General features: G+C 38.9%; 1 protein-coding gene and 1 long non-coding RNA gene across 2 annotated transcripts; one reads left to right on the top strand and one right to left on the bottom strand.

Moving 5' to 3' along the window:
* Positions 1–27,406: 27,406 nt before the first annotated feature.
* LOC139731041 (leucine-rich repeat serine/threonine-protein kinase 1-like) lies at positions 27,407–127,769 on the bottom strand. The gene is made up of 26 exons (XM_071641925.1): positions 127,350–127,769; positions 124,568–124,733; positions 70,624–70,762; positions 64,283–64,427; positions 57,262–57,393; positions 53,949–56,357; positions 52,207–52,365; positions 51,523–51,689; positions 50,888–51,008; positions 50,085–50,243; positions 49,379–49,501; positions 48,721–48,979; positions 47,990–48,125; positions 46,539–46,633; positions 44,182–44,304; positions 43,001–43,197; positions 40,563–42,323; positions 39,596–40,051; positions 37,663–37,914; positions 36,693–36,842; positions 35,902–36,103; positions 34,580–34,799; positions 33,219–33,476; positions 32,001–32,197; positions 30,457–30,585; positions 27,407–27,876 (listed from the first exon to the last, which is right to left on the bottom strand). Exons 1-26 carry the CDS (start codon positions 127,767–127,769, stop codon positions 27,407–27,409), a joined length of 9,045 nt encoding a protein of 3,014 aa, XP_071498026.1.
* LOC139730417 (uncharacterized) lies at positions 87,716–89,564 on the top strand. The gene is made up of 3 exons (XR_011710928.1): positions 87,716–88,104; positions 88,549–88,702; positions 89,293–89,564. It is a non-coding gene; the product is annotated as an uncharacterized lncRNA (long non-coding RNA).
* Positions 127,770–144,179: the final 16,410 nt, after the last annotated feature.

Here is a 144,179-nt window from a genome sequence, read left to right as displayed (position 1 = left end):
CCGGTTCTTTCACGACAAAGTTGCGAAACAAAACAAAGCTAAATCAGTAAATATAACTTCATAATGACTGTGATGTCTGTAAAGGGACTCACAAGCGTGCGGAAATTGCTTCGCGTGTTGCCGGTTTTGCTGGCATTGGATCTTATTTGTTGGTATTACCGAATGAACATTATTTTGTCCCAACAACCGTTACCGAATAATATACGTTACACTAGTTTAGTAAAGTAGTAACTTAAATATAAAAGTATCAAATTGTATCAAACTCCATTTGATATTCTGAACAGAATAAATATCATAACAAAAAGAGATATATAGGGCCGTACGTTGGAACACACATTTATGTTGATTTGTGCCTTTAATCATGAACATGAATTTGAGGGAGAATCATTATCATAGGTTCGTCATAAAGTGAGTTAGCCTTTATCTCATAATAAAAGTTATCTGAAGAACGTTAGATAATGCTGATTCATTAAATTCACGTTGTCATCGTGTGTTTGTGGATGTGTAGGTGTGCGTATAGCGTAGGGATATATGTTTTGTTCATGATTCAAGTGGAATGTATTTCAATGAATAAAATCGGTTACAAAAATAGTACCGGAGGAAATATCAGTCTGCTCATACATGGGTGAAAACTCAATTATTGACTTGAAAGAGCAAGATAAACTTGAATTCATTCATTCAGTTGTTTCGTGTTTGCTGTTGTATATGCGATAGGCTTGATCAACAGCCCGACTGCAAATATCGATATCCATCTGTACTTCCTACAGTTCTTTGACTGGTCAGGCATCATCAGTCAAGTATAACAAACGTTAAGGCGTGTTGTACAGTAAGAAAAGATAAAAGCCCTAACCCTCAGGAAAGAATTATGTTTGAAGAAAGAAAGAAAGAAAAAAATATGGGTTTTCAACAGACCAGCATATTAATCACAGACTGAATTTGGGATTTTATATTGCTCTTTTTCCACCGAAAGTGTTGGAGCAATGCCAACTTGAAAAACTGAAGGAGAAAACAGGATAGAAGAACAAAACGCCTTTATTCCTGACAAGCAACAGACTTCATATAGCTGACATCATGGCTTATCATTATCCCCCTTGCAGTGTCGTCTGCAAGTTTTCCCGCCACTTTTCTGTTTCGTTTTCACCCTTCCTCTCTCTCTGACCATCAGTCCATTAATGTCCTTTCTGTCACTGTAATAGTCTTCTTTTTGTCTCTAAACCGTCTGCTTGCTATTTCTCTGATAGGCTAGACCTCGTAGACACGCAACCATTCATCATTACGTCAGTGCTCACGTGACATCCAATTATTGTGATGGAAGACCTTACGCGTGAACAGTTTGCCCCCAATTTGCCGTAATGGCACCCGACCGCCCCCTCTGTTTGATGATCGATCACTGGGGAGGTCGTTTCGCCTTGGGATCGGTTGATTTTTACCCACTCTTTTTCTTTATTTCTTATTTTATACACAATCCATAATCATATTTCGTTGAATCCGAGTCACTGCTTTGACAGACATAACGGGTTATGATGTTAAAAAAATTAACGTATATAGGTTTCTTGTCTACCGGCACAGTTCTAAGGATTTTAAGGTGCCAAACGACATTACACAGTGACTGTTCTTTGCGATAGTTGATAATATCCTGGCGATATCTGTAATGTGATGTATTACTGAAAGACCTATCTAATATGACCACAAAAAAGAAAGAAAAGAAAATCCGAGAATTCTTATCAAGCAGCTACCACTGTGCCTGAAAATACAAAAATTTCCATGATTATTTCATAGAGGAACAATTTTAAGAGTTAGTCGTTAGCATAAAATCATAATTAACTATAATAAACTATAATTCAACGCGACTCCTAATATATTTATGGGAAAAGAGTTTCGTTTCGAAAATCGCAACCGTCGGTTGGTTTAGAAAGAAAAGAGCCCGTCACGCTTCGCCAACATATATACGTGATGAAGTCATAATCGTAATCAACACGGCCCACATATTCAGCCCATAACAGCACGAAAATGTAAAGCAAATGTAAAGATTATTTCACACATTTTCGTTCATCTAGCACGTTGAAAGAGCATTAATCGTGACATGTATTATCCTTTACCCATGTCAGCAATAAGCGGAAAGAATACTTTTCAAACAAGAAATTTTATCTAATCTTTTTTTATCTTCTTTACTTTTTAAAGTTATTTACATTGAGAACAGTAACATATGGATGAAACTAAGATTTTAAAAATGCACTTTTGAATAACTTATCCGACTATCCTCAAACCTCAAAAATTATTTTACATTCACCACGTCTATTATTGTAATGTTCTAGGTAAATTCCTCTTGTTTGAATCATCCATTACTTTTTAGTTTTTATTTGTTATGATGTATTTGACAGTAACATACCCGTAAACGGTGTTGATGAACACGCTGCGTTTTTGGAAGCAGTTACCGTCTCTGACTTTATGATTCTGGGAGGTTGTGTTACGGTCTTGTAACAATGTTCCCTACACACTGCGGCTACTATACTAGTATAGGAAGATGAACAATAATATTCAAGATGTGAGTGTACCAACGAGAGTGTCCAGTAATCCAAATTTGTGAAATTTCACGTAGAAAAAAAAAGCAGCAGTAACAACAACAGTACAAAACAACAACAACAACAAAAAACACGCATATACGCATATCAAAAAAAAAGGGGAAAAAGGGAGACAAAAACAGACTTGTGATAACTTCACTGCGCATGGTACCGTGCAGACGCCCATGATGTATGAACGGATGCATTGTAAACTGAGCAGACGACCGAAAGAGGATGAGAGATAGCGAATAATGTATCGACGAGGAAGTTCCTGAATTTGCTCACTTCATCACTTGGATGCACCGATCAAAACAAGGAAAAAACGCCAAGTAAAGAAAATAAACCCAGGACTGAAATAGCAACTGCCAACAAATTATCGAGGTACTTTACATGCGTAGAGTCATTTGAGGTCGAAACAGTAGGCCTACTTGTATTTGTTATAATAACGTCAAGATGACATACTCGGGACAAGGAGGCCATGGGTTACGACCAAACAGATCAATCAATCTCTTTGGTCACGACTGCTTGTAATTTGCGAAAAATAAATGAATCAAAGTTGTTGTTTTAATTTATAGAAAGAAAGAAGAGAGAGAATTAAAGACAAATCAAATTAAAGACCAAAAAAAAAAATCATCCAGCGATCTGCTGCATGTATTATAATGCTGACTTCAGACAAGGGGAAAGCTATGGATCCGGCTAACCACAAACTAAAAAGCCAAGTTATAACATTGCATCCATTAAAAAAAGCAAACAAACATAGCTTCTTAACCAATTAAAATTTGCTTTTCAGGCTATAATAGATTAACTTCCCCCAAATATATGTATATATATATATATATGTATATGTATATATATATATATACATTATATACTTATATGAAGAGAGAGGGGGAGGAAGAGATATTCGGAAATGAGAATCCGTTTATTGCATAATAAGCCCAACTATTTATGTATATATCTGTCTGTCTGATCATTTCTACCCATTAAGCCTTCTCTCATTCATTATTATCTATCTACAATCTATCTCCTACAACACTTGGCCAGCTTTCTACGTATCTACTGTTATTCGGACTATATGATATCGTCCTATAAAGTTTGTTGTTTTCCATGACTGCTTGATGGCATGGTACAATTATATACACGGATAAACGAAAATATTTGCCTTGTTGATCAACATAATCATTGGGTAGGTTAACGAAGAATGTAAACGACGGTTTTAAACGACAGTTTGTTTGTTTTTTAATTACGCTCCCCCCCCCCCACACACACACAGAGGACAGAGGTGGAGTGGACAATATTCGTTAGATAAAGCCCGCTTTTGAAGAAGATAAAATTTTGAACAGGAGTGAAATGCTGAGTAATATCAAGTAAATCAGTTAACCCTCTCTGCCACTATTTCTTCTTCTTTTTTTCTTTCTTTTTTTTAAATCGATTAAAATAAAGAAAAAAATTCAGTCCGGCTTCCCATAAACATTGATAAACTTTCGAGTTTTATCTAAGGTGAATGTGGAACCACCGTGGGAGTGGGTAATGCACAATATTATAAACAGAATGCATTAGGGCTCAAATCTTATCAACAAGGTATTTTAGTAATAATGTCCCCATTGAGCCGGGAGTATCATGTGTACTCTATATATACCAAAGGCTGGTTAGTGAAATAGTAATGGTAGGGTCTTTTTTGAGAACAATTTTTAGCGAGTCTTAGGTCTGCAACGCCAAGATGGCACAACTTCCCGGGTTGGACAATGGAAACAACGCATGTGCACTGAGCACACCAATTTTTGCCAAGTTAGCGTCGTTTTATTAACATTAGCTTCGTTTATCTAATGCTTGCTAGTATATTGTATTTAACACTGGAGACGTTATGATATACATATAGTTTTACCTTGGGTAAATGAGACCATATAATAGGTTTTCTTGTGTACTCCATATTAAAATCCATCTAACAATATGCAGTTGAAATCTGTAGTTCTAGGAGTTAAGAAAGAAAGAAAGAAATCACGCGAAAACATCGTCTAGGCCCATAATTCCCTAGACTTTTAGGACAATCGCGTACAATGAAGTGTGGTACTGGCTAGTAGTCAATTTCTAGAAGTCGATCTGATAATCTGCAGTTGGTGGATGGCAGGAAGTCGAGGGGAGTTCCGGGGGAAGGCAGATGAGAGGGAAGGAGAATGGCGTGATGTATCGGGGTGTTGATCATGCGCCATCTCAGCTATGATTGGAGCCATGATTGCCCCTTATCAGATCGTAAATATCGCGGATGCGCAATCCCCGTCACGCTCATCCGTCAACACGCAAAATCCGAGGTGCCGGTAATTCTTTATCTGCAAAAGAAACCATCCGCGCGTGCTTTCTTTGCGCCGTAGCGGTGCATGCGCAGTGCGTCTCCAATGAAAGCTCACTCCGCCAACAAATACCATGTGACATGCGCTAAGCTCCACAAGACTACAATCCATCAAGTTTGCGATGACAAACGTCACAAGGAGAAGCCCTCGAAAGATATCTTTAATTGTATAATCACATAAAGAGTACTTTTTAGAGACCCTTTTCTCCTTCTTGATAAACGTGACGTCCGCAAAACTGAGGGAATCTGCCGCCAAAAGAAACGAACTGGGGAAAACAACGCGAGTGACTGTGCAAACCTTTTAAGCTTAATTGCACGTGATTACGTGGAGATTCGCAGTGGAGTCCCCTACTCCACAGAAACCTTAGGAAGTGTGTTAATCTGCAAGCTAAACAAAACAAAAGAAAAAGCGCGGAGACCAAATGGATTGCAAAAGTCACTTTCCTGCCTCTCATAAAACTCGAAGGTCAGTGGAACAAAACAATCTTGCAACTGACTTTTTACTTTTGTCCGTCTTTCTTTCATTCTTCACCATCCCTCTCTCCTTCTTCCCCTTTTATGCCTTTATATTTTAAATTCAAGTAATTATGTCACTGACGTCATAGAAAAACGTTTTATTCCGAACCTAGGTGAAGCCTACGTCGTATTGTTAAGGTGACACGAAATCTGGACAATGATCTCACACCTCACGCCTCATCCTTGCTAAAGACTTCAATCAACGATGCGGTTTGTGAAACAAGAGACGTCATTTCTTAATTGCTGTAGGCCCTACACTATTCAATGAGACAAAAATATACATATTTTGTACTTTACTCTCAGTACTGCCGCGATACTAAAAAATGAGAAAATGAGATTTAAAAAAAATGAGAAATACAAAGTTTCTGTATTTTAGCAACAACCACAGCTTCTGACCTGCTAAAACATGAATAATAAACAGATGTGTCATCATCTTTAATACGCAACAAATAACATTTGACAAGCTTATGATGAATAGCCTTGGTAAAAGCCTACAATACGGTAGATGGGTGATTTAAAAAGAATAATCCATGTACTCCGAATAAAATCAACGAAGGCATTAAGTCAAACAAAGTGACGACGGCACTTTGATTTCAACAGATAAATACAACATGACATTTTAAAGTTTCTCACGCTTTCATTACGAGAACCATGCCGTCAAGGTGTCAGTCATGTTCAAATTCTGTTTCGCCGTATTGATTTCACCTTATTTGCTAAAGACAATTAATGCAAATTCGTGCGGAAAGAGGAGTAGGCCTACCTCTTTAATGGTATACATGTTTGCAAATATGCATCAAGCCTATCACTGTGGAAGAAAAGCAGCCCAAGGACATTGCTTGCATGATTACCCTTTGGCAAACAGCGGCACAATCAGGTGTTAACACCATGTCAGCACAACACAGATTTTGCTACTGATCTATACTTCCAAAAGAAAAACCAAAAACGAAACAAAAGCAAAAACAACGACAAACCTGAACATAAGAGCACATGCTAAATCTGTCCAAGCGTCTGTCTCTCCATTGCTTCTTGCAGAACGGTATTTGTCACCTCTTGTCAATTTTTCCTTCTACATTTAAATTCATTCTGCTTCGCCACTCACATACATTCTACGCTTGGTTGATTGTCATCAAACACATAAGTAAAGAGAAAAAGAACTTGAAAGAAAAAGTACTGCTACATACAGCGACACACATACACACATATACATATAGACAAACTCGGAGGGGAAAAGATCACACACACACACACACACACACACACACACAGAGGAGCGAAGGAAAGGAAAGGAAATGGAGGAAGAAAGAGGGGATGGGAAGGGGAAGGGTTTGGATAGAGAGGGATGAGGGTAAGAAGGGGCAGGTGCGTTCTTATACTCGATCCTTAATGATCCATTCACATTCATGAAATGGGATATAAATGTAAAATGTCAGTGAATTCATTATTTCCAGTTAAAGTACTAAAGAATATGATATTGTATCGTGCTCTTTCTTTGACATGAAACATGATAAAGATAATAGTATGATGACAGCTTAAAGTTAATAGTTTACATTAGTTATCTACGTCATTATGTCAACTATAAGAAACACAGTAATTATGCTCTGGTTTTCAGCGCTTCCCTGAAGATATTTGCTTTTCACTATTATTATGAAGTCTTATTCAATGTAAAATGCCTTCGAAGATCAGTTTCCCTAAACTTTGTAACGGGTCCGTGATGGGTATTTAGGTACGTTTCTTTTAACATTCCTCTCGCTTAAACATGTAATGTATAAAGGTAATCGATAAGATTTAATTCAATCTAAGCCAGTTTTATTGAATTTTTACTCAATTCGACTGAATCCAGTTCCCTTTCATTTCCTTTCCATTCCATGGCTGCTCAACAGTTTATCATGAATTCCCCTAAGACATGTCAATACAGTCTGGCAACAACCATTAAATACACAGAACAATCTCAAATCGTTGCAATACAGCTAGAAAGGAGAAGATGATTTGATAAGCTCCCCCACAAGGGTAATGGGATAAGAGATCAAGCATTATACATCTGATGGAAAAACATTGGCGAAATAGCTAATCCTTAACAGCGATCAGCACTTCACACGAGGACGGTGATGAGACGATTTTGATCATAGCGTTGGTGTATGCTACAAACAAGGTCAAATGCGCCCTCAACCGTGGACTATATTCCCAATACTCTACGTCACTCGGAATGCACTGATATCAATGGACCCAAGCATGTTATTGAGACTTACTAAATCCTATCGCTTTGAGATTCTTAAACCTGCCAATAGACGATGTGCGTAACTCCGCGAATAAAGTAGGTAATAAGTTAATTCTGTCATTACTCCTGAGAAGCAAAATAAATGGCGATCGTAATATGGGAAACGGGCCCATGATTCAAGCAGTCAAGAGGACATTGGTGCGTGGACCCGGGGGGGGGGGGGGGGATGGGGCCCTCGCTTACACATCTGCCACGTTCCGAACGTCCGAATAAAACCTTTCCGTACAATGAGTGAGCCAATGTCAAAAATGGTTGAAATAGGCCTACTATCAATTTCAGTTAGTCTATTGATTTGGCCATTGTTCCTGGCTGGTTCCGCCTATGGACTACACATATAATACGGATTCTAAATTCAAAGACAAAGTTTGCTTGCTATCCAGTCGGGGAAACGAGAGCGTGAATAGGTATGTATAGTCGCCGAATCGCTGTGCAAAATCAGTGTAAGACTAGTTTGCGATCTACGTAAGATCGATATGATTGGTCCAGTCCAACTTGCTCGTATCGTTGTTACGCTAGGTACAGCGAATCATGAACGACTATTGAACATGTATGTACAAAAGAGAGCGCAGGCCATGCGCTCCCGCAATCTCGCTTTATCGTCAATCCTCGTAATGAAGATGGCGGCTAGCATCATGTCTTTCAACAGCGCCCTCTTGCATGCCTCGTCAATGTGCCTTTAAAGGGATGTATAGTTTTGGTTGAGACCTGGCTTTAAAAGATTTCTAACGGTTTTTTGTGTGCGTGTGTGTGTGTGTGTGTGTGTGTGTGTGATAATGAGAAACCTCATGAAATGTATAAGAACATAATAAATTTCAAGAGGAATTCAATGTCTATTTGATGAAAATTGGATTGGACCCACCTTTTATTAGGAGCACTTTGTTTTTACTTTGTTTTTGGATATCTCAGCCATTTCAAAACCGATTGTCATGTCATCGAATAAACTTTGAATTCCTCTTAGAGTTGCATGCTCTATAATATTTCAGAAAGTGGCTTCCAAGCATTTCGCAAAAGTTTAATGGCTGAATCCTCACCTCAACCAGTACTAAACCATCCCTTTAAGAGTGTTAGTTGGTCACTTTTGTAAGGAAGGTTCCATCTGATAGCCACCAAAATTTCTCTGATGTCAAGTGTTTGGAAATCCATTCAGATGGAATTGTCGACTTAAAGGACAAGTTCACCTTCATAAACATAAGGATTGAGAAAATGCAACAATATTAGTAGAACACATCAGTGAAAGTTTGAGGAAAATTGGACAATCGATGCAAAAGTTATGAATTTTTTAAATTTTTGCGTTGGAACCGCTGGATGAGGAGACTACTACAGCTTGTGAGTCATATGCGTACAACAGTGTAAAGAAAATATAAAAGAAAATTCAACATATTTTCACTTTTTTCGCATAATAAAAGAGCAATTGACTTGCATCTTTCTAAAGGCAGGGGGAATAATATTACCCATAACATTTGTCGGTAACGAGTCAGGGGAATGTGTACTTTTTTCAAAAGATGGAATTTTGTGAAATTCTCTTTATATTTTCCTTATATTGTTGTACGCATGTGACATCTAAGTTATTTATACACTGCAGTAGTCTTCTCATCCAGCGGGTACTGCACAAAAACTTCAAAAATTCATAACTTTTGAACGGATTGTCTGATTTTCCTCAAACTTTCAATGATGTGTTCTACTAATATTGCTACATTCTCTCAATCCTTATGTTTATGAAGGTGAACTTGTCCTTTAATAATGCCTAGATAGCAGGTCCTCGTAGGATAATGATGGTTTTACACTGTAAAAACATCGGTGTTAGATTTAACACCCATGGTGTTAAATCTAATACCGATCAATCTTCAATAGAGGACCACACCCACAGGTGTAGAAAATGTATTGTGACGGTGTTAAAAAGTGTTCACCTGGCACTTCGTGGTGTAAATTTGACAGTGTAGCTGGTGATATTTTTGACACTGTGCTACAGTTAATTCATTAATGACACCGCATGGTGTTCATTTGATATTGGTGGTGTTAATTTCAATGGTATAACATCCGTCCAGCTTCAATAGGAGACCACACCAACTGGTGTTACTGTGGTGTAAATGTGTTTACACATTTTTTTCAAAAATCAAGTACTTTATCGGAAAATTTTTCATCGTCTTGTTGAAGTTCAGAATTAACAAGAAATTCAGTAACTAAGAAACTATCAAAAAAACCCAACAATTTTATATTCTGAAATGACACCCGGAAGTGTTAATCTAACACCATGAATGAGCATCGGAAATTTAACACCAGCTCGGTGTTTCACATTTAACACCGGACTTTTTGCAGTGTTATACTTTAACAAAAGAGTAAACATATGCTACTGTACTGTAGAAATGAGCCAAACAGATACAATAGCTGCTGCATCCACCCATTTGTTCATCATTCTTTTGAAGAGGGAGGTTCGTTTTATACAAGTATGCAAATGCTTACTACTTTTATTCTACCTCCTGTTTACTTCAGGGAATGCAGATGACGATTAAAACACAACATGACTACATATAGCAATAGTGTGTCATATTTTTGAATGGTTTGTTCAACCTTGAAGGATGAGAAAAAAAAATCAGGTGGAACTGCATAACTCCACATCTTAATTCCGATAATTTCCGTTTAGAGAATCACGTGGCCACTTTATAAACAACAGGTCCCATAAGCGCTTTTCAACACTAGCATGATCAAACGCAATTTACTCTACAACGCATATATTCAAGTTTAAACCGAGGATGTAGAAATTAAGTAGGGTCCTACTTAGTTACCCGTTTCCAGTAGGCCTATAAATCATATATTTCAATTTCGTAATCTGTAATGCATGCACTAATTGGAGCTATGCCAGGCAAGCTTCGGGAAAACTTATTGGCTGTCAGGACCAACCTTTATACATAGCGAAGGAATGAACGTAGGCCCTATTAACATAACTGAACCTGTCTGTTTTTAGCCCAAGGCCAGACTTTACGACCATGACTAATGTCTAATCAAATGATTCTTAACCCGTTTCCGTCGGGAGCCTGGCGTGTCATGTATTCAACTCGATAATTGACGCGTTCTTTCCATCCATGATGTTTCACGACCAATCAAGAAAACTGGTACAGCTGACGACGGGCAAGCAACCTTTTTCCCCATTCCTTCCCCGGCCAGTTAACATTATTTTAAAGGTTCAGAGTAGTGATCCAAACACGTCCAACTCAGCAAATACAGAAGGGATACGGGTGAAGTTGGATTTCTGTTATACGCTCTGTAGCACTTCTTGCCATTAACACCAGTGGTCAACATCCTATCGTCAATCATAATTGTAGTAATCAATCAACTTATATAAAGCATGACCATCCATGGCTTACACACTTTCATTCGGTTGTCTGTTTGTTAAAAGACACTTTTTGTATTATTGAGAGATATTGTGTTTGTTTGTTGTTTGTTGTTTGCTGTTTTGGCTTTTTTTTTTTGCTACTGCCATGATGTGAAAGAGCGGTTCAGATATCTTGTATGTTTTCTTGTGTGTACATTGTAGGTCTGTTGACATTCTGGATGTACTTGTGTGTGTATGACGTGCTGGGTATAAGGTAGTGTAGAGAGGGAGTTATAAACATGTATGTTTATATACAGAGCGTACAAAAAAAGTTACACTTTTGAAAATTTTTCATGATTACATCTCAAAAAGTTTCGGAGATTTTTTTCATATTTATGGATGCCCGATAGTCTCATCTATCAAGTGCAATCAACAAAACAAATTTTTGTTCACGCTTGGCTGAACACTGACGCTCTTTGTCCAGAGTGTGAAAAATGACTTGCGCCAAATTGAAAGAAGATGGAAAATTCAGCCAGCAGTCCAAATAAGTGTTCTCATTCAAACAAATTGCTCTCTTGCTCACAGTTTTGATTATGTTATGATTTTCTGTCACGTTTTAAATGATTCCATTGTGTTATGGAAGGTTGATTAACAACATCAAGATCTTTTAAGCACAGTTATCACAAATCATGTACAGACATATCGAATCCACATGCCAGTCACTCAGTCAAGAAGAAAAGTACAAAATTAATGCATCCTCAGATCATTCAATCAATACAATCAATCCAATCAATCAATCAATCAATCAATCAATCCAATCAATCAATCAATCAATCAATCAATCAATCAATCAATCAATCAATCAATCATTCATTCATTCATTCATCCAATTAATCAATCAATCAATCAATCATTCATTTAATCAATCAATCAATCAGTCAGTCACAATTGTAAGCGTGTTTAAAGTGGCAGATCGAGATAGGGAATATCACCTCCCCCCCCCCCCCCGTGGCTTAAAGGCTGATCAATGTTTGAAAAACTGATTTATTTGTTAATTTATTCATTCAATCAGCCGATTGATTAGTTCAATGACTGAACAGTGATTATTGGGTTGATTCACTGATTGATTGAACGAATCAGTGACTGACTAACTGATATATCAGTTGATGTATTGATGTATTGATGGATTGATTGATTGATTGATTGATTGATTGATTAATCAATTAATTGGTCAATCAATTGATTGATTAATGGGATGAATGATTTGAATGTTGATTAATTTGGTACCACTACCACATTAATGAATAACTAACATATGGTATTGATGTGTCCGTGCATTGTGAAAACTGTGCTTTAAAGATCTTGAAGTAATTACACACTCTAATTCTCACCAATTAATTTAGAAATGAAATCATTAAAATTACGACAAAGCTGACAAAAAAATCTCAGACTATCATAACATAATCAAAGCTTTAAGCAAAAGAGCAATCTATTTGAATGGAAGCACTTATTTGGACTGCTGGCTGAATTTTCCATCTTCTTTCAGTTTGGCGCAAGTCATTTTTCACACTCTGGACAAAGAGCGTCATGTATTATGGATAGATAGATAGATAGATAGATAGATAGATAGATAGATAGAAACGAGGATGAAAAGATGAAACGGAATTTTCGCATGTTGATAAAGAGCGACCTCCGATAGCAAGTAGAAAATATTGCACCTCAGAGTGCAAAACGTTTGCTTGCTTGCTTGTTTGTTTGTTTGTTTTTAAGGATAAGAAAGACAGAGACAGAGAGATTTTGAATGGATGCAACATCTCTCGACATCAACTTGATATCTCTCGGTAGGCTGAGGGAAATCGGGAATACATTACCAGCAGACAACCGTTTAAAGTAATTTCCCGTTCCTGGAAGAAGGGGATTCAAATTCTATTTAGTCTCGTGTTGTTATTTTAGCGGAGGGTTCGGTCGATTCGGGCACTCAACACAGCTAAATGTAGCACATGTTCCATGGAAACTCATTCGGTATGTAAATTCTTTGGTGACATAGTTGGAAGTTGCAGGGCGACATGCCAGCTACGAATAGCTTTAAAAGAATGACTTAAATATCAATTTATGAATACTAGTGCTTCGTTACTCCATTGCGTCCTCTTTCAAGTCAGAATCGCCTCTTCAAAAAAGTAAAATTTCGTAACTTCATGGATTTTTTCATCATTGTCATTGGAGCATCTCTACGTGTACTCTAACAGTACACGTGCTTTCTTACGTGCATTCTATAACGCTATCACTCAAGTAATTCATGGTATGGAAATCGTATATTATGGCTCTAATGACCAATTTGGTTTCCGGCTGGCAAAGTTTGATATTTTATCTTTCTGTTCACAATTTGAAAAAAAAAACCACCCAAAACAAACAAATAAACAAACAAACAATGCACAAACATTGGTTAACACATTACAGTAGTCGTATTACTAATTTACTACTATTACTATAATACTCCACTCTTTTCGACTCTAAGTAACTACCACTTCTTCCATTACCACTACTGTTACTACTTCCACTACTACTACTACTACTACTACTACTACTACTACTACTACTACTACTACTACTACTACATACTACTACTACTACTACTACTACAACTACTACTACTACTACTACTACTACTACTACTACTACTACTACTACAACTACTACTACTACTACTACTACTACTATACTACTACTACTATACTACTACTACTACTACTACTACTTCTACTACTACTACTACTACTACTACTACTACTACTACTATACTACTACTACTACTACTACTACTACTACTTCTACTACTGCAGTTGTTGCTATACGACTCCTACTACTACTACTACTACTGATAATGATAATCATTATCATCATCATAGTTATAACAACAACAATAATTTCACTGGCACGATAATCATACTCATAACACGCTCTTTCAATATATACACCACTTCCGCCTCGTAAATGTTTTAAATTTCGATGATGCCAAAATGCATTATGGTCGTCACGCGTTTTTCCATTTGTCCTCTCTCACGACTTTTTGTTCGTCCAACTCTTTTTATGACTTTGTTTTTCTTCAGCACGTCTGTATGTCTCTCCCTCCCCCTTCCCGCCATCTCTCCCTCTCTCTCTCTCTCCCTCTACCTTCCCATCTCTCTTTCAATATCTCTCTCTCTCTCCCTCTAGATCTGTTGATATATCTCACTCTTATCAAATTTGGACAAGATAGAAGTCACATCCTGCAAAGTGAATTACAGGAAGATGAGCAGAAGATAAAATGATTACAACTTAAGCAGCTCCTCTCATTTTCTGTGTCATATAATCATCTAGTCAAAATTTATTCATTAAATCCAGAAACCCCTCTCTTGTATAGATCTCTGACATATAAGTACATTTATTCGTCAACATTTTCCAAAACGTAATTGAATGAAGAAACGACTTTGCATTTAGATTGACCGTTGACGTTTCACTTTGTAGGTTTATCTATTCGTTGTTTAATTCATTTATCTTTGAGAGGCGCGGCTGAGAATGATAAAAGGAAAAAACAACAACATATCGACAGAAATTATATCATTAGGATTGGAGGGCAGAACAGACCAAGTCTTCTTTCTTCGTTCCCACAAAGATCAGTGTAATTGGAGCGACCTCGGGGGAAAAGGGACTCCTTTAGTGAGATGCTACCCTGCTCCTTGATCGCTATACGGCTTTGGAATCCCGACGCTAACAAATAAAGTGTCTTCCCCGCTTAGCGTGAGGAGAATCAATAATTAAGGGAGTTAGATGATGATGAAGAAATGATAGTTAGATGCTCGCTTTCCCGGCACGTGTACTTTGCATGGGGGCGGGAGCGACGGGTGCACTGAGAAAGCGCCCCATTGGTGGACGGGAGTGCAGGGTATACGAAGCAGGCTACTCCGAGGTGCGTTCCAATAAAAAAATGCAAGTATAATTTGGTAGAAGTGAACCAGGAGGACTTATCCGACAGTCCTCTACGCGTCGTACCTTAGTGTCAATCATTCGCTCGTCGCAAACTACGACATCGCCACTTCGCTCTGCTTTGGGAGATTAACGGGCTTCAATTCTTCTATTAAGATATACTCTCTATACTGTTTTGTTCGTTGATTACGAAAGTTCTTTTTTATTTGCTTTCCTTTTAACTGGTCCAGAGAGACTTTTCGCTCGTAAGACACGCTAATGAGAGACTTCATGAAATTGATTTTACTTCTCTTTCAAAATCTCCTAAAGCTACATAAGAAGTTATGAGCGACTTTGCCCCCCTAAGGCTTTAAATTTGGCCATGCTGAGATTTATGTAAATACTTTTATGTGATGACTTCATGAAACGGACCCCTGATGGACAATAATCGCTGCTATTGTATAAGAAATGATCAAATAAGTTTGAATTTGTCATCTCCGCTCGCCATTTTATTTGAATACTTTTGTATTTGGAAGAGTGAATAGCAAAGGGATAAACTTGGGAAATTTCCACACACACGGTATTTAATTAGAGTCTCGTGAAATTATCAGTTCTGTTCGTTGCTCGCTCGCGGCGATGGCGCTTGGCTGCGTTGGAGTGTGGCGGTGAAGTTCTGTACAAAGACTCCATGCTGCGCCGACTCGATGGGATTATAAAGGGGATGGGTGAATCCATGGGAGAGGTGGGAGAGGGAGAGGAAGGGGGGCCATGAGAGGGGAGAGCAAGAGAGAGACTCCACATCCCTGGATGAAAGCAGGGAGAAACATCCCCTGGGCAGATGCTTTTTTGTTGAAGTAATAGCCTTATCAATTATGTTCTTGAGTAAAGTTTGATTGTTGTTTTTTTTTTTTTTGGGGGGGGGGGGAGAGCAGGTCAAAGACAGTGGACGCTATATAGAAGAATAGATGGGACCTTTAATGAGTATTACGCTCTCATTTTCTTTTCCTTCCTCGTTTCGCAAGACATGCCAGGGTTCAGAAATTACACGCAGGCAATGCCTAACACTAGGATCGAAACTCAACCGTAATTGAAACTTGTTGAGACTTTCTTGGCAAGTCTACTGAAGTGAAATCACGGTATATAGTGACATGATTATAGTCAAGAAAAGAAAAAAAAAGAGTAGCGCTTTGACGCAGCTTTGTATAATGTCTCTGCACATTTAAACCACCATTTTCACTCAATTTTATCTTGGTTCTGCACTCAGTAAGAGCTGAGACGTATTGCAAACTGTGTGTGAGGATGGAAATTTAAATGAAGAATGTAGGTTGTATATAATTTCCTTTTTACATTTTTACTCTATTGGCACCAATGTTTCCCCAAGCAAATCAAATCTTGCACACGGCATTCTGGATTTCGACTGTGATAGGGTTAAGGCATTTATAAGCCTTAAACTCTATACGCTTGGCCATGATGGTTTCTCAGTCACTATTATTATACATGTCACACCGAGCTCCTCTGTACGCAATAATCCCTGCACTGATGTCGTTTTCAACTACCTCCCATGGAACCATGAAGTCAAATGCAGTCATGTATGTCGATTGAATAATCGAACCGAAAACATCCTCCCCAAATCAGCATTTGTGGCATCACAATTGAGAATGGAAAAAACGGCAAAACACGGGGATGATAGCCGTACCGAGTTCCTCTACGCAATACACCCTGTAAAGATGCCATTTTCAACTACCTCTCGTGAAACTGTAACGTCAAATATGTCGAATAACAAAATAATGATCGAACCACAAACAACCCTCAAAATCACCATTTTATAAGAAAACGGAAAAGACGGAGATGATCGCGTCCTCTGCGCAATTATCCCTGAAAACATGTTGTTTAACTATCTCCTTGGAACTGTGACGTCAAATATGTCGAATGAGTATAGTCGAAACGAAAACAACCCCAAAATTGCCACTTGTGGCATTACGATAGATAATGAGAAAAAAAAAACGCAAAAAGACGGAGATGATATCGATACCGAGTTCTTGTACGAAATGATATCTGAAAAGACGTCGTGTTCAACTATACCCTCCCGTGGATCTATGACGTCAGATAATTTGTCGGATGAAAAAAAATCGAACTGAAAAAAAATCCTCCAAAATCACTATTCGTAGTGGCATTACGAAATTTGATAATGAGAAAAACGCGACAAAAAGGAGTTGATAACGATGCCGTTAGTTTTTCCTCTGAGCAACGATCCCTGAAAAGCTGTCGTGCTCAACTACTAGTACCTCCCGTGGGACCATGACGTCAAACATACCGAATTCATAATCGAACCGGAAAACATGATTGCCGATGACATTAAAAGAGGTTATGCCCTCTTTCTGCTCTCATTTACCACTCGATGTCTGACTGTTTGTCTGTTTGTCTGTCTCTCTATTCTCCCGTGTAACCCTTATCCCCCGCATCAGAATCGATCCCTATTCACGCCTGACCGTTCATTGATCGGTCAAGAGAAAGCAGGTTGATGGGGTCGTGGGAGATGGCTCGCCAAAAAGAAGAAATAAAAAAGTGGAGAAAAAACATATATAGCAGAATCAAAACAAAGCCCGGAAACGAGATTAGATCTGGAGAGGAATATAGCTGGGATCAGTGTCTGACGATGCTTGACAAATTATTGATCAAATTTGACAGGTTGCTCAATATGCACCACGTAGAGTCTTTACTGAAGGGGGGGGGGGAGGCATTGTCGTACGACGTGCATGGTTTTCCAATCGCAAACAATACGTCCGACCAGAGTTCGAATCTTGCTAGGTCCGTTACATCCTTGAACGAGACTTTTTATACATATGTACGTCCCTCACTTTCCATGCTCACAAAATGGGTGCATGTTACGAGTCCGACAACCACGAGTCATACAGCCCACGAGTCATACAGTCCATAAGTCATGCAGCCAATTAACGAGTCATACAGCCCATGAGTCATAAAGTCCACGAGCTCTACACTAAGTGAATACTTCCCACGAGCTCGACAAGTAAAGTCCAGTAAAATAGGTCCACGAGCTTTACGTTCCATCAGCTCGAATGGACAAATAAGGCCCATGAGTCCGACTCAAGGCGAAAAAAAGGCCCACGAGACCAACATTATGTCACGGGGCTTAATGTACGCAGTGTACGTCTCGTGGGCCTTGTTTGCCCAACGTTGGACTCAGGGGCCTTATTTGTGTCGAGCTAGTGGGCCTTTTTGCGTAGTGTCGAGCTCATGGGCTGTATGACTCGTGGGCTCGTGGGCCGTATGACTCGTGTGTGTCGGACTCGTGGATGACCCCCCGGGTATCTGACAATGTTTGGCTATGAAGTAACGTTGACATGTCCGTATGAGAGAGTGCGATCAAGCCAGATCACCTTTGTCTGACTCAGGTTATACATGTAGGCCTACACGTGTACTAAATCCAACTAATGTAATGAGGAATATGAGGCATCCATCTATAAATCTTTTGTCTTTTACGTGGGTCCTACTTCCATTAACGCAATTATTTTGAAGAATTAGTTCCATAAGTATACAGTATATGCATATTCTTGTTGTAATACATTGTACGATTTGTTTTCTTTGAATATGTATCGATAACAAACGTGTGTTATTGGAAATAACATTTCATTTGAACTGAATTGAATTGAATTGAATTGAAATCTGTCTGCGGTTCGTACCCAGGCCCCGAACATTCTGAAAGTGAGTGCAATGTGTAGTATAAAACAAAATGAGTAGCGCTTGCACCAGTAATCGGCACAAACATTAGTAACATTAAGGCGCAAATTCACAAGCTTTTGTTAGTCTTCGTAAACAAATTAGACAAAATAAAAACAAGACAAAGAGAGCGATAGAAGAGGCAGAGAGGTTTGCGGTAATACCATGGGTATGTAGTTCTTGAGAGAAATGTTGTCTCGCGAAAAACAACTCTCGACAGAGGGGAGTGAAGAAGAGAAACGACATAGGGAGATTGTAAGGAAGACAAATAGTGACATTCGAAGGGCAGCGGTGAGCTAGAAGTTGATGTTGCACCAATGGAGACGGAAGGATAGGAGACAGGGACAGTTGTAAGGAAGAGTAGAGGGAGAATCAGTTGAAGGTAGAAGTTCAATCAAAATCGGACTGGGGAAAGTTATGGAATTTCAAGGTTTTGATGTTTATTTACTGTCAATTGTGATAGGCCTAGAGCGATGTTGGTCGGAAACAGATACACAAATTAGCTGACGTGGTTATGTCATCAACTCACAACTCTAGCATCATTATTTTTATGCATAATGATCTCCTAAAGGAATTGTCCTGGTCGACGATTTGACTTCTACAGCCATTCGCGTATCGATTAACTACTGCCACAACATTAGCTTACCGCAACATGACAAGACAATTCAACGTGATGGGCGCAAATTTTCTTTTCTAATTTCATGTCGGAAAGACTTGTGAAGCAGGTTACAGTTCATGATTCCGAAAGTTCGTTATTCCGAAGGTTCGTTAATGCGAAAAAAATGAAAAAAAAAGGAATATTCGAAGGTTCGCTAGTCCGAAAATAAAATACGGTTCGTAATTCCGACGGTTCGTTAAAACGCTTTCTATTTTACATTTTCGGATAAACGAACCTTCGGAATTACAAACCGTATTTCATTTCGGACTAATGAACATTCGGAATAAGGCCACAAATATTCGGATTAACGAACCCAATTTCAGTTGTGGATAAATGAACATCTATATCAAGCCCAAGGGAATCTATGTGTTTCGGAATAACGAACCTTATTTAATTTTTGGATAAACGAACTTTCGGAAAGACAAATATCATCTGTTGTCCATTCTCCCTTGTGGTTCGCACTCTAATCAAACATAATATATCCCCATTCTCAACATGCTGAACTCTAAATCCAATACCTTTCTCATTTTAGGTGCCATTTTTCTGAAACTTCCGACTATCCCGTTCTTGAGATTACATGCTTTCATTGTAAGGTGTGAGTTCATTTTTCTTCTTTCTCTCTCTCTCTCTCTCTCTCTCTCTCTCTCTCTCTCTCTCTCTCTCTCTTCCCTCCCTCTATGTTTACTAATATGTACTCCTTGTCCGATTTTGGTGACACTTTACGGCGATCTCTTTGTTTCACTTCGCGACCGCGATGAAAATCAATTTGGATATGGATTGAATTGGGTTTCTCTTTTATGTTCATCATTACCTCCATCTCAGCACACGCAGGCGCAGTCAAATATATGCCACATGACACCTTTGCCATAGAGATTTCATCACGAATTTATTGAGATATCTACATTCGACTAATAAACGGACATGCAATCCTTTAATAGCTACACGTGAAATGAAATATACAACAAATACCATACCATTTACATATCATCAGCAATGTATGATTAAACTTACACAAGTTATTTTTTAATTATTTTTTAATTTTTAATTTTTTCATATTGGGGCATTATACATACTGAACGATTTGAGCACTCAGTCATAAGAATGCTAGCATGGCCAGTGTCAAACATACAAAGGTATCAAGTTTCATAAATTCACTTTTTTTTTCTCCAAAACTGAAGACTGTAACACTGAGCCTCATCTGGTGAAAACTCGCAAAGCACAATCAAAATAATGACAATTTTTGGAAACATACTTCTCCTGTTTGTCTGTACACTTTTATAAACCTAGATATCAGTCGATTTGTAGGAAAATAAAAACACACTACTGTCCAGCAGCAGCCATTTGTAAAAGAGACAAAAAATTCTTCGTACAAAAATATGCAAACCATACAGACTACAGCTGTATGCACTACAACATTTCTAATTTCTTAGAAGAGAAAGGCACCATTATGTAATAGCATTGATCCAAAATGGAAGACGAAAATCAAACAGCTGGAAATAGTTGTCATTAAAAACATATATAAGTAGGACCAGCCTACATGTCTTCTCAATGAGAGAAGAATTTGATTATCAACAGAAAAGTATGCAAAGTCAATGCCACAGATGTTTCAACTCAAAACACATCTTTGAAAAGGTTTTGAAAAGATGCAACTCTGAAAACTTTTGCTCGTTGATGGAATTAAAAGCAGAAACAATGCTTTTAAAGACAGATATTCTTAAAATTTCCAGGCACATTTGGCAAAAATAAAAAAAATCAAGACACTGAAAAGAATTCATTATATTCCAAGATGCTTTTTTTAATAGACTGATCAGTTTTCACTTGTTTTTTTTTCTCTTTAGATGCCATTGTATGACTCTTGGACCCCACTGCATTCATGAGATCATTGGTATTGGTAAGATAGTATTGGACAAACTTCATAGTTGCAGAAGACGTGCTTGTTACCAAGACACCAAGTTCGATGAGAGCACAGAATGACTAATTATTGAGTCAGTTATCTGTATCTAAACCTGAAATACACGACAATATTGATAGCAAACAAAACCCCACATACAATTGTAATGGAACGCATGCCAACTTTGTGCATATCTTGATTCTTATTGTACGTATGTGTATCAAAGGTTGTTCCTGAAAATCACAGAGCCTTGCCCGAGTCTTGCCTGACGTAGTAGGAAACAAAGTACATGCAAACTGGATTCCCAAGTGACTGAAATACATCAGGAAAGTCTATAGGTGGATGGTATAGCCTATTGCCAGGACCCAAGAGAACATGGATTTGAATACAGTCCATATAATTTATAGTAAATGTAGTCTATTTCCTGGTGTTGCACAATTTTAGAGGTGGCTCTGATAGCACCAGATTGCTCAGATGTAATATGGTAGAACTTTGTTATTAAGAGCTCAGACATAACAGAATCCTCCTACACAAGGTAGTTTTGCAGGTCCCAACTATTCACATTATTGTGGTTTTTCTTTTCTACCCTGATACAGTGAGAAACTTGACATAACAAGGCGATTGTCATGATTTCTAGGTTGTCGTTATAACAAGTTTCCCCATACTGATATGTCATCAAATCAGAACTTCCATCCTAGCGCCAGTGAATGGAGAAAGACTGGGTGATTTCAAGTTCGGTGCTAGTGCTAGTGCTAGTGCTGAGATAGCACTAGCACCGGCGATAAAACTGAACTTGAAATCACGTCGGTGTTGGGAGTTGACCTCAAAATTATGACGTATTTCCGGTTGCTGGTGCTGGGCTCGGTGTTGAATGTCGTCTGCTGAACCGAGCTCCGCCGTTTGTGTTAGCGATTTACGTGCTTTTTCTCCATTGACTAACACTAGCCCCTAGGGATTATCATTTTCGTCATTTCAAGTTCGGTGCTGGTGTTAGCGTTGCCGTGCGAGACTCATATTTACGTCCATAAGTAGTTGCACGTTTTACGTGCAAAGTCTATGCTAATGCAGTGGTCGCCCACGTAACGTAAACGAACACCATCGACATGGCTTTATAAATTTGAGCCTATGAGCAAAATAAGGATAATTGTGTTTTGAAGAAGTGATGAAATTTGTGGCATTTTAATCCATCTTCCTTATTATATGTCTCAAACTAAGCAATTTTAGCTACATGTTTAAGTATTTGACTGTAATGACACGCCATCACTTTTTTCGTCGCGCAATTCCCGCGGAGCTCGCGGTGCTGCGATTCCAACACCTAGTGCTGGTGATCGATAATTTTGATAGGTATCGCCTCGTTAATCTGACCGTCGGTGTTGGAGCTCGATTTAACGCTGTTATTCGGGGGCTAGCACTAGCACTAGCACTAGCACCGAACTTGAAATCACCCAATGAATATAGAATGGAAGACACTATCAAGTAGCAGACATAATTCATGAGAGTTTGTTTAAAGCACAGTTAAATAGTCTTGATATATTTCATTCTTTTATCATGGCATGTTTACTTACTTTCTCTTTTGACACAAAAACCTCTGGAAAGTGCAGTTCATAAACTTACTTTTGAGCTTATTAACATTTACAGACTATCTTTTCAGCATTTCAATACCCTCACCCTCAGAGGACAGACTGATTTTGCTACAACACACATTCCCCATAGACACCTGCACGAGTGTACTCAGGACTCGTCCTCAACGGGTTAACATATACCACACAAATATTTCTTAACCCTTGCCCTATTGCACATTATTCACTATTTCACACAGATTTGTCCATAGCCTCCAGTACAGTCGAATGGCAAGTAGATTTAATCACAAAAGCCATTCTTGAACATAATCTCTGTAAATAATTTAAACATTATTGTACAATTTGTAAGCTGATTATTGCACAATCCCACTCATACTAGTAACTACAGGAATGATGTGGTCACTTGAAAATGACCTGACCATACAAAGTCTTGACAACAAGAATATAGTGTATCAAAAATGCATTAAAACATGTTGCTAATTAGTTTATAAAGAGTACTTGATAAAATATGGATATCATTCTTGTAAAAAGAGTGTACAGTCCCACCAACACCACCACCACCAAAAAGAAAAAATTGTTTCTGCTTCAGCTCTCTGCACATAAGGCCACACTATTTAATCTAATATGTGAAGCTGTTCTCTTCTCCTATTTTTGGCTGGTATACTTTCATAGAGAAGACTCAATGTAAGTTACCCCGAGGAAAGGTGCAGAAAAAATTTATATACTTTATGTATACTCAAAAGAGTGTCTAATAACATGTCAATTCTTTTGTCCACTTAATACCATGCCAATAGCAATTGCAAAACAAAGAAATGTTTGACTTTGACTTGTCAACTTCATAGTTACGCGAAAGGAAAGAGTCCTACCTGGGCCCCATTTCATAAAAACTTGTTATCAATAACAAGTTACAATAGTTGTTACAAGCTACTGAAATCCTTGCATCTGATTGGCTGACAGCAAATTTGACATAGAAATGTGGCAGAGACATCTCTCTCTCTCTCCCTCTAGCTGCTGTCACACTGTCAAAACTTGTGAAACTTCATGTTCTCAAAGTATGGCCAGTCTGAATGCAATCTACCTGAAGAATGTTCTCTAAAACTAGGGAAGTCTCCCCCGAACCTTTGCAAATCTTCTCAAAGTTTGTGCAGTCTGAAAACACACAGTTACATAGCTGAAAGTTGGCAAAGTTTGACACGTGACCCTCCCATTTCCTGTTTGCGGTGCCTTCAAAACTGTCAAGGGGTGCGTGCTTTCTTCTTTCTTGCACATGAAGAGTTTGTTCGCAAAAACCAATAAGTCCATTTTTGATGATTTTGAAGTACGGTCTCTGTCATAAAGTACAAAATAATACCTTTTAAATGATATATTGGTCACTACATATAAAGGTACATTTTTGAAGTTATGGTCAAAAGAAGCAAAAAATTTCTTATTATTCTCTTTATTTTTCTTGACCTTTAATCGCAAATATCTCCATTTGGCAAATATGGACTTATCCGTTTTTGCGAACAAACTCTTCATGTGCAAGAAAGAAGAAAGAACAAACTCTTCACATGCACACCAGTGACCCAATCTTTGAGAACTAATTGAGATCTAAAAGTCTTGAGAACTTTGGCTGCCATTGTGCACAGACAAGCTTCTAAGTCTCTGTCTTTTTCTCTACATAACATATCTCTGCAAAATGCAAACACGCAGGATATCAACTGGCTTAACTTACAAAAGCATAATTTCTAACAATTATGTTGACTATGCACACTTTCATTCGGGTAGAGTAACAAATGTGAACATGGTGGTATGCCAACATTCATTTTAAGGTTGTGAAAAACAACCCAAATTGCTAAACATGTTTTTTTTTATTTAATTGTATCTACCCGGCTGTGAAATGATTTATTAGGTAAAAGGTTTGGACATCTCTAAGTAATGATGGATGATGAAAGTTCAGCGCTGCTTGCTAGATTTAGAGGACTTGAATTTCAGTTACAGTATACACGCTTGCTCTTTTTGAGAGACATTGAGGAAAATGTCAACAATATCGGAGACAGGTTTTCATTCTTCTCACCCTTTTCAGAAATTGCACTACAGTCAACATGTCACATATTTCCTTTGAGAGGCAATGAAAAAAAAAAATTCTCTCCCAAAGTCAAGGTTTTTTATCACTGCTTTTTATCTCAGCGGCTGGATGAGGGCTGAGCGCTGCTATCAGCGCCCACAATCACAGGCATCTTGACAGAGGTCGAGGGCATGACTGGAAGGTGATACTCCCCTGAGGGTCTGACAATTTGTCAGAAATAGCCGAGTATACCGATCACAAATCGAGCAACCCGAGACAAAAGATGCTCTCTGCTCTATCCTCACAGGACAAAGTGATTGAAAACCTGGACACCCAGAGGGTTTTCTGCGTTGATTAATGGCAGTCATTCTATACCTGCATGTGCACCTTGCCCATCACTGCATTTCAACCAGTAAAGTATCGCGTGAACGGCATTCTAAGATAACAGAAATTGACAATTTTTGGCCAAAACACTTCCCACGCGGGCAACAGTAAGGTAATGACAGTGTTTGTCACTTGAGTCTTTGCTGTTGTTGTTTTTTTGTACTTTGGACACCTTTAACTATATGTAACCTTCAGATTACAGCATATCCCTTATCAGATGAATACTATATTGTCACCTTGAATTGAATGTTACTATACATTTACCCTGCTGTGTTGAAGCTATTAAGGCCAGAAAAAAAAAAAACAACAATTGGTAAAGACACTACGAACAACAAACAGAACACAAACACACACAACAAAGGTTGTGAATTAAGGTGACTGCCTTAAATGCTTCATCCAAAAACAGCTCACACATATCATGATGCTTTCATTACAATCACAAATTTGAATAACTCCTGTTGTCCTGGGGGTACGAGTTGAAAGAAAAGATGGAAGCAAGAAAACAAAAATCACCAAATATATACAGTCTTAATCAAACTGACAGAGGAAAGAGACCGAACTGCCTCATTCATTGCCGAATGGTATTTTCAAAATTGCCTATTTCTCCGTGTGGCTTTATGCATTCGATTTTGTGGGAAGAGCTGAGATGTACGACAAAATGATAGACAAAATGGAGGAAGAGTTAAAGATGGAGTGAGCAAAGGGAGAGAGAGAATATGAGAAAGAAGATGAGAAAGGAAAGGAAGAGAGAGAGAGGAGGAGGCGGAGGAGGAGGAGGAGGAGGTGGGTCTTGTCCTGTCCTTAGAAACTTGCATAAACTTTGCTGTGGCTCAACCGGTGACAGAATGGGTAGGATCTAGGACATAGGAGTGACAGGATGTAGGATGTGCCATTCTACATAGTATCACAAGTTTACAGAAAGACTGATGAATATCGTAAAGACAAAGGTGGGAGATCTTTATGATGAGATATTTCTTAAAAGAGACGGAAATTGATATCACAGAGGTCATTCTTGCCTTTCTTTGTACATACAGGCAAAATGTTGAACACCGAATACCAGTAAATACCATGAGATGATACCATGAGGTGACGTCCAATCTTCCATTCTACGTGTACTTTAATAGCAAAGTTCAACTCAAATAAAACTTAAAATTTCACTGTTATACATGAAACAGAATGGAATAATTTTGCTGGTATTGCATAGCAATTTGCTATGCATACTGGACATGACTGTTATACAAAATGTCATTTGTGTAGCCTTCCATTTATAGAATAGTATTTGTTCAAAATATACCCACTGCATGTCCATTGACAAAAATTGCTATTCAATTCCAATAAGGGAAATAATTCCCTGCACTGATAAAAATGAAATGCCGATGAGAAAGTTTTAATTTTCTACCTGATTTTATGGACTTTCTCGAAGTTGTCCCGCACACAATTCGTGTTGCTAACAATACACTACTGCATGGGTATATCTCAGGAATGTCGTGGATCGCTGTCATGAATGATGTACTACAACAAAAACACTATGAGCAAATATGCTACAATACAAATTGGTCTTTTGCTTATTGAACAAGTGTCAGCGGAATGATAATGCCTGTTTCATATTGATCACAGCTGTGTTCTGTCATCAAGTTGCCCTGATAAAGTGGCAGACATTCGGAAATGCACAATAATGTGATTTGGGCGAAAATGACTTGAATACTTGAATACGAGTGTCAAAGTCTGTGAAAGCTTACAAATTTGATTTTTCTTTTCAATTCTTATGAAGCCTGTCATTATGATGCTTTGAATTAACCTATTGTGTTTAAATGTTTGCTCTCCTGCCATATTTGGTTGCAATCTAAATTGCAAAGCTGGTATTCTTAAAACTGTGTATGCATTCTGTCTACAGACAGGCTTTCTACAGTTTTTCAGCATTAAGTTTGTGAGAATAAAGTGAGGCACATCGTATATTACTGGATAGGTGGACACCTTAAATCAGAAAGAAAAAAACAAAGTTTGGCAACCTGTAACAGGTTTTCATGTTGATGTGCCACACGCTGGTTGCTCAAAGCAAGAAGGGAGTTTACACTGCACAGAAACAAATGACTTAACGTCCTTCTGTATCTCAATATGAAAGACAGGAAGCAACAGTGTTGTTGGCATTTTAATAGATTAAACTTCCAATGTCCTGGATTTCTTTCGGACAATCCCATCTAGGAAGTCCTGTCCTCCCTCCGTTAATTCCTCGTCAAAGTATTCCATGTTCCAGAGCAGGATGTACCAGCCCAGGCGTTCTTGTCCTGTGAACCGCGCCGGCGAGTTGGCGTAGCCGCCGATGAGGTCGTTGAACCCCTTGCCCAGGGTGATGAGGGTGGGGCGACCAAGGCGATGGGATGACAAGGCAGCGGCGGGCTCGGGACCGTCCATGACGGAGTCCGAGGGGTCGTCCGGCGCCATGATGTGGTGGGGGCTGATGGGGTGCGGGACGATGGGCACGGTGAACTTGACCGGACCCTCATGGCAGGACAGGAGGATGACCGGGGCCAGGGAGGAGGCGTCCAGGACCAGCAGGTGACCGCAGGACACGCCCACGTACAGGTGCTCACCACTCAGACACATGGAGTTTACCTGCGACTTGAAGGCTGTCATCAGCAACAACACAGAAGTTCATACAGTCATTGTGCAAGTTTATTATTCAAGGTTAAAGGGATGGTACAGTTTTGGTTGAGATGGGGGGATTCAGATTTTAACTTTTTTGTGAGATAATTAAAAACCACTTACGAAATATTAAAGAGCATACCATTCTCTTAAAGAGGAATTCACAGATTATTGGATGAAAATCGGTTGAGAAATGGCTGAAATATCAAAATATAGTATAACTAGAAATGTTGCTATGGCGACTGATGCCTCCGCCATAATGCATGATTCTCCCAATAGGCGTATAGTACAATGTCTTCACAATGTGTGATCCATGACAGTTTCACATGACTGGCAAAATACTGAAATGACAGGTTTGTCAGAAATGTCTTGAACTGGGTTTGCTATAATTTTCTAGGAGTGCAGGTACACATATTTGGGGAATTGAGAATTTTTACTTGAATTCTGATGGACCTTTTTATAAGTTTATGCATTGAGTAATTTCCAAGGTATGAAGAAAGAGTGTAATGATGGTACAAAATAGATTTTTTTTTTTTTTTTTTTTTTTTTTGGGGGGGGGGGGGGGAGCACTGAAACCTGGCCTTTGACCTTCTGGCTGGAAATTTCCAGGAGAATCTCCATTAGGTAATGCATGTATTAAGTTTAGAAACTAATAATGCAAGCATTATATACTAGTATATGAGGGAAATAGTAAAATTTTGAGGAGTTGACCTTGACCTTTGACCGCTGACTATTGACTCATGACCCCTAAATTCCCTAGATAATCTCTGCCAGTCAGTACATGCATATGTACCAAGTTCCACGAAGATACATTGAACCATTTGCGAGAAAAGTGATATTGCAACATTTTCACCTAACCTTTGACCTTCTGACCTTTGACCTTATGACATGAAACTCTCTTTGGAGAATCTTTACGCAGTAGTACATGTCCACACCAAGTTTCAAGAAAATACCTTTGGGTATTGCATAGATATGGGGGAAATTGCAACATTTGTAGCATTTGACCTTGACCTTTTGACCTTTGACCGCTTGCCAATGTCACTAAAATCTACTCAACTAATTGTCCCATCATACATCATCCTTGGACCAAGTTTGGTGAAAGCTGCTTCATCCAGTTTTGAGTTATCACGTAAACAGATAAATTTTAGGATTTGACCTTGATCTTTGACCTTTGACCCCTCTCCGATTTCACTGAAAAACTAATCAAGTAATTGTCCCATCATACATCATCTTCCAACAAAGTTTGGTGAAATTTGCTCCATCCAGTCTTGAGTTATCACGTAAACGGATACAATTTCATGATTTGACCTTGACCTTTGACCTTTAGCCAATTTCACCCAAAATCAAATCAAATAATTGCCCCATCATACTTCATACTTGGACCAAGTTTGGTAATATTCCAGTAAATATTACTCAGGTTATCGCGTAAACGAAAGCGGACGGACGTACGGACGGACGGACAACCCGAAAACATAATGCCTCCGGCACCACTTTGTGGCGGAGGCATAAAAACAAAGTGGTCCTGATAAAAAGTGGATCACAGCTTTTAGTAGACACTCTTTTGTTTTTGGATTAGTCAGCCATTCCAAAACCAAATTTCATCAAATAGACTTCAAAATCCTCTTAGAATTGTATGTTGTTTTTTTTTTCATATTCATAAGAGGTTTTCATTATCTCTCTCTCTCAAAAAAAGAATAGTTGGTAACCTGAAACCCAACCTCAACCAAAACTATACCATCCCTTTTAATACATTAATTGTACAAGTTATGAGTCAAGGTTACTGTAAAAGTGGATATTTTCGCGTGACTAATTTTTTGCGCTTGGCCGCGTCAGAAGACTTTGGTGTGTTTTTAATTCTGCGGAATCAAGACATAATGTACTGGAACATATGGCATGCCAAAATATTCGCGTACTTTTATTTTCGCGCTAGCTTCTTGTTGCGCGAAATGCGCGAAAATTTCAACACCGCGAAAATTTCCACTTGTACAGTACTTGTATCTCCCCAAGACAGCTTTTCAAACCCTGAGATCAGAACATTCAAAATATTTCACAAAAGAAATATCAACACTATGTTGGATTACTCAGTGAAAGTGCCTTGAGACGTTACACATACCTTCAACTTCAATTTTCTATGGCAGCCATTTCTTATCACCAACCCAACGTCATACACTGGGCAGCTTCTGGGTCTCATACATGTATGTGCACTTCTCGCCAAATCTTATCATGTCCTGCTTTCATGCTACTTCCATAAACTTCACAAATCATCTGTCGCTAATTTTAGCATTGTACAAATTATGCACACTTGTTTTGCTGATTACTCTTGAAACATTGTTCGCATTTGTTTACCTCAAAAACAAAACAAAACAAAAAATCCAAGGAAAATGATCCACAATATAAGATTTCCGATCAACAGCCCTTACTTCACTACAAGTGATATTTACATATGGGGGTCACCATCAACTCTATCATTTTTACTACTACCAGCAGCCTACATCATTTTACACTGTACCATCGAGTATTGACTGGAATAAGAAAAGACAACAACACTACCGACGACAACTCACCACTCATGGGTCGGTGACTCTGTCGCCCTCTTGGTTTGGGGTTTGATCGACACGTTGCGATTGTAGACACAATGTCCATTCTGTTTTCAATCACCTTCGTATCTGTGTTCCACTTGTACACTATAGGGCCTAGATGGAAAAGCAAGCAATACACAGAAAGACATACAAGTATGTGTATTTATTAGTATTTTCATAATTTCATCACATAAAGATGATTATGAAAACAATCACATGAATAATACAAAGTGAAACATGAAATATGAATGAATTCAAAGAAGAATTTCTAAGTCTCATAGAAGCATAGTCTTTGGCTTTGAAGTGCAGGAACTCTTCAACATACACAGATTTGCACATCAAAATACAGCATTTGACACTTAAAAGGGATTAAATATAACAAAAAAAATGTTTTCATAAATGATAAACTCCAATACCATGTTGGTTGTCTGTACATGCTCTAATAATAATAATAAGGGAGTCTTGTAATGCGCCATGTCTGTCACACAGTGGCACTCCTGGCTCAGAAAGGTAAGACCTCCTCTCACATTACTTCATTCAGGAAAAGATCCCAATTGAAAGAAAGCACACAGTTACTGAAATAAAAAGGTCTTCATTTCCCTCTTGAACAGAGGGAAAGAGGTCTCCATTCTCAGTTTCAAAAGCAGTGAGTTCCAGAGAGAAGAGCCAGACTGGGTGAAAGTTCTGTTGCCCCATGAATGATGAGTACGGGGAACTTGAAGGGTGTGAGCAGTGGATGAACGAAGAAATCTCGTTGATTTGTACTTATGGAATAGTTCTCTGTATTGGTAGAAGAGGAAGCTATGCCCACGCACCAGTACCCAAATTGAATGAATATTTTCTGATCATGGAAATCTGACCTAGAATTTCACGGCTGTTTATCACTGTGCTAAACCCCATCTTACAACAAAATAACAAACAAACTCAAATCTTGGGAGATGAAGGAAAAGAAAACAAATTCTGATGTCTGTCGAACAGGAAACAATGTGAACCTCATTCCTCACCGTAATCCATGCTTTGGAATATTTAAAACCACAATTTATCATTTACAGATCCCCCCCAAAAAAAAAAAGAAGAAGAAGAAGAAGAAGAAGAAGAAGAAGAAGAAGAAGAAGAAGAAGAAGAAGAAGAAGAAGAAGAAGAAGAAGAAGAAGAAAACAGCTTTAGCGCTTCAAAATAGTTCTAAAATGTGAGTTAGGGATAGAAACAACCAATGTAACAATGTTAATCAGTATAATCAATTTCAACAAAATGTGAACAATAGTACAATAGTTTTATCAAAATTGTTTCTAGAATAAATCATCTCCAGTTATGGTTTACTGCTAAAAAAATAGAGATATCTCCTTATATTTGTGGCTTTATTGCACAATCTTATAAGGTAGGGCGTTTTGTGATACAACTGAACTATACATATACACGAAATGTGATAACTCGAAAAATTTTTAATGACTGCTCCCAGTGGTGAACATTGGCCTTAAGAGTGCATATCGAATATTACAAAAATATCATTGACAGGTGAGAAAACAGACCTGGTTGTACATAGGACCACACATACTGCAGACCCATGTGTTCCTGGATGTGGAGGTCATAGGTCACCATCTGGGTCACAGGGGCCATGGGGAGGGGGTCCTGTAGGTGACAGACGGTGACCTGGGCCGTCGACAGGTTCCCCGCATCCAAGATGGTGATGTAACCATCGGTCTGGCCACACCATAACTCATAGGACCTACACAATAAGGGAAGAATGAGGAAGGGACACTCAAATTTTCATGTACAGTCATAGCCATCTTTATAGGGACGTGACTAAAAGGAAACACTGCTGCAAGGTGACAAAATCACTGCAACATTTTTACGGTTTGCCACTTCTACCACTGACAACAGGCTGCGATGTATATATATCTAAATGAAATACCTTTTCAAGTCAATTAATTCAATTTCTTAAAATGGGTTGCATCCTTCAAACGTAAGTATCCGACAGAAACTTTCTGTCGTACCTTACAGGCATATCAATAATATACTGTTTATGCATGCATACATATAGTTTGGATATGAAAATAAAATCCAAATAAGTGAATAAATGAATGAATAAATGGATAGATGAATGAACGAATGAATAAATACATAAATGAAGGAATGGATGAAATGATTTCTAAATGAAAGAACGAAGCATTGTTTTACTTTTTTTTTTTCATCAAAAATATATTGCATTATACTTTCTTGCAAAACACTTTGATGATGTTTGGCTACAAAACTTTGCCAAGGGTCATGTGACACAATTTACCCCTGTCATATTTTTGTTTTCTATTAACCTGTAGAAGACGAGTTCCAAGTATACTTGAGCAAGTGCCTATGGGAAATGCATGTTGTAGCAAGATCAGTCCATCCTCAGCACGTGAAGATACTCCTAATGCACAATACTGCCCTACTTTGGCAAAAGGCAGCAAGTGAAAAAAGTGACATTTCTCGTAAAAGACCAAAATGTGCCTGTCATTTACACTGACGTCAATGGACTACCATGATGTCTTATCTAACATATCTCTCAGTAGGATGAGTGTTTCGGCATGAAATTTGCCCTGGAAGAAGAATGTGAATTATGAAAACGTCACTAACTCAAATTCAGATGATATTTCATTTGCTTCCTTTTGCCAAAGTAGGGCAGAATAGATTGTAAATCTTGCTTAAAGAGAGACAAAAGGTCTTTCCTCTCTAATTATCATTATTATTGCTACTATTATTTTTTTTGCTACCTGTGACTGCCGGTCTTTTTCAGGACGAGACTCATGGCAACGATCTCCCGGCCCACGTCCACGTAGTGAAACCCATCGGACTCCAACGAGGGCGCCCCATTCCCGTCCTCCTGCCTGAAGGCCACCTCGTGGTCTGCTGCTATGGCAACCAGCTGGAGGGGCGGGATGTGCACCATGACCCTGGCTGAACGGGGCTTGCTCTTATACTGGGGGAGGGAGAGCTGCGTGACTTCGCTTGGGTAGGCAAACCTACCATTGCTGCAATGAATAATAGTATCAGATAAGGTACCTCATTAATATCGTATATGCTCCTCTTGCACATCAACCTCCCTTTTAAAAGCGTCACTTTGATGGCTATCGATGTCAATATACTTTCTTACTTTTATATTTATCAATTTCTAATCATGCAAAGTTCCTCCAAAATGCATGGAGCTTTATTTCCTAAATATCTATCATGCAATGCATAAAAATATCACATTAAATTCAACTATCCACAGAAACTCATAAGACTAAAATACACTTGTTGAATTAAGTTATTTCAAGTAAGAGTATTGTGTTTACATATTCAAAGTACTGCCTGAAAAACAAGAAAAAGAATACATGAACAGAAGAAACACAATGTTTACATCCACGCAGTACCTCACTTCTATAGTATTGAAATGTCATGATACTTAAAGAAATAGCTATGGAACTTACTCTGTATCATTCAGTATACAAGTACACAAAGTGGACAAGTCTGTTTGGGCAACTAATACCCCTTTCAGTAACTCATGATTTTCTGGCCAGCTCCTGGCACGAGCTAATTTGGCCCGTGCCAAGCAGTAAAAATTGCGTTCAGTAACTAGCAGAGCCGCGCTACTTTTACGATGACTATTTACGAAACTCGGCCATGTACGGGATAACTGCCATGGTAACTGAACACGCCATTATACAGAGCGGCAGTGCTCCGTATACAGACGCACGGCCAGGGAATCGTGACCTTTGACCATGCAAGGAATTTTGGCCAGGGCCAGGCACTGCTATCGTTCATATACGCTTTGGTCGGCACCTGGCGCGGGCCTGGCGCTAGCCTGGTGCTGATAAAAGCAGCGCCAAAATAGTCCGCTCCTGGCACGGGCCACTTTGGCCCGACCCATTCATAAACTCAAAATTTTACAACTTAGCTCGGGCCTGGCGCTAGCCGGGGGAGTTACTGAAAGGGGTATTAAGCTAGTCAAGTAATAAACATGAATGATGCAGAGAATAAATGCTTATTTGGTCACTCTATTTTATAATTTTTACACACACACACACACAAAAAAAAAGGTTTTTTGTCTTTCTGCATTGCAGCTTCATCCCCTGTGGTCAAGGTTAAAACTCACTCATAGACCAGTATTGACCCCGTGCTGAGGCCAAGCCACATGGTATCGGCAACAGGACACATGCACTGGATGAAGCCCCCGGACACGGTCAGTGTGAAGCAGGCGGTGTCGTCGCTAGGGGTGCGGTCAATGTTCAGGATGACCACGGAGGACTGGTGCTCTTCCTCCACATTCTGGGTCATCCAGATGACCGGCAGGTTGGACACGCCTTCTACGGTGTCTGCAGAGGAAAGGGTCAGAACACGTGGTGGAGATTGTACTTGAGTATGGAAGAAATGTTTATGTCCTGCATTCTGACACATTCATATCTATTAAAGACATTGATCCTGAAGCTATTTCAGTTAGGGCTGTGATATTCTGCTTTTGTGAAAAGAAGCTCTACAGAGCATCTAAATTTTGATTCTTGATACACTACGTACCGTAATTGTAACTGACATATTTTTTTTCAACCTTGTCATCTGCAGAAGCTACGGTTTACCAACCAGTCAAGTACACAGTCTTCTGGTTGAATATCTCACAAAATGATATTCAAAAAGGGGTAAGCATAATCCCTCATCACCTGGGATTTCTTGCCACAAATATTCACTGACTGAGGGAAGTGGCTAATGACTAGTTCTCCCACAGATTAGTTTGCAGAGGCAGATGGAGCAGATATGGTGTAAACTTGGCAGAGAAGCACAAATATTTTTCACAAAACCATCAGCTGACATATGGGCAAACACCTCAACACAAACATACACAAAGACAACCACACATAATGCACAGCTGCAAGCAGTTCAGTGATTTTTTTGAGAGGTGTGGACGCAAGCAGTTAGGGCTGCTGAAGAGGTCAACACACAAACATTAATTCTTTAGTCATGTTTTGGGAAAACAGTCTGTTTTTCAAACTGAGGTACAATTGTAAGTTCTCTAGATTTTTGTTTCTTTGGACATGCTATGAGCAAAGTTGTAGAGAAAATGCCAAGCTTTGCTTTGATGTAAATTCTATGACAAATTCATGATTGCTTTCATTCAAATGACCAGGAGGTACATCATTGTAGGGGGCATGACTTTTTGCCCACCAAAACAGTGACATAAACTTAGAATTTACTCACAAATCCAGTAGGGAACATCGCTTGATAGTCTATCAATACATAAAATCCAAGCTACATGTGACAGGAATGGAATTTCGAGAAACGATTTAATTGTACTGTGGCATGTGGCAAATCATCCATCAGTTTGGGCGAGTTTTGTGCGTTTGAGCAGAATATGTGAACTTGGCACACCGTTGACTGAGTCAGGCGTGCGAACATGGCACATAAAGAGTCAAGTTTCTGCCTTACCTCCATCTGGACTGTAGTCGGCGGTGGTGGCACTGACGCAAGACACCATCTGTTTCTCTTCCAGGGACAAGACTTCCAAGAGGTTAGTGAACTCCGCCGTCCTGGAGATGTCCTTGATCTGCTCCATGGATGGCCGGTCCCGGGAATCCTGGGCCCAGCACCACATCAGCATGTCCAGCATGTAGGTTGGGTAGGACTTCTCCTGTAGGGGTGGAGCAGGTGGAATGGTGGGGAGGGGAAGAGGGTTGGGATGGGGTTGGGGAAGAAGGACATGCAGCATTAATACTGTCAGTGTGAAGGTAGGAAAGAAAATTCTGGTGGCGCATTATAACCCAGTGTTGACTTTACTATCTAGAGTACCGTAAACTACATGGGAATGTACTGTACAACGAGGAATGTTCGCGTGCATTTTAATTTCTCTAATTTCGCGAGCGCCAAAATTCGCAAAATTAAAATGCATGCGAAAATTCTTGCCTACACAATATGCATTGGATGCCAGTGGCAATTCGCAAAAATTTCATGCCGCGAATATATCGTGTTTTACAGTAGATTAACAGAATGGTAGAAAAAGTTTCAGAAAAATCTGGCCTACAGTACAATGCAAATAAGACTGTTTTCGAACTTTACAGTTTGACATGCTTTCACCGAATGGTGATTTTGGTTGTGGTCACATCTACACAGGTGCTAATCTTTCATGGTACCTCTGATTCAGGTAGCTTTGAGTATGCTGAGGATGCAGGTTGCCCATAGCAACACATCTTCTACCCACAACCCAGACCAAGTGATGATACCTTTCTTGAGAGGACAGGCCGTTGCCCATCCTTGATGAGCTGTTTGATGACCTCCGACAGCCGACCGACGTCCTTCCCCACCAGACTCTCGAAGGGCCGCTGGAGCGACATCAGCTCGTAGAGGAACATACCGAAGGAGAAGCAGTCCACCTGTGAATGGAAGGACGTACACAAGTGATGCAAACAATGTAAGCGTCAAGGAAGATGCTGTTGTCTTGCAACTCACTGCCCTGGTTTATTCGAGACTTTTCCCATAGGACACATTTCCGGTTTTATCAATGTTTCCCAATACACATGATCTACTTTGATTGGTAAAACTTTCCATGGTATGGGGGCACTGTGGCATAGTGGATAAGACTCCCAACTCCCAATTGGAGGACCTGAGTTCGATTCCCGCCCAGTGCTTATGTCCTTGGACAAGATGTTTTTACCCACTATGTCCCTCTCCACCCAGGTGTATAAATGGGTACCTGGCAACGCTAGGGTAATAATAATGGCAGGGCCCTCTGGTAGAGCAGTGGCAATGCTGAAGAGGCTACCCTGGATAAGACCTTCTTCTTATTATTATTATTATCATATGTATGTGTAGAGCCTGTGTACCAGTGATCTATTTTCTATCTGGAGTGGAAGATCAGTTGTACCTGTGTATCTCACATTGAGATCATGAACTGGTGGAATATTGCAACCATAAAATGATATGATTTTCCTAATATTATATCCTTTCCTTCACCCATACATAGCCATAAACAACAACAAACACATAGACGCCAGTACTTCACATTCTTCCGTGTTCAATTTTCCATCACTCTGACATACTGTGCTGTTTGTCCACTGCACTAAAAGTAGAGGCAAAAAATGGATGATAAATGGCACAACCTTTCCAAATTTCACAGAGTAAGAGTTTTTGCAGTATTGTTACTCCTTTTCTCCAGTACCAACACATAATGAAAATCCTGGTTCAACTTGTCACCTTTTCTGTGTACGTCTCCTTGCCATCGTACTGCACGATCTCTGGCGCCATGTAACCTGGTGTTCCGCCATACCCCTTGGTGCCGGACGGCAGTGCCGTCACGCTGATGCCATAGTCGGCCAGCTTGATCTTGATGGGATGGGCCAGGTTGGGGCTGTAAGGGTCTGGGAAGCGCCACACCAGGACATTCTCGGCCTTCAGGTCGCGGTAGATGATATCCTTACTGTGGAGGTAGGCCACTGCTGAAGACACCTGAAGAAGGAATGTTCCAAAGAGGGTGCCTTTGATGTCAATCAAGGTAGAATTTCATTTAGAAACTAGAGAAGCACTCTGAGAGCGCAGACCTCCGCCAAGCATGCAGCTCATTTCCACCACTGATCTTGTTCTTCCATAGATATATCAGTGATTTCTACCCATACGTACTTATGGCATTGTGCGCTGAAAGTCGCCCAATTTCCCAATATAGAAACCTTTGTTACGTCACAAACCCTCAGCTGCACGGCGCGCCTCGCCCTAGCAGAAACTAGAGCACGCACTTTAGTGCGCGCATGCAAACCTCAAATACGCGCAGCCTGAACTCTCAACTCCATTGACCCTACCTGCCAATATATCAAAAATCCTTCATAAATTCCCCCAAAATTCTCGGATCACTACCAAAAGTTAATCGTTTATTACTTGTGTCATTCTCAACCTTTCCTGCAAGTTTCATCCCAATCCGTTAACTACTTTTTGAGTTATTTTGCACAGGGACGAACAAACAAACAAACAAACCAACGGTAACGAAAACATAACCTCCTCCCTTGGCGGAGGTAATTATCGAATACTCCCATCCCTATTGTGTCACCATGGCCTTCCTGTTGGACTGAGGCACATTGCTACACCTGAGTGGGTTTGCCAACTGAACAGCTACATGTAGGTCAGGTTTGGATGGACTACTGAATGCTGAAGAAACTAGAAATGTCGCTACAGCGACTGGTTATACCCCCGCCAAACAACATTTCATAAGCTTTGGTCAAAAAACTGAGGAAGTAGTTAAATCCGCAAGATCTTTCCTTGATCTTCTGCCATTAATATGCCGTTACCATGGCAACGTACTTACGGGTACTGTCGAAAAATGCGTCTTGCACATCTACAACCAAAGGCACACAGCTGTACCAAGTTTCATGGAAATTGGGCAAAAACTGAGGAAGTAGTTTGCAACACAAAATTTTCCATCATTTTGGCTCATGATATGTGAGCTGTTACCATGGCAACATACTTTTTGTCACTGTCAAGAAATGTGTCATGCTGACCTATATCCTAAGACAAACATTCAATATGAATTCCATGAGAATTGGAAGAACACTGATGAAGCAGTTTTGCCATGAAGCATTTTGCCCTATGTTTTACCAATAACGTGCCGTTACCATGGCAACGCACTTTTTGCCACTGCGGAAATATGTGTCTTGCACATTAACATATTCAGATGAACATCTGTACCTAATTTCATAAAAATTGATCAAAAACTGTGGGAGGCGTTCGCGACGCAAGATTTGTACCCATTTTTGCCCATAATATGCCGTTACCATGGCAACGTACTTTTGGGTACTGTCAAAAAATACGTCTTGCACATCTACAACCCAAGGCACACATCTGTGCCAAGTTTTATGGGAATCGGTTGAAAACTGAGGAAGTAGTTCGCGACGCAAGATTTGCAACGGACCGACCGCCCGACCGACCGCCCGACCGCCCGACCGTCCGCTGATTCCTATGTACCCCCTTCAAACTTCGTTTGGCGGGGGTATAAAAACATGGCAAGTTAGGCCGAGTGCTTGGCCACAAAAAGGGGTTAACAGACTCCCAAATAAGAAAATGTGACATGTAAAGGCCCAGCTGGCGGAGGACTAAGACATCAACAATGACTCTCTGCCAAGAACAGACTGATCTGACAAACCTGGACGACAAGCTGCTGCAACGTCTGGGGTGACAGCCTGGCCCCGACCCTCTTGAAGTTCTCCAGCTTGGTGTCGAGGGCGCCCTGCGGTGCCAACTCCAGGATGAGGCACATGGGGTGCCGGCAGAATCCCAGGAAGGGGACTATGTGGGGATGGTCCAGGTTGTTGATGATGGACAGTTCCTTACGCGCGGTGCGGTACGCCTCGCAGGAGAACCGCAGCGGGTCGCGGTGCCACTTGGTGTTGTCGATCTCGTAGCGGCGCCGGTCGGTGTTGCCGGCGCCCTGGCCCGGCGGGTAAGGCTGCAGCATCTTGACCGCGACGGGTCGCTTCGGCTCAGAATTCCTGGTCATGACTCCCTGGAAGACCAGACCAAAGGTTCCACTTCCAAGGAGGCGCTGAATGTCCAGGGCTGACCTCTCCGTCAACATTGAGTGGCCAAGATCGGCATACATCTGCACATGTCGGGAATTTACATGACTGTGAGTTTCTTTCAGGATATATCAGCATATTGCATCTAAAGTCTAAACCACAATCAGCAAGCCGCTTATTGATATAAACTGTGCAAAGAATCAAAGGAAATTGATCAATTGAAGTTCTTTCAAGCAAACTAGGCTTTTCAAAGACAAAAATAGAAATTCCTTTTGATGTTGTACATAATTCAGTAAATAAATGAGCATGAATTCCATAAACTTCAAAACAAAACTGCATTGTCAAAGTAGAGTATTGTGAAATCACCTTCTCTGAATTACACCTAGAAAAATATTCCATTGATATAGATTTCTCTAGAGAGAGCAGAAAGAGAGATTTCTCTATACAGAGCAGAAATCTGCTATTTTACCCCAGAGAAGATACGTTAATGCTGTCATAGTTCACATTCTCAACAGATAAACTATAAGGACTTGCCATTAAAAGAGTTAACATCAATGCAGCTGTCCCTTGATTGTTAACACAATGGAGACTTACCACATCTGGAGAGATAGCAGAGATAGCGACATTCCCATGGTTTGGGCACTCCACAAACTCATTCCTCATGGATTGTAGGACCAGCTCCTCGAACAGGAAGCCGTAGACACAGATGCCGTAGGGCATGTCTGTGCTCTTGTGCATGGAGCTCACCATGGTGTTGTCAAGGCCCGTCTCGAACGGTGCTATTGCACTACCAGCGTCAGGCTCCACTCCCAGCTCACTGCAGGTGTCTGCCTGGGGCAGTTCTCGCTCGCAGTCAATGTCCGTCTGGAGTGTGAGGTCACCGTCGGCAGAGAGCCGCGCGATTGTGGCCGCGATCCGATCTTTGCGCTGGAGCGCCAGTGCACGCCGCCTTGGAATGAAATGCTTGAAAGTCACTGACCCAGGGATTTCATCTGAGAGACGTGGATAGGAACACGAGAGTCCGCAGCAGAGCTTGCTGCGCTCGCCGGTGTTGGTGTTGAACATCTGTGCCTCAGCTGAACTGATAGAGGACCAGAGGAGAGGTGAGTCTGTGCCTGCGCGCACTGCTGCCTCTGCATCGGCTGTATGGACAAACTCCCACTCGGAGACATCCACTTCGTCTAGACTGGGCTTGTTGTAGTCCCGCCAGCAGCGATGACAGGGTACCACCCTCGTGATGAACAGCTCCCCTTCAAAGGTTGTCCCCAGTGGCTCACAGAGATTGGGGTAGAAGTTCTCGATGAGGGTGTCAATCAGATCTATGATTGTTGACAGCAAGCGTGACACAATTTCTAACGACGTTGTGATCTTCACAGAATCAGAGCAAGAGCTCCCAGCCATGTCTGGCTTGTGAGTCACTTCCAACGACTGGTTTGGAATGAGGATTTCCAGCTGGCCACTCCTCGACAGAGACACTTCCCTTGTACAACTGTCAGGGTCATCCGTCAAACTCAGCACTTTAACACACTCTGGTCTCCTCTCTCTTTCAAACACAGAACTCAAAAGCTTCTCGCGGACAATTGCCTTTACGTGAAACACAGTCACCGTCATGAATTTCAGTTCGATGCCAGTCTGCCAGCACACCCACTGAAACTCGTTGGCAAACTCGGTCAGGATGCTGTCTCCGAAGAACTCACGCACGTCTGAAGAAAGTACATAGACGGAGTTGATGATGTCCGGGATCATCTGGTCGGACAGGAACCTGCTGATGAGGTGGGACCAGAATCCACTGGGAATGTACTGTAGGATGTACAGCCTCCGGATGGCTGTCTTGAGGTTCTCCACAGGGGTGAACTTGAAGCTGTCGAAGGGTCCGGGCACCTTATCATCTACAGCCTGCATGGATACAAGGGCAATGTCTGCTCTGTCCAGCTTTCGATCCCTTGCCGCCATGGCAACATCTCCCATACTGGGACACTTTGGTATGGATGCCTTCTTCATGAAGTCAAAAGTGGTCTGAAAGGAAGTGTCCACGACGTCCAACCCCATTGTCGGGGAGAGGCCGTCCTTGAAGAACTCGCAGGGAGGTGATGATGCACAGTTGGCCATGCGGGCCTTCACCTGCAGGTTCTTCCTGGTTGGGACCGGGATGGACATGGACCCTGGCCCTCTTTCTGGAGCCTCGCCAACTGCACAAGGAGATGGCTCCCTTCCTTGGGATTCTTCTCGATGCATCCGTGACGGGGAAGGGCTGTGGCCTCGGACAGCCTTCCTGTTCCATCTCTCGGTGGGGGAACTCTGGCTGGGGGATATCTGATTGGGAGACGGGCTCCTTGGACCAGTCTTCTTGTACACCTGTTTTTAGAGAAGCAAGCATCCAAGAATACCTGCATTGGGGTCTTCTCAGCTATTCAGTCTACACAGGCTCATACAAAGAATATTTGATCTAGTTCTGTAATCATATCTCACACTGATTACATGTCTGGGATTTGATGAAAGTGAAATTTTCATCGAAATACTGACATAAGTGTGCTTCTTTCATGGATCTTAAGGCAGCCGTTTTGATCCATAACCTCATGTATCGCATAGAATGCTTCTTATTCTGACATATTTTGAACAAGTACTATTGTTAGAAATGAAAAATGCAAAATCTTTAACATACACCCGTGGTGGAGGCTTCCAAAATTTGCAAATCCCTTATATGCAAAAGCTTAATATCACCTTAAAGAATCTTATGACCAGTCATAAATAACCTAACCACGGTAACATCAACCTTGCATCAGTGTCATACTGTATGGTCAACAAATGCAACAAAGCTCATGAAACTCCAAAACTTTTTTTCAGATAAAGAAATGCAACATTATACCATAGATGTAAAACGTTGAATTTAATGAAAATATTGATGTATTCATGGGCAGCCTGATATTTTGTCGTTATGTACTTTAATGTGGGCTGAAAAGACACCAGACAAGAGTATCAAAGTGTAATCAAGAGCAGAACCAAAGTTTACAAACTTGTGGAGGTCTGCTCACCCTGGTGGAGTCACTGCGGCTCCTGAAGACCGGTATAACAGTGGTATCCAACCCCTCCTGGGGGAGGCGAGATGGGATCAGGAGGTGTTTGGAGTCATAGGTCACCGCCACCTCAAATTTGTTCAGCAGGCTGATGATGAACTCCTTCACGCTGGAGTCCTCAAACTTCCGGTGGAGGTCGCGGACCAACATCACTCCTTCATCAACAAGGAAGGAACAAATGTAAAACTAGAAAAGCACACAGACAGTGCAGACCTCCGCCAAGCAGCTAATTTCCATCCATACACGCATGCTGAAAATCGCCAAATTTACCAGATATAGAAGCCTTGTTGTTTACGTCATCAGCTTCCAACTCCGCAGCCGCGGCACCTTGCCAGAGTAGAGCATGCACTTTAGTGCACATCGCATATGCAAACCTCAAATATGTGCAGCTTGAACTCTCAAGTTCACTGACCCTACATTTTGTATTTGCCAAACTATCAAAAATATCCTTCAAAAATTCATAAAAATTCCCAGATGGGATGATGACTACTGAAATTTAATCATCTGTTCCTTGTGTAAGATATTGGTGAATAAAGCTGCTAATAAAACAGAGAAAATCAGAGGAAAATATGGGATATTTTTAATTATAGCTTCAAGAATATTCCCTTTTATTCTACAAGAGTGGCATTGCAGGAGAAGTTTTAGTTTGCTCTAACTGATGATGGACTTACTTCAATCTTTTTTTTCTTAAAATGGCACTTAGACCATTTTGTGTTCAAACTCTTCAAATGACAATTTGTAGATCCAGAGACTCCAACCCCAAGCACCTTTTGATCTGGAAATTCTCCCATGTGAAACCCCTAGCAAACTGGAGACTCCAACTTGATGTGCACAAAGCGCACATCACGAGCGTGAAGTGCAAAGTTCCTTGCGGCTGGGATCCAAGGCCCACTTAAGGGCCCTGGAAACTCTAGGGTTCTTGATGCTCTCTCGAGTTATCTTATTCTTATTTTTCAACATACGATGACACTATTAGTAAGTAAGAGATCATTTCAAGCGGGAGACACAGAGGCACGGCGGGAGACATTAAATCTCAAGCGGGAGATTTTGCAAGAATGGGCTTTCGGCGGGAGATCTCCCATCAAAAGCAGAAGAGTTGGAGTCTCTGCAAATCTAGCAAGGTGGCTTCTTAATCATACCTTTCTTGACATCTGGATTAATTTCAGGGATCGTGACCACCTTGGCCAGTGTGTCACACAGCCACTGGGGGTCTAGAAAGAAGTAATCGTTCAGCATGGAGTCTTCGTAGTGTAGCAAGATGCCTGGCATGACAAGAGATAACACAACAGAAAAATGTGACCGGCGATAACGGTTTCAGGCAAAAGTCGGGAATTTTGAAAATTCATTTTTTCACTGAATCACATTGCCCATTTCCTAAGCTTTACATTGATATCAAACACTTGTATTCTTCGGCACCATAAGTGGGCATAGAAAGAGAAATAAAATGCACTTTTTAAGTTGTTAGCCTGACAAAATTGCGAGAAAAGAGGCTTTGAAGATTCACCTCTTTCTCAAAGACAATGTCCGAGCGGCGATGCGAGGGGAGAATCACCCATCCATACGATGGTGCCCATCGATGTTAAGCTCCGCCTCTAGCAACCACATCGCCTTCTGATTGGCTCACTGAGAGAGTCAAATTTCCCGGGCACCTTCCTCGGAGCTCAGCGTATGGAGCCGAAAAACAATGCGTTTCGCTCGGGTTTGTTTACCAGTTCGTCTTTCAAGATGGCGAATACGATAATTGCACATATGGTGTACATGTACTGTACATGTGTATGGTGCACGCATTACGCAATGGCATCCACACGTCATGTAACGTGCATGTAACAGGAGTAGTGGCGAATCCACACATTTACAAATCGCGTTTTCATTGTGGTTGATGTGTCATCATTGGCGACCCTTTTGAAGGCAGAAAATTGCTAGTGCTAGCAAAGGTCACGCTTCTTGTTTCTTTTGCTTTTACAAGACATGCATAGTTATGTTGCTTTGTTCGGTGGTGCTAATTGAATTAAAACAAAAAAACAAACAAACAAACAAACAAACAAACACGACTCGTTAGTTTGGTGCGATCTTGACGTGTAGTATTTGAATATAATTGGTCACATGTGACCGCTCCTTTCCTCTCATCTACCTTCTATTGAGTCAGTCTGCTGTCATCATTTTTACTACATGTACAAGTAGACAAATTTGAGAATATTTAGCTTTTGTTTCACACGATTATGTCATGCTACATGATTTTTGCTTCACTTCCGTTGTCCAACATTGCGGTAGAATAGTTTGGATAGAAAGCCAAACGAAGAGCACGCACTACAGAGCGAGTGTATATCAACCACTATAGCAAGAACAATGGAGCATGTAATCATGCACGCGTGGACAAAGCATTTCCCAAACGCTGCAACTGTTGTCTCCGAAAGCCGCATTATGTAAATGTATGCGACGCACCAGCCAATCGCATGCGAGACCCTGCACCGTAGCAATACTGGGGATATTGGCGCGGCGTTCGAAAGAAGCTCGAAACTGACGAGTGCGATCCAACATAGGGTGCTTAAAACTCCATTTTCGATAGGAAAAACTTAGTGTTATGCTATGAAATTTAGTGTAGATGTAGAAAATATATCAAAGATTCGATTTCTGCAAAAAACCTAAATCGACAAAGATAACGGTCAAAATCTTTGTACCCTGCCTAGGAGGGAATTTGCTCTTGCGACTTTTGCCTGAAACCGTTGTAGCGGGTCACAAATACAGTTATCAACCAAAACTGTCTTACAATCGTTAGTTCATTCCCAAGTTCATTGCAAATACAGTGCACTCACGTTATAACAAACACGGTTATAATAAAATTCTGGTTACAACGAAGTAAAAATCCAGGTCACAAAATTATTGCCTATATCTTTTTCTTGTTTATTTGTTTAGTTATAACAAAAGAAAACTGCTGGTCCTGAGGACTTTGTTACAATGGGAGTCCACTGTATGACTACAAATTCAGTGATCACTGTAGCATTAGGATTCCGCATACTATCAAAGAAGAAAAGTATGTAATGAAATCATCGAGGGTTAGGGTTCATATCTGACAATAAGAGCAGGTAAATGCTGATACCGGTAGTCCTAGTGAAAATACACACACTGCTGCTCCATAGCGCGAGAAATCTGACAATGCAAATACGAGAGGCAGATACATAATCTCTTGAGAAATTCTCACTTCAACTTACATGAATGGACATACCTAGGAGGAACTTCTTAGAAATCGATATTTACTGAAAGCTACAAGCAAGTAGAAATTTCTGTAGAAATTATCATTATTACTATTAAATAATTTACACATTTCAGCTTGAATATTCCAGGTAACTATCGGCACTGATAGATAACAAGTGGAGCTAGTATGATGCATAACAAATTGCTGATTGGACAAAAACAGAAACTAAGTATCTTCTACATAGTCATGTTACAAAGCATGTAGATTCTCCCCAGCATTTCTTTGCTCCGATGCCTTGCTCACCATTATTGTGCAGGAACCTGGTTGCCTGTAACAACTCCTCCTTGTCGTGGAAAGATATCTGGGACTGCTCCACCATCATCCGCATCACCTCGGCTCTACCAGAAAAAAAAAATGATGGGGTGAGATTAATTGAGATATGTCATCTCCTCCTTTAGAAAGATGCTTCCATGCAATTGCATCACTAAATCCTTTTGCACTTGAACGTACCCAGGCACTAATTTGTTTTAATAACTTGCCATAAACGATGCTTTTTGATCAACATTTAGTTATAGGCCCTACATCAAAACTTACTAGCAACTATACCTCCAGCAATTAAAATGATGTCGCTTCTCTTACGATCACAGAAATGTCAGTTTAATGTCTGCACTGTTTGACAGACAGATATGTACATATATCCTTTTGTATAAAAAGCACTAGCCTGCATCATATTCCAGAATAGATATTTATACAATCTTCGCATGCAACTGTCACATGTGTGCTAATTCTCGCTATCGCCAATGACGTAAAAAGTACCCGGATGTGGCTTTTTCGTCAAGATTTTGTGCACTTCCTGGGCTGGGGCACTTCTGGCGCAGGGCATATTTTGCACAGCGCTAGCGTGCGCGTACGTGTACCTTACCTATAGCACCGCGTCGACCACGGATACTAGTACAGTAGGCGGCTGTACCCGAGCCAGCCAGTGGCCAGGCCTGTCATACTCGTACACTCGATTGCCCTATGCCGGCCGGCCTTGTATTAGCATGCACCACCCCACGCATACAAGTTAAACTAACACATACCGGTACATCGTACTGCTTGATCATGCGATCGATGTGCACATCACTGATCAGTCATTTCTATATACACTGAAAATATGCTGGAAAATATTCACCCACCTGGATATCGTCATGGAATGCCCATCTTTTTCTATTTGTTCTCTGTCGAAGCGTCGCGAACACAATCGGGAACGAACTGTGATCTCGAACTTACCCCGTCTCCGAAGCAATTTCTTCCAAGCAAGTACTACTACTAGTAAGTCGCGCACGCACGTACTGCGCTGTGGAGTCACCCGCAAACTTCACCCACGCAGCCACGTCACGTCTCGCATGCCAGTAAGGGACCTATTTCTGTAGAATTTGTTCATTTATTGTTGTGCGAACAACACACGCCACCTTTGCAGTAACAACCCATAGTCGTATTAACAGCAATTTCTTAAGAATGGAGAAATTTCAAGTCATATTAAAGCTGAAATTCAAGTCGAGAAAACAGTAAGTACACGTAGAATACAGTCGGTTGTGTGTGTAAATAGCATTAGTCACGTATCACACGCGTACGAACGAAAGTGACTTTGCTACGTAACTGGACTATCCCATAATGCACCGTAAATGACGCTTACATCAACATCCGGGTACTTTTTACGTCATTGGCGATAGCAAGAATTTTGTGATGCCGTGTTGGATTGTCTGACTTACTTGTACTCCGTGGCATGCAGCACGGGTTCCCGCTTCGCCACTCTCATGTCCCTCGCAATCTGCATCACCGCCTTCTCCAGGGCCAGGTAGGACGTCGGCACGCGCTGCATCAGCAAGGGCTCCCTCTCTCGACCCTCTGGATTGTTTGGGACGACACAGAGATAGTCATGGTTGCCCATTAGATCCTGAATGAAATCGGGTGCGTATGGCTGCATGTTTGACAGATTCTGCAATTTTTTTTTTGTCCATTCATTTTTGGTCACAGGTGTATACAGAGGCTTCTACTTTTCATGGCTGGTTCAATGTGCATTGATATCATAAGTTAACCCATTGAGGATGGGCTGACATTGCTACAACAAGCATTTCCCATAGATGCCTGCTCGAGTATACTACATGTAGTACTCGGGACTTGTCTTCAACAGGTTAAAGCAAATATGCACTGGATACTGGTTTGGATATAATCAAAACAATGACATATTCTTATCCTACAGAGAAACTTACATCGTGGGCACTGATTTGAGATACAAAGATGGAGTAGGCAAAATCTACTCTTACAAAAAATGAGATCCTTTTCTCTTCTAAGCTACTGAGGATTTTAAGCTGAAAGATGCAGCTGTTGTTGCTAAAATAAGAAGCAATGTATGCAGCCAACAGGGATTTTCTTTCATAGGCTACACATCTTGGACTTTGCAGGCAATTCAGTGATTTCATTGAAAATACTGCAGATTCACCTGTGAGTGTGTAAGCGGTGTCATAGACAAGATCTCGCAGCGTGTTGACGTTGTATGACTTGGAGCCCGCCGCGCAGCTGACCTCCACGCACGCGATCACGTGGGGGAGCCCTGCGTCCTGCGGGTGGGCGATGTTGATGAAGCGGTCGAAGATGGTGCGCTTCAGGTCTGGCCAATACTCCTTGGAGAAGCGCTTGTCCCGCATGATGATGTCATAATGGGTGCCGACAATGATGACTGGAGAGTTTGGCGCCCTCGCCTGTTGGACAGAAGGGAAAATATTCATCCAATTCAAGACCTTGTACTATTCTTTCTACAGTGACACATGTGATAACTTTCATACATTGACTGATATTGTAGACACTCATCTTAGGGATCCATTGTTCTATTTTGTCACAACTAACCCCTTGGAGACTAGTCCCTAATATACTCGGGCAGGTGTCTATGGGAAATGCATGTTGGTGTAAAATCAAACTGTCCTCAATGGGTTAAAAGAGTTGAGTCATAGGATGATGTTACAGGATGATGTTATTCACCTCCTCCTTTTTCCAAAGAATATCTACACAGTGAAATCTACCATTGAGAGTTATAAATTCTCTTAGAACATGACTAAGACCCTTGAGGACAGGATGGCCAACCTTGCGGACAAAACACCCACCTGGATGTTCACAAGCCACTGCTGCAGCTCATTGATGACCTTTGACCCGTCGGTGATCTTGAAGACGACCAGGTAGAGGGATCGCTTGGTTAGAAAGTACTGGTGTGTGGCGTAGAACTCTTGCTGGAAACAAAAAGGAAATAAAAGTAGAAAGCATTTTCTTTTGGCAAAAATGATCAAATTTTCACTGTGGTACCACTGCAATATAAAGTATATGTGCACACACACACACACACACACACACACACACCATTCAGTAATCTATTTCCTTTCTCATTTATGTGATAAGAGGCAATAACATGTTCTGGTATGTGCTATAAGTCAACATCATTGGAAAAGGCTATCAATCTAGTAAGATTGTCTGCTGCACTGTACTTAACATGTACTTGATGGTGCATTCACATACAATTGTATGCAGGTTTGTCTTTGTTGTTTTTTTTATTCACCTGTTTGTTGAAGAACATGAACCTACTGTAAGATGTCCAAATGAAAGCTTGAAGCTTGCTTTAAAACTTTTTCACTAATTTTCTGCATTGTGTTTATAAATCTATTTTCCATTTCTGTAATTTTGTAAGCACCCTGAGCCATATGGAAAGAGCATACTAACCAGAGATTGCATCATATCATTTTGAATTGCATAACAAGGGGGCCAAAGGCAAGATAATGGCTACTACATGACGGCCAGCCTTGTCCTATCAAAGCCTACCTGTCCACCAAAGTCCCACGTGCTGAAAGTGACCTTGCCGTGCTTGCCCTTCCTCTTGCCGTATGTCCACTCACAGACGTCCACCCCGACCGTGGACAGATGCGTACCCTTCAGGGTCTTGCCCCCGATGTGGATGTTGCCTTGCCGCTCTGCAAATGTCTGCAGACACAAGATTCGAAAAATCACTATCAAAATGAGACAAATCATTCCATCACGGTTAGAAAAGAATGTACTGTACGAGCTGAAATTTTCGCGGTGGTTTTATTTTCGCGAATTTCGCGAATCGCCTGTGAACCGCGAAAATAACAACACGCGAAAATAACAATGCGTGAATAACTAAGTACAGTTAGACCCTCGCAACCGCGAAAGTAGCGATTCGCGAAAATATCTGTACGCGAAAATTTCAGCTCGTACAGTAATTGAAACTGTATGTCTTTGTATAATCTTTCCACTTTTTTTATGCATAGGGACACATGCACTATGTGTTATGTGCTATGTGAGCACTATTAATTATCATTATAATTATGAGTAAGCCATTAATTTCTCCAGACAATATTTAGAGAATAGGGACATACAGTGTATGACAATTTGGAAACTGTTTGAATTCGCGATCGAGAACCCCATTGATGGTACAAGAAAGAACCATTACCACAAATCTATGAAATAGTCTGGACTTTTGATCACATTTTACTCTTTTATTTTGTAAAAACGATCAAAGAAGATGACAGAGAGGAAGAAAACAGTTGAAAATCACAATGTGATGAATATCAAGCATGATATTCAATTTTATAGAACTACCTTACCCCAAGAGATTGGGCGAGATATGCCCCCATCCCATCTCGCCTCAACTCATTCAACAATGTGGTCTTGCCAATGCCAGCCTTCCCCACAAACATGAGCTTCATCCTGGTGTAAGGCTTGGCACTGTGATGAAGAAAGAAGAAAATGAAAAAAAAAAATAAAAAAGAAAGAAAGATTAAAAGAAAGATAGAGTGAAAAAAAATACACAAGAAAGACAAAATAAGTATAAAGTTAACCTGTTGAGGGCGAGTCATGAGTATACTCGGGCAGGTGTCTATGAGAAATGCGCATAGTAGCAAAATCAGTCTGTCATCAACGGGTTAACATAACACACAGATGAGTCCAAATGATTATAATCAGCAACTCACGACAAAATACGTATCAACAGCAACTGCAGCATCAAATTAAAATTAGATCAAATGAAACAAAGGAATGTGGCTGGAACTATTCCATTAGCATCACTTCTTTCTCTCTTTCTCTATCTACTAATCTATCATAATTTATTCATTGATATGATATATCATGACACACAGCATGTCTAACACAAAATCATTTCATTTTATGCGGGATTACAACATGTACAATGTATAGACATGAGAGTAAATATAGTATAGAAGTAGATATAAATGTCACTAACTCATCAAGGATTGACCGCAGGTAGCCAAGAACATCCTTGACCAGTGACGTCTTGACCATCGAGCCCAGTGGCTCCACGAGTAAGCAGCCATCTGCATTGAAGTCATAGAGGCACTTGAGTCGTCCCATCTCTGGGGGCAAGTTGGTGATGTGCGTATTACCGTCGACCTGCGATAATCGCAAGATACGTAATGAATACAGCTTTGAAAGTCTATGAACTTACAACTTTTACTTCTCATGTTTTTACACTGAATTTTGCTATAGAAATAGGCCCTTCTTTTCTTGACTCATGTGAAACTCCTCTGAAATTATTCCTTTGAGAACAGCAATTACATTTTGATGTCAATGCATGGATGTGAGAATGGAGGTAAAAGCCAAATCACAATCACAAGCAATGGTTGTTAGTCACCATAACCACTGCTCAATTTTTAACTGTGGTATAGAGGGCGCCCTTGCAGATGCCTGTCACTGCCCAGCAAAGAAAAGGGACAAAAATTAATGCTTCCAGGTAGGGGGATAAATAAAAAGAACTATGAAAAGTGCCAATGCTCGATTCTTTTTCCTCAGAAATCAACAAGGTGACTTTATAGCAAATTTTGCATCCTGATGACGTATTTTCTTCCAATTATTTATCCATTCATTCATTTTCTTTTGGTGCCGTTCATGCAAAGTTCTTCTGACTGACCTTGAAGCTGCTGAGTTTGGTCATGTACTGGATGTCGGCTGTGATCTCACTCAGCCGGTTGTTAGATAGCATCAGGACATTGAGACTGGGAAAGAGTAGGGTGCCCTCTGTGTCTGTTACTGAGGTATTGGTGTACAGCTTCCAGGCATCCACTGGTATCTTGATTAGCAGAAAAACATATAATTGACATTTTTTAAAAAAATAATTGCACTTCAGACGAGACATAAAAACACAACTGCACATTTAGACACAATTATACAATCCCTTCTCATTAACACATATTGTACACATTGTAATCATTAAGTTATACCTCTTCAATAAACATATTACATATAATTCACTTTCTCTCAGAAAAGTCCAGTTATATAAAACTAGAAGCTAACTAGAAACTAGCTTAATGTTACATTCACATCCACACACTTTCCCAACAAAACAATAATGCATGAACATGTTAATACGCAATGACCAATTTACTTATTTTTCTCAGTTCTTTTCATTTGCAAATACGGCTGAACAGCATTTACAATGTATGATTGTTTATAATGAAGCACATAATGCCAAAGAAAAGAAAAAATGAAAGAGCAATAATGTACTGCTTTCCTTCTTTGCTGCTACACCAACTATAGTGTATATTGCCAGGATGTAATGCAAACAAATATTTCCTGGTTTCCTTTACCTGACAAAATTAACATTTAGACCACAAAAAAAAAAAAAAAATGTGTGACCCTCCTGCATGTTACCCTGATACATTCCCAAACATGAAACTTTAGAAAAGAGCAAAATCAGGTGATCTTCCAGGAGAAAAAGAAAGAAGAGATAAGATACTTGTACAAAAATGAAAGTTGAATACATCAGCTGATTAATGTCCGGATTTCAAAGTCCAAATATGTTTTGAATGTGAAAATATTAAGTTCTTTTTTTAGGATGCATGCTGTCATGGTGTTGAAATCAACAGTATGAAATGTATTATGTGTAAACTTCAACAAGTCCATTACAAAGAATGTACATGCGTCGTTATTTTTGTGACAGTTCAGATGAACACAAAATCTCCAGAGAAAGTTCACTTTGTGAAACTGTTCATGTTTACAAAATTAATAACTGCAGCAAAGTGAACAAATAAGTGTTGGGTTGCATCTTCCCACAAAACTGAACTAATTTTCATCTGGATCTATATGTAAAGTTCTATACTGTATAAATGAATGCGAAATCATGATGCTAGGGAAAAAAAAATAATCAAAATGGAATGCTGGATAGGCTCTTAATTGAGCTACTGAAAGAAATTAAAAACTTGCGGTAAAATTATGAGATATGGAAGCCATGCAGCTAAAGAGATGGTGAGTGCAAAAGTGAATACAGGTACATACATTGTGTATGTGGTCCTGCATCACAAAATAGGTGGAGCATGGGATGATTTCCAAGCAGATATGAGAATATGCATTCTATTTATTCACCTTGGCTAATTATCAGAATTTGGTGTTTCCTATAGGCCAATTCAGTTTCAAAACACTGTAACTTGCTGACCATAATTGGGGGGGAAGCTTTCAACATAAAGAAAAAATGATTGATGGGTTATGCAGTGAGTCAGGTGCATTGCTACAGTTGTATGTCAGTGCATAAATCATCTGTTGTTTAGTTAGTTTTGTGAAGCAGGTCACAGTGGATATATATATATATCAAGTGGAGACTACTTTTCAGAGGTGCATGCAGAACAAACAATGAAACAGCATACATACAGAACTCACATCTGGATCATCAGTGTTGTCCTTCCCGTGTATTGCCACCACCGTCGGGTCGTCGCTGTCGTCATCGTCCGTTCCACTCCTGGGCATGTCCAGGACCGTCCTGGAGATGAGCTCCATCCGTGTCAGCTGGTTGTTGGCCAGATCCAGGGTCCTGAGGTTGGCGAGAACCCGGTGCCGGCGGTGCTTGCAGACCTGCAGGAGGCTGGTGGCAGACACCGACAGACCCGGAATCATCACAGACTCTCGGCTCCTCCGCCTTGACCCCGTTGGGGACACGAGAGGGGCATAGTGTCCATGGTGGCATGAGGACTTTGGACTGTAGCAGGACTCGTTGGCATTGGATTGGGGATTCTCCACTGTGGAAGTGGCCCGAATGATCCTGGACGATGTGTTTTTGCCTCGCAGCGAGGTACGAGGTGCTACCATGGAGATCTGTTTGATCCGATTGAAGGCAAGCTCCAGATCCGTGAGGCCTGCGGGTAGCTTGCTAATTGCACAGAAATCAGTTATTTTGTTGTGCGAGAGGAGCAACTTGTTGAGCTTTGGGGTAAGACAAGGTAATCCGGAGGGGATCCTCTGGAGTCTGTTGTGGGACAGATCAAGTACTTCAAGTGAACTGAGCTCATCAGCGTTGAGGTTTTCCTCTTCTTCGTGTGCCACGTCGTAGGTGCCCATGCTGCAGAGCCGATGCCGCTTCATGTTGATAAAAGAGTACCTTCGCTGGGGTGTGTGTGATCCCGACTCGGCACCCTCTGACTCTGGCGATGACATTGTCCCAGATGAAGGCTGCCGCTTCATGCTCCTGATGGGTGAGGGCTGACTCTCCAGGCCAGTTTCATCCAATGTAGGACTACTGCGCGACTTGATTCCCTTGCCTCCAGATGAGTCGTGCTTCAGCTCTGGATGGAGGGATGCTGGCAGAGACACAAGGCTAGTCCGCTTGTTGACTCCACCAGAGGCATCATCAACCATGTGTGGATCACCATGGCAACTGATGTTGAGCGTGCCTGTTGGATCTGTCTGAAAACTTGGCAACTCTTCAATTTCATTCTTGCTTAAGTTTAGCGTCCTCAGTTTTGGAGCCATCCACATTTCAAATGGCATGGAAGTCAGTCTGTTGTTCTGAAGGCACAGTTGTTCCAGACTGGACAGAAGGAAAAGGTCCGGAGGAACGGAAGCGATGCGATTGTGCTCCAAGTAGACCCGTTTCAGTAGGGGAGCATTCCATCGATCTTTTGACTCACATTCCACGGGGTCAATCTCACAGTCACCAGTCGTGGTGTCGTGCGAAACAGTTCCATCCGGAAGTCTGCTGATCTTATTCTTGCTGGCATTGAGCTGCTGTAGAGAAGGAAGTTGAAACACGATGAGTGGCAGCTTACTGAGACTGTTGTCCGATATGTCTATCCTCGTGATAGTACCCACCACATCGTGAATACCTGTCTCCGGTGTCGGGTAATGTCTGAGGGCGGGATTGTGCCGGAAACCGGCTTCCACAAGCCATTCCACGTTCACGTCTGTCAGGTTGTGGTCGTGCCAGTCGATGGTGACTGCTGTGTCAAAAGTACCGTGTGAACTGACAGTGCGTTTAATGCTCGCCACCGTTTTCCGCCGATCAGGGGTCCCACCTTTCCGATGCTCCCCTCTCTTGGAATCCTCCCTGGAACACTTTGACCGCTGCATCGTTGGCGTATCTCGCGACCCTCTCCCCGACCTCGCAACTGAATCATCAAGATCCACACTGCTGTTCTGTGAACACTCTAAAAAGTAAGATTTGAACTTGCTCAAGGGTTTTTCTCCTATAAGGAAATCTGGATCCGGATGCACTCCGGTGTGTGCAAGGATGCTAGTCTTTATGTCGTTGTGAACAGCTAACGTCGCTGCCATCAAAGCTTTGTCATCCACATCTCTCGCTCCTTGCCTGAGCAGCATGTTGATAATGTCAATGTTGTGCTCAGCTGCACTGCAAGCCTCGTAGAGCAGGGAGGAGTCCTCTTCCGCAAAGTACATTTTCTCTGTGACCTTCCGCGAGTCCCTCGCCTGGTCCGAGTCGAAGAGGCACTGTATGGACTTGATGGGCAGGTTTACGTCCGCCCCGTAACGTAGCAGTAGTGCAACGATCTCCGCGTCCCCTTTCATGACCGCGCTGTGGAGCGGGGTCTGGCCCAGCACGGTGTAGCAGTCCACGTCGACGTAGGACTTCTTCTTGAGTGTGGCGTAGGAATGCCTCGCTGCACCAGACGGCTGATACTCAAGCAGGATTCTCACCACCTCAGCATGGCCAGCTGTACAAGCCAAGTACAGAGCAGTCTGTCCATTGATATTCCTCTGGTTGATGTAGAATGGCAGGTTGCCCTTGTAGGATTTGAATGTTATGCTTGACGTGCCCAGGTCAGTCTCGCAGATACTCTGAAATACAATGAATAGCAAGTTACATCCATTGGTATATAATGCAGCGTAACAGTGTTTATTTTTAATTTCACAAAGATTTGACGATACGTAAAGACAGTAGGCCTTATACTCTTGAAGAGTGGCAGGGTTGCTTACAAACACATTACCACTATAATAACTTTTTAATGGGGAGGGGAATTCAACTAGAAACTTGGAAAATTAATGCCTTTCATAAACATATGACATGTGCACCCCTGATACAACACCTCTTTTGTAACAACTACACTGTGCAAGCCACATATTTGGCAGGCATAATATTTTGTAGTAAACCATATGAGTAACCATCAAGTTACTCAGTTTTTCCATGGGCATATCACTAGACTGTTGCAAGTTCTGATTCACTCATTGCAAAATTAAAACCAATGCATCTTTGCTACAAACATGACACTTGACACCCTTTGCCATCAATTTAATCTTTTCTCTTTATAGCAATGGGAAAATACAATATTTGGCACTTTCTCTCTGCCTTTTAAACTTTTATGCAACAACTGCATGCTCTTATAAGGGTTGCTCCATAACAACCAGACAGCTTACCCAAGTGTTGTCCAACACAGTGATTACTAAATGCATAATATGCAAACTAGATTTCAAGCATGCTTGATTTGAACAGATAAACCGAGTCTAGAACTCTTAAACTGATCCATCTACCCCTCCCCCCCCCCCCCCGAAAAAAAAGATAGTTATCATTCTGAATACACTATTGGTCACCTAGACGATCAAATGTTTGGAAAATTCACTGATATGCTGAGTAAAACACAGTGTGTGATATGTGTTCTTGAGAAGAGGTTGAAAGCAACTTCCGTGGTACAAAATTAACATGACTCGAAGAGAGGGATGATCGATGAATTTTCGATGCACTCACCGATTCCTCGACCGCCGTCTTGTAGTCAAACTCGAGGAGCAGCTTGACAAGGCTGGCATGGCCTTCCTTAGCTGCGGCGTGGAGGGGTAGCTCCATGTCTTGTGTCTGCTCGCTGGCCATGCTGGGAAACCGCTGCAGAAAATACGGGCAAGTCGGAAAGTGTGTGTGGGGGGTGGGGGGGGGGGGAGACAAAAGCCAAGAACAGGTAAGTACACAGGAAAATGAATACAGCCAAAATGGATCAGAGGTGGTACTGGCTTACATTTGATTTATTTCACAGAATTGTACACTTACTCGTATCTGAGATGCATAATTAAGGAAAGGGGTGAAATGGACGCACTTCTCGCAGGAACATTTTGATCTTCAAAGCAAAATCACAAAACATCTCGGACACTTACTCTTATCTGAGATGCCCTGTTTGGAGCACTACCAGCAGGGAGCAACCTATCCAAGCAACACATTAATTCATGCATACTTTGAATATGTGAGATTGACTATGTCCTGACAGTGTGGCTGACTGAGTGGCTTGGTCGATCTGCCAATTTGGGAAGAATTGTGACTAGAATGTCCAGTAGAATACACCTATATAAGACTACCCTCTGAAGTATCATACATGTATCATGATGCCAAGTTAGCGCGGAGTAGAATGCCAGGATGGTGTTACAGGAAATCATCCTACACCATTGGTAGAAGACACTGTGACCTACTTAAGGCTTTTGGGATACAAATCAAATATCCACCCCCCCCCTCCCCCACAACACCAACACCACCTAATCACACAAAAACATCAACAACAGCAGGAATACCTGAGAATATTTCATTATCTAGTGCAGGTAGCAAAACACCAGGTCATGACAGAGGGGGCAGGGCATTCAAAAATTTCTCAAACTCTTAATATTGCTTAAAAGCCAGACGAAACAAACTTTCTACTAAATCTAAAGGTTGAGCATAAATAACTCACACTATTTTGAGAAGCAGAATGATAATACTATATGAATGGAATGACAGTCTGTCATCTAATTTTAGCAATCTTCCTACAAAATAGACTAGTCCAATAGTGCTCTCTTGGTCTCAGAGATTGAATAGTATTATCCAGCTGGGAAACAAAAGCATGTCACACTTCCACCCATTTCCTCTGTTACCATGGAAACCTAAACATCATTGTCTAAAGTTCCATGTTTTTGAACCAAATAAATATCAAGAGTTGAAGTCACGCTTACTTGTTAGTTCTGATATTAATTCCAAGGACGATGATATTTTGATGACTTTGCGACAGAAATATCTTCTGATCCATGACATGGGATTGTGCAGAATGATATTGTTTCATTACACAACCGGTTTTAGGACTTGATAACTCTGTATGCTGATGTGCCACTCTGTGTCGAAGACAGTTTGTAGGATAAGGATATTGATCACCATATTGAACCACTTTTCTGCAACTTTCACTGCTATGCACTTACTGCTCGCAATGACTTTAAAGAAAACCATAATTTACTGTTTTTGAAATTTTAAACTGAAGTGTTGTTATCGTATGCTTTTAATCCAAACAAGTAATAAGAGCACCAGTAATAGCGATGCAGGATGCACTTTGGAGAATGTCATTGTCCAGGGCTGAGACTAAATCACATCCTGGCACTTTCTTTTAAAATGCTCTCTAAATTCCAAGGATGTTTGAAAGTGTGTGTGTTTGTTTGTTTACGTAATGTTCTCTCTTTGCAAAATTGTTTTTCATGTATATTGTGTGATGATCGAAGCAGAATTATTTAAGTCTGATCAAAGTGATCAAGGTACTGTAAAATGAGGAATGTTCATGTGCATTTTAATTTTGCGAGAGCAAAGATTCGCGAAATTTAAATGCACGCAAGAGTTCTTGTCTACACTAATAGATGCATTGACTGTTAGAGGCAACTCACAAAAATTTCATGCCGTGAAAACGGCCATTGGCTCCAATTCGCGAAAATTTCATGCCATGAAAATATTGTAATTCACAGTTAACAATTTATTGTAAGACTTCTACGTGTACATGGCTGCAGGCCTTTGCTTTTAACTCTTTTTGCTTGTATGAACCTGTATAAATTTTTTCTTTGCATACACATTTACAATTTATAATAATGATCAAGCGCACATGTGTGTGTGTTTGTACTTAAGTATTTCTTTGTGAATATGATTTTGATAATGATATTATCAACAAAATGCTAATACAAAATACAGTATTCTTCCAAACATGGTCTTAAGGAAAAATTTAGGCCAGATTCACTACTACACATGTATATTAAGCAAGTACACTACAAGTATGCATCAAGTAGGTATAAAGTACACTTATGGCTACTGCAGGAAAAACAAAAACAAGAACAACAATCAAAGACATGCATCATCTTCTATTAGTGCTTTGACTAAACCAATGTGATATAAACATGACAAATGATGACTGTATAGTTGTATGGAATATGAGAGTTCTAAATTCATGGTCTAATTGCTATTTTGGGGAGGTCACAAGTCCACAGATGAAGTTGTGGCATTTATAGTCACCCATGTACTATTTTAAAATCTTCGGGTAGAACATTTCGTATGTTCCTGGGCTGTGTCATCAGCTACTGGTATGCGTAGTATACGATATGATATCAGAACCGAACACTCAAGTACAAGTAGTGTGACTGAAAATATTGACTTTACTAAGGAACTAAAAAAAAAACAAAACATCAACAACTAAAGATGCATTTAACCTGTTGAGGACGGTTTGATTTTGCTACAACACGCATTTCTCATAGACACCTGCCCGAGTATACTCGGGACTCGTCCTTAATGGGTTAAGAATAAGCAGGAATTCATTATAATTTAACCACAGTTATAAAGTGATACTGATATACAATTTTGGTTGATGACTCCCATAATTACGTGATTGCAGGTATACAATTACATGATTATGGGGTCATTGACTAAATTTGTATACATGTAGGATGTTTAGAAGAGGTAGGATGACATTTTGCTTTCACTTTAGTATTTAACCCTTCTTGTGCTTTAAGTGTGATTGACTCAGAAACCCCACATTGTCATACTCACTCTGAAAAGTCCCTGGGACAGAAAGGGTTTATTGAATGAGATTATGATTGACCTATTAAGTTACACTTTAGTGAGGGACTCTTCACTTCTACCTTTAGTTTCGATATAATACCACACATTTCAAAGTGCCTTTGATATTGACCCCGAAAATGAAAATTGCTCCATTGTTAAACCGATCTTAGGAAAAGTTTTGCTCAAATGCTTTCAATAACAGCATGAGAGTAAATGGGACACTAGCATGAGAGTTTGTAAAGTTTTGCTTTCACAAGTTTGCATCCTACATTTGGTTCTCAGAAGAGCATGTGTGAAAATGAGGTGTGGTATAAAATGAATGTATCAAATCTACAAATTCTACGAACTACAAATATCAACTCTGATGTGAGTCTCAGAAAGAAATGATGTTGTTATACTGCATGTCTTCCTATATAACATGCTGCTATATGATAATAATAATAATAATAATAATAACAATAATAATAATGATGATGATAATGATACTGATAATGATAATAATTGATTCTTTAGAGTGCCTTTTCCACTGGATACAAAGCGCAATGAGATGTCATCCCTGGTCGCCATATGGGATAAAATTATCTACAAATTGCCAGGCAGTGACAGTACAAGTCCAGTGCACTTATATAGGGATTCTAGAATAAGAAGGTTTTCAAATTTTGTTTGAAGTGATTCAGTGCACCACCATAGTTCATTATTGCTAATTTGGATACTTTTGGTATTAAGATTCATATGACTGTTAACTTGTGGCAAGTCCTGCTGTGTCCTTATGCATCGATCGTCTGAAAGTTCAATGGTACATGACTGTACTTTCCTTGTTGGGGGAGAGTGCTGAAAGCTGTACTATCAACTTTGCTCAACATCTCTGCAAATTTTTAACATTGTACCCGGCAAATGTGTAGCTCTTGCTACAAAGTTTTATATTCAAGAAGAAAGGGGGGGGGGTAAATATGAGACAAAGGAGCAGGTGGGAGAAGGGTGGGAATGGGATGGGGTGCGGGGTCTGATGGGGTGGGAAAGGAGGCCCCCAGGAGAACTGACTGCTCCACAGAGGGGAAGTTGAATGTTATCCTAAACCAGAAAGCTATTTGCATTGAGAGCACAGTCATGACATATGACAGAGCAAGGGAGATTTTCCACAAAACGTGAAAAAAATTAAGAGATGGCTTGAGTATAACCACCACAGCATGATGCGATGTCCAATGGGTTACCTTAATATGGCTTTTTTTTTAATTATAGTTTTTTTTTCTGATTATACTGCTTGGACGTATGCATGAGTGCGTACTTTCTAAATTCCTCTTTTTGTGTCACACATTGTGCTGACATCGACTGGCAGGGCATGCAGAATGTGACTAAACGTTGGAAAAGCTAATTGGGGAACGCTTTAAATTAAAAGTCCTGACTTGTAGTCATGGGTCCTGTCATCCGCCAAAAATAGCGGTTCCTATAGTCCCCCGGCCGCATAGAGACACTGCCTGATGCCTGCGATAACAAAGTCAGCATTTATTACATTATCGCAGCTAGCTCAAGGGGCCGGTCTCTTCCAAAACTGATTTCTCGTCTCGTCATGAGACTTTTGCACGGCTCATCAGATAAAATCCCTTCCATTGGCATGCCCTCAAAATGAGTGTGAAGATAGCACATGTACAGCAGTATGTCCAAAAAAAAATTACAATCCACTTTTCGCATTGATAACACCCAATATGATTAAACCGTCTAAATACTACTTCAGGGTCTTGAAATATAACATCTTAGCTCTATTTTGCAGAAAACCCCTTTCAATTTGGTTAAGCAGTCACAGAGAAATGTGGATTGTTGTAAAGCACGTCATGAGTCTGATTCTTCCCAGTTTATTAGCACTTTCTGACATGCTCAACAAAATTCCTCATTTCTCTTTGACCACTGAAGCAAATCAAATGGGGTTTTCTGTAAAATGTGGGCAATGAGTTATAGTTTCATAACCTAAAATTGTATTTGGATTGATTCACTATTTTCAAGATATCGTTGCGGAGGATACCACTGTATTTTTTGGGTGGACCTACGGTATGCCCTTCCGTCAGCCAGTCTATGCAGTAGACCTACAAGGACTAGCTAAGACTTGGATCTTTGTCAAAATACCCAATGCAATGCCAGAGGGTGGACGAAGGTGGAGAATTTGTCCAGAGACACAGCTATTACAAAGATGTCATGATCAAATTTTGGCACTCAGTCTACTGCAGAATTGCTCCCCCCCCCCCCATTTTTTATTTTTATTGCATCCTTGGGTAACATTCCAGTGGACTGTTCATCTGCTCACACTCTATAATTGCATGAACCTACTGGTACTGTGTGATACATTAACCCAATGCAACATCTGAACCATACTGCAGAAATTCAATAACTTTAATGTTATCATTATAAAATAATGTAATAATTCCTACCAAAGTGATCACTATCAACAGAATCATATATCTGGTCTTGATTTCAACAAAATCAAGAACAAAACAACATCAACAAACCTCATTTATGATAATAATAACAACAACAAATTAACAAACAAACCATACCCCTAAAAGGCATGGCTACAGTATGCAAAAGAGACTGATGATTATTAAAACCTAAAAGTTTGTCTCCACCCACATGACCACACAACCATGGTGAGATATATCATAGGCATCGTGTGTGCACACTGTTCTGTACATCTCAAACACCTTTCATTACTGTGCATGGGAATCTTTGTCTATTATTGCCGGGAATCTCGGATCCCATCTGTTTCAACTGGGTCAATCAATGACTAACACACGTACTGATTATTTAGAATACACAGTATAGAGAAGAACGTTTGTGGAGGTGTGAAAATGGAAGGGCAGGGACGTTCGTCATAGCTAGACCAGAGAGGGAGGAGCCCTGATTTGCTCAAGGTCTGGTGATGAGCTGCTGGGGGCCTCAAATGGTCAAAGGATTTGCTCGAGGTCAAGATTGACAGTGCGTGCGGTCAGGACATGAACTCGTTCAGGGAAGCGCCATTAAGTGACATCATCGACAGACTGGCAGCAGTGTAAAAATTTACCTGATCAAGCACAACCCTTCATCTTAATTCTGAAGATACAAGCAATATAGAAAGGAAAATGAGCAAGAATTCCCAATATTTGCATTATTCTAAATGAGTAAACCCATCAAGTCCTGGAAGAAATTTGCTGCAAAAGTTATCTTCTTTGATCATTCATCAAATTGGCCACTCAGATATCTTACACTGGCAGAAGAAAGAAAGATAGATAAAACTGGTTAGATGTGCTCCATATGTACAAAATCAAGGCAAAAATTTGCAAATGTTTTTCTATATGATGAGGGAAAAACAGGTATCAAAATCACTGAAATATGTTGCCAATTTAAGTATGTGCTATGTATATACATTATTAGAAATCACTGAATGAGGCTTCCTAGAACAGTGGGTGAAATATGTTGCCAATTTAAGTATATGCTATATATCTTTATCAATATCTCTAAAAATCATGAGGCTTCCTATAACAGTAGGTGAAATATGTTGCCAATTTAAGTATAATTATGCTATATATCTATATCATTAGAAATCATACATGTAAGGCTTTCCTAGAACACTCTGGCCCGAATTCACAAGGGTGGTACAAATGAAACCATGGTTTAAACCATGGAGCGCCAAGTGTCACATGGAATATTTTGTTACGAACTCAGTCATTTCGTCGATTTAATGATTATTTTGTAACGAAATGACATTTTGTAACTAAATGAACATTTCGTCCACGAAATGTTAATTACGTTAACAAAACGGTCATTTTGTCGACGAAATGACCAATTTCGTAACGAAATATTCCGAGCGACACTTGGTGCTCCATAGTTTTTGTCCATGGTTCAAACCATGGTTTCATTTGTACCACCTTCGTGAATTCGGACCTCTGGGGCTGCCCTTCACCTCATGGACACAACCACTAACCTTCAACAGCGTCTCGGCCACGTCACGGTGGCCGTGCTGGCAGGCCGCGTAGAGGGCGGACATCTTGGTGTCCTGGTTGGGGCGTCCATCGGCCCCCCTCTCCACGAGGAAGTTGACCACACCCAGGTGGCCCCCCTGGGCTGCCCTGGGCACCAGAAGAAAGATGAAAGGTAACCAAACAACAATAAAACATCAATGATAGATCATGACAGCACAATTGTTAATGATTTATCCAATGGTGATATGAAAATTATCTTTTGTACTCATGGTTTACTGAAATTGTGACTTCAGCAATGAAATTGCTCAATTGCTCCCAATTGTACATAAAAGACATGCATACATATGAATATAACAAAACTGTCCAAGACCTGTACTGCAAATACAATCACAAAATCATAATTTGTTGTATAAGAGTAAAACACATAAACACATATGAAGAAATTCAATTCCTTGCTACGAAGAAAATGCATTTCAAACATTTGTTGAGGTGCTTGAGGGATGCCTAGAGCTGAGAGCATGTGTGTGTTTCATGTGTATGTATGGAGGTATGTGTGTGTGTGTGTGTGTGTGTGTGTGTGTGTGTGTGTGTGTGTGTGTGTGTGTGTGTGTGTATTCAAATGTACAGGAGTGAATAGCAATTAGTGTATTATGCAGATGACAATAATGACAAAATTACAATTTTTTTGAGCACAAAACTGAAGACCATTTACACAATGAAATCTTTTTATGACCAAATATATAAGCAGCTTCAAAATGCACTGTGTTCATTATCTTGAATAAAGAAAAAATTGTGCCATCATCACAAACTATAGACAATTATCCTTTGTTTGTTTTTGTTTTGTATTGTATTGTATTAGTTCACTTTTTGTTTTATTTGTTTGATAAATTAATGTGTTGTTTTGTTTTATTTGTCTGATAAATCAATGTGTTGTTATTTCTGTAGTCATCTGAATTTAGTTCTTTTTTATGTTCATTTTGACAAATTGTCAGCTTATAACCAGAAGGGCACTATATCATTCCAAAGATTGCGTGAATAACAATGAAACAATCAATTTTCACAAAATAAAAAAGTTTATTCATTCAAAAGTCAATAGATTTAAAAGCACTGTTCCAAATACAGTGTAATATAGTGCCTTTGTCATTCTGATGTTTAATATTCTACTGAAAATGAAAATTATCTTAAATTGACATCATAATATAGAGGAGATGAGCTCTACAACATGATACTATTAAAACTCAATATTCCCCAAAACTGCAATAGAGCCCTTCCAGTTCTAAGCTGATGATATATACATGTATGTTGCGTGCAAAACTTCTATTATCATTATCATAAATCAGTTTAATCAGCAATGTTCTGATCATGACATCAAATTTGATTACAGTAATGATTAAATCAATACTATTACTGGCAGTACAGGATGATATAATTAAGGCACATATTACCAAGATTGTGACCGCAGCCTATACATCAAGCAAGCATGCTTGATGTGTATAGTGCTACATCAAGCAAGCATAGACTATTTAATAGATCCACTTCAAAAATTTAATCATACACACATATAGACTATAAATGGTGTAACACTTCACACAAGTCATCTAAATGATACAGGAAGAAAAATAAACAGTAGGTAGAAAATTAGTTAGATGAACTCTATGCATAAATACAGCATCAATTTCATCAAATTCCATTTTTTTTCCTTGGTCAACTTTGCCATTTTACCGATGACAGAATTGTTTGGCATTGAATTTGTATTTTTCTATAGGAAAGTGTATTGCTAACAACATAATGTGTTTGCAAGCATAGGATTGTCATTTGATGGTCTGTTGGAAAACACATCACACACACACACACACACACACACACACACACACACACACACACACACACACAATTTCATCAAATTCCATGACACTTTGTACAAATGAATGTCGATCTCATCAATATTCAATCAAAGCAGGAAGCACTGCTCATCTGCAGTTGTGAATTACATCTATTCTCACATCCAGACGTCCTTATCGATTGCCATGACAACTGTCAAAAAAACTTAATATCGCAGGGTCACCAAACTGACACCTCGCTCACTCCTAGCCATTGTCAGTCTCAGTGTTACATCAAGGCCCAATCAATTTCATTAACAGCTTCTTATGATACCATCACCTGATACACTTTACACACACACACACACACACACACACACACACACACACACACACACACACACACACACACACAGACGTGTTCCCCTGATCCACCCTCCCCACAGAAAATAAAAGCAAATCAAGTTGCCCATTTTTTTTTTTTTTTTTGCCAGAGAGTATACTTGATTGATTCAATATACTTGACCCACATTGCATTCCAATAATTTCAGTGTTGAAACACTTAACCTGCTGTTCCAAGATTTAATCAATCAATATCACGGTCTCTGTCCCTGAACCTGACAGACAGACAAACACACAATGGACCCACAGACAAACAAATACACAAATGATAATGATAAATCTTTGATCATCAGAAATAGATTAATAATTACAAACATGCTCCAAATTTTCTTTATCATTTTTAAACCAAAATGTTCTATTATAACAACATAACTTAGATGAGGCCTGGGCCCTGTTTTATCAAAAAATATAATCAATTATAAATTCCCTTGACACACAGGTTGCCATAGACTTACAACAGAAATCAACTATATAATAGATTGTAACTCTTCATAAAACAGGGCCCTGGTTTCAAATAAAAGATATGACAATTATGGGATAGATAACATTTTGTTAATAGAGAACATGACTCAAGACTTGAGTCATTATTACAGGGTAATTCCTTGTTTTTATATCAAGTTAATACCAGTTATGGTTTTGTATTTTTCATTTTTGTGTGTGTGTGTCTCTCTCTTTTGTTTTTGTTTTTGTTTTTGGGGAGGGGGAATCTTAACCTTACAGGGAGGAGGGAGTAAATGTCAATATAGTTGAATCTTAACCCATATCGGTCCACCTACGGGATATTCCGTAGTTCGTCCGAATGCCGCAGGGGCCATATACGGAATATCCCATAGTGAATGAATTGACATATAAACGATGTCATTCCAAAGTTCTTTCACCTTCTAACCTTTGACAACATATCCCAGAATGCTTTGCCACACTGTCTGCGATAATTCAAGATGGTTTTGTCAGTCGAACGCAAACAATATCGTAAAAATAATCGAAAAAAATGTGTGTTTACATGGAATAACGTAAATAACCATGAAGCGTCAGTGGGTGCTATCTACGGCTGTACGAAGTGCTTGATTTTGGATTTTCTGCTGCAGCTTTTGGGGAGGTTTGGACACTTGCCGGGTGATGATTCGACTGTGGTAATAGTCTCACATGTACATCCACATGTATGTACAACAATTGTATAATTCAGTCGAAACTGAAAAGCTGTAGAAGTGTATCTATCGTGACGAGTTTCGCTTCAACAAACTATAGGATGCACATATTATACTATCGATTTCCCGTGCACTCGCAATGGCTTCATTGCCATAAACATAAACATAAACCTGCAATTATTGTTTCAATGGTTATGATATTCATATTTCCAGAAAGCTGACACTCTGATCATTTCATTTCCGGTACTGGATGTGTAAAATTACAACATTTGCTATTTTTAATCCATGAATGAAAGTAAACAAACAAATTGATTTCGTAACTTTTGGATTACTGTACTTCACTTCTGCTGAGTACTATGACTGCACTGTGCATTGAATGGTAGCATGTCATATAAGGTCCATACCATTTTAAAGGGAATTTTATCCTCTTTCAAATGACATGTAACTTGTCTATGTTTTGTTCGTTGCTTGCTAATGAAGAGCGATTGTTTGGAGAGTTGTCTGCCTGTCGGCGTGTGTGTGCAAACGGTGCTGGGCCACTGCGGTGTTTGTTTACACAAGTGCGTTGGCCCGATATGGGTTAAATTCCTGGTTTTAATACTTGACTATTATGAATGAATCAATGTGTTGCTTCCTTCAATCCCACATACAGTACATCAAAGTGAGGGGGGCAGAAATCATGTTAATAGTTTATTAAAGTTACTTCGTGAAAGCTGAGTTATTCAGTTAACTTGACTACCCCCAACGAGTCACAGCTGTAATCCTGTATGGAATCATATTGGCACACTGGTACCATGTATGTATATGACTTCCTCACCTTGCATCTCATAATGGCTGAATTCATGATGAAAATGATGACAATTATAGGAGGTATGCATCACCTCTCTGCAAGCATTGATCAGAAACTGAATTGCCAATCTAATAATATAACAATCTGTACCTCATTATATTGAACTTGAACATCATCATGTACCTCAACACTGTATACCTCCATGAGGTTTTAAACTTTAATATAGGGTTTTCATGCACAATAGAAAGCTCATAAATGCATTCATAATTGCTGCAATTAAATACTCATTATTTCTCAATTTACCTCTCTCTCTTATTCTCTCAGTTTTAGTTTCACTTTGATTTTAGTTGTCCACTTTTGCAAATACACAGAAATACACACAAATACACAATGAAAATGATAAAATCAGGAACCTCTAAAATTCCTACTCGTAACATAATATAGACACACAGGTACACAAAAGGAAATTACATACGTGTGAAAAGTCTTGTACCTCGAGATACAAGCGGAGGAGGCCGTCATCAATAAGCAATGTGCTTGAGGAGGATGACGGCCTCGGATATCATGATGCAGTGGACTCCCGTTATAACGAAGTCTTCGGGACCGACAGTTTTCTTTCATTATATCAAAATTTTGTTATAATCGAACAAATAAACAATAAAAAACTAAGAGCGGATAACGTTGAGGCCTGAATTTTTACTTTGTTGTAACTGGAATTTCATTATAACCGTGTTCGTTATAACAGGAGTGCACTGTACATAAGAAAAGGCTTTTGGGGCATTTACGCACACACACCTCCATGCATACACACACAGGCACGCACACGCATCTGAACACAAGAGGCCAACAAATTCCAGTCTAGTGATTAATAAGCATTGTTATCAAAGTCACTCTGCTATGGTAGGAAAGTTCAACTGACCACAACATGATCTGTCTCTTGGGGGGGGGGGGGGGGGGGGAGTTGTAAGCTAAGAATGATGCTTTCGTCTGAGGAAACAAACTTTACCCGTAAGGATGGACTGATTTTGCTACAATACGCATTTCCGATAAGACACTTGCCCGAGTATACTCGGGACTCATCCTCAACGGGTTACTGTAAAAGTGGATATTTTCGCGTAACTGATTTTTCACGCTTGGCCGGGTAAGAAGAGTTTTGCGTGTTTTTCATTCCGCGGAATCAAAGACATCAGCTACTGGAGCATATGGCACGCAAAAATATGTGCGTGCTTTTATTTTCGTGCTAGCTTCTGGTTGCACGAAATGCGTGAAAATTTCAACACCGCGAAAATTTCCACTTTTACTGTAATAATCATACTTCTTCTGTTATGTAGCCAAAAGAAGAGAATTATTGGATTTACCATTTGTTGTGGTAGTCATTAAATATTTCACAACATTATTCTCTAACAGCTAGCTAGGTCTTTTTTCATTAATTTTTTTACCCATTTCCAACAGGAACATATTTTTACAGAAACTGAATACATAAATAATTCTACCAGCTGAGATGTGAAAGACATTGGCTGGTAGAATATTACCAGAAATATTGGTGTAATCAAGTTTAAAATGCATAAAATTTATCGAAAGTCCTAGCAATAGCATGCAAAACAAACATTTTGAGGGTTTGAAATATTTGCACTTTTTATATGGATGGTAGATTCATGATCTTGGATGATTATGTCACTCTTATGTAGTTAAATGTAATGGACATTCACTTTGTCATATTCTTCAACCTATATATTTTCCCACTACAAAATTTGTAATTTGTAATTTTCTATAACTACTGTAATTTCATAAAAGAATTAATCTTATATGAACACTTCTGAGAATATATGCCATACAAGCAATGCTTCTAAATTCCTCACATTTCATGAAAATTCTTGTATTTGTTGTATTCAATAATTTGCACATTCAAATCTCAATCCAATGGAAACTATAAAGAGATCTGATATATTAACAAAATACCTGATATAACAAACTAATTTCTCCAGTCCCAATAAATCTATTTCCTTTTTTTGTATTGTTTATTGACTACTGATATAACAAACTATCTGATATAAAGAACAAAATTGTCTTGGTCCCAAGGATGTTGGTGTACTGAGTATCCACTGTATAATTGTATTTTACTTGTAAAATGTCAAATATGGAACTTAAAGATATATATTTTTTAAAAATGTATTTGCTTGTCTTACTTGAACAGCGGCGTCTCCTTGTAGTCCTTATTGATGGCGCTGAAGCCAAGCTTCTTGAGGAGAAATTCCAACTTCCGTACATCTGAACACGCCTCCAGGACGTCCAGCTCGAGCTCAGCTTGCAGTTGTTCTCGTTCAGCTGTGTTCACACAGGAAAACAAAGGGAAGAGATTATACAATTAGCATCAAGAGCTCCCATTCACACTCAGGACTTAGCAGGGTTTTTTTTTTTTTTTTTTTGTATGTGTGTGTGTGTGTACATGGCCATGTAAATATCTGGTTCATTTACAGCCATTCACACTTGCTGAAAGATCACTTGGCTGCAAATGAAGTGCTTTGATTATTCCAGTCTGCACATGGATCCATGAAAAATATCATTGGAGCATCACCACAGGCACCCTCACATGTAAATGTATGTGTGGTGAGTTATATTGGATTTAAAAAAAATGATGGTCTCTTCATGTACCCATCATAAACCGTGCTCAGTAAATTTTAAAGAAAGTGCTTTAAAAAAATTAAAGGGTGTGTACAGTTCTGTTCGAGGTGTAGATTTAGCTTTTAACATTTTGCGAGATATTCAGAAACCACTCTATGAGATGTCAAAGAGCATGCAGTTCTAAGGGGTATCCAAAGTTTATTCGATGAAAATTGGTTTTGAAATGGCTGAGATATCCAAAAACATGGTGTAACAAAGAGATCCTAATAAAAGGGGTGGCCTGTCGCCTTTTATTATTAGCACTTTTTTTGGATATCTCAGCCATTTGAAAACCAATTTTCATCAAATAAACGTTGAATCCTCCTTAGAATTACATGCTCTTTCATATTTCATAAGAGGCTTTTCATTATCTCACTGAGGAATGTTCAAAACATGAATCCCTACCTCAACCAGTACTGTACAGTGCAAAGTAAAAATATGATTACCATAGGCAGAATCGCCGATTGTAAACACACCTTTTTCTGCATTTTGAAACGACGTTTTGAAACGTCCTCTATATCAAAACGGACATGGACGCAACCACATTTTGCACCAATCTCATTTAAAAATGCTGATTATGGCCCCGAAAAGTAGAGCATCAACACTGCTTAAGAAATCATGATGCATGACATGTGAGATATTTGAGCGAAATGATTCTACGTCACAAAACAGTTTCCTAAAAATCAACATCATAGGTGGTTTTCAGGGTAGAGTAGTTCGTAACATTGAAATTTTTAATACAAAGCACTAGTGCAAAACAAGTGTTAGAGCAGGGAGGTGATCGTCTCACCTCCCTGGTTAGAGTGAACAGGGAAACGGTAAATCATTCAGAAAAAAAAGAAGATAAAAATGATAAATCATTGGGATATTAATATCTGCAGAGTCACACTATAACTTACATAACGATAGGCAATGACTGTATGAATCTCTGCATTTTACGTGCAGTTTTCTAACAGGGGCACGCAAATTGCACCATGAAACCGAGTGTCTGCATACATAGCAGGGAATAGTAATAATAATGCTGTCCATATTGCTTGACATTATGACAACGCTTTTCAGATTACAGAGTTTTCATATGGCTATACGATGTATGGATGTGGCACATTTTGTGTGTCTGAATGCTCCATGATAATTGAAACCTCTTATGGATATACATATGTGAAATATCAGTATGATGGCTTGAGCAGCATTTAAATGTACATAATTGTATGACAGAGAAAGGTTTGTGGTACAGCATCATGAATACATAGTCCTTGTAGGGATGATCATCGTGGCTTGACAAAAGAAAAATCTAGAAAGAGAATAAGTTGTTTTTTTTTATTATAACATTTTTCTTTTTCGCCTAGTAATTCAAAAAGCTTCAGAGGGAGATTTTTAAAACTGAACGTCAATCCCCTAATTACTATTAAAATGTAAAGGATTCAAAAATTATTTAAGAAATCACCAATGAGCAAAGTTTACTGACATCAATTTCCCAGACTTTCCCAAAGCATGTTGATAGTTTTCCTTTAGTTTTCTAGGCCTGTACCAAAAATGATAACAAGAAATAAATCACTTTTTAAAGGTTTTTTTTTTTCTGACTACAGAACTCTGTGTTACTCCGCTACTTCTTTCAGGAATATGCATGATTTAGCATAGGTCAGTGGGCACAAACGATGGTGTGAGCTCTCTGGCCATAATCACAAAATCTAGAGATATGACAGCTGGAAAACAATGGATCAATTCCAGCAACTGTTTAGAAATTTACACAAAAGCTGCATAGCCAGACTGACCACAAAGATGCCAAGACATGGTCAAAATACACAAAGGCTCGGTCTTCCCAGGATCCAACAGGGGATATGGATGTGAGTCTCAACCTTGAAAACGTCAAAACACCACAAATCACATCCTGAATTCACTGCCCTTCTGATAAAAACCACTTTGCAAACAGATGACCGTGTGCATTACCTCGATTTAAGCTTTACCCTAACTGTACTTCTGATGGATTTGTTTTTATTTTGAAAATGGCAATATGTGAAGACAATACACTTGGCACAAAAACACAATTTTTGGTCAGTATTCTCATTTTTAGATCATATGTGGCTGCCAAAACCACCACAAAATCATAAATATAGCCTCTAATTGGACAAGCCAAGTATTACAGGCAATAGGCAGAGGAAATGCAAACTTGCATCGAAAGGGAAACAAAGCATTTGAACGAAGATCATCTCAGTTTTCTTCTGTCTGCAGGAATATCAGAGTAAAAATAGAATGTTAATCATGGACTTTTCCAGCCAAATTGTTGCTACTTAATATTTGGACATTCATGAACTCTTCATGTGCCACAGTGTACATGTAAATCCCTGTGTGCCGTAATTCTGAAACAGCATCGTAATTATGCTCTTGTATGCTTTAGTATAGCAACAACATTCTGTCGTTCAAATCCATGTAACTTTTACAGATTTGTGTTACTCTGGACATGTTATGAGTAAACTTGAATGTAGAGAAAATGCCTAGCTTTGCTTTGATGTAAATTGTGTGACAAATTTATGATTTTGTTTTTCTTTCAAATGACCAGTAGCTGCATTATTGTAGAGACGTGACTTTTCACTCAAAACAGCGACAGAAACTTATAGAATTCATTTGCAAATCCAGTAGGGACACCATGTATGACAGTCAATCACCATATTATAAAATACAAGCTACACATGACAGGAATAGAATTGAGAAATGCTCTCATTGCACTGTAAGAACCTTATTTCATATTTGGATTAATGAACCTTTGGCAATAATGCCACAAATGTTTGGATTTAATGAACAACCCTATTTTATTTCCAGACTAACAAACATAAAGGAATAATTATGGAATTTGTGAGTTTCTGAATCATGAATCTTCAGAATAATGCCACAGAGTTCAGATTAATAATGTTTACTTCATTTTTTATTACAAACATTAAAGATATAAGGAATTGCATGGGTGTTTCTGAATAAAACAAACCTTAGAAAAAAAAAACCTTATTTCATTCTCAGATTACCAAACCTTCAGAATAACAAACAGTGACCATAAATCCAAACATCAGTCACACCTCGAATATTTCTCTTCGTCTAATTTCGCACTTACCAACTCAGAATGACTCGATTGTAGAGTGGAAGAGCACATCAGAGATAAACAAGATTGCCCTTTTTCCCCCTGTGTACTTGTCACTGTTTCATGACATAATGCCCCTTACCTGCACTTATGTGCACATAATCTGCTATCAACTGATCATGTGAGAACAATAATGGAGGCAATAAATGGAATTAAACTACACAGAGCAAGGTCATCAACTTTTTTCTGCCATCATTAAAACAGTCATTAAAACCACCCATATTGCACAATAAAGATCATCAATCATTTTAATTTAAGGTTATGGTTGACTCGTGTGAGTAAAGTAAAAAGCAAACTAACAATGAATCTTTCATTTTCTTTTAATACTGCATTTGGTTTGGTGTGAATCTGGTTGTCATATAACATCATTTAATTTCTTCTTATTCCCCTCTCTTCAAAATGAGATGAACACTTTGAATCATGAATATCGCGGACATTACACAGTGGGAACACAATGGTTTTCAGAGCAAAGTTAACCTGTTGAGGACAAGTCCCGAGTATGCTCAGGCAGGTGTCTATGGGAAATGTGTGCTGTAGCAAAATCAGTCCATCCTCAACGGGTTAAACTTGTTGTGTCAGAGCACAAATTTGCTCCTTGAGACTACCATATTATACAAAAGTGCTGTCATAAAATCATATAAAGCAGCACCGGAGACAGTAAAAAACAAACAAACAAACAAACAAACAGCTCTACAAAAGAAAGAAGAAAATAAATATGCATGAAAAAAGGAGGGAAATTAGGGACAGAAAGAAGAAAAAAAAGGGATGAAGAAAGTAGCAAGTTTATTACACTCTTTTTAATAAACTACAATGTCAAGCAGTACTGTCATAACAGAACATATAAGAAATATACTGTACGAGCTGAAATTTTCGGGGTGGTTTTATTTTCGCGAATTTCGCGAATCGCCTTTGAACCGCGAAAATAACAACACGCGAAAAAAACAACGCACGAATAAGTAAGTTCAGTTTAGACCCTCGCAACCGCCAAATTAACAACATGCGAAAATGTCCTCCAAGTAGCAATTAATGAAAATATCTGTACGCGGAAATTTCAGCTTGTACAGTATATAGCAGCACGTAAGAAGTTGGGGCACAAAAAAAAAAGAAAAAAAGAAGAGGCCTGAATCTACAGTAGATGAGAATGCATGGTTAAAGAAGGGTGAAAGAAAGACAAGAAAAAAAAGATGGAAGGAAAATTGTATCAAATAATGTGTGTGGTGAGATCATTATCAAAAAGAACTTTCCCATCTTACACAAGAGTATTTGAGTATGCATGCACCCACAAGAAATGTCAAATTTTAAAGTCTTGTCCACACAGAAAGCAATAACATTGTTTCCCATTTCAATATGAATATTATGTGATCACATTCTGTTTTTAGAATTAGCTGCAATTTTCTGACATCATGAATATTTGCACCAGGTGGCCCTAATATGAAATGATTGGCTTCATGACAAATAGTTTATAAAAACAGCACAAGACATCAAGAATATGAGTAAAGATGCAAATCACAACTGACCCTGAAGGTAATGCCCACTTGGTTGACTAAAATGATAAATAGTCATAATTTCCTTTACATCAATGTTTTCCTTCAGGCAACACATGATGTTGTATTATATGTGGTAGTATGTGACTCAAAACTACTCACGTGTAAGTACTTGATGATAAAAAATAGAACTGTGTTCATTGTCTTTTTTTAAAATTTTGTTTTGCTTTCCGCTGATGCTCTTGAAACTTTACAGCCATACATCATAATCATGTGATGATGGCAGTTAGTTCCAATTCAAAGAGGATCCTTGTTAAAGGTACTGTTTACCATTAAGAGCAGTGATTTTAAAAATGTTTAAGATATCACATTTGATGCATTGCTAGGTCAGGTGTATCACAAAACAGTATACCATACAAAATTTTTTACAATAAAGCCTAAAATATAAGGAGATATCACTATTTTTCTCAATAAACCATAACTATAGATGGTTTTACAGTCTAGAAACATCTTTATTATAATTGTAAAAAGGTTTAGTCTAGAAACATTTTTATTATAACTATTGTTCACATTTTGTATACTTAACAATACTTAACATTGATTACACTGATTCAGATTTTTACAGTGGTTGTTTCTGTCCCTATAACTCACATTTTAGAGCTATTTTGAAGCACTAAAGCTGGATTTTTGTTTCATCTGCAAATGGTAAATAATGCTTTTAACCTTGTTACTCAGGAAAGTAGCATGCCTGCCTTGACTCTGATGCACACAAGATCTCAAATTTGATTCCGAAAGAGAAAGAGACCAGCCAATGATATGTGCTTAGATTACCAGCAAACGCATTGAGCATGTTTCTACTGAACAATAAATATCTTAGGTGATGCACAGTGATGCACGAAACACCTCAAATTTGTCTTCAGTAGAAACACACTGCAGGTAGTGGGTGATACAATGTCATGTGAGGTGATCCTTCATCTATTGTTTAACCCGTTGAAGACCAGTCCCGAGTATACTCTGGCAGGTGTCTACAATGTGTATTGTAGCAAAATCAATCTGTCCTCAACAGGTTACGGTAGTCAATGCGAGGTATTGCGAAGGACAATTTTCAGTGAAAACAGAGCATGCATGTAATGATATTTGTAGTGTGCCTGAAGTCTTGAATTCTTACCAGGAGATTCAGCTCAGTGCAAGCACGACCTGACCTGTGACCTTTTAATTCATCACTTCCTGGTTCAATGTACACTCAGCAAAAAAAGAAAGTAAACATTTTTTCAAGTTTATATCTCTCATAAAATATCTGGCCAAAAGTTATGTATTATATACCATATTAAAGGTTAATTAATTGGCTATCAGCCTAGTAGGTCAATAAAATGGGAAACTCTATGCATGAGTGAACACCTTTGTTTTTCTCTTCCAAGGCACAAAAGCAAAGATTGCAAAATTGAATGAGTTGTCATTCACGCGAAAGTGCTTCCCCATATAACAATAAGAACAAAAGACAAATTTAACACAAGTAGACACATTGATTGATTTGAAAAAATTAACCTTTGATCTCTATAATATCTTTGAAGCCCAAATATCAATAAAGGCAAAAAATAAGGAAGAGAAAAAGAAGAATCTGGGGTCAAGCCAAAAATCAAATGAAATAAGACTAAGGAGATGAAGAAATATTAATAAAAATGGTAGAAATTTGTTTTCAAATTAGGAGAATTGTAAATGATATTTGGTTTTTATTTTATCTCATGAATCTTTGACTTTCTTACTAAAAAAGAGTAAAATAAAGAAATTCTTTTTATTTAATCATCTTTATGCCATTACTCCCTACGTCGTTTGAAATTTAAGCTGACAAGAACTTCTCATCTTCCTCCTTTAGTTTCCCATTTTGTTTCTGTTTGAGGTTATAAAGAGACAAAGAGAACAAAAATTTGAATGCAATTCCATTTATGTCTCTCATTGTTTTAAAATGGCTTTTTGTTGTCATTGTTATCTTGAAGGGCATTACCAAAATGAAAGACAACTTGTCAAATTTTGCAATTTTTACTTTTGTATCTTGGCGGGTCAAAATGAATGTGTTCACTCATGCGTAAAATTTCCTTTTGTATCAACCTACTAACTTGATAGCCAATTAAATTACCTTTAATATGGTATATAATACATTGATTTTCATCAAAATCTTCTACAAAAAAATATGATCTCGAAAAAGTGTTTACTTTCTTTTTTTGCTGAGTGTATTTTACCAGTTCCCTCGCATGATGCCTCATCACTGCATATTTCATTGCTAATCAGCAGAAACAGTTCAGGTTGAAGGAAAATATCAGGTGACGCAGGTGCTAAAAAATTGTGGTGATATGAGGCAATATGAGGTGTCCAGTGAAAACATGCACTTTGTCCCAGGTGGAATGACCACAAAATGGGGATTCTGTGTATGAATGTGTTAAAGCATTGCTACTAGAATGTTTGTAAATCTGGAAAATGAAATGACGTTCGTAAACTATGCAAAAATGATAAGAAGGTGGATATTAGCCAGATTTTTGAATCATGAACCTCATTTTGCTTTTAGATTATTATAAATGAACCCTTGGAAATGGTGAACCTTCAGAATAATGAACTGTAACCACTAACAGCTGTGCAATAATGGATTAGAAGATAATGAAGGAGTGCCTCTTGAGTCAAAGAAAAAGAACAAGAAGAAGGAAGAAGGAAGAAAGAAGAAAAAAGAGAAAAAAGAGAACAAAAATAAGGAGAAAAAGAAGTAAGAAAAGGAGGAGACAAAGGAGGAGAATAAAAGAGAACAATAAGACAAAAAAGTAGAAGGAAAAGAAGGAAAAGAATGAGATGAAAGGGAAGAAGAAGTAGGAGAAGAAAAATGGAAGGAGAAGAAGGAGAAGAAGAAAAAGGAGAATTAAAGAAAAGAAGGGTAGGAGTAGATCAAGAATTAAAAAAATGAAGAAGAAGATGATGAAGAAGTGGAAGAAGAGGGGTAAAAGTAAAAGGCTTCCACTCTTGACGCTTACATGATCAATCTGCTATTTCACACTACTCACAATGAAGCCTAATTGTCTTTGTTTGGGGCTAATAATAGACCTGTCTTGGGTGTGCATGAAGAGGACTATACCTGTGCACAGGTGCAACTTCCACCATCCAGGAAGATTAATGTGGCAGACATGTCTGAAGAGTCATAATAGTTAGGTTCACACGCAGTTCCTGAATTTGAAGTTTAGGTAGAAAACTTAACTCTTAATGATAAGCTTGTAGTTTAATTAGCACCATGTCGACGCACTCGAAAGTTAGCAATCTTAAAGTTTAGGCCATGATTAGAACGAGACATCTTAGGGTTTACGCTCTCTCCACGAGCCACGGGGGGTCCCCACTTTCGCTTCGTGTGGACACAATAATCAACGAGCTGGTGAGTTAGCATGAACCTTGCTTCTTGTTCGCATCGGGGGTCAATCTCCAGCTGCGCTATTTTGTATGGGCATAAGGTCATCTAGCAAGGACTCTGCACTTCCGGTGTAATCATCGAGTGGGTAACTTAAAGGGATGGTACAGTATTGGTGGAGATGAGAATTGGGCTTTTAACTTTTTGCGAGATACCAAGAAAACACTTATGATATAGTATAGAGCATACCATTTTAAGAGGAATTCAAAGTTTTGATGAAAATCGGGTTTGGAGTGACTGAAACATCCAAAAACAAGGTAAAACAAAGCGAACATAATAAAGTGTGGGTTTATTAGAATCGCTCTTTTTTTGGATATCTCAGCCATTTCAAAACCAATTTTCATCAAATAAATGTTGAATTCCTCATAGAATTACATGCTCTTTCATATTTCATAAGAGGTTTCTCATTATCTCACCAAAAAATGTAAGAAACCTGAAATTAGGTCTCAACCAAAACTATACGATCCCTTTAAAGTTTAGGGGAGTGTGTGAACCCGCGTCATGAATTCATGAGTGGAGCTAATCATTGACAGTTAAGTTTTCGACCTAACCTTCAAGTTTGGCAACTGCGTGTGAATGCAACTAAAATTTTTAATCTTAAAGATTAACCCTCGGTTTTAACCTTTGATGATAACCCTGTAGATTTTAAAGGTTGTGCATTTCCATTGCAAACATCACAAAATTTTGCATGGTTAATGAATAATGTCTCGTAACAGCATGTATGAAATCTTATGGAAATATACATTAGAGTTTTTAAACCCATTGAGGATGGACTAATTTTTCTACAACATTCATTTCCCATTCACACTTGCCTGAATATACTCGGGACTCATCCTAACACCTGATGTGTGATGAAACATTTAGTGCACAACACAAACTGGCGAGGTTGACTGAGAAGTTAACCTGTTGAGGACATGTTGATTTTGCTACAACACGCATTTCCCATAGACACTTGCCCGAGTATACTCGGGACTCATCCTCAATGGGTTAAGGGGAAATAAGGTTCACAGAGAGGTAATGCTAACTGTCAACTTTGTTGATTATCATGTCCACAGAAAGTAAAATACAAGTGGGGACCCCCCCCCCCCCCAGCTCGTGGACAAGAGGTAAACCCTAGGATGTCTGGTGGCTATAGTCATCAACTACAAATAGACTGCTAACCTTCTGAGTGCATCCACATGGGGCTTAACTATATTATATTCCACATACTAAAGAATCTTGCTATAGGATTGGTCAAGAGCTGATCATGTGATAAAGCGTAGTTTTACCCATCACATCACCTGAGAAGAAAAGTTTGTTACACTCTATGTTGATAGTCTCTTTTGTTTTGCTGATCTCTTCAGTCCATACAGTCCTAACGCGAGATGAGTATGTGCGAAATAAAAGTGCGTTGCACTGTGGACTATCATTTAACTAGGTCACTTGATAGTACACAGTGCAATGCACTTTCACTTCGGTGCCGCGCGGTGTGAGCAGCAAATTCATTGTTTTGTCATCTACGCGCACACATAGCCTAAGCCCTAAGGATACCTAAAGACAGCTAAAACGGTTTCAGATGTGGAATAAAGTGGGAATTTCTATGACCCTAGATGTGGAATATGAATCAAATAATCAACTTTTAGTTTCAGGCAATGAGACAAACTATCACTTCCTTGGCGATCTGAATGTGTACGCTATCTTACCTCAGCTGCGCTTCGGAAAGATAGCTACATCCACATCGCCTCGGAAGAGATAGTTTGTCCCATCCCCTCCCCCAACGTTGATTATTTGCTTACTATCTATTAATCTTTAACCCGTTGAGGACGGTTTGATTTTAATTGCTACAACATGCATTTCCCATAGAAGTTTGCCATGATTATACTCAGGACTCGTCCTCAACAGATTAAGATTAAAATATTCTGATAAGTGAACCCTTGTTTATTTTTGGATTAATGAACATCTATGTACAGGGAATTTGTGTGCTTCAGAATGAACTCGATTTCACTTTCAGATTAATGAACCTTCTGGAATAGGGAACATTACCTGGTAAATATGCTGTTTTGTAAAGCAGACCAGTTTAATACCTTTTACCAAGGACATACTAGGTCTCGCCTACGATAATACCTCCTTGCTTTTACCATTTATAGTATGTGCTGCAAAAACCCTAAATAACTGTGGCAGCGGCGAGCTATTTAAGTGCTCGCTAAATTATGACCAAAAAGAAATATTCTCAAACCTATTACACACAACTAAAATTCTGTCAGCTAAGACCACTGGAATGTGTATTGACTATAACACTAATTGCCACAACAGTCAGATAGGAGCTCTCATACATGTTTATTATGAATAGGTACAGATCAGAATGCAGTATTAGTAGGTGGTCTACTTCAATCACAATTTGATTTTTTTTTGTTTTTTTTTTTGTAATGACTAAACAGAATGAATGCTGAAAAAAATCCGTACAACACTGGAACTCATCAATGTTTTCTTTGGCACACAGAATGTCGCTTTCAGAGTCCAGCGTTGCCATTTTATGCCGGGTATGATTTGTCAAGAATGGCAGGCAGGGTCATCTAGAGTTCACAGACACTTTTTTATAAGGTGCCTCCGACTGCAGTTCTAATTTGGAATCGCCGTTTCCCGCACAGCCATGCACACCGGTCCAAAGAGGAGCTCACATGGATCCCTACTTGTACCCATGAGTCATGGTTTATTTCAGAAAAATGGAAGGGGCCAGAATTAAAAGGAAGAAAATAAGGAGAAGAAGAAACAAAAGACATAGAGCAGAGAGAGAAAGAAAAAAGTCGAAACTTTCAATGTGAGGCATGAACATGTCTAGCTGTGTGCTGATGAAGCCTAAATTGTAGACAGATTGGAACTAAAAATACAAAATATATGACAGGCTCAATAATAGGACACTAATAATGCTATATATGGTACATGTCATTAATGAGAAGTACATCCAGTGCATTGAAAAGCCTCAATCTATTTTTAAACTGATAGTCCTATCATTTCTCTGTTGAAATAATTGAATTTTGACCATCGCCCACTGTGCCACTGCCATAGCCATAGCTAACTGCTACTGGCTAGTTCTGCTGGTTATAACCAGCACAACAAAGACTACCTTGTACTGTACAAGAGGTAATTTTCGCGAACAGATATTTTCGTGTACAGATATTTTCATGAATGAGGAAGTCACAGACATTTTTGCGAGATGTTGTTTTTGCAAATTGACATCTACACTACTACAAATGCAATATTAGCCTATCACATCGTAACATTTTTGCGCGTTGTTAAATTCGCGCTCCAACTGTGATTTGCAAAATTTGAAAAAAATTAAACCCTCGTGAAAATACTGTAAAAGTGGTTTCTTTCGCGTACAGAAACTTTCGCGGTTTCCATCGGTGCAGACTTTTTCGCGTGTGTTTAAATTCGCGGTCGGTATTGATAGCATTGTACAAGCGACGAGTTCAAAACATTTTCGCGTGATGTTAAATTCGCGGTTCAACCTCAAAGCGCGAAAATTAAACCACCGCGAAAGAAACCACTTTTACAGTAACAGCTTTATACACTATTATACTCTGGATGCTGTCATAATCATATCATCACACAAATATTAAATGATTCTAATACTGCATCATGATTTGCTTGACTTTGCCCAATTACGTCTTTTTGAATACTTTTGTCAGAAAACCATGACCACAAACCTTATAGGGCCTTCCTCTCCCTCTCCTCCTCCTTCCTCCCACCCCCCCCCCCCCCCAAAAAAAGAGGATGGGTTGGTTAGATTAAAGGTACTATTTACCACTGGGAGCAATGATTTAAAAAAAAATTTTCAAGATATCACATTTGATGCATATGTGTAGGTCACTTGTATCACAAAACATCCTACTATGTAGAAATTTTGCCCCCCAAAAACCCACCTAAAATATAAAGGAGATATCACCATATTCCTCAATAAACCATAACTGTTTGTAGACGGTTTAGTCTAGAAACATTTTTATGATAACTACTGTTCACATTTTGTGTATTTAACAATGCTTAAAATCAATTATACTGATTCCAATTTTTTACATTGGTTGTTTCTATCCCTAGCTCACAGTTTAGAACTACTTTGAAGCACTAAAGCTGGGTTGTTTTTGTTTTTTTTCATCTGCAAATGGTTTTAATCAGGACTTTAAAGAAAATACACCAACTGTTTGTGAGTGTGCTGATTAGTGCAATAGCACAACCTACAATATATACAAACTGAACATCAATAGTCTGCATATATCATTCCTGTTCCCATTCAAACAGATCTTCTAAAACAGGCTATAAAGAAGTAATAAAATACAATATGTCTTCTCAAATGTGATGTTTCAGTGTGAACAAAAGACAGAAGGCCATAACAAATGAAGGGGAATGCAGGGGTGGACCCAGGAATTCCATAAAGGGGAGGTGCCTTTACAAAATTAAAGGGGGGCGCATGTGCCCCCCCCCCCATTTTTTTTTAATTTCTTTTGGTTTAACAAAAAATAAAGAGGGGGCGTGCACGCGGTGCACCCCCCTCTGGATCTGCCACAGGAATGCAACAAATGTAAAGAGGTCTGTGACTATCTTGGACAGTGTTTTAGACATGCACTATCGCGTCTTGACTAGCTGCTGCTCTTTACTTTTGCTTTACAGGATATCAAATATTCTAATGTCTTCTATTGTTTCGAGCAAAGATCATGTGTTCTCATTTCAAAGAAATCTGTCTGGAGTGAAAACAAAAATAGATCTGCGAAAGTAAATAATTCAAGCCATGTACCATACACTCATTTTTCAGGGATGTACTAAAATGAAACCAAACTCATTTTGGAAAAGTATCATCTTGGCTGTTATCAGCAACGTTTGGAATTCCCAGTATAATCCCATATACGCTGTTATTTTCACGAATGAGGAAGTAATAGACATTTTCGCGAGATGTTGTTTTCACGAATAGATGCCGACGCTATAAACGTAAATGTGTCATTACCCTAGCGTATTGGGACATTTTTCGCATGTTGTTAAATTCGCCATCCAACTGATATTCGCAAAAATTAAACCCTCATGAAAATAACTGCCTATACAATATTTGCAGTGCATCAGTTGCTTCTTCTGTATATCGTCGCTGGGTGACAAGACCTTGTATCTGAAATTTTGGTGAAAATGACTTTTTGTTTTAATGGTCAAATAATGGGTTAGGTGACATCCTGTCCAAATTCCAAATGTCTTACTCCAAAAATGAAGCCACCACGGCATGTCAAAGGAAAAGCTTTCCCATTCACTGTAGTGCTTTTGCCGCCATGTTTTTTTGCTCTTCTGAACATTTGACATTTTGTAGATATGAGGTCTTGTCGCCCCAGTGACGATATGTCAATGTTTTTCTTTTGCAAGCTTATGGTCATTTGGCATAATCTGCTGTTATAATGTATGTGACATCTTATAATCAAACTATGAAAAAAACCACAAGGCATCAGATTCTGTTAATTGTCCTAGACTTTATTCCATTTCACAAACAGGCAAACGGGTGTACCTTTAATGTAAGTACTGCATATCCTAGGTGACACATCAACAGAAGTGCTTTACTACTCGTTTTGTAGTTCGAAATATTTGGAAGTAGAGTGAAATTGAACAAGACGCACAAATAAATACCGGTAACAAAAAATTACAGAAACACACACAACACACAGGAAGCTACTCCTTCCTGTGAGCAGCACAATGACAGCACATCTCTTCCTAAAACAACTGCATTTATAATCATGAAAGAAAAGAGCAGTATATTGTAAATCTACAAAAAAGGGGGAAATTTTAGGGCCACTCATGCACTTTGGTAGAAGTACAAAACAGTGAAGATCTCGAGTTTTCACCCATACATCCCCACACATTCAGTCTCTGGCTGTTTCTTTACAATTATAGCATTCACGTTATTAAAAGCACTGCAACAAATGTTTTCCCTTCATGACTAAGGGCGGACTCACACTGTGCGATTTTTACTGCGATTTACCCTTTGCGATGTCGCACGACGAGAAATCGCACAGTGTGAGGATGTCTGCGATACGACAACCGGCGATTTGGGGATATCGCAGGGATCGCAGCCCCATCGCAGAACTTTGAACATGTTCAAAATTCTGCGACAATTGCTTGCGACGATGATCGAAAACTTTCAGTGAAGCAAGGTGGTAGAAGAAGTACAAATCAAGATTTGGCTGGATATGCTTCCTTTATTCCACAATTGCTTACTGATCTATCTCAACATGATGACGAAGATGAGATGGGGAGGGAGTTTTACAACGACTAAGAGTGCAATCGTGAGTAATTCTACCATGAATATGGGCTTCTCGCGTCCATTGCAGCCGTTTTGTCCATACGTAGTCCCATGTATAGAGTTTGAACGAGGGCAGATTACACAGTCTGTGGGTTGGTTAAAATTCTGTTTGCGTACCGCCGGACCGGTACTGTATCATATATGCATAGCCTTGGACTAACTTGTTAAGTGTTTTAGTCTAATGTTTGAATTATACTAAGCCTAGGCCCTACTGAGTATGCTATAAACTAGACCCATATCTAGCTAGGCCTAAATACGTGTGTGGGCCTAGAAGTGGTTCTAGGCCTAGTCTGCCCTAGATCTATGTACATACGTGTTCCAGTCGAATTTTATAAATTAAATCGACATAGTCTATAGTACACGTTGTATAAACTAAGTTACTAGGGCTAGGCCCCTGGTCTGGACAGGCTCTTGTAAGTCTAGACCATAATGGCTTAGTACTATTGCACTGCTACTGGATCGACTGACGTGGACGTGAACACTAACACTAGTAACAGTAACAGTAAACACATAACGTTAGGGCCTAACGTTAGACGTGGTTTCTGTCTAACGACATAACGTTGAAAAAGAGTAACCAACAGTTAGAGATCTAGTCTAGTCTAGAGGCTTCAAATGTGAAACATTCTTCCTGCCCTGCACATACGACCATACTAACACACAGTTACAAAACGTTGGTGGAGTACAGTTAATTCTGAGTAGACCTCTATACCGACGGAACCGGAACAGAAACAGAAACAGATCCAGATATTTTTTACACGTTGATAGGAAAGGATATTGATAATTGAAAGTCTAGCCCATCAAGATGTAACTGATATTATTAGTGATAAGATCTCTAGAAATCTACATTTTATTATTAAAGTCTTATATAGATTACCTAAACTAGTCTGTCTAGACCCTAAGCACTAGATCTAACAGTTAATTAGTCTAGCACTAGCAGTCGTAGCATGCACTAACGTTAGCACTACTCGCAGTCAGCAGGCTTCTTCTTAGTTTTAGACCCGTTCTACAACATTAAACGATAGTAATGTTAGTCCCTTACGGTGATCTAACGTAAGGGTACTAACGTTAGATGGGTCTACATTTTTTTTTCCAAAATGTGCTCATGGATTTCCAAATCATACGGTTGGTCTACTCTGGTTAAGCTAGTGATGGCTACAGAAATACAGTGTCGATTATTACTTAGGCCTAGGCACCTACTGGATCTAGATTGTCAGTAGCTGTGCTAGCCTTTCCTGTCCTTGGCTGTGGTCTAACCCTAGAACCGTAGGCTTAGACCTATTTTGTATCAAACGTTAGAGGAATTAGAACTCTAACCGTTGGAGTTAGACCTACACTGTAATTGAGATCCATTGCTATAGTTACAAGCAGTATGAATCCAGATCCTAGACAAAAAATAAACAAACTGTTCCCAAACTTTTTTTTAGAGTAGACGTAGTGTCTAGTCTCATGGAAATTACCTAACTAAGCCAGGAGTATAGCACTCTAGATTTGTAACAATAAGGCCTAAGTGGAGCTGAGGTAACTTAGATTGATCAGTTGTTCTTGGAGATTTGTACAGAAATTGTAGTCTAGAAACACACACACACACACAAAACAAATGCAATGCATTGAAGTGACCCTCTCTACATGTAGGTTACTAGGTGATTAACATTTTATCCATGTTTGTCCGAGTATTTATGTGATGATCGATCATGCACTCCAAACTGAAAGTTGTTACTGTATGAGGCTGTAACATGTTCATGCTCAGGTCTGCAGACTAGTGCTACAAAGTATTTGATTATCCGGCAGTGCGTCATTTGTTAATCTGTGTCGATAATAAACACAGCCTTGTCGTTGCTGCCTCAGCAAGTCACAAACGTGCTGTGCACAGCACTTGGTAAGGCTATATAGTATACAGTACAGTACCGGTGTACATGTCATACTCTCTGTTAACTTTAATTGCCCTTTAATTTCATAACAAAGTATATCAAAATGAACTCTCAGTCTGAAATCATCAAAGACCCTGCCCCAATCTGTAGGGTGTACAAACTGTACTTGCAGTTTGATTGCAGAATGTAAAACATCATTCAAGGGCAATCATGAATTATCCAAAATTGCAGATTGTAGGAAACAATGCTGTGTGCGTCATGTGTTACACAGGTATGTATATTGACATACTTGTACTAAACGTACACTATATGTAATGCATAGTGTAATTTAGTTAAGCTTTCGAGCCCTTAGACCTTAGTAAATGACTGAAATAATTATGATTATGATATATGAATTTATGAAGCACTTATGTACAGGCCTGTCCAATGATCAACAATGGTGAATAGTTGAATAAATTTGTTTATCACTATATGTGTTTGTTAACTCTAGATTCATTCCCAAATGTTGTCCTTTTTACCCAAATGGTAAATTTAGAGTCTACTGTAATTATCATAAATGCCTGAAAATAGTTGTCCCTTTGTGTCACCCTAAACAGGTCTGAATAAAAATGAAATCTCTAAGGAATTCATACTGGAGGCTTGTCTCAATGTTGAAAAGGAAGAGCAGAAAAGGAGCAGCTGGCAACTGGTTGTCCTGCAGAAGTACATGAATCCCTCTCTTACCTGCACTTTCTGAGGACAAACATGCCAAGAGGATACCTAACCAATTTTGGAGACTGAGGTACAGTATACATGTATATGTTAGAAGATAAAATAAACACTTTTTCATACTTTCCAAAATGTTTATGTGACTGCATGTGTGAATACATCAGTTTCTTTTTCTTTTTATGGTGGCTTGACAATTAAAAAAAAAACAACATTAAGTTGCGAGCAAGAAAGATATTATTTCAAAAAGTGTAATTTAATTGGTCTTTTACAGTATTTTGAAGAAAATAAAAATTTCATTCATGCTACCCTAAAAGTGATGAATAGTTTGTTCATAGAACTTCAAATACAGTCATTGTAAGCAATTTCTAGAAATAAATGAAAACATCATTTCTTTGAAAGAATGAATCCATTGTAAGACATAGGGGGAATGCATCCCTCTTCATCATTCTAATTCAATGCAATATGTAATCATGTTTGTGTGTTTTTTTTTTCTTTTTCTTTTTCTCCTATTTACTAGGAATTACAAGATGATAAAGACTCTACCAGCAAGGCGTCAAAGGCTGAAATGCTACACATAAGGAGCAGGAGAAGGAGAAGCAGGACCTGTCAAAGCAAAACCTAAGAAGATAAGGAGGAGTCAAGAAGCAAAGGAAACCAAAATTTTATCAGCAGTAGGTACCCTGCTGATGCACTAATGGAAAATGTTTGCTTTACCTCTAAAATAGAGAGAGAAAGAAAAACAAAAAAATGCTTGTTGTTGCTTTTTTTTTCCTCTCTCTCTACAGACAAGTGCAACATATTTATATATTTGGGGTGTACCCGAAAATCCCAAATTTGATTTACATACTTCAAAGAACATTGTTGAGTAGACTTTATTCAAAGATTTATCATCCAGGGATACTTCTTTTTGTCAGGGCGTTCAGATCTATGATCACTGTCGAAAGGATTATTCAGGCGTAAGTTCTCTAAGTATAAAATAAAAACATGCCACATTGTTCTTTTACTTTTTCAAGAAAATAAAATTCCACAGTCAGTTCCATGGTCGAGGAACTTCATAAAAACTCAACTCGATAACTCAACTGTGGTTGTCAGTTGCTAATGTGTGTAGTTCAAGTGCTGTAAACACTGTAAGCAAATGGGCGGAAAGTTGGAGGCGTCCTAAACTACAAACATTTGCTTCACAGGGAACCTTATGCATTTTTGTAACAATTAATATTTCCCCTATTTTCTCCCTTTTGCTCTCTTTTTTGTGTTTGTTTAGCCCTTGTCATGTAGTTCACCTCAACACTTACACCTGTAACTGCAAGATCGGTGTGGGATGACATTGCTGTCTCTCTGGGACTTACTGGAAACAAAAGCTACTACAAAGCTACTACAGCAGGCAGTCGTGAAGGTGGAACTTGAAGAAACTAACATATTGACTTGTTTCTTTCATTTATGTTGGACCAGTGCAAGTTTCCATGAACTTTACATGCATTTGATGTTAACTTACAATGATTTGATTTCTGTTTTCCCACCAACTACAAACACAGCTACTCTCGAAAAACTCAAATTTACGTGCAATCACCGTGAGTCATTTTTATTTTGGGTGAAATCCGCCAAAGGTAAAAGGTCAAAGGTCAAGGTCAAATCATGAAATTGTATCCGTTTACGCGATAACTCAAGACTGGATCAAGCAAATTTCACCAAACCGTGTCGGAGGATGGTGTATGATGGAACAATTACTTGATTAGTTTTTTAGTGAAATCGAACTGAGGTCAAAGGTCAAAGATCAAGGTCAAATCCTGAAATTTATCTGTTTACGTGATAACTCAAAACTGGATGAAGCAGCTTTCACCAAACTTGGTCCAAGGATGATGTATGATGGGACAATTAGCCGAGTAGATTTTAGTTACATTGGCAAGAGGTCAAAGGTCAAAAGGTCAAGGTCAAATGCTAAAAATGTTGCTATTTCAGCAATATCTATGCAATGCCCTAAGGTATTTTCTTGAAACTTGGTGTAGACATGTACTACTGCATAGAGATTCTCCAGAGAGTTTCATGTCATAAGGTCAAAGGTCAAAAGGTCAAAGGTTAGGTGAAAATGTAATATCACTTTTCTCACAAATGGTTCAATGTATCTTCATGGAACTTGGTACATACGCATGTACTGACTGGCAGAGATTATCTAGGGAATTTAGGGGTCATAGGTCAATAATCATGGGGTCAAAGGTCAAGGTCAACTCCTCAATATTTTACTATTTCCCTCATACACTAGTATATGAAATGCTTGCATTATTAGTTTTCAAACTTAATATACATATACATGCATTATGGAATGGAGATTCTCCAGGAAATTTCCAGCCAGAATGTCAAAGGTGAAGGGTCAAAGGCCAGGTTTCGATGCCCCCCCCCCCCAAAAAAAAAAAAAAAATCTATTTTCTACTGTAATTACACTCTTTCTTCATACCTTGGAAATTACTCAATGCATAAACTTATAAAAGGGTCTGTCAGAATTCAAGTAAAAATTCTTAATTCCCCAAATATGTGTACCTGCACTCTTTGACAATTATAGCAAACCCAGTTCAAGGAAAGTGAACATTTTTTTTCTGAAATACCATCAAACAGCTGAAGAGTTTCAATGTGCAAGGTTTTGTCATGATTTTAAGGCGATTTTGCACTGTTACTCCGACAATGCACTTTCCCTTTCTCTTTAAAATGTATCCTGCAACTTTAAATCATGTGCAACAAATGCAGGGGCGGATCCAGGAATTCTGTAAAGGGGGGGGGGGGGGGGCGTGACTAATATTTCTGGTGCCACTTCCGGGTTTCATTTCAGTTTTTTTCTTTTTATTTTCTTTGTTTTTAACGAAAATTAAAGGGGGGGGGCGTGCGCCGGTTGCGCCCCCCTCTGGATCCGCCACTGAAATGTACCATGTTTTGTTTGTATCACTGGAAAACTGGAGAGGGAAAAATTCCACAAGCTTTTGTTTGATTTGTGAGGGCCATTACAATGTTCAGAGACAATAGCAACACTCTTTCCACTACTGTTTAGAAATGTATGTTTTGTGCAACTTTACAATAAACTCAACATGTGGGCCAAACATTGTTTTAATGGCTCGAAAACTGGGGAAGAAAGCTGTTCTTAAAGCCGTTACATAACTTTGAGGGCAATTAGTGCTGTTACAACGGCAACACACTTTGCAGTGAGCTGAACATGCAAGCAAAACTTCTTTTGAATCGATGGAAAACTTCAGAAGTTCAAGAGATGTTTTACCTTGAAGTTGTTGTATATGACTTGCACTGTTGCAAAAGTGGTAGTGACATGACATCATATTTCTTCGTCACTCACAGGACTGCACAGAGTAAAAACACCTTAGGCCTTTGTGGAAGTGAGAGCTTATTGCAAGTTGTCTAATATTAGTTTAACTTGACCATTGAACAACTTAGTTTTGTAAACTTATTAATCACCCAAATAATGCCAGTCTACATCAACAAGGCTTTTAATAATCATTGCACAATGATGGAATTGCACAGTGTGTTTTCATCGCCCTTGTCTAAGCGTATTGAAATGTGAGTCTGACAATGATACATGTATTGCCAGAAATGTTTGAGCTAGAAAAATGGAGAATGGCACACGTATCATTGCAATAAGTTGTACTATAGCTGCAAACAAGAAATCATGTTACTGTGCAATTCTGAATTTAGAGCAATGTGAATGCAGCTGTCAGCGTTCTGAGATAGCTATTTTTTTCCTATGCAGTCGTATATATGCTACCGTATAAGTGCTGCATGGTATTTTAATCATACATATTTTAACTGCTGATCTCCCCCCTCTGCACAAAATTATGTTTGTTTGTTTGCTTGTTTTTTATCATACCTCTATCTGCATCGATGGATAACATTTATTACTGGACTCAACATCTGAGAGTTTGAGTCAGAAAATTGTTATACTGTAGTTGGATTTGCTACATTGTAGGCTACAATTTGCCACTTACCCTTATCAGTCAAAGCAATTCAATGTTCATTCATTTGTATCTTCCTGATTTATTGGTAACACAATTGTATATTTCTTGCTTATAAGTCAATTCTGGAAAGTAATATGTGTAACCAAAATTACATGTACTCTAGCCTTGAACCTTTTATTCTTTTTCTTCCGCACATTTTAACCAGCACATCTTCTTCTTGCAAAGAATGCCTAAGGTAGGCACCAACATAATCTGGGATGGACAGAAAATGGGCAATGTTGAAGATGAGATCTCCTGTAATGATATTCATTTTAAGTTATACAATTAACAAGGTTCACACACAGTTGGAATTTCAATTCAAATGACTGCTTTGCCACAGTATTTTGCAGTGTATGCAGTGTCTGATTAATCTGGATTAGGACCAGTAGCACATCTAGTGCATCTCAAAGCACCCCTTCGGATGCTGGTATGATCATTTCAATTTGGCATTTTTCAAAATACACTATATGTTTGCAGTAAGTGTTTATGTACCTTTGTACACAAACTCTAACTGTAAACATTGCTTGTAGAGTATGTTAGATTGCAGCAATTTCCTCTCTGAGGTTTGTTTGTTTGTTTTTGCAACATTATTTGGGAAATTGTAGTGGCATAGGTAGTTGTCTCATGCAAATTGTAATGGTAACTCGTTGAGCTGAACTTATTGTAGATGTTCAAGTTGACTGAATTTATTCATTGTTTATGTGGAAAAGAAATGGAAGTTGATGTTTTTTGTCACTTTGTGTGATACTTTTAAGAACTATGACATCCATACTGCAGTATGTATATATGAATTGTACAGCACAATTATGATATTGCTTTTCCTACTAGTTTTGCATTTTTTTTTGCATTTTTTTGACAGTACAATTGTATTGAACTAATTGAAGCATACAGCTGTAGTCATGATATAGAAAGACAAATCGACAACTTGAACTGCTTTGTACCATCTTATCTTTTTCTTTTTTGATGATGGAAATAAACTATTGAATTGACTTTAATTGTGATCAGTGTGTCTATATTTTAGATTTAATTTAATGACTTGAATATATCATAATCTTTATTCTTGTCACGTTTTTATTTGTGAATCAATATATATTGTAAATAAGTGTGATTCCCTTACATCTGGATGGTAATTACATACCGTACACAAAACAAGAGTGAATTTTTCAAGGGCCAACCAGAAAAATATGTCAGCACAATATTTTATGTGTTTGAGAAACCACAATGCTAGAATTCCACTATCAAAGCCTTAGAAAAGCACTCAGAGAATACAGACCTCCACCAAGCAGTACTTTTTCACCCTTACTCTGATTTCTACCCATTGTAATAATTACATAAATATGCGTAATATGCTGTAAATGACTATTTCCAATGATCAAGAATCCTACAACCACGTAACCCCCCCCCCCCCTCCTCAAAAAAAGGGGGGGGACTTTGATCCAGGCAGTGATCCAAATTAATACCAAAATATGGCATTTCTTTTTTCTATCATTATTAACTTTATTTCTTAGAATATACACTGTTATTCGATTCATATCTAGTAATTTCTGTAGTTACTTTGGAATAATAAAAAAAAGCAAGCTTGAACATAAATGTACTTTTCAAACCAACGTCGCCAAAAAAAAAAAAAAAAAAAAAAAAAAAAAATCACGAGTGACTTCATTCATGGTGACCGTTCTTTATGATGAACAGGTGCCGTAATGTACGATGTACGCATGCGCACGGTGTAAATCGTAGGCCACAAATCGCACAGTGTGCGGTGTACATCGCAGCACCTGCGACAGAGTGCAACAGGCTGCGATATCGCACATTGTCGCAGCGCAGCGCATCGCAGTAAAAATCGCACAGTGTGAGTCCGCCCTAAGCAGGCGAGCTTAAAATAAATTCACTCTTTTTTTTTGTAATCAGTGAAAGGTCTTCTATGTGCAAATTCACTTGCACAATAGTACACGTAAGTTAGGGCAGCCCTGGGCAAATAGTCCTGCAGGCCTATGGCACTATTAAAGTACATAGCTTTTATGAATCAGTTTTAACCAATAGGGCTAATGAATCCCCCCCCCCAAAAAAAAAAAAAAGAAAAAAGAAAAAAGAAGGTAAAACTAAATCAAATGAAGACAAGGATTTTGAACCTTCTGTTTATATTTGGTAACACAGGATACGAGCCATGATTAAGCACAGGATATATTTAGACTGTACCCTTTTCCCGCACCATTTTCTCTCTCTTTCGGGGTCCTCGATGACACGGTACCTACTGTCAAATGGTTACCCTAGAGCGTGACAACTTGGCTAAATCTGACATTTTAAGGACAGCAGGGCCTTGAAGTGACATTAGGCTGCACACATTCAAACCCTTATCAGGATTACCAGTACTGTACTGTAAAACGAGGAATGTTGGCGTGCATTTTAATTTCGCAAATTTCGCGAGAGCCAAGATTCGCGAAATTAAAATGCACGCGGGAGTTCTTGTCTACACTATATGCATTGAATGTTAGAGGCAACTTGAGAATATTTCATGCCGAAAAAAGGCTGTCGTCTCCAATTTGCAAAAATTTCATGCCGCGAAAATATCATGTTTAACAGTATTCAAATAATGCATGTTACATAAGGCATAAATATTTACAAATCGTGTATGGTCACGAGTGCAATAATGGTACAAGTAGATTTCACAGTCAATGAAAGATGAGCATTCTACTCAATAAGGTTTAGCCTTGTTGAATAGAATACTGTAAAACAAAAAACATATTTTGGCATGAAACTTTTGTGAATTGGTGCTGAAAACCTTTCTTGTAGCATGAAACTTTGAAAATTGATAATTACTTTTGGCATTCAATGTACTGTATAAACAGAATATTTAATATACATTTCACTTTCGCAAATCTTTGCTCCTCACTAAATTTGTGAAAGTTTCATGCACAAAAAAAAAATCTCTGATTTAACAGTTCTGTTTACATAACGTATATAAAAGTGGATGTATTGAATTAAGGGTTACATTTTGTTATTCCGAAGGATCTTTATTCTGAAGGTTCGTTATTCTGAAGATTTGTTATTTCAGAGGTTTGTTAATCCAAAAATGGAGTAAGGTTTGTTATTCCCAAGGTTCATTAATCCAAAAATGACATAAGGTTCGTTATTCCAAAGGTTCGTTAATCCAAAAATGAAATAAGGCCCGTTATTCAAAAACCTCCGGAATAACGTACCCTATTTCATTTTCGGATAAATGAACCTGACAGAATATCGAACCTTATTTCATTTTTGGATAAACGAGCCTTCAGATTATTAGTGAACCCTATTTCATTTTCAGAATAACGGGCCTTCGGAATAACGAACCTTCGAAATAATGTGACAAATGTTTGGATCAACTAACACTTTTTGGATTAACGAACCTCTAGGTATAGGGAATTTGTGTGTTTCGGATTAACAAGCCTTCAGAATAACAAACTTTCGGAATAACGAACAGCACCCGAATGTGTAAATGACAAGCTGCTCCTATGTTTTCAAGGGTTCATCTAAATCACGAGACTCAAAATAGCTCTGACAAGCTTCAAAAGATCAGTGCCAGTGAAATCTTTATCACAACCAAGTAAAAGATTAATATCAAAGAGAAACCTATCCATCAAATGGTCACGAGCTTTGATGACATGTTACTTTAAAAGTGATTAGACTGCAGTGCGTACTTGATTTATGCTCAAGTATTTTTAAAAGTGTCCGAAAGTTGAGTGTTGTTTAAATAGCATGCACTTCATGGGACTTCAAGATGGATAGCACTTTCAACATTTACATTGAGCAACATGTTTCAGATTTCCCCTCATAATCCTAAATGGTAGATCCTGATAAAGGCTCTTTCACCATCCATATAGGATATACTGTTCTTTAATATTGTCATGTCAAATGAATTTTTCAGTCATGGAGGAATTGTGAAGACAGGCTTTCTAGATACATACAGTGTGTAAATAACACTTGTAAGAGATTGCAACAGTAAGCCTTAACCCTAATCAGGCTGGGGGGGGGGGGGCAGAATCCACTCCCCTCCACATTTCATGCAATCATTCTGCAACGTGAGAAGACCTTGTCATGCGGCTTCTTGACATTTTTCTTTCAAGTCTCGTGCAACTTTTGAGACCAAATTTGCAATGTCCACACATACCGTTATGAAGCCATGCCCATTTTTATATTAAAACAGCATGTCACCCCAAAACGTGCACAATTTCGTGATTTTGTGTATATTTCCTATGGAATTGAAACTCATAAAAACCTATTTTTACTTTTCATAACTTTGATTGATTTTATACCAATTATGGTAGATAAGTGGTCCATGACAATTTCAACTGAAAAAAATAAAAAAAATTAAAAAAAAGAAATACATAAGAAATTCCAAAAACAATAAAACACAAAAGAACTGAAATTACTTTTTGACGTCTTCATGATGTAAAATTGTTAAATATGTTGAAACAGAATATACAAATCCAAAAATTAGATTCTCAATGATTTTGATTAGTGTTTAACAGGCTAAAATAAGATGTCGGGCTTAATTTGCATAATCAATTGATTAAAATTAGAAATTTGGCCAAGCAAAAAAAGCCCGACCTGTTTAGGGTTAAACTCTTTCAGGTTTCTTGCATTGTCGATATCTGCTCACTGAAGAAAGCTAAGGGTTTCAACACGATTGTATTTTGCCTTCGGGTCAGATATATTTCAGTATGGTTTTTTTTGGCAACTAAATTGCGAGATAGGATAAAGCACAGTTGATAATTATGAGTTAGAGGAACAAAACACAAACACAGCATTATGCAGATGACACTGCATCCAGCATATACCTGTACAGTAACTGCAGACATGAATTGGTTCATCATGAGTTTTAACTCTTTATGTGCCACGTTCGCTTGTCCGACTCAGTCGACGGCGTGCCAACTTTGCATATTCTGCTCAACAAACAAAGCTGCCAAAACTGATCGATATTAATCGCTAATCCCGTGGTACAATCAAAGCGTTTCTCGTGCTTTTGTTCCTCTCACATATGGCTTGCATTCTATGTGGTGAATGACTATCAAGCGGTGTTCCCAACTAGATTTTGCATGTACACTTTAAGTTTCTGTCACTATTTTATGTGCAAAAGTCATTCCTCTACAGTAATGTAGCAACTGGTAATTCAAAAGAAAAATTGAAAATAGAATTGTTATACATTGTATATGGAAGCAAAGTTTGGCATTCCTCTTTAACTTTGCTCACTATTATGTCCAGCTTAACAGAAATTTGTAGAAGTTACACAGATTGGAAAAACAGAATTCTTTCTCTAAGCATGACTATCTTTGTGTCTCAGAATAACGTGGCACACAGGGGGTTTCCACCATGGCACATAAAGAGTTAAGAAGATTAGCCATTTTAAATTTTGGGGCTAAAAGGGTTAACTCCCCTCACTGTCAGTGACCTACCACGATAAATTCATTGATTGATCAGTTTGCTCTAATTTAGATGTCACAAGATCATGAGCAACACACTTGAATGCAATGTAAAAAGATGGATCTTCTGTGGTGGATGGGGGGGGGGGGATGTCCCCCTTTAATTTTTTCCCTTTTGTTTAAATGAAGATATGAAAAGAGATTTTTATTTTTTCCTCACTTTCTTTTTAATAAAAGGTTGCTTGTTTGTTTTTTTCCTTGTCAGCTGATGAAACCTGGAAGTGGCACAAAATTCCTGTTTCTGGAACGGCTTTTTTTGTTGTTGCTTGTCAGCTGATTAAACCCCAAAGTGGCACCAGAAATATAAACTGCTTTGCACCCCCTCCCCCCCCCCCCCCCCCCTTTATGGCGTTCCTGGATCCTCCCCTTATCTTGGAGCATCATCCAGGAGAAAGTTAAGCTTATCATTCAAACTGAGAAGACTCTTAAATGTCTCCCTGTGTCACAATGTCACCCACATAGAACAATTGCATAAGTTATATTTGAAAGTTTTGAGAGCAATTATAAAAACAAGTTGGCTTCTCAATTCCTATTCTTTATTCAAGATTCCAGTCGTAACTAATTGCACCACTTGGGGGTACAATATGAGTTAGGCAACTATACCACTAGCTGTATCTCATTCAGCACCTTGGACTTTGGCAACAAACAGATTTTCACAAAATTTCGACTTTAATAGTCAATTATTTTGAGGATGATGACAATTTACACTGGAAACACACACACACAAATTCTCTCTCTTTGCCCCCTCACCACATGCGCACTCCCTGAATCATGAGACAATCGTCATGGCAACGGGGAAAGGAGTGGATAGTGAGTCACATTGGAGTCATTAGTAGGCAGATAATAGCCGTGTTCCAGGCTGCCAGTCCTCAGACTATCTAGGAACTTACGCACGCTAATTTGTCGCGAAGGAGATTGCCCCGTGCACAGTGGCTCACGCTTTTCCTCCCATTTTGTTGAGTTTGGGACTGCTTATCATCCGCAATAAGCGGGCACGACGCCAAAATGCTCACTGCTGACGTAAAAACTTGACGAAAAACATTCATTGTGTGGCGAAAGGTCACTGCGTGTGATGCAAAGGAATCCGAACACATTATCTATAAAGAGCACATCTATCATATCAACAGCATAGCTCTATATTTGAGCCAGTATATATAATACATCGTGACATTATTATAACCCTTCATTTACATACACTCCCCAGGTAAATGAGGGAAAAACTTGGTAGAACATTTTGCTAACATTCTATTGATATCAATAACAGCAATGTACACATTGTCAAAAATAAGACAAAGTGTAATACAAGTCTCAGGATATCCAAGTTCATATGAAAAGAGTCACATGACACATGTAAAAAATAAAGAGGAAAAACTTGACAGAAAAGTGTTTGTATCACCCATCAACAATTGAGGATGCTCCAATTAGAGAGATTGACGTTATGCTATGAATCTCAGGACTTTCACGGAAAAGGAAAAAAAAAGCCTCTGCGACATGTCATTTCTCGGGGAAATTAAGGTGGTTTCGTGGTGGCGGGAACACGACGTGAACACATTGATCGCATTTAGGAAACTCCACAGCAGAAGAAACTTGTTTGTATGCGGTGCTTGCCATCAATAATTGAGGTGACAACTAAAGATCTCAGATTTGATTTGATTTGATTTGATTTGATTTGATTTGATTAATTCATTCAGATTATGCATACTGTTTAATCCCTCTAGTCCCAGTGACTATATAATTTTCACTATTCATTGCAGCATTTTGTACGTGAAGGTAAAAATAATGTACCCTTTCTTGTTCCTATATCATTGTTAGTTTTATAGCTTGCAGAGTTTTCAAAAAGCTTATAAATTGCTACCTTATAATGGCACACATTTCAGAAGTGAAAAAATCACCTTTTTTGCTCTTGAATCAGTAAAAATCTTTACAATAGTTCATTCCTTTCTGATTTTGTGCAGACGTACTGAATTTAAAGGACAAGTTCACCTTCATAGACATGTGGGTTGAGAGAATGCAGCAATATCAGTAGAACACATCAGTGAGAGTTTAAGCAAAATCGGACAATCCGTGAAAAAGTTATGAATTTTTGAAGTTTCTGCTCAGTCACGGCTGGATGAAAAGACTACTATAGCTTGTGATGTCACATGAGTACAACGATATAAAGAAAGAATAAAGAAAATTCAACATATTTCTATTTTTCTCGCATAACAAAAGAACACTCGACTTCTCTCTTTCAGAGGGCAGGGGGAATAATATTACCCTTAACATACGTCAGAAGCAAGTCGAAGAAATGTGCATTTTATTCAAAAAGTAAAGTTTTGTGAAATTCTCTTTTTATTTTCATTATATAGTTGTACGCATGTGACATCATACACTGTAGTAGTCTTCTCTTCCAGCAGTGACTGCGCAGATACTTAAAATATTCGTAACTTTTGAACGGATTGTCCAATTTTCCTCAAACTATCACTGATGTGTTCTACTAATATTGCTGCATTCTCTCAATCCTTATGTTTATGAAGGTGGATTTGTCCTTTAACCTTTTCCATCCAATCCATAAACCTGCAGATGAGAAAAGCTGACTTCTTACTGAGAATTGTCATTCTAATTCAGAGACAGGAAAAAATAGAATGAGCAATGTCAGAGTGTCCAAAGTTTGATTTCCTTTCTTCCACAACACCACAGGATGCTGACTTTCCTGTTTCACAGATCATAACTCCCCGTAGGTTACAGATTGTTATTCTGAAGGTTTTCTAATCTGAAAACAAAGAAAGGTTTGTTATTGTAATTCTGAAGGTTTGCTAGTATGCATTTTTTTTTTTGCATTTTCGTAATATTACCAAAACCTTCTTTGATTTTTGGACGAACAAACCTTTGGAAAAACAAACCTTATTTCATTTTCAGACTAAAGAACCTTCACAATAACAAACCTTATTTCATTTTTTGGGATGAGTGAACCTCCAGACTAACGAACCTCATTCAATTTCAGATTTAAACAGAACTTCGGAATAACGAACCCTATTCAATGTGAGATTAATGAACCTTCTAAAAATAAAACCTTATTTCCTCGTCAGATTAACAAACCTTCAGAATGACGGTACACATATCCAGACTGACGAACCCTATCAAATTTTTGGAATAAGGAACATCTACATGTAGTTGTACAGAATTTGTGTGTTTCAGAAGGAAGAACCTTCAAAAACAAACCATACACATTTTCCAATCAACAAACCTTCACAATGACAAACATCATCCTCCCCAAATTCATACACACCTGCTTGTCACATTCACCATGTACCAACAGATCAGCTAGATAAAATGTTCAAACCTGCGCATGCTAGTACTACTGAATAATTCTACTCTGCACTACTGGATGATGCATTAACATACTTCACAAGAATAATGTTCCATGAAGTAGGATTTGTTTGACCCTTTCACAGGAGGCTAAATCTTTGGTTGTGAACCACAGGGGCAAAAGGACAAAAAGAGTTTCATCCCTTTTTGAGTTAAGCAAAGTTGGCAATTTCTCAACTTGCAGCAGATGTAAAATTGCATATCATGGTGTGTCTATGGGACACAATGTTTGGTGAGGTTTAATAATAGCACAAAAATCTCTTGGCTGTTTTCATGAGTTGCTAATAGCATAAAAATCTACTGACTCAAGACATCGATCGGGTCCATCCCCCCCCCCCCCCCCCAACCTAAAATATTGTGCCTCTCCTGCACTGATATGCCAGGCAGATTTTGAGTCACATTCTTCAACTCATTACACCCTGTGTAATTCATATTTTCATGTGATTTCACTTTAAATATCATGCAGATTACACTCAGCCTGGTGATATGAACTGATTGATTGTGCTTTATTACCTCCGCCAAGGGAGGAGGTTATGTTTTCGTTACCAATGGTTTGTTGGTTTGTTGGTTTGTTTGTTAGTTTGTTAGTTTGTTAGTTTGTTTGTTTGTTTGTCCGTGTGCAAAATAACTCAAAAAGTAGTTAACGGATTTGGATGAAACTTACAGGAAAGGTTGAGAATGACACAAGTAACAAATTATTAAATTTTGGTAGTGATCTGAGAATTTTTTGGACATTTATGACGGATTGTTGATATTTTGGCAGGTAGGGTCATTGAACTTGGGAGATAATGCTGCGCATTTTTGAGGTTTTCAAACGCGCACTAAAGTGCGTGCTCTACTTTCTGCATGCTAGGGCGAGGCGCGCTGCGCAGCTGAGGGTTTATGACATAACAAAGGCTTCTATATTGGAAAATCGGGCGATTTTTCAGCATGTACCTATGGGTGGAAATCACTGATCTCTATGAAAGAGCCCAAAGAGCTTTTCCCCAGAGGTGGAGAGGAAAAAAAAGAGCAAGATCATCGCTGGAAAGTAGCTGCTTGGCGGAGGTCTGCCCTTTCAGAGTGCTTTTCTAGTTAAAGAATGAGCTGATTTTGATATAACACACATTTTCCATAGACACCCGCCCAACAATATTCGGGACAAGTCTTCATTGGATTCTCCTGAACACCTGACATCACCCAACCTCTATGGCCAATTTTCTTGTAAAGTCTGTGTTTATTTGATGACCTGCTATATTTCCATTTCTTGGGTAGATTTGGTCATTTGGGGTTTTTTTTTATGGGGGGTGGGGATGAAAACACACATATCATAAAATCACCACAGAACAAATGAGCTGTCAAGAATATAGTGTATGTAACATCATTACCCATTCAGGTAAACATATGTTTGCATACTTTACTGTATAAGCTATTATTTTTGCGTACATTTATTTTCGTGAATATGAGGCCACATACATTTTCACAAGATGTTGTTTCTGCGAATGTATGCCAATGCTAACATAAATGCATTACTACCCTAGTGCATGGCGACTTTTCGTGTGTTTTTAAATACATGATCCAACTGTGATTCGCGAAATTCGTGCAAATTAAACCCTTGTGCAAAATAACAGCTTATAGAGTATCAGCCTCTACTAATGGATGGTCAGACTCAGATTTATACAATATGACTGTGCCATATTTAGAGCAGACTTGTTAACAGGTAGATCACACACATCTGGCAGGGCAGTATACGTACACACTACAGCACTACACAGTGGAGCAGTCGTTACCAGCCCAGGATATTGAATCATCTCTACAATTTCCTGATTCAGAAAATAGACACATCACATATTTAAACATTGGGTCCGTAACGGCGGGCACCTGGACACTGAAACAAGTTACGTGCAGGCTTGGAATGTGTTCATACCTTTCTGCCACCATCAAGCGATAGCTACAGGTCCCAAGCAACCCTTGAAATATTCTCTTTAACCCGTTGCGGACGAGTCCCAAGTATACTCGGGCAGGGGTCTATGGGAAATGCATGCTGTAGCAAAAATAGCCTGTCCTCAACGGGTTAACCACCACTTGCACGCTTTCACGCCATATTGGCATGTTACATTGCAGGTTGCCTTTCAGTATTAATATCTTACTTTCCCTATCCAGTGACAGCAAGATGTGGGCAAACTCTATACATTATGACTAAAATGCAATCACAAATCTTTCATATCGTATCAAAGAGGGCAAATTTACAGGTTACCCATTATAAAATCTGCCTCTATAAAATCAAATCATCAAATAACCCATTACACATATAGTATAAATCATATTGCTGTAGTTCAATTGAAATCATAAATTATACATAATCGATGCTATATTAAAAATATCTGAGAATGTCAGAGTGTCATGAACCTTGTCATCAATGCAGAATAAGTAATCTTTTAACCCGTTGAGGACGCACCGATTTTGCTATAACATGCATTTCCCATAAACACCTGCCCGAGTATTTATACTTGGGACTCGTCTTCCACGGATTAAAATCTAAGCATGTAGAAATGCATTCAGAAGATTATTCATTAATCCAAACATGACATTCTCTGGTCATGGTACACTAATCTCAATCTCAATTTCAGCACATAACACTAAAAGTCAATAATATCTTCTTGCCCTTGACAATATGCAAACATCCTAGATGTAAACAATCTGAGGCTTGTTTCATTCTAATTTCAAGTTTGATTTTGAACAATCATTTTCATATGTATATAACTATACCAAACATAGACTTCTCATCCAAATAAAAAGTGTCAATTTGAAGTACACATGTACTGTCATAACTAGTGTACAATACTGGTCCCTGCTGGGATTAACCCATTTCATTTTCAAACTTGTCCCCTTGTTGAAAGAGATAGAATATGTCCTACCCTACCTTTTAAGGTTTTATAATTATCCATGTTGCCAACGTCACAAAATTTTGCATGGTTGAAGAATGATGTCTGTCAACATCGTGTATGAAATCTTATAGTAATAAACTTTTAAAAGAGTTTTCAAGAAATAAATGAAAAACTAGTCCGATGTCACTCGAGGATACATTCCTCTTTTGTTCCAAGAATAAAATCTGGAATTGTTTCAGGTCCGAATAAGTCACTGTTCGAAAGATCTTTAGTTCACTGTTTCCCTCCCCATCATAAAGAAGTTTCCAGTTGTATAATTTTGAGGAAAGGCCTGAATTGGTCTCTACAATATAGCAGCTTGTGAAAGGAATCTAATTTCCAAGATTGAAAAAAGGGACAAACAAACTTTAAACCACTGTTTAAAAAAAAGAAGAGAGATTACAGAAAACAAAAAGTAAGATAGCATAGACATGAAAGGATGTTGTGAAAAGCTGGGGAAAGACAAACACCAATCAGAGTGAAATGTCAAGGCTTCATTGCTGACGTCATTGGCACTGGGGACCTTAATGTGAACTTCTACATTTTCAGCTTTCCTCTTATTTCTTTTTTTCCTCCCCGTCTTCTACACAGGAAGAGGGAGTTGGCACCATTCTTCTTCAAGCTGCCTTCAAGTTGGTGACTACCTTCAAACTGCAGCCCTTGTTTTTGTTTTGTTTTTTCTTTCCTCTTTACTGTATTCTGTAAAGCCATCTAAATTTCCATGTGATATGATCATCCATGTATGGCATTTGGGATAAGAACTATGTACTGTGAATAAACCACGCCTTTTCTTAATCCTTCCTGCACTTTGTTCACAGATTGGCAAGTATACTGGAGTGTGTTCTTCATCTATTTCCACTGACGTCTTGGAAAAAAAAAAATGACGACGAGCAGAGATCACTTTCAATATCCTTTAAAGGACAAGTTCACCTTCATAAACATAACGATTGAGAGAATGCAACAATATTAGTAGAACACATCAGTGAAAGTTTGAGGAAAATTGGACAATCGATGCAAAAGTTATGAATTTTTGAAATTTTTGTTTTGGAACCGCTGGATGAGGAGACTACTACAGCTTGTGAGTCATATGCGTACAACAGTATAAAGAAAATATAAAGAAAATTCAACATATTTTCACTTTTTTCGCATAATAAAAGAGCACTTGACTTGCCTCTTTCTAAATGCAGGGGGAATAATATTACCCATAACATTTGTCGGTAACGAGTCGGGGGAATGTGTACTTTTTTCATAAGATGAAATTTTGTGAAATTCTCTTTATATTTTCCCTATATTGTTGTACGCATGTGACATCTAAGTTTTTCACACACCGCAGTAGTCTTTTCATCCAGCGGTTACTGCACAAAAACTTCAAAAATTCATAACTTTTGAACGGATTGTCTGATTTTCCTCAAACTTTCACTGATGTGTTCTACTAATATTGTTACATTCTCTCAATCCTTATGTTTATGAAGGTGAACTTGTCCTTTAATATTGCAGGGTTCCTGCACCTTTTACTGAAATCAATTCCAGGACTTTTCCATGTAAAATTAAAGAAATCAAAGACTCTTCTTTGGACAGTAACTCCATGAGAATTATAATGATTAGTGATATAGTAATGCACTATTAGATAAGAAGTGCCCGTGTTAAGTGACAGTGTGTATACCACCCCAACACTGTCTGTAGCAAATGAGTTCATCCAATTTATTTCCATGAAATGTTTTCCTGAAAAATAAAATTACACTGAAGATAAAACATTACTAAAAGGCAAAAATTATACAAATTCATGAATTTCCATGACTTTTAAATAATATATATATAATTTTGCATTTTCCATGACTTTTCCAGGCCTGGAAAAACATTTTAAAAATTCCATAACTTTTCCAGGTTTTCCATGACCGCAATAACCGTGCCATTGTATCACCGTGACTTTCCACTGGAGAGAGGTACCTTTTCACGCCTGATTGGGCGAGCTAACTCATAAACAGCTTTAAAGTTTAGGAAAATTAACTATAATTGTAAATGCTAATTATGAAAAATCACAGCAAGTTACAGCTGAGTTAATTCTCACACACATCCAGGGTTAACTCTTTATGTGCCATGGTGTAAACCCCGTGTGCCACATTATTCTGAGACACCAATGTAGTCATGTTTTGAGAAAACATTTTGCTTTTCAAATCTATGTAGCTTCTATACATTTCTGGTAAGCTGGACATATAGTGAGCAAAGTTGTACAGAAAATACTAAGCTTTGATTTGATGTAAATTGTATGACAAATCTGTGATTGTTTTTCTTTCAAAGGACCAATAGCTACATTACTGAAAACACAAAACTTTTGCATAAAAAACAGTGACAGAAACTTTGAATTTTCTTTCAAATCCAGTAGGAAGCACTGCCTGATAGTCAATTACCACATAAATGCGAGTTATTGTGCGAGAGGAGTGGATGCGCGAGAAACGTTTTGATTGTTATGAGGCATTTGGCGATTTATCACTCATATTGGGCGGGTTTGTCCGTTTGAGCAGAATATGCGAAGTTGGCACGCCATCGACTGAGTCCGATGGGCGAACGTAGCACATAAAGAGTTAATGGAGAAGCTGTGGAGAAGAGAAAAGTGAGCTTTCGACATGCTACTGTGCCAAAGTTGTAGAAGGCAGAACTGACAAACTTTAAAAGGAAGGATACAGGGCTGAAACTAGAAGTACAAAATATGATATTGGTTCAAAACTTTGGCTGATAATCCATCTTGACTATATACTTCCTACTCTAATCTAACTGTCAAAAAATGTTTACAAGATCAATGTTGTGGTTTTTAAGAAGCATATTTTTATGGGCTTTTTGTGGTTTTTAAGAAGCACAATTCTATGGGCTTTAAACTGACCTACACATACTTACTGTACTTTTACTGTGCACATTGTATTTTGTGGTTTCTCAGAAGCATGTTCTAAGGGACTTTTGAACTGACCTTTTTTTTTTTTTTTTTTTTTTGCTTTTAAACTGATATTCTGGTTCTCACTGTACTTTCAAGAGCCAACATATCCTGCACGATTATAAACTGCACCTACACTTGGAAAGCAACTTTCTAACATAAACTGTGCAGTGGTTGTTTCGGTGCTTGGTTCCTTGAATATTTGATATCAGGACCAACCACTTATAATCAAGAAGTCTGTACCAAAGTCAGTAAACTGTGTTGTGGTGATATGGTGCACAAATGAACATATCTCTCAATACTCACCTTCTTTTGGTATCGCAATAAATGTACCTTCAATTTGTCATGAAAATTAAACACCTTGAATATTACAACCTAGACGAAAAATATCAGCATACCAATACCTAAAATGGACTGGCACGTTGCAAACCTAAGCTGAATGTACTTGATGTTGAACATAATTGACATCGCCAGAGTTTAAAATAATTTTACAACCACCTTCAAGAGTAATCCTTGTTGATTATGTTATTGATAGGTATCGACATGGTGCATCGTTTGTTATTTTGCATGATTATTCCCTTCAGATGTTGCCACTTCTGCCTATATACAACTTCTCCACTAGATTGAAGAGTAAGATACAGGCTGCTCATGGCATTAACAAGTTCACTAGCTACTGGGGTAAGAAAAGACAAATAAACTTTTACAATCACGATCACCACAAACTATACATTGAAATGCCTTCCTAAGTTATTGACCAATACCTATGGCAAAACACAGAACTGTACTACACATTTGGCACTCTACAAGCATCTTCATTGCTGCATTAGCAACACATTTGAACAACTCACACCTTTTGTCGAGAACAGATCAGATATTGATAGTGCTCAGAACTCTGATCTTTCAATAAAAATCATTTTTCTAGCACTTAGCGGTGTAATGCAAATAAACATGAATGTTGGCCACAAATGCAGGCACTCTTGCGTACATTTCGAGAGCCTGGCATGCCCAGTTCCTGTCTATGAGTTGACATTATATTAGCCTGGTATACCCTATTCCCAGAAAGAATGGGTAAAGTAGGACCCTTGATTTTAGTGATGTCCAGCGTTTGGAGTGGACTGTCAGGAAAAGCCCACACGTTACTCACTCTTCCTCCTCCGCAGGGGTTCCGTGTCGCCCTGGTTCCATGACCTGGAGCTCCACTTTCTCCCCAGCGACATGAAATTCTTCTTGCACTTCAGCGTGAGTGACGACATCTTGAATCCTCGGACGACGATTGCCTCGCAGAGGGTAACTCACAATTATCTTCCTCAAGACCTGGTATAATAGTCTATCGTCCGCTAAGTATTCCCTTCACCATACCACGTCAATCATCATCATACATTGTCTTCACGGTCTGGAAACTGAGAGAGTCTGATGAAATGTGGACTCCTTGCTCTGATATTGAGAACTCTTTCACATATCATTGAGAATGAACAAGCGCACTTTCCTAGCCATCAGGATCAAGGCATTATTGGGTCCCGTATTTACTTTCAGCTAGAGTAAATGGACACTGAGAGTGAAGATCACTTCAATTTAATGGATCCTCAAGAACTTGCGTGCTCTCATCTATCGTTCTGATTATAGTCAAAGAATCGTGTCCTGCCTTCACAGTTGGAGAATGAAAGATATCAAATGCACCACTTTGAGAGCTCGTCTCTGTTACGCCACTAATAGATCCAACAGAACCCAAGAACTCTGGCTCAATGATGTGACTTTCCCAACATTGAAGAAAAGCATATGGGAATCTCCCTGGTTTGATGTTACACACAAGAGAAAGACCCTTTGAAGATCACATAGGTTGTACCTCTATGTCTCTACAAGAACCTCACATATCCTGAGGCCCACATTTTGTCAGAACATGACTTCCAGTAATCTCCATGACATCATCATGATTATGTAATTGTTTATGCACAACTGATTCCCGCAGAGAATTTTGAAGGAAAACCCTTTAAGGCACAGGGTTACAATTCGGTGGTTTACCTTACAGGAGGTTTCACAACATTCTTTGTTTTTCAATTCAATGATTAAGTGATAGACGGCAAAAGGATCTTAATGGATTTTCTCTCATCGGCGGAAGTTATTAAGATCATAGAAGACTGAGCTCTCGGTAAAGAGTGCCAACACTGAGCATCTGTGTAGAACACATGAATACCTGTTCATCTGCTTATCCCAAAATAGACCAGCGTCCTTGTCCACGAGCAGAAGTTATGATTTTATCAATTCCAGATTTCAAACTTGATTAGAGCTGAGCCAGATGAGATTGGGGTGGATCCTGCAAAGTCTTCAAAAGAATTCTGCGACAAGTACCAGGCGGTCCTGATGCACAGAGGGGTGAGACGGAGCGGAGAATGTATCATCCTCACCCAAAATAACTCACATCCTAATGCTGCGACAATCGACCGACCCTCCTATGCCAGCAGAGCTTTACCCACAGAGGGGCGGACGGGGTTGTGTGCTCGGAAGCGCAGGCAGCCGAACAGCCAGAGGGCAGTTGGAGGGGACGGGATGTCGGAGTAAGCATGTGATTACGACTCAGTCTACTGTCAGTCTCGGGGGGGTGTCTTCACACCAGCTGGATTATCGGTTTGATGTGAGACTCACCACCCAGGGTGATGGTTAAAAGGATGAGAGCCCTATCCCAACACGCTTTGATCCCGCACCGCAGCAGTTTCAATTAAGCCATCACGGCTTGGCCAATGGTGATGAAGAATCCCCTGCAGTGATTCAACGAATGAGCTCCCTCAGTCATTACGCATTGGCAGCATTTTCATCTAACAAATATACATCTAACACCTCCACACTTCCTACGAAACATCATAGTAATCTCTTGAATCATTTTGACACCAAGCCAAAGATCTACACCCTTTCTAAACACAATTTTCCCCCAAAAAGGAAAACACTTTCTGCTCACGCACAATATCACATGGCCATACAATTGTTTAGATGTATCTAAATTTCTCTTCTGGTAAGGTTTTTACTACATATTTGGTGATAAAACCTTTTGCAGAACTTGAGTTCAAAACCACAACGGGTTCTAATTCTTTGATTTTACTTAATTCTTCACAAACTTTTGATATGAATGAAAAATGCATTGCCATGTGAGACATTCTTCTGGTCACTAAAGAGAATGAATTCTCGGTATCGCCAATGCGCAGAACTTCTGCGCACACTGAAGAGCTCTGTCACAGATGCACTGTGGGATTCCTCGGTCCCTTATTCGCTTCCGGTTGTCTCACACGAGTCGCAGTTCCCATACGATTCAACAGAGTTCTTTGTCTGTTTTTCTGTCGTTGGCCCTTTTTTTCTTGGCTATAATTCAGCTTAAAAGAGTTGAAAGGGTCTAAGCTCTACTGATTTGAGGTCACTAGAGTCATGGTTCACTACTGCAAGGCTTCAGTGTGCTGGTCACATGATGGAAAGCGAAGAAATCTTCAACAAAAAATACCCCTGGATAAACAAAGAGCGTGATGTAAGTGCATGTGTAGCCAAAACCAGGGCAAGTTTGTCCCACGAGCTATCCCATAATGCATCTAAAATGCTGCTCTGCGCACGGCACCTACATATTGGTGATACCCTCATTACAATTGCATCATGCATCAGTGGCGGATTCAGTAGGGGGGGTGCACTGGGTGCATGCCTCCTGTTTATTTTTGGTTAAAACAAAAGAGATATCAAGAAAAAAGGGGTGCATGCCTCCCTTTAATTTTGCAAAGGCGCCTCCCCTTTACAAATACGGAATTCCTGGAACCGCCCCTGTGCATGGTCAATACAATGACAACATTGGTGTAAACTTTTACCTTGCAGACGGCACTTGGCCAAGGAAGAAGAACAACTCCAATAATAGAAATGGCAGGAATGACCTTTAGTCCACCACAAAAGAACAAGTAATCAGAAGATTTGTTACTTGTTGGCACAAATCGCCAACCCAGGATCAAAAAGTGCAACTTCCACATTTGGATCAGAATGACTTTAATTCAATTTGATTTGATTTGATTTGATTTGATTTGATTTGATTTGATTTGATTTGATTTGATTTATCTCATAGATTTACTTAAATAGCCAAGATTTTGAGGGATAATTTGTCGTCATCTAACAAAGATAAATTTATCTGCATTATAAACAAGGATCGCTACATACTCTTCAGTCCAATACTTTGAAAATCATGTCAAGTTGGAACTTACTGTCATATTACTTGTCCCAATGACATCACAATTGACAGCCAGATCTTTTTCCTGAATTCCTCGAAAGAGCAATTTAAATGACTCAGGGGGTTTCATGTAGTAGGTAATATACTCAACCTCAAGGAGAGGTCATATCTAATATGCAGACAAAACGATGCTAAGGCGGGAATACAATGTGGATAGTGAGCATCGCTTTTCAGGTGCGATATCCATCCAAAGTGCCTGATTAATTCTGACTGTCATGTGTACATTTTAGGATGGCTGAGGTTGCTGCGGTCCCGCGATAACCCCCGCAAAAGTGACTCACAGTAGAGGGAAAAAAGACGGGACATGAACATGGAACGGGGTTTACTTGGTGATCGTCGGCCAGTTCCGAAACAACTTCTAAACAAAGACCAGAAGCAGACATTATGCACACTATGCATATTAATCACCTCACAAAATCCAAGTCTTGCTTTGTATATTTTGATAGCACTGAATTATTTTCCTTTAGTAAAAGGAGTGTTATGTCAAAAAGAAAAGAAAAGAAATCAAGGGTTGTCTTTTGGTTGTACGTGGTGTATGGTTATGTGTGATAGTCTGCATTTGACTGCAGTAGCTGCTTGGTTTCCAGTATAACGTAAGACTTAACCCCTTGAGGACGGTTTGATTTTGCTACAACACACATTTCCTATAGGCACCTGCCCGAGTATATACTCGGGACTAGTCCTAAATGGGTTAAAATGAAGTAGTGCCGACATTCATGTGCCTACTGTACATAATGGTGATGCTGTACATACAATTGTATGCACTGCTTAATTCCACAAGCACGAAGTTAGAACACAATGATTGTCCCAAACATACAGTATTTATACCATCTCTCCCATTATATTGCCAATTTCTCTTCATCCCTAGCTTAATTGCCCCAACAGAACTAGTGCACAAAATACATATGTCACATCAGGAAATAGCTCTTGTGTGAGAGCGAAAGTCTGCATCGACCATTGATCATTGACAATCTCTAAAGTATTGTTTATAAGATAATACACCTGGAAAACAATTATATCACCCTGTGCTTTGTCATTCTGAGAGATAATTCAGTATAATGGTTAAGTGATATTTCAATATCAAACTGCATCCTTGAACAGATAAAAACATAGACACAGATTTAGACAAAAAGAGAAAAAGACAGAGACAGAGAGACAGAATAGAAGTTTCTATCTTCCCTGGGTACACTCCACATGCTATTCCTTTCATACATCTCTTTTCACTTTAATTTCTATCGATCTGTTCTATCACTCGGTCAGTATGTCATGTACATACAATGCATGTATGATGCATACAAGAAAAACAATTTTCAAGCATTGCTACAAATAATCTTCATACATACGCACACACACACACACAAAAACCCCACACACACAATAATCATACACTTTAAGCACAGACAATGGCTCACATACAGATGGAATGGTAGTTCAAACTTCACTAGCTTAGTTTAAACTTCTGCTGTATATTATTATAGAATACAAAGTTTGAAATTAAACTTTGATGGAATAGAGGTCAAAAGGTCAGATATGAGGTCATATCCAACTGATATCAATCATGTCAGTTATACATGTATCAAGTTAACCCATTCCATACGGGAACCTGGCGGCCTGTGTATCAGCTCTATGGGGATTTCAGAATTCAGCATGGAATATGTTAAAAAGATTAGTATCTACAACAACACAGCCAATGCAGAGCTGCCATTATACAAATATCTAAAACAAAATTCAGCCCATGCGAGAGTGTTCACTGAGTGTTTTAAAAAACGTACGCGACACACATCAAGCTACACTGTACGTGCAACTATACTCCTGCATCCATGTGTGCCAGTGGTAGCCTTGTGTCCAGTCACTCCTGCTTTTGATTTTTACACCCTTAATGAATGCTTTAAAGAGCAAAACTTTGAGCAAAGTTCCTATCAAGCAGCTAATTGTTCCTGTAGTTTAATCACAAGCCCTTTTGTTATATTAAAAAAAACCTGCAAATGTCCAACTGAAGCTCTTGTTACCCTCTGTCTGGTATTAACCCGTTGAGGACGAGTCCCGAGTATACTCGGGCAAGTGCCTATGGGAAATGCGTGTTGTAGCAAAATCAGTCCATCCTCAATGGGTTAAGATGTTGATAGCAATTTTCATCATGTCATTATGACTCTGCAATCCCATAAAAGGCAATGAAAAAGAAAAACAGGACACGTATATAATGTTTAATATATATACAATGACTACAGCAGGTTACTGCCATTGTGACGTCAATGAACACTGATAACGTTTTCAAACAAGTTGACGACAAACGATGTAGCCATAACAAATACCTAAGCTAAGAAGCAGATGACCCATCATGCTATCAATTTCATCCTAATCCCAATCAATCCCAACCCCTGCAGTGACAGAGAGAGGGGGGGGGGGGGAGGAGAGATTAGTTGAAATCAAAGAAAAAACAATATGCACACATCATATAAACACACAAACAAAACACTTTATATAAAATGACCTTATTGAGTGCGCTTTAACTCTAATCACTGATATACATTGAATGCCAGGCCCTAACCTTGCTTATGGACTAAGCAAAAACTTCAGTAAAATTGGACAAAGAAATGGAAAACTAGTGAACGAGGTTCCTGCATTATTCTACAAATACATTTCCATGACTTCATAATGGTAAGATTAAAAAAAAACTTTTAACTTTTTTCAGCAACATTATGTTAATTTGGGATTGTATCGTTGAAAAATGAACATTCCGTCATTTGAATTGAAGCTGAAAAAAATAATTTTTGGAATTACAGAATTGGCAAAACTCAAACAAATTAGATTATTATCATTTTCCAAGACCATTCCTTATTTTGTTTATTTCAATGAGTTTTCGAGGCCTTAATTTACCACGTCTCATTGAACCTTGAGAGGATATTAAAGTAGATTACACATTATGCATCTTATATCTATGTGTATGTATTTTCTAAACATATGAACATTACATGCATGAACTAAATCTCTGAAAATAATACATAGGTTGTTAAAATGAATCAACCGCCACTTAAGGAAAAATTTGCAGAAATTACACACTCACTATTTGCTGTGACTAATCCTGGCCTGTACATGGTATTGCAACTGAAACAACAACAATAATGATAATAATAATGATAATAATAATAATAATAATAATGATAATAATAATGATAATAATAATAATATCAATAATAATAATAATATCTTATAAGTGCATAATACAAGCATAAGTCTCTATGCGCTTGTCGGAGAAATGTCGGCATCTTGCCAAGTTTGCCAAGTTCCACATATTATCCACTACAGTCACTTGAGTTGATATTTGCTATGACCAGATGATCCAAACAACCTTTGAATAAATTTTGGCACTGTCCAAAGATCTCAGTTCCATACTCTGCAATCAGCCTGGAATCTTCCATACATACACCATGTAAGAGGCAAAAATATGTGTTCTTTTTTAAACGTAAATTATGTCGAAACAAGACAGTTGCCCTAGATACAGTGCACACACACACACACACATTATACAAGCAAACAAGAAAAAAAAAATCCGTAAAAGAAGTTACCCATTACTCATGCAAAAGACATCGACAAGCATGCATCTTCAGGCTCACAGAAAAACAAAATATGTACCTTTAAGTTAATATTTGGCTTCAGTGCCAATGCGCAGGAAATGGACACAGAAGGAGGCTGACAGTTAATCCAATACAGGTATCAAACGTTTGAGACTCTGGCCCACGCTCTGACCTCCAAAAATATTAGGAATTCCGTGACAATATCACAAACCAGATCCTCCGCTGCTTGGAAGTGCACAAATCCAGGCCTTCTTGTATCCTTCATACAGATCCATGGCACGTCTCACGTACAGAGATCTCTGACTATACGGAAAGTCAAGATCTCAAGCAATTCATGGCACATCCTTCGCTGTCTTACCAAGTGTGTGTGTGTTTGTGTGTGGGTGTGTGGGTGGATTGACAAAGGCCTTCATTCCGTGCTGCTGTGAAACATTATAACCACCGCTTAATCTCTACTGACAAACAAGACAACAAAAAACAGAGAAACAAACCCAATGTAACATACACTCCCTACGCACGGTGGAGAAAGTTACCGTACTTGGCAGAGTCTCTGTACACTTCTGGCCACATTCAAGGAAAGCCAACCTGAATATATCTCTATATCTCTCTCTTTCTATCTATCTCCCTCCTTCGGAAACTCGAGGGCAAGGCGGACAGATCCAGGAAGAATGCTTGGTCTACTTTGACCGGGCAAACTTGGCTCACATCGAAGTGGCACGGACTTGGCAATTTCAGGACAAACAAACACACACATACACACACATACACACACCCCAGATTATACATTCATAGCCAGCTCTCCCGCCGGGTGAGGATATTTGACAGTCCTGATATGTGCGATGAGTATGTGATGTTGCCGCCCCAAATCTAGCGTGCACGACATCCAGCACGCTCGATGATGGAGCCCAGGTTTCTGCGCAGTCCCCCTTTGGCCCGGAGATAAGGTTGCCAGAGCTGCGGGGTCGACTGGCGGCAGCACCCTCCCCTTCCACGAGTGATGAGTCTCGGGATTGAGACACGAGATTATCGCCGATGTCCGAGCCTGAATCATCAATCATACACATTAATCTCCTTGAGCTGCAAATGACAGTACTCCTCCATAAATGAATCAAGGGTCTCTTGAACTCCTAACAACACACAGCAAGTAAAATACCATGCATACACCACACACATTATCTTAAAGGGGATGGCTAGTAAACCGATCAGTGGGAATCAGTGGGAATGCTGAGGGATGATTGTTCCAATCCTTGTGGGATTCATTTAAGAGTACATTATATATCTATTGTCGTGTGAAAATTATTTGCTTCAGAACGGTCTCATATTCAAGTAATGTGCAGATTAATGCCCCGTCACCGACCAGGCACGCTAACCTGGATCATACAGTTTTGGTTGAGACCTAATTTTAGGTTTCTAACATATTTTGGTGAGATAATGAGAAACCTCTTATGAAATATGAAAGAGCATGTAATTCTATGAGGAATTTTACGTTTATTTGATGAAAATTGGTTTTGAAATGACTGAGATATCCAAAAAAGAGCGATTTTAATAAAGTGTGGGACCCACACTTTATTACGATCACTTTGTTTTACTTTGTTTTTGGATGTTTCAGTCATTCTAAACCCGATTTTCATCAAATAAACTTTGAATTCTTCTTAAAATGGTATGCTCTGTACTATATCATAAGTGTTTTCTCTGTATCTCGCAAAAAGTTAAAAGCCCAATTCTCATCTCTACCAATACTGTACCATCCCTTTAAACTGCACATCGCTTGAATATGAGACCATTCTGAAGCAAATAATTTTCACACAACAATAAATATATAATGTACTCTTAAATGAATCCCACAATGATTGGAACAATCATCCTCCAGCATTCCCACTGATTCCCACTGATCAGTTACTAGCCATCCCCTTTAATTGTAAAAAAAAAAATGTTTGTCCTTTGAACTTAAAGAGATAACGTTCATGACAGCCAACCCAAGACATCCTCACCATCATTTTAACATCAATCCCTTAGACCCTATTTGATGAAACCTTTGAAAAGGAATATTTTTTTCCAACATGAATAATGATTTTGAGGCTTGTGATTAAAGGGATGGTATATGTGACCCGCTACAACAAAAGGATCCTAAAGTCGCTGCTGGCTGAGCCGAGAAAACGAGTTTGAAGTCACATCATCAAAATTGGTCATAACAATCGGATTTTTGTTTTTGGCATAATGTTGTAGTCTAATGTTTTGTCGACCATCTGCCGAAATTTCGAAGCTAAATGATCAAAGGAAAAGCAAGAAATTAGCATTTTTCTGGGCCTTGATTTTTCGACTTTTAACGTAACAGAAACGTGTCTGAAGATTTGGATTAAGCGCCGCAGCTAGACTCCGCCCCTAGCAACGAGGGAGTGATCTTATTGGTCAGTGTGTGGCACCCTGATAACTGATTGGTCGTGTGTAGATCGCTGGCGCTAAGCTTGAATGAACATCGTGGAGGTCGCTAGGAGCATACCTTCTATTGTCAAGCGGTGAAAACTGTCTCGCCTCCCTTTGATCATGATAGCGTCGGAAGGAAAACTTTGAAGGCGTTTGTCTCGAGACTGATTTTCTCAACAACTTGACATGCACTAATAAAATCACCGATATCTCCGCAACCGAGTACTTTTATGATTTGTGTTATATATGAAATTAAAGTAGAAGAGTAAGGAAATTATGTCATGCCATTTTCAGAAAAATTTTCCTCCCTCGACTTTCGGATCCTTTTGTTGTAGCGGGTCACATATAGTAGTGGTTGAGATGGAGCTTCAGGTTTCCAACATTTTTTGTGTGATATAATGAGGAACCTGGAAGGAAGTATGAAAATGCATATAATTCTAGGAGGGATTCAGAGATTATTTGATCATGACTCTATACTAGGGTGTACCTTTCCCAAAAAGGTGATTTAAGACTTAATTGCTATCAAGATTTTATGTCGGCAGGATAATGTAATGACACCGTGTTTAAAATAAGGACTTAACTGATGGATAACAGGAAAAGGCAAAAATCTGAAACTTGCAGAGAGGAAATTGTGTTTTTCCTGCTGAATTGTTTGGATATTTGGCTTACAAATGAAAGGAAAAGAATATGTAACAGGGAAATACCAAGCATCATGTATACAAAAACAATTGGCTGTTGTAGCTTGCAATTAGTCTTTTAAACAGGGTTTAGTGTACAGTGACATAACTGCTCAAGCAGGGTTCCCAGCATTTTCAGAAAGCAAAATTTCCTGATTTTTCTCCAGATTTTTCCCTGATGAAGTATCAAATTTCCATGATACTATTTCAACTTGTTTCCAGTTTCACATCCAATTTACTTCCAGTTTTACCCATTGGATGTTGTTTTGATATGCATTAAAATATAACAGAGTCTCACTGACTACTTTGGATTTTTGGGCCAATCAAAATTCCCTGACTTTTCCCTGATTTGAGGCATTTTTATCAAATTCCCTGACTTTCCCCTGACTGGTTAAAAATGTAAAAAAAATAATTTTTCTTGATTTCCCCTATGGGCTGGGAACCCTGTTAAGAGAAACATAAAATGTGGTCATCATTGAAAGATGTTCCTTGTAGACAGGTTTGATGCAGTAGCAGTAAGGATTTAGGCATAGTCCCATTTACATACACATCATGATACCACATAAAATTATGTACAAGGATTCACAGTCATGTGTCAACTAATCGCCGTACCCCTTCAAAAATGATCATCGGTTGAAGCAGCTGTAGTCGAGTTGCACCAACACTTGTTTGATGCCACCGGCAACAAAACTATAGTAAGCCGGTCACTCTGCTGTCCAATGCCGCTGGACGGTTGTTGTCCACGGTCACTTTTTGGCTGCCCTCTGGAAATCAAATCTGTGGTTACTAAATCGCACTCGGTATGGTGGTTCCCCAGCATAGGTTCTATACTACAGTGTCATTCACACAGACAAATTAAGCCAGTTTGTAATTAGCTCATGTGCACATTGGTGCAAATGACCTTTCTATTTTCTTAGTTGGTTAGGCACTTCACATATACAATGTATTCGAAGCAACATAATGCTTACCAGTAAGTTAGCCCAGCGTAACAATTTAAGGAAATTCGTGTTCAACAAAAAATGATCTTGCACAGCAACACCAGGTGACCAGAATGGTCCGTCAAACAACCCTCGGGGGGGGGGGGGGGGGGGGGGGTGGGGGGGGGAGCATCCATTTCTTTTTTTTTGTATTGAATGCTTTAAAACATGTTTATATTCATATTGCCATATACCACGTTTGCAATCAGGTGGATGTAATGGCAAGTATCATGTACAAGGATTGCATGAACAGGGGCGGATCTAGCTTTTTTCCAAGGTGGGGGTTTAAGGGGCTGAGCTGGGTATTGCAAACTGAGTGAGAGCAAAGCGAGTGGGGGGGGGGGGGGAGGGTGCGGGAGGGGGGTATTCCCCCTCCCACAATAGGGAGATTTTTCCATTTTTAGGATTGCCAGCTTGCGATTTTAAGTATATTAATTACTTTGCATGCTCTATTTTCTTTCTCTCTCTCTCTCTCTTTTTTTTTTGCCAAATATCTATTTTTTTTTTGGGGGGTGGGGGTGGTGGTGCAGCCCCACCCGCGCCCCAAGCGCGGTGGAACACGTCTGGTTAGGGGGGGGGGGCAAAATTTCGACGGGGTTGGGCACATTGATGTGATGGTTTGAGATCCTCGGCGAGGGAGCGAAGCGACCGACTGGGGGGAGGGGGAGTACAAAAGTCGCGTTTATAGAGCATTTAAAAGCAAATTTCTAGGATAATAAAAAGTTGATAGAATCATTTGCGAATGACTATGATTATACGGGGTATAACATTATTTCATGAGACGGTGTGAGATCCGCGGCGAGAGCGAAGCGACCGAGCGGGAGAGGGTGTGGGAGGGGGATACCCCTTCCCATGTCCCACGCATAGGGACTTTTTGTAATAACAGAGTATAAAAGTCGCGTTTCTAGAGCATTTAAATCAAATTCCTAGGGAACTAAACACAGTGAAAAATAAAATCACTGCGAAGGACTATGATCATAAATTATGCAAACTATTCATTTTATTTTAAGTACGGACAGAGCGAGCGAGCCACTCTCACTTTGCCATGCGTCTGAAATGTATTCATCAAAAGCTAAAACGAAATCACATTGTTTGAGCAATACAAATTATGCTTGTATTACAAGAAAGCATAGAACAAAAGGAAAATGTAGGCTTTACTTGAGGTATGTTCCACGGGGCACACTCGAGGACGCGAGGCTACCATCTATACACTAAACTTACTCATAAAGTAAATATTAGTGTATATAGATATGATGATGTATATTGTTAGTGTATCATAATTTTCGCCCCGTTAGGGGCGAAAATTTTGCATATTCAGTTTTGAAATTGACAACTTTTACACAAGAAAAGTGCCTTTATTGTTGATTTTGGTCTTCAAATAATTGACTAATTAGTTGTTGTTTATTTGTATGTTCTTATTTTTTTTTTACTTGGCAGCCCAAGAGGGGGGTTTAAACCCCCTGAACCCCCCCTGTAGATCCGCCACTGATGAATAATCATTATATGACAGATGCTTATCTCCGTGAATTTAAAAACCATCATGCGTTTTGGTACCAATTACCTTTTTCTGCTCATGCACAAAGTAGAACTATGAACTGGCTTATAGCACAATGTTGATCGCTATCCAAACACTGAGATATTTTGCACCTCTACAGATGGACAAATACATCTCGCTATTTACAGATCATGATAATTTGTCGACGAAACTGCACATTAATGACCAGAATGTACCAAAATGGTGACCCTTGACCCTTGAATGATGGGATAAAAGTCTAGAGATTATTTGCTGTAGCGTTCAGACACTCGCAGTAGCGCATATTATCATATTTCTAATACATAACCTCAATAGTTCCAAAATAATCTCAAGATTTCATGGTATTTGGATCGCGATACTGATCGTGCCACAAGGTGGTCACTGTAACCAGGGGGTCATTAGATCAGGTTCGACAGTACCTTGTATGATTCCTACAATTCCAGTCCTGACAAAATGTGATGCAATCTGTCATTTAAAAACTAAATGTTGTTTTTATTTGATATGGTGCTTTGAATTGCTAATTGTGTTTGAAATCTCTTAACTGCCATGTTCACAACATAGATAGATAGATAGATAGGTAGATAGATAGGTAGATAGATAGATAGATAGATAGATAGAATGATAGATAGATAGATGGATAGATAGATAGATAGACAGATCAATAGATAGATAGATAGATCAATAGATAGATAGATGGATAGATAGATAGATCAATAGATAGATAGATAGATAGATAGATGGATAGATAGATAGATAGATAGATCAATAGATAGAGAGAGAGATAGATAGATAGATAGATAGATAGATAAATGAATAGATAGATAGATAGATAGATCAATAGATAGATAGATAGATAGAAAGACATAAGAACACATTTAGTGACTTAATTGCAGTGGCCATAAGCAGGATCACAGGATGACAAGCTCATAATTCAAACACACAAGAGAAAGTTTCTATGTTCTGGTTTGTCTGGTTGTTTTTATCTCTCTTTCTCCATCTTGCTCTCTTTCATCTCTCCTTCTCCTTCTTTCCCTCCCTCCCTCCTTCCCTCTCTCCCTCGATCTTTGTCCCTCTGTTTCTTTATCTCTCTCTTCTTGAATGGCAAGTTCGCACCTGTCAAGAAAGTGATAATGCCTCAACATTCTCTTAAAGGGGCATGGTCCCGGTGTTTTAGTCGAATGCGTACGCGGGCGCCTGGCGCAAGTTTCCTATAGAGACCTACGCTAGCAACTCCTCTTTAGCGCTTACGCTGTGGCCCACTTCCCTGAGTCCGAAGAAGTCAGATTCACTGTAGTCAGTGGTCGGATCACAGTACGGCTCATGATTCGGCTGAGGGGGATGACAGCTTTAGCAAACTTCTTTTGTGATGTCATAATAACAAGCACATATGCACGCACACTGGCATTACTACAGACTGCACAATGCGCAGAGAAGACAACGAAGGCAACGTTACTTAGCAACACCTACGCACTCTACTCTTGACGACAGCTCAACTTCGGTAATCTTCGTATCAATGCTAACGGTGATCGGCAGCATCATCAACAGCGCCCTCTACACTACCGGGACTATGCACCTTTAAATAGCGATGGAGAAGAACTAAAGACCCAGTTATACAATGGACTGGAACGGCTGGCCCGTAGATTCCAGAAACCCCATAACACATTGTATACATCTTAATATCTCTGATCGCTATGAAAATACACACATAAGAATCTCAACTGGAGTCGACTGTTACCAGTGAGCGTATGCTTCGAGGCACATAATTATTCGCTGCGGGCAGCCGAATGAAGTTCAATTTAATCAAACCACTCATTACTCCCTACACTACTGAGTCTTAAAGTAGGGACCTGCAGATATACTGTATACGCCAAATATTTTGCGAAGTTTTTATTTTCGCGAATTTTGCGAGTCGGGTGCTATTCGCGAAATTAAAGACAAGCGAAAATATTGCCTCTGATCCCGATGTGAATGCAACGTACGCGTGTACACTTCTCCGTTCAGTACAGGACTCTACAATCGCGAATTTAACCACTCGGGAAATCGTTGGAATTCCTGATTCATGAAAATTTAGACTCATGAATTATATGGCATATACAGTACTACCAGAACTCTACATCCATAAAAAAAGAAGAGAACATAGAATATTTCAAACAACAGTCTCAACACCTAACACCAAAATTATAAAAAAAAAAATGGGGCAAAATGATGAGACAACCACCAGTTGCAACTGAATGACAAATTGCCCTACATCGATGTATATATGCTTATTTACGTCGATGTAGGGCAATTTGTCAATCAGTTGCAATGAAAACATCTCGACGGAAGAATTTCATGAATTTGAACAGCCACCAGTTGTTCCTTACCCCTCTGTCCCAAGAACACGTAACCACAAATCGTCAGCATAATTCCATGATGACGTCAGGGGTTCATCTCGCTTCAGCCAGCGCTTTGCCCACTTCTATTCTAGGAATTTGTCATTACTGTGTGACGTAAAAACCTCCCCCTCTGGATTACATGGATTACAACCAAGAGATAATGAAGTACCACCACATGTGCTACGTCCCCCTCCTATACAGCTACAATAGTGATGCTGGTAATAGTGATAATCACCATTTTTATCATCATCACCATTACCAAGTGAAAGTAAAAACAGAGATTTTGATCATCCCCATTAACCTGTTGAAGACTAAGCTCAAGAATACCCAAGTATACCCGAGTATACTTTAACCCGTTGAGGACGAGTCCCGAGTATATTCGGGTAGGTGTCTATGGGAAATGCGTGTTGTAGCAAAATCAGTCTGTCCTCGACGGGTTAATAGGCAGGTGTCTACGGGAAACGTATTGATAGCAAAATCACCTCGTCTTAAAGGGATCGTATAGTTTTGGTTGAGACCTAACTTCAGGTTTCTAACATTTTTGGGTGAGAAAATGAGAAACCTCCTATGAAATATGAAAGCTCATGTAACTGCAAGAGGAATTCAACGTTTATTTGATGAAAATTGGTTTTGAAATGGCTGAGATACCAAAAACAGAGTAATCCTAATAAAAGGTGGGACCCACTTTTATTACGATCGCTTTGTTTTACTTTTTTTTATGTCTCAGCCATTCCAAAACCGATTTTTATCAAAGAAACTTTGAATTTGTCTTAGAATGGTATGCTCTGTACTATTTCAAAAGTGGTTTCTTGGTACCTCACAAAATGTTAAAAGCCCAATCCTCCCCTCAACCAATACTGTGCAATCCCTTTAAACAGGTTTCTGCTACATATAGGCCTATCCATCATAAAAGATGAAGGACGGGGATAATAATTATTTAATGATTGCACTGGAAGGTGTATGTAACAATATAATATAACATTATTTCTATTCATACTTGACTACTGGACTAGTATTTCGTGCACCTAAAAAAGCCATCTTGGCCACAACAGACTATAATGCAATCAAAGAAATATGAAAATCACATTTTGTTGCTCGTCAGGCAAAAGGGCCCTAGCATGAAAGTTCGGCCCAAAATCTTATTTTGATTTGTGATAAAACTCAGTAGAGTTTTGAAAGCTTTTTTTTTTGTATGAAATAATCATAATATTTTGTGATATTTTTGAATGCTCAAGCCTTAGGTCCTTCTGCCAGGCAGTTAACAAATTTCTGTGTTCAGGTTGTATACCATAAGCTGAAGTCATGTATCAGGAAATGACAGACTTGATATCAAATCTGACGTGATGTGACAAAAAATGACAGAATTTATATCAATGGCATACCATCAATACCACACATACGTGTACAATCACAATGCAACACTTACACACATGAATGCCGGAGAGTGTGTCAAGGAAGTTACTAATTGTTTGACAGTTGGATAGGATCGATGGTAATGATAAACTCCGTCTTGACTTTCACACAAGCTTGCAGATATGCTTTATACGCCAGACACGTCACAAATTTTGTGAAGAGACTGTCATCAATAATGGATACAATTATTTATAAACCCTTTAAAGAGAACTAAAGCTAGAAGCATTGTATCCGAAATAAATGCAGCAAAATATGTGATGGAATTTTTCATTACTTCGATAATCACTAAATGTGTTTGCTGCAGTGACTTCCGTTGAATGTCGGCATTGAAATGTCAATCCAAGATGAGGCACCGGTAACAATCGTCAAAACGCAATACCAGTAAAATACATATATTCCTCAAGGCCTGCCGTGAAGTTGCGGGAGGCTATCAAGTCACTAGGAGCTGACATGATTTCCAGTAGATGGGACCACCAGTGACGAATCCAGCCAAATTGCTTTTACAGTCAAATCACGGCATATGAGATCCGCAGAATCATACAAAGAAGGTTCTCGCCCAGCTCAGGTGTAGTTGGCCTGCTGGATCCACAGATCTATGTATAATTGCTGTTAAATGGCACCTTCATCTATTCAGGGAAATTTTTAAAAATGTATGCTAAAATCATGATATATATGACTCACATCATCAAACCATACCTTGCTTATTTCGTAGGTACTGGACACACTCCTGGCGGAAGTTGATGCGGGCAAGTTCGACAGCGGTCAGCCTCTTGACCTCTCGCGTTTCCAGATCAGCGCCATACTCCACCAGAAGTCGGACCATTTGCAGCTTCCCATCTTTGGCAGCAACATGCAATGGGGTCTGGAAGAATCAGAGGCACAAGACTAACCAGCATTTCATTACAATAATGGAATTACACTCTGACAAAGTAGCACTAATTGATAATCACACAATGCCGGCATAAATTATATTTCATAATGATCCACCAATCTACTAGTTTCTGTGAGTAAGTGGACATGAGGCTGTTACTCAAAGCGAAAACCAAAACAAGTATTAATATTTACTGCTTCTAAAACTCGCCAATGTATTCATTCAACACCTAAAGCCTGTAATGCACATTGTAAGAGAACAGCTCTCTCCACAGGTTATTCCTAGTTGAGGTGATTTCTTGTAATTTTGTATAATGATAATGATATTAACTCTTTATGTGCCACGTTTGCACGTCCGACTCAGTCCACGGCGCGCCAACTTCACATATTCTGCTCAAACCCACAAACCCGCCCAAACCGATCGATAAATCGCCAAATGCCACAGTGCAATGAAAGCTTTTCTCGAGTTTCCATTCGTCTCACATATAGCTTGCATTTTATGTGGTGATTGACTATCAGGCGGTGTTCCTTTATAGATTTGTGTGTAAATTCTTAGTTTATGTCACTGTTTTGTGTGCAAAAGTCATGTCTTTACTGTAATGTAGCTACAACAGCATTGGTCATTTCAAAGAAAAACAATCATTGATTTGTCATAACATTTTCATCACAGAAAAGCTTGGTGTTTTTTCTACAATTTCGTTCACTACATGTCCGGTTAACAGAAATCCATAGAAGTTACAAGGATTTGAAAAACAGAATGTTTTCTCAAAGCAGGACTATCTTGGTGTCTCAGAATAGTGTGGCACACAGGGGGTTCCTACCATGGCACATAAAGAGTTCATGACCCTTTGGATATCATTTTCAATGCTCTGTTCAATACCAATCATTATCGATCTGATGTCTTTTGTGACCTTTTTGCATTGAAATGTGAATAGAGGACATGCATATAAAGACTAGTACAGAATGTAATTTCTATTACCATGTGATTTTCAACCACCTGAAATGACTGACATCCTGCCTATAGTGGCTTTCTCTCTCCAAAGGCCACCTGTGGTCCCTTCACACAGGTTTACAGTTTTTTCAGGTAGATTATACATAATATATTTCCTTTAATCTACTTAGACACAAAATACTCGGTATAAAGTAAGCCACACAGATCATAAAAATAATTTTTAGATTTACTGAAAGAGTATTCACTTCAATTCAATTGGAAAAAAAAATAACAGTCACACTGCCCTCATAATTGGTTAACAATAGATTTAATAGGGATAGACATGTGCATGTCCCCCTCCCACCGTGTGGAGTTTTTTTGTTTTTAAACTTCAAAATATGCAATTTGATGCACAAGCATAATCTTCTAGCTGTTTTCAAGGGAAACAATTCACAAAGAAGGGGAATTGTGACTTTCATTTTATCCTATGGCAGGTTTGCTACAAAATCAGTATATTCGAGTAACAAATCGGTAGCCGGCCGGCTAAAATCTCTATGTGTAAGTGGTAGCCTACCGCCCAAATTGTTAGAGTTGGCAAGTATTAAAAGCATTTACAGGAAATAAAACAAACATTCCTGTGCAGCTGTAGTACCTCTTCATAAACAGATTCAATAATAAACCAAGTCACATACCACTGGATATCATTCAGAATGCTTTCTGCATTCACACACTTCCTCTACAATGTCCAAAGTTCAACAGTGCAGTGACTAACTGTTCTAAAAAAAAATTGCCCTATGCAACCAGGTGTTCATTTTAACCCGATGAGGATGAGTTCCAAGTATACTCAGGCAAGTGTCTATAGGAAATGCGTGTTGTAGTAAAATCAGCCCGTTCTCAATGGGTTAAGTGACTATGACAGACTATGACAGATGTAAGCTATTAGACAGATGACATATTTCACTTGGGTGATAAGTTTCATGTAGGACAGACTGCTATTGCACATACAGTACCTACTTATGAACTCTTGAATGTGGATGACTATCATATGAAGATACTCGGTTTTCAATTGAAGAGTGTGAGATTACTCACGACTCTCCATAAAGACACTACTCTCTCTTGGGTGCAAAAAAGCATCCCCATTACATACCAGTACCATGTGCCTGCAGAGACTATAATAGTGATGATGTCAAAAGCATAACAAATAAAGGATACTGTAAAAGTGGTTTCTTTCGCGTACAGAAACTTTCGCAGTTTCCATCGGTGCCGACTTTTTCGCGTGTGTTTAAATTTGCGGTCGGTAATGATAGCGTTGTAACAAGCGACGAGTTCAAAACATTTTCGCGTGATGTTAAATTCACGGTTCAACCTCAAAGCGCGAAAATAAAACCACCGCGAAAGAAACCACTTTTACAGTAGTAAAATGAAATTAATGTTACAAAATAATAATAAACCTTTTTATCAAAACACTTTATATTAAACAATAAACATCAAATATGTATAATAAAAATAAACGTTTTTCAGGACCTGATGGGTTAACAACAGAGTTGGGTTTTTTTGCGTCATTCTGGAATGTCCCTTCATGCAGTAGAAAGTTCCATGAGAACATGGAAGACTCAGAATTAAGGTGGGAAATGTTATGACAGATGAGGGCGCCCTACTAGAAAAGTCCTGACTTACATATTTGCTGTAGATCTCTTTGGCACCGACGTTGGGGTCTGCTCCCGCCTCCAGTAGGATCCGCACACACTCCACACTCTCCTCTTTCTCCAGCACCTCAGCTGCACAGACAGCGTGGAGGGCCGTCCTCCCGTAGGAGTCCGCCTCGTTGATGTACTTCTGCTGGGATCCCCGCAGGAGGTCCTGGAGGAGACTGGCGTTGGAGTAGATGGCAGCCTGGTGCAGGAGCTTGGCCTTGAAGTCGGGCCGGAAATCGGCGTCCGCCGAGCCCTCGTAGCGGTGGGGGGCGCGGCGCAGGGTGGGACGCGACGGCATGGTCATCATCCCCGCCCCGCTGCCACTACCGCGGGCCCCAGCTCCATTCCCAGCCCCGGTCCCAGCCCGAGCCCCGGCCTGCTGGGGGGACGAAGTGCTAACCATGTCAGCAGTGTCTTGCGCTGCTGGATTCTTGCACCATTCTCATCCTATCTGTCAAAAAGAAGAACACCAAAAAAAAAAAAACAAATAAGCAAAATTTTCCATATTACAAGTTTTTCTTACTCCAAGTTTGGTGCAAAAAGGCTGCAAAAGTGCTGTAGTCCCTATAATGAGCTGGTGTTTACAAACTCAACTCCAAAATCACCCAGATGAAATATCAATACTGCAAAAGTGGATATTTTCACGCTCCTAATTTTTCGCACTTGACAGGGTATTAAAGAAGAGTTTCGCATGCCTTTCACTCTGCGGAATCAAGACATCAACCACTGGAATATAAGGCAAGCAAAAATATTTGCATGCTTTTATTTTTGCGCTAGTTTCTAGTTGCGAGAAATGCATGAAAAATTCAACACTGCAAAAATTTCCACCTTTACAGTAAACAAGATGAGCAAACACCTGCCATAAACATATCACTGACGGGGAAAAAATACTCCTGATGTTGCAAACACACATGAACGTTACGGTTGGTGTATGGTAGGGTTCACACTTTCCAATTCTTCTTTGTTTGATGAAAGAACCATGCAAATCTCCACATTGGTTTTTGACCAGACATCTGCGCAATGCCGACACTCAGCAAACTTTGTACATGGCACGTTGCATGTACCCCGCGCTGGCTAGAAAGTAGGGGTGGGAAACTTATCTCTCACCTCAGAAGAAGTTTCACTAATCTACCTGGGTATCTAGAGATGCATGGTAGTACAAATTGTGAAGTATATGCAGCATTATTGATACGCACAACAGCCAATCGTCTCTTATACAAATACATGTATATATCTCTCATGTGGTTCCTTTCCAAACCGGAAACTATTACACGACAGTGGGAAGGACTCTTCAGCCAATCAGGCAACTTTTGAAACCTGCTATAAATCAATTCAGTCTGAGTATATCTAAACATATATATATATATATATATATATATATATATATATATATATATATGTAAACAGTGATATTAACCCGTTGCGGACAAGCTGATTTTGATGATAACACACATTTCCCATAGACACCTGCCTGAGTATACTCGAGACTAATCTTCAATGGGTTAAACAAAAAATTCAATTAAGTCTTGAAAACCATTCAGAACCAATACCAGAGAGTGGTATCACTATTTATTCTACTCACATTCTCATTTTAACAAAGAGAAGAACAAGCTATCTAAACCTCTTCACCAAGTACATCTCAAAATATTTATAAACCAAAGGCAACCATGGCAAACAATATACCATATCTCATGACCCTCTTCAGATTTAAATAATCAAAACTAAGATTGTTTTGTATATAGTTCTGATTGCAAAACCAGTGTAAGCGACCAAAACACATGTTCTTCTTTATAATGGGAAAGGAGGAGAAGGAGGAAGGGATATGAGGAGGAGGAGGTGGAAGAGGAGTTGGAGGAAGGACAGGAAGAGGAAGAAAAGGAGGAGGGGGAGAAGGAGAAGAAAGAGGAGAGGAGGAGGAAGTAGAGGATATGGAAGAGGAGGAGGAGGAGGAGGAAGAAGAAGAAGAAGAGGTGGAAGAGGAGAAGGAGGAAGGGAAGGGAGAGGAGAGGAGGAGAAGGAGGAGGTGGAAGAGGAGGTGGAAGAGGAGGAGGTGGAGGAGGTGGAAGAGGAGGAGGAGGTGGAGGAAGAAGAAGAAGAAGAGGTGGAAGAGAAGAAGGAGGAAGGGAAGGGAGAGGAGGAGAGGAGGAGAAGGAGGAGGAGGTGGAAGAGGAGAAGGAGGAGGAGGTGGAAGAGGAGGTCGGAAGAGGAGGAGGAAGAGGAAGAGGTGAAAGAGGAGGAGGTGGAGGAGGTGGACGAGGAAGTGGAAGAGGAAGTGGAAGAAGAAGAGGAGGATGAAGAGAAGAAGGAGGAGGGAGGTGCTTGATCTCATCTAAGCTTCTAGAAAAATTTATCTCTGCTGAAACTTTGCTATATATTGTGGATGGTGATAGTGATTCTGTATGTCCCTTGATATTATTTCACTAAATACACTGTATCTCTCTTCTCTCTCTCTCTCTCTCTTTATATAATAATAACAACTAATAATAATAATAATAATAATAATGATGATGATGATGATGATGATGACGATGATGATGATGATAATAATAATAATAATAATAATAATAATAATAATAATAATGATAATAATACTAATAATAATAATGATAATAATAATAATAATAATAATAATAATAATAATAATAATAATAATAATAATAATAATAATAATAATAATAATGATAATAAGGCCTTATTTACCCAAGGTAGCCTCTTCAGTGTTGCCACTGCTCTACCAGAGGACCCTGCCATTATTATAACTCTAGCGTTGCCGGGTCCATTTAGACATATGTACACCTGGGTTGAGAGGAACATGGTGGGTAAGAACATCTTGTCCGAGGATGTGAGCACTGGGCAGAATTCGAACTCGGGTCCTACGATCAGGAGTCAGGAGTTTTATCTGCTATACCACAGTGTGTTTGTGTGTGTGTGTGTGTGTGTGTGTGTGATAAAATGCCTATAATGGATGATCCCTCCTAGACACTTATGATGAAGGTGTTTTTTCTTCAGTTCTTCAGGTAAAAAAGAATATTACATTTAACCCGTTGAGGTCGAGTCACGAGTATACTCGGGCAAGCATCTATGGGAAATGTGTGTTGTAGCAAAATCAAACCGTCCTCACTGGGTTAATATTGAATTTCTAGAAACATGTCACAACTTGCACAACTTATCTGATACACCTTAAGGGGGTATCTCACTGAGCGGTGAACGTAGCGAATTTAGGATTTCGCAAGGGTTCGTAAAGGGTTGCAAAAGGTTCGTTACAGTTGCAAGAAAGTTCGCAAACGGTTTTTACTGTCGCAAACAGTTTTTCTTGTCGCAAAGAAATTTTGAACATGTCCCTGCAGCACCTTGAAATTGAATGAGTTGAGCCTCAATTGACATGTTCCCCACAGCTCAACGAACTCTACGCAGGAATATATCATGGATATATCCAACATTATTATCCATATAGAGGATTTTCAGAGCCCAAATACAAGTGTTATTTTGTCGACGCACCTCATAACCTCTGACCCACTTAGAAAGTTTGTTGAACTCGACCAATATTTTTTTGCCGAGGCGACCAATATGTGAAATATTGGACGGCAAGAGGGGGATTCCCCAAATTTTATAAACTGCACCGTGATTGGTTGAGAAATACGAGATGACCCGAAATATGAAGCAAAATCGTCTGTGATTGGTCAATCACGAATTAACTAAATAGCGTTTTTTTCTAAAATTCTGTGTTTATACAAACAAATTTCATACATTAATTAGTTACAATTGTACATCAAAATACAGAGATCACTGTTTTATCTGGGAATGAAGTGAATTAACTTGCACTGAAGCGTGTACCATACCCCATGTCAGGATCAAGTACGGTATAGTAGGAGACCATACAGCACTCAAGGAGACAGAAAGGGTAAGTGAAAATATTCTTTGCTAAAATCCTCTGTAGGATAATAATGATAATATTGGATGTCCTATTTTTGGTTAATACAAGGAAGCATTGGACTCGCTAAGCAAAATATTTCCTTGTATTAACCTCAATGCCATCCAATATCATATAAATATTGCACAAGGTATTAAAGGATAAGAAGACAATCACAATGTGCATCACAATGTTATGGTAGATATAAATTGTATATACATGTATAGAAACCAAGAATATGCACGGTCTTTGCTATAACCCACTGTGGCCCCTGAGCAAAAAAGAAAGCGAAAACAAAACAAAACAAAACAAAGGCACCTGTAACAGAACACTGGTAATGACTACGCTCCATTGCCAATAAAACAGGAAGAAGTAAATAAAGGGCTTCTCTGCAACTATATTAAGCCCTGTACGCAAAATGGTGCCATCAGTGTGCTGACAATGGGTTCAGCACTGCGCTCCTTGCAATTAGATGCAGGTGTTGCATGCAGGCAAAGGCTTTGAACAAAGAGAAGTTATGAGTGTCTGCAGTTCAACTGAATTGTTCATGTAGGTTTTGATTGCGGATTGGGGGAATTTTTTATTATCCCCCACATAGGATAGTGGACCAGGGTATGGTCTATTCTTGACAGGTAAATGCGACTCAAATATGACTGAAGCAAATGCATACAGTAAAGGCCAAAGGGAGTAAAAAAGAATTTATAGCACAGATTTAATCTCCTGTAAATTGCAACTTAAATATCATTTGTCTGTTTACTGTTAATCTTATTCAGCTTAAGCCAGTTCCCCCCCCCCCCCCTTATCATACAAAATACATTTAGCCAGTAATACCCACATCTGCAAGTATGAAGTAATTGATATATCATGCCATAGACATGACTGTTTTATCAGTTATGAAGCCCATCAAAGTTTCAGGTTATTTCATATTTTGGGAACAGGAAAGGGGACACAAAAAAAAGCTAAGTCATATACTGATTTTGACATTCTGGAGTACATTACAGGCTACAATATTTAAACGGAATCACATCATGAAACTGAAAGAACATCTGTGAAAGACCAATAGTAAGATGTACAGTTAAATATCATTTAATGTACTTGTGAGAGGGCATTAGTGGAGATGCATTACACTCGAGGGTAATAACAACATTGGTGTAACATGCACAGACGCAGTTGAGTGCATGTTGCACAACACTGTGAATACCCAAGAGTGAGCTGCATATCCATTGACAGTATGAATCTAAATGTGTGCATTATTTGTTTTATTAGTGGAAAATGAGCATTATTTGTTTTATAAAATAGTTCTATGAACTATTCAATTCTATCTACCTTCATGGGTAAATACCAACTAGCTACATGTTGAACTTGCTTTTGAGAAAGCCAAGGTGTCAAAAGAAATATTACAAACACACTGGTACTGAAGATGAGCTTGTTTACAGTAAATAAAAATGTGATTGAGTGCACGCTCGTAACTGAGTGCATATTGCTAAAGTATACAATTGTAACATTAGTGAGCGTGATTACAGCAAGCTACAGCCACACACATAGAGTATATCTCTACGTGATCAGTAGTACCCACTCAATGGTAAAAACTTATGGTTGCTGGGCATAGAAAGGCAAATTTAAAAACTGGTCATGTGATTGCACTCAGCCAATCATTTGATCAGGATCCACATATCACCATTTCATTATAAAAATATATATATATATATATTTTTTTTTTTTTTGCATTTGTATACAATGAATCAATGGAAACCTGAGTCATTCTATCAGCATTAATAAGAGAGGTAATCATCCTTCAGGTCCCCAGATTATTTTGCTTTTTTAGTGCCAAGAAATTTGAAGGGAATTTCCATTTTGATATTATGTTGCTTTGTGTGAAATCAGAAAAATCAGAGAGGTGGATCACTGATTTCTTTTTTTATTCTCCTGATGGAAAAAAAAAATATTGTCAGATCTGTTTTTCACTCATTTTAGAGTGACCTCAGGGATCACTCCAAAATCTTCGAATAATCCCTGAGGTCACTCCAAAATGAGTGGAAATGAATTTTTGACTAAAAAATCACTCCAATTTTACTCTAAATTCACTCTTTTCTATTATTCACTCCTTCAAGAGTGAATATTTTCCCTCAATTTTTTATAGAGAGTGCATAACAAATTCAGAGCTGCTGAACACCTACATGATCACAAAGAATTGCCTTTTTTGTCTTGCCCTCTAGAATTTCCAAAAATTCATAAATATGCATCACAATTTTTCCAAAAAATTTCACTGACCTATTTTTTCTGATTTTCCCTTTTTTCAAAAAATCCAACATTAGCTTAGGATGGAATTTCCTTTTAACACCCTCCTGCACCACATTTTTACATTTTTTTTAAAGGAAAAACATCAAACTACTTTGAATCCTCTGGGGACTAATATTATAATATCCTTAAATGACAATGTATGTCAGAATGTTGCTCATGAGACTGAAAGAGTTAATTATCAATGTAGCTATTCAGTGCATTGTTATCTGTCAAAGTTAAATACAGAAAGAGAGTGAGACACAAAAAAAGGACAGAGCCAAGATAGAAGAGAAAATTAAGACATTAATGGTATGTTTCTAAGTGAAGACAACTAGAGTATTTACTGGTAATCAGTTCTCTATCAACCCCTAAAGCTGCCACTGAATGGGATGTCCCATAGTTCACACAAATGGGGCAATCACCGATCTATGGGATAATCCATAGTAGAAATGGCCTGGATGATGTCATCATTTATATATAGAGCTTTTAATATGTCCTGTGACCTCTGACCTAACAGTCCAGGGTCTCTTCCCTCGCTTCCTGTCACTATACATATCAGAGGTTTGGATTGGCATTCACTTTTAAAGTTTACAGAATACTGTATATGCTGTCATTTTCGCGTACAGATATTTTCGCGAATGAGGTCACAGACATTTTCGCGAGATGTTGTTTTCGCAAATTGACACAGAGGCCTACATAAGCGCACTACTACCTTAGCGTATGGTGACATTTTCACGTGTTGTTAAATTTGCGGTCCAACTGAGATTCGCGAAATTCGCGAAAATTAAACCCTCATGAAAATAACAGCTTATACAGTAACAGAATAGGTCTACATCTATGCAAGATCGAATAATGCTGTACATGTAGGCCCTACATACTTTACTGTACCGTAGTCCTATCTGTAGGTTTATAAGTTAGTCCACTCTAGTTCACAGCAATATATCACTTTCCATTCCATATTTCTTCAAATCTGTAAGCATTATACTGTAAAAGTGGATATTTTCACGCAACTACTTTTTCATGCTCCGCCTGGTAAGAAGAGTTTTGCACATTTCCAATTCCGCAGAATCAACACAGGAAGTACTGGAACATATGGCATGCAAAAATATTTGCATGTTTTTATTTTAATGCTAGTTACTAGTTGCACAAAATTTCCACCTTTAAAGTGCGGTACCCTATGAGTTGTACATCATTGGAAAGCTTACATCATGACAATTGAAAAAAAAAAATATTGTCTTTCCATTTACTATAAACACTAGTTTCTCTTGAATAAGCCATGATCATTCCTAATTGTGTATTTCATTTGTAAATGTCCATATGACGTAACATAATAATTATAATTCATCCCAGGACAGTGATTTACATCTTTAATTAACCCGTTGAGGACAAGTCCCGAGTATACTTGGGCGAGCGTCTATGGGAAATGCGTGTTGTAGCAAAATCAAACCGTCCTCAACAGGTTAAAGACCCTAACTTTCTCTTTCAATTGACAAAAAGTTCCACAAACTTTTTTTTCTCATAAGTGTTAGTGAAATCAATTTAAAGTTGAGAGAGTACAGTTGAGAAAACATGCATAAAATAGCCTCCATCACCAACAGCTTAAAGCTGCATTATACACAACTGGTAGATATGATGGGTTAGGTGTTCTAAAATCACCTTAATCACATGTATATTCATCACATTGTTATTCTGCTACAATGAGTCATAGAAAGTGAGAGAGAGAAATATAGAGAGATAGATAGAGAGATAGAGAGATAGATAGATAGATAGATAGATAGAGATATATAGATAGATAGATAGATAGATAGAGATAGATAGATAGATAGATAGATAGCGAGATAGATAGAGAGATAGAGAGATAGATAGATAGATAGATAGATAGACAGAGAAAAAACTAGAAATGTCGCTACAGCGACTGGTTATACCCCCGCCAAACAACATTTCATAAGCTTTGGTCAAAAAACTGAGGAAGTAGTTAAATCCGCAAGATCTTTCCTTGATCTTCTGCCATTAATATGCCGTTACCATGGCAACGTACTTTCGGGTACTGTCGAAAAATGCGTCTTGCACATCTACAACCAAAGGCACACATCTGTACCAAATTTCATGGAAATTGGGCAAAAACTGAGGAAGTAGTTTGCAACACAAAATTTTCCATCATTTTGGCTCATAATATGTGAGCTGTTACCATGGCAACATACTTTTTGTCACTGTCAAGAAATGTGTCATGCTGACCTATATCCTAAGACAAACATTCAATATGAATTCCATGAGAATTGGAAGAACACTGATGAAGCAGTTTTGCCATGAAGCATTTTGCCCTATATTTTACCAATAACATGCCGTTACCATGGCAACGCACTTTTTGCCACTGTGGAAATATGTGTCTTGCACATTAACATATTCAGATGAACATCTGTACCTAATTTCATAAAAATTGATCAAAAACTGTGGGTGGAGTTCGCGACGCAAGATTTGTACCCATTTTTGCCCATAATATGCCGTTACCATGGCAACGTACTTTTGGGTACTGTCAAAAAATACGTCTTGCACATCTACAACCCAAGGCACACATCTGTGCCAAGTTTTATGGGAATCGGTTGAAAACTGAGGAAGTAGTTCGCGACGCAAGATTTGCAACGGACCGACCGCCCGACCGACCGCCCGACCGACCGTCCGCTGATTCCTATATACCCCCTTCAAACTTCGTTTGGCGGGGGTATAAAAAAGAGAGAGAGTAAAGGGTGTATGCCATGACCTCTGTGAATACACATCCCATTGTTGTTCTTTCAAAATGAGTGACATGCAGAGAGGAAGAGAGACATATCGAGAGAAAGATAGAAATAACGAGAGAGAGAGAGTGGGATTGGGTGTAAGACAGAAAAAGAGAGCAGATTATTATACACTCAAAATAACTGGCCCAATATGACTGGTAAAAAAATACAAATAACACTGTTAGGGCCAGTCAAAAAAAAAAAGGGAACAAAAGAACAAAAACTGGGTAAAAATGGAAAAAAACTGGGTATCTGCTGGTCCCACAGGGACAGGTTGGACCAGAAGAAAAAATGGGATAGTGTGAAGCCCTGGTATGAGGTATGAGGTATGAGGATGTAATTATGATAACCCAATTTCTCTTCTCATCTCCCTATCTTCTACCTATCTTCTACCATGAAAGTGTGACAAATATCAGCATTTTGAACAATTTGCATGAAATCCAGTAAGATGAATTTCACATGTTTTTAACTTTTGCAAATTATAAACACCTTACTAGAAGAAATGTGACACCAAAGTTGTGCAGGAATATAAAGAAAATGCTTTCATTTAATATGTTTACCATTATTACACCAGAATCCCACTAAACAAGACTTGCAAAACATTACTACACTGCCTAGTGACTCCACACATAGAATTCTACTTCCTTTTCAACCATTCTTCTTATCTGATATCTGTTATTAGCAGATGGGTGCTTGTGCGCTCCCCTTTAATTTTGAAAAGGCACCTCCCCTTTATGGAATTCCTGGATCCGCCCCTGATTAGTGACCCTGTACAAGCCTATGCATCAATGTTTAAAATTTACAAATTTATCTCTGAATTCATTTATAAGGTATCTTTATTCTACAGGCGTAAAAATAGCCCTTTTTACTACAATGAATCATCTATATCTAGATGTATTGTTTTTAAACTCTGTTTTGATAGACCCGACAAAGGCCACCATCCCTTTGTTATTCTAATACAGGATTGTGTCTATGTACACGCCGACTTGCTGGGAAGGTATATAATGACATGCACGATTGTGTCACAGCTTCCAGGAGCTCTCCTTCAGGAAGTGTGTCGGATTTCCCACTGAGGATGTCAGCTACGGCATGTCTCTGTTTTTGTACGGTTAACACTCTTCAGATATAAGTGAAAAATGATAACGGTAATGACCCACTAGACAAACAATATCACTTAACATTTCTTGAGTGGAAAGTATTGGATGTTATTTCATAGCTTCTACTTTCACTACTGGAAGCCGCAATGGCCAGAAAGACGTGGCAGTGTAAAGTAAAGGCCTAAATGCAGTACTATTCAACATTCTCCTTTAATGTTATCTTGACAGTAATGAGCGTAGTCGTTTAGTTTGGTTTTGGTGTTAAATCGGTACTTTTTTCTCTTTCTCCAGGAACAAGAACATAATAATAAAGAAATTTTATATGTTTAAGTTTATAATTTCAGTTAACTTTTCCTTATGAATACTTGTCAATATTTGGAATCCAGTATGCATGCATCAGTCATTGCTATGTCAGGTGAACTGAAGGCATGTTTTCTGGTTTGTCATGGACAGGCATTACTAAGAAAGAACATAATCATTTTCATGAATATTTTAAAACCACTGATTTCTACTAGGACTACACAAATTTGCTATCCCCTCCTTAGAATGTCACCTTGCCTTCGGTACACAGCTGCAGGTCCTGTAGACCGATTCTGTGAGGCGGTTTGTGTATTATCGGCATGGGCAGCGCCATTACTGGGGTGTCCCGGCCGACCCCCCCCCCCCCCCCCACTCCCCCACCCCTCTCCCTACATTAGCACACGCACGGAATGAAAAACTGATGCATGGTTGTTTTAGCCAACAGGCGTCTCGTACTGAGTGCGCGAACGCTTGCTTAGTGCACGAACCTTAGTAAAAATGAGAAGTGCGCGTACTCCTGTTATTAAGTGCACGATAAACATTTTGCCCGGGGGTTGGGGGAGAGGAGGGGGGTCGGCTGGGACGCCGCAATTTGAGCTAATGGCTGCGCCCAGTGCCACAAATTGTCTGCTGCCCTCAACGAACCCGAATCGGTCTATACCTACGAGACTGCTCTTATACTACACACATATCTTTAAATCTCTGTGCACATAATTTATGATTCTTGCTCTAGCCATGTTGCAACAATCACCTTTACTTCAAAGACACATCATATCTACACACTGGTAGTTATGTAGTTATTATCATTTACCATTTATTTGACTAGGTAAAGAACATAGGATACAGGATATCATTTAAACATATTTATTACTCCAAACACCCAGAGTAAAACATGGGTATGGTGATCGTGCTTTTTCCGTTATGGGACCAAAATTGTGGAATCAGTTACCCTACCTCTTCAGTTAAGGGAACTGTCATCTACAGAGTCATTCAAATCCAAACTTAAAACTTATCTGTTCCTTTCATACTGAGGACTGTAATTGTTGTATGCCATTAATATTGGATCAATATTGTATTTTTAATTGGTATATGTTGTATTCTTTATTTGGTATATATTTGTTTTTGTTTACCATTTTCTTCTTTGTTGAAAAGTTTGAATTAATGTATATGCATGTAAATATATGATATCTTTTCATTTTTGAAGCGCCATGAGCACTTAAAAGTGGACCTGTGCACTATACAAGTAGCCACTATTATTATTATTATTATTATTATTATTATCATTATTATTAACAAGTAGCTATTAAAGTTGGATGACGCAATCCATAAGTGCAGTGTGCCACATGCATGTTGCAATGACATCCGTTTCATGCATACCAAACGTTAAATGCACTGTAGGTGTTCATTTACGTACAGGAAGTAATTCAACATGTACTCACAGGGGTCAAGCTTCAGCTTAAACCATCGAGCCTGTTGTCTACTGCATTCATAGGGGTCCACTAAATACATGTACCTTTCACAGATGCGCCCTATCATACTAGCCACAAGATTTCTTGTGGTAGGAGCACCGCACCAACTTATTTTAAAGGGCTCGTATAGTTTTGGTTGAGACTTAATTTCAGGTTTCTAACATTTTTTGGTGAAATAATGAGAAACCTCTTATGGAATACGAAAGAACATGTAATTCTATGAGGAATTCAATGTTTATTTGATGAAAATTGGTTTTAAAATGGCTGAGATATCAAAAAAGAGCAATTCTAATAAATTGTGGGACCCACACTTTATTACGATCGCTTTGTTTTACTTTTTTTTTTAATGTTTCAGTCATCCAAAACCCGATTTTCATCAAATAAACTTTGAATTCCTCTTTAAACAGTATGGTCTGTACTATATTATAAGTGATTTCTTGGTATCTCGCAAAAAGTTAAAAACCCAATTCTCATCTCCACCAATACTGTACCATCCCTTTAAAGTCAGAGACCCGTGGGGCTCTGGTATTACTATAGTTAGCTATGAACAAGTTCAGTGGAAGTTGGGGCAGATGTTTGAGAAGCAAACGATTGCCATCAAATTTTTACAAGATGGTGCAATGGAAAGTATCCTATTAAATGGCTGAGCTCGACATCTCCGTGATATGGCTGGAATCTTAACCCATTCAATGCTAGCCACAGGGGGCTGTGAGTATACCCCGAGTATAGTCCCAGCAGGTGTCTATGGGAAATGCATGTTACGGCAAAAGATCAGCTCGTCATCAGCGGGTTAAATGAACATGAGCAACAGGTGAACAGGAAATGGCATCTCTATGCCCTGATAGCCTCATACTGTTAGGAATTAAAGTAGGGGGCGAAATGGGGGATTGCTACATCGACTGCAAGATTTACATCAAGAACTTGATAATGAAGCATTTTCCTTTAACCTGTTGAGGACGGGATGATTTTGCTACAACACGCACTTCGCATAGATCTTACCCAAGTATACTAGGGACTCGTCCTCAAAAGGTTTATTCCAAGTGCAGAGAAGATTATTCTCGAAGCAACATTTGAATATATTACCTTGAGTGGAATCACAAGAGCAATAGATGAGGGTGAGCACTATTTTGAGTAACTTCACATCAATATTCACTGTGTTCTTATAGCAGACTACAAGAACAGACAATCAATTCTTGTACGTCATGTGATGTTTGTTTGACCCGACTAGAACACTGCTAAACTGTGTGAAGTCAGTAAGAATTAACAGCAAATCAGAAAATGAAAAAAAAAATTTCAAGAAGACAGCAAAGTACCCTGTAGCTCACTTTATGCTTTGTTCTCTTAAAATATGTCCACATTTGAAGGTTGTTTTTTTTCACATGTTCATTTCTGATAACAGCTCAGTTTTGCAGTTACACAATCTGAGCTGAAAATTGCAAACAAGAAAAAAAAATAACCCCTCCCATCCCCCCCCCCCCCAAAAAAAACCCTGCTATGTTCAGCAAAGCACAATTTGCAGTTTGTGCTGGAACCCAAAATAGCACCAGGGGTAGAGAGAGGGAGAGAGAATAGAATGAGGATCGGCCGAGAACGTTTTAGTCACTTTCCATATTTAGTTATCCTATCCTGACCCATAGCCTGAATATAGAACAAGACGTTTCCTCTCCAATTAGTTTTTAGTATATATGTGGCAAGTTTTCTATCTTTTTTCGGGGGGGGGGGGGGGGGTAGAGGAGGGTTGGGAGATGGGGGAGGGTGGGGAGAGTTGGAGTCAAAATGGCAGGACCATGATAAGGGCACTGAGGGAAGAGAGGGAGGGAACAAAATGAAATTAACCCGTTCCATACTAAATTCTGAAATCCCCATAAACTTAATACACAAGCCACCAAGTTCAGGTGTGGAATGGGTTGAGAAAGGCAACATACACAGCAATCTGATGTCATGGTATCAGACAGAAAATTGTCACAATTCAAATGCTGTAGAAACTCATCTACCCCCTTGATTGTCCAGAATCACACCAGTCTCATCCAACACAGCATTCTGTTCAACCTGTCACTCATTCCAAATTCTTGGTCAGACCATGGAAATACGTAGGTCCATGGTCAGACATGTCACAGTACCTAACCATTACATTCCACACTGTATTGTTACAAACTCTTCTTCTTCTTCTTCTTCTTCTTCTTCTCCTCCTCCTCCTCCTTTTTCCTTTTTCCTTTTTTTTTTTTTTTTTTTTTTTTTTTTTGGGGGGGGGGGGGGGTAATTTCAACAATACATCAACAGAAAGTTGCAATAATAACATCCTGAATAGAATTTTGTGTGTCAACAGATTTTTTTCCTAAAATAGGAAAAATGTTAATTTCACAATTCTCTCTCTCTTTCTTGCAAAACATTAATACCACAGTAAATAATGCTCAATAGCAACACTGTTGTTAAGTAATCCTGAGCTTTAACTCTGCCTTCAACTTTCTGAGTACACAAGAATTTACATTTTCTAAGGAGAAATCAACCTTAGAATGTTCAGTCTTCAATTTCCATCAGTCTCCTATACGTATTACAGACAGATTCAAATTATCACAGTTTGGTGAGATTTGTTTTTTCGAAAATTTTCATACAATTTAGCAGTTTGCTTCTGCACAACCTCCCACAAAACATATGTAATACTTAAAGAATTTTTTAAAATTTTGATTCACTTTATATTCATTGAGCAGTCATTAATGACGAGCCCTGTAAGTAATAACCGCACCCTTCCTTGAGCACAATATTTACTGACTAAACAATTAATGGAAGTGACCTGAGAATATGATAATTGTTTGTGTCTAAAATTTCACCTTCTAGATCATAGCTTTGCTATAAGAATCCAGATCTCAGATTAAAGGGCTACAGGGCTAGGGGTTGACCTGTTGTGGTCGGCCAGTTTCCTGGGAAATTTAATCTAATTCATGGGAATGACGACATCATTCGCTCAAAAACCTGACACGGGATTTCCCCTTTTGGCTACAGTTTGTTCTTCTGAAGGTGTGTCAATCTAAAAAACAATACTAGGTTTATGATTCTCAAGGTTCGTTAGTACATACTTTCTTTTCATTTTCTGATTAACAAATCTTCGGAATAACGAACCTTATTTAATTTCCATATTAATGATCCTTCAGATTAACAAGATTTATTTTACTTTGAGATGAACAAAACTTCCGAATAAGAAACTTTACTTTCAGTTTTGGATGGACGAACATCATACAGGGTATTTAGTGTGTTTCAGAATAAACTAGAAATGTCGCGACGGCGACTGATGCCTCCGCCATAATGCATGATTCTCCCAATAGGTGTATAGTACAATGTCTTCACAATGTGTGACGACAGTTTCACATAACTGGCAAAATATCGAAATAACACTCAGGTTTGTCAGAAATATCTTGAATGTTCACTTTCCACGAATTGGGTTTGCTATTTAATTGACCTAATTGTCTATTAAAGAGTGCAGGTACACATATTTGGGGAATTGAAAATTTTTACTTGACTTCTGACCGACCTTATTCTAAGTTTATGCATTGAGTATAATTTCCAAGGTATGAAGAAAGTGTGTAATTACAGTACAAAATATTTTTTTTTCATATAAACCTGACCTTTGACCCTTAACCTTTGACCTTTGACCTTCTGGCTGGAAATTTCCAAGAGAATCTCTATTAAGTAATACATACATATATTAAATTTTAAAACTAATAATGCTATCATTGCATATACTAACTATATAAGGGAAATAGTAACATTTTAAGGAGTTGACCTTGACCTTTGACCCCCCTGACTATTGACCCATGACCCCTAAATTCCCTAGATAATCCCTGCCAGTCAGTACATGCATATGTACCAAGTTCCATGAAGATACATTGAACCATTTGCGAGAAAAGTGATATTGCAACATTTTCACCTAACCTTTGACCTTTTGACCTTTGACCTTATGACATGAAACTCTCTCTGGAGAATCTTTACACAGTAGTACATGTCTACACTAAGTTTCACGAAAATAACTGCGGGCATTGCATAGATATGGGGGAAATAGCAACATTTTTAGCATTTGACCTTGACCTTTTGACCTTTGACCTCTTGTCAATGTCACTAAAATCTACTCAACTAATTGTCCCATCATACATCATCCTTGGACCAAGTTTGGTGAAAGCTGCTTCCTCCAGTTTTGAGTTATCACGTAAACAGATAAATTTTAAGATTTGACCTTGATCTTTGACCTTTGACCTCTGTCCGATTTCACTGAAAAACTAATCAAGTAATTGTCTTATCAAACATCATCCTCCAACAAAGTTTGGTGCAATTTGCTCCATCCAATCTTGAGTTATCGCGTAAACGGATACAATATCATGATTTGACCTTGACCTTTGACCTTTGACCTTTAGCCGATTTCACCCAAAATCTAATCAAATCATTGCCCCATCATACTTCATACTTGGACCAAGTTTGGTAAAATTCCAGTAAATACTACTCAAGTTATCGCGTAAACGAAAGCGGACGGACGTACGTACGGACGTACGGACGTACGTACGGACGTACGGACGTACGGACGTACGGACGGACGGACGGACAACCCGAAAACATAATGCCTCCGGCACCACTTCGTGGCGGAGGCATAAAAACCCACAGAATAAGAAACCTTATTTCATCTTCAGATTAGCAAACCTTTGGAATAACAAACATCACAATTACCAATGAAACAAAAAATTATCCATAGGCTTGGGTATATGATTATCATGTCATTTATTCAAAATATAATCCTTTGTTATCATTGTATGAAAATCACTTTTGTAATCAGTTTCTGTTCCACATTGCATTTTCACAATTTTTATATTGCTTTGTCCAATTATGTATAGTATTTTGTTGTTGTGAGATATGAAAAATAAATTCAATTCAATTCAATGTACTGACACTTGAAAGATAAAGAACCCTGATTTGTAAAATTACCTAAATTTCATCACCAGC

This window comes from Diadema antillarum, unplaced genomic scaffold, assembly GCF_040938485.1.
Source record: "Diadema antillarum isolate AM-2024a unplaced genomic scaffold, OU_Dant_1.0 scf00000022, whole genome shotgun sequence".
In the NCBI taxonomy this organism is placed as follows: Eukaryota; Metazoa; Echinodermata; class Echinoidea; order Diadematoida; family Diadematidae; genus Diadema; species Diadema antillarum.
This window is presented reverse-complemented; position numbering and strand designations above follow the sequence as displayed.

Coding starts and splice junctions, on each gene's coding strand:
- LOC139731041 (XM_071641925.1), bottom strand. CDS start 127,769: ATGGTTAGCACTTCGTCCCCCCAGCAGGCCGGGGCTCGGGCTGGGACC. Junction 42,324..43,000: donor GCCGCAGTGACTCCACCAGG/GTGAGCAGACCT, acceptor CTCTAAAAACAG/GTGTACAAGAAGACTGGTCC. Junction 37,915..39,595: donor TGCAGCAGCTTGTCGTCCAG/GTTTGTCAGATC, acceptor TTCCTTCTTCAG/GTGTCTTCAGCAGTGGCCTA.